Here is a 126,543-nt window from a genome sequence, read left to right on the forward strand (position 1 = left end):
CAGTTTAAACTTATTTCCTCAAGTTTTAGAATCCTCTAACCTGGGAAAAAAAACTGTGAGCATTCACCTGCTCCAAGACCCTCATGACCTAGTACTCCTCACTGAGGTCACCCCTCAGCCTCTGGCACTCTGAGGTATCAAGTCCCAGCCTATCCAACCTCTCCCTATAACCCAAGCGCACAAGCCCATGTAACATTCTGGTAGCCCAGGTAGCACCCTTTCCAAATTAATGACATCCTTCTTAGTCTGAAGCAAAGATACTAGAGGAGCAAGATGAACCGTCGAAATCGCCTGTACTGAAGCGTAGTACGCAAAGGAGTAGAACATCCGCCATTTTAGTAAGCAAAACCCGCCGTTCGCTATGCCTCTCGCAGTTTAATCAGTGTTTTTGGGGAACAGTATGTGTGATGATACCATAAAAATGCAGAATATATCTCATTTATCAATTCACAGATTTTTGTTATTTTTCTTTTTAAATGTTTCTGCAAGTTTCTGCCTACTAAAATGGCACCATGACGGTTTTTAGGGTCGAGTGGTCTATCTTGCTCTGCTCTATTTGCTCTGAAGAAAGGCCCCGATCCAAAAGGTCACCTATTTATGTTCTCCAGTGTAAGATTTGAGAAGTTTTCCCTCATTCTGCAAAACAACAAAACCAAAGAGCTGCAGTTTGGACATTTTATACGGGACTGGGGCTGATAGCGGAGAAAGGCTGCGGTCAGTTTTTTAACAAGGGATGTCACAATCAGTGGGTCCCAAGATGGCTGCGGGACCTCGTGACCAGCCACAAAAGCAAAAACCCCACAGCCCAGTCTCTAGGTTTCTGCAAAGCCACGGCCAGAACAATGGATGGATATTGGCCGTGCAGAAACCTGTGAAACCAGGTCGAAGTCCAGACACTGGGGCGCTGACATCAGCATACTCACAATGCCCCAAGCCGACCTACACAGTTAATCTCGTTAAGGGGGCACAATAGCCCATAGAAAACTACCTGGCAGGAGATGGAAAACCAGTTAAACCCATCACCTCTCAACGAGAAACAGATTAACAGACCGTCTGGCCATCACCGGTACCCCCGGACATAACGCAGATCAAAGAGAAATCTCGAATACCCATCTTTGAAACAAAGAGATCCCGAGATCTGGCGGGAGATAGGACGGGTCAGGAATAGTATAACTGGCCACGATTATTGGGTTTTAAAATCATGTAAGGAACGCAAGCCAGGAGGGAGAAGAACTGATGCAAGTCAGAAGTCAAAACGCAAGAAGAAAAACTCGTGCAAGACAGAAGTCAGAGGAGGCAACAAACGACATGGAGAACGGAGACTCACCGAGAAGAACGGAAGGAAGAAACTCACGGAACAAGCACGACCCTCACGGAACAAGCACGACCCTCACGGAGAACAGCGGAGAAGCAGCCCGAACAGCCAGTGACCCCAGTAATAGCCCCATGGTGAGCATGTACCCCGGTCCTGCACATCCTGGACATAGTTTTAGTGTAGAGGGGAGTGTGGCTTAATTAACGTGGGTGTATAAGTAAATATGTGTTGGCCAATTTTGCGATGTGTCGTACGTTCCCCATCTTACAGTCGAGTATATGTCTTATAGAACTGTGCGTTTTATGATTCAGAGTCAAAAGGATTCATGTATATGTCTTGTAGAACTGTGCGTTTTATAATTCAGAGTTAAAGGTATTCATATGTCTTGTAGAACTGTGCGTTTTATAATTCAGAGTTAAGAGTATTCATATGTCTTGTAGAACTGTGCGTTTTATGATTCAGAGTCAAAAGTATTCATGTAATTCGGTATGTGTCTTATAGATATGTCTTATAGAACTGTGAAGAGCATTCATGGACAATAGTCCCAAGTGCTCAATAAAAGCCTTTTCCGTTTAAACCCTGGTCTTCAAATCTGGTCTGGTTGAATTTTTCTGCACTATCAACGCTCCTGCATCTAAGTCCAGTGTCTAGAACCGTAGGGGGTGAGTAGGTCGAACCACTCACGGGGAACCAGTGTGCGCGGCCTGGTCAAGGGATCAGAGCAAGGCACGGGGACCTTAGGTCGGGCGAAAGCTCGGCGCAGAAAACCCCTTACACCAGAGATGCTGCCTGACCCATCGAGTTACTTCAGCACTTTGTGACATTTCTTACAATATATCATACACTTGTAAGAGTTAAAATTCCATTTGCCAATCCATGGCCCTTTTCCAACTGATCTCGATCTTGTTGTAAACTTTGATATCTTTCCTCTATACTGTTCACTATACCACCAATTTTGTAAATAGATAAATAGGCAGCATTGCAATGTTACCATTTCTCCATTGTATAATTCAAATTAATTTGTCTATAATTGTAAAACATCAAACCAGAATAATGATGTTCTCAACATTGTGCGAGTACATTTGTTTTATCAACAGTGGTGTTTATTGTACACTAGCTGAAATGATCCTGCTTTAAGGTATCAGTGTTAAATCACTCAAAATGTCATCTTATCCAGGTTAGACCATGTCTGGTTTAAATTGTGTGGGTTGGACATTTGGTCTGGGTACTTCTGCGAGCTGTTACATTTCCCTGGTGCCCGCCTCATGTCTGACGATGTTGTCAGTCAAACAGCACACATTTCCTTCGTTGTCAGCTGGAACTGCAGCTTTTAACTGCACTCAACAAAAAAAATCTAGGGGAACATCGTGCTGAGATCAGCAGTGGAAAGTCAATTAAAAGGTCTCCACTCTGACTTTGAAGTCTTACACATGGGAATCGCGCGCCTTAGTTTCCAGTGCTTAGGGTAATGGAAGTTACGCTGTTCCTTCACTGATCATAGTCTTTTTTTATAAAAATCACATCGGAGCTACATGTAATGACCAGTGCCCCCTTCATCATCCCTCACATAAGGCGGCACAGTGGCGCAGCAGTAGAGTTGCTGCCTTACAGCGCCGGAGACCCGGGTTCGATCCCGACTACGGGTGCTGTCTGTACGGAGTTTGTACGTTCTCCCCGTGCCCTGTGTGGGTTTTCTCCAGGATCTCCGGTTTTCTCCCACATTGCATGTGTAGGATGAGTGTGTAGGATAGCGTTAGCGTGCAGGGATCGCTGGTCGGCACGGACTCAAAGTCCGAAGGGCCTGTTTCCATGCTGTACCTCCAAACTAAACTATGCCAAGAAGACAGAGTATATGGTGTTCAACGGTGGTGACCATGAACCTCTTAAGACTAGTGGAGCTGTATCTCTTAAGAAAGTGGAGGGTTTCAAGTACCTGGGAGCGAGGATGCAGAGCTCGGAGAATGACATCAAGGTCCGGAAAGCGCTTGCATGGAAAGCCCTCAATGACATGGGGAAAATCTGGACGTCTCGGATGTCTAAGGGTCTCCACTGAGATTTTTCCATGCATCTGTAGAGACAATATTATTGTACGGGCGTGAGGCATGGACTCTCACTCGAGCACTGTCCAAGTCTCTCGATGGTATCTACACCCGAATGCTCAGAAAAGTCCAACATGTCAGTTGGAGGGACCACACCACCAACGCCCAGCTCTAAGGGGAGATTCCACCTCTGACCGAGAAGATCAGGTCGAGAAGGATGAGGCTCGTTGGTCATTGCCACCGCCATCCAGAAATACCAGCAAACAAGGTTGTGGTGTGGGAACCCACCCATGGAAGACGGAACCCGGGACGACCAAATAAGACGATGCTGCTGATGTTGATGGAAGACGCATATCGGTTGCGTGTCGGTTGCCTCGGTAGGGGTCGAGTTGCCTGTCCGTGGGTGCGGGGGGTAGATAGGGGAAGTTTTGTTGCCTCCATCACAGTGAGGGGGTGTTTGGAGTCACTGTGATGGATGTTTGTGTTGGGGTCGTGTGTCCTGTGTTTTTTTCTTTTTGCTGTGTTTTGTGACTGCTGAAATTTCGTTCGGTGTTGTGCCGAATGACAATAAAGTGTTGTTATGTTATGTTATGTTATGTTATATGTAGAGACAAAAGAGGAGCTATTAATCAATACATTAATTAATTAATTAATTAATCACGGTAGTGTACGGCCATTTGATGAAGATGCAGCGGCTTGCCCAGAAGCTACTGGCACACACAGGAGATCACCATGTTCGTTTCCCCTCATGTTGTTCTTGACCTCGACTTCAGCCTCCTATGCAGCTGTGCTGTGGCTGGCTTGGCAGAGTTCCTTCAAAGTCTGACCATTTTCCCAGTTATCAGCAGAGCAAAGACCTGGCCACTGTGGGCTTCACAAGTGGGAATCAGATAGGGGTCATTTTGGCGTGATTTTGTCTGTACTCCACCACCATGAGCGGTCCTGAACTACTATCTACCTCATCGAGGACCCTCAGACTGATCCTCTATGATCGGACATTACTGGCTTTACCTTGCACTAAATGATACTCCCTTACCATGTATATTTACACTGTGTAAGGCTCGAATGTAATCATGCGTTGCCTTTCTGCTGGCTGGTCAGCACGCAACAAGGGCTGCAACACTACCTCGCTACACGTGACAGAAAACTAAAATAAACGTAAGCTAGGGTGTTGTCTGATTCATAAGTTTACAAGTTCATAAGTTATAGGAATTATGCCATTCGGCCCATCAAGTCTACTCCGCCATTCAATCATTGATGATCTATCTTTCCCTCTCAACCCCATTCTCCTGCCTTCTCCCCATAACCCCGGACACCTGTACTAATCAAGAATTGATTCATTTCCACCTTAAAAATATCCATTGACTTTGCCTCCACAGCCGTCTGTGGCAATGGATTCCACAGAAGCACGTGACCCGTATCCCTCCTTTCCCTCTATAACCATATGCCTATCTCAAAGCCTTAAGGGCCTGTCCCACTTAGGCGATTATTTAGGCGACTGCCGGCGACTGACAAAGTTGTAGCAGATCGCCAAAATTTTCTTTTACCCGATGACAATGACCACGACAATGCCGAGTCAGGTCGAGATTACACCGTCTTCGGAAACATCGTGAAATTCCCACGCTGTCAATGCTTCTCTGGCGTCCTAATTTTCGCTGAGATCACTGACAAGTCGGTAAGTACTTGAGAGTTTTGAACTATAACATTTTGTATGGGTTACTTAAAAACCAAGCTTCACGGTAACAAGGCATAAACTGGATTTACTTCCAGTTTACTAATGGCAGTATTAAGAAATTTAATTTTAAAAGTGGTTAAATTGATTTTTGTGAAAAGTGTGTGGGCATTCTTTGAAAATGTATGGGAGATGCATATCTGGTTTCTGGGTTGCATATCTGGGTTGGGAGCCTACTTTAAATGTAATCGCTGATGGCCATAAACATCGTGAAAATCCCCACGCTTACCTGACCGTCAAACTGTCGCCTCCAATCCACCTGTCAAATATCCTGGCAGATAATAAATTGGTTAAACACAAGTATTTTATGGTATCTTGAAATGACTTTATTTATTTTAATATTATGTGCTTCTAAATGCATCTAAGAGAAACTAGCAAACCTGGGGACAGCATGCGACAGACAGCGACCGCAATAAGCAACGATACCTGGCGACAAGCCAGCTATCGCCGAGAAATTGAACTCCGGATGATTTCTCAGCGACGCGTCAAGATCCACTACGATTCTTGGAAGACTCCTCACGATCATGCCCGCGACACCCTGGCGAACTGTGGGCGACAGCCTAGTCGCCGGCAGTCGCCTTGAAATCGCCTATGTGGGACAGGCCCTTAATACAGCAGTATCGTATCTGCCTCTATCACCACTCACGGCAGTGTGCTCCAGGCACTCACCACTCACTGTGTAAAATCCACTGCCTTTGCCTCCACAGCCGTCTGTGGCACTGAATTCCACGGATTCACCACACTGACTAAATAAATTCCATTTCATCTCCTTTCTGAAGGGTACGTCCTTTTATTCTGAGGCTATGGCCTCTGATCCTCAACTCTCCCACTGATGGAAACTAGGGCACTCTCCAATTCACCCGATTCACCCACTATAAAACCAGAAGACATAGGAGCAGAATGAAGCCATTCGGCCCATCAGGTCTATCCGCCATTCAATCATGGCTGATCTATTTTTCCATCTCAACCGCATTCTCCTGCCTTCTCCCATTAATGTTTGATGCCCTTGCTAATCATTCTCTGAGTTTGTGTTCATTCTCTGTTAATGTTCTCTGGTTTGTTTTATGTGTGGTGTGGGGGAGGGGGTCGGGGGAAATATTTTTTCAATCTCTTACCTTGCCGGAGATGCGATTGTTTTCCGGATCCTATCTCCGGTCACACTGCGGCCTAACATCATGGAGCTGGCGGCCTTGCTCGAGATTGACTTTGAGCCCCACCGCCGGGCCGTGGACTTACCATCAGAGCGTGCGATCCCTTGCCTGGGATCGACGCTCCAACCACGGCCTGCGGATTTCAACATCGAGGAGCTCGCAGTCTTGGGTGGAGACTCATTTCGGAAAGCTCCAAAGTTGCAGAAGGATCGACTAGCCCCGACCCGGGGTCTGATCACCCGGCGCGGCAGAGCTGAGATCCCCCTTATGCGGGAGCTTGATCGCCCTGATGCGGAGGGCCTGACCGCTGGCTGTGGGAGCCAAGATCGTCCCGTCAACGGAAGGCTCGAGGCCCCCGACTGCAGGAGAACAACAAAGGGAAGAGATTGAACTTTTTTTTCGCCTTCCATCAGGAATGTGGAGGAGTCACTGTGGTGGATGTTTATGTTAAAATGTATTTTGTTTGTTTTGTTGCTTTTTATTGGTATGATTGTCTGGCAAATCAAATTCCTCGTATGTTGCAAAACCTACTTGGCTAATAAAGTATGATTATGATTATGATTATGATTATGATTATGAAGATGGGCTTTTCCCTGTACCTCGATGTACGTGACAATAATAAACCTAAACCTAAACCTTGAGCCAAATGTACTGTATCCCCAAGTAGTTCAAAATGAGGATGGTGAAGTCAAGCTTCTCCTGTTTCGGCCATCAATAGACTTCAAGTTCAAATTCCTTTCATCCGGATCAACCGTAACAACCAAACCTCATCTAACTCCACGTCCTTCAATCTGCATGCGTTGTGCTATATAAATAAGCTTACATGTGAAGGGGAGCTGAAGTAAATAGAGCTTCCAAGCACAGCTAGAAATAATCTTGCTTGAAAAATGGAGTGGTCTCAATCGGTGGCATGAGAAGTGAAGTTAGTGAAGCGAAATGAAGCCACTTGGACAAAGATAAAATGCTGGAAACAGTAGGAAAATTCAAGACCCTTGCAGCCTCAATTTATCACTGGGACCTGTCGCTGGAAGAGAATTCTGTTGTCAGCTATACAACACATCTGAGTCTTATCTCTACTGCACATGAGAAACATTCTCATGATGCAGACAACCTTACCAGCTTCCATGTTGTTGCTATCATGTTACTTTGTTCTGAGGGCCCCAATAACCTTCCACTGAATTCTGCTGCAAACAAGAACAACTTTTCCAATTATAGCCTTAAATAAGTTTGCAACCAACAGTTTATTGTTGGATTTCAGACTTGCCAAACAGAGGCATATTTCTCTCTGTAATTTAATTGGGTTGCAAATGTAAAACGCTCCAAGTCATGTTTCTGTCCTGGAGCTTCAACCGTTCTATTCTAGGACACTTTACGCCCATTTTCTGAGAAGGAAAAAAAATCACCCTTTTCTGCAGTTTGATCCTAACCATTGCCCAAATACAGGATTAACAATATTATAAAAATGTCAAAGAGTCGTACAGCATGAAAACAGCCTCTTCAGCCCAACTCATCCATGCTGGACAAGATGTCCCATCTAAGCTAGTTTAATTTGCCCGCATTTGTCCCCCAGCTGCTCAGAAAAGGACAGGAAGGCCCTTCAGAGGGTCATCACGACGGCCCAGAAGATCATCGGCTGCTCACTGCCCTCCCTGGAGCACCTGTTCAGCCTACGCTGCCTCAGTAGAGCAGGCAAAATAATAAAAGATCCATCCCACCCCGGCCACCGTCTGTTTGTTCATCTGCCCTCTGGTCGACGTTTCAGGTCGATCAAATCCTGAACAAACAGACTTAAGAACAGTTTTTACCCCAGGGCCATACGAGAACTGAACACTACCTTTGCACTAGGCAACACCGTTAAAAAATCTTGTACTTAATATAATTGTATTTAATTGTATTTATGTATTTATTTGTTTTTGCATTTATTGCATATATGTTTGTACGCACCGTCAGGATTGGCTATTTTTTAATTTCGTTGTACTCGTTGCAATGACAATAAATGAATATTATTATTATTATTATTATTATATCCCCCTAAACCTTGCCGATCTATACACCTGTCCAAGTGCCTTTTAAACACTATTATAGTACCTGCCTCAACTCACTCCTCTGACAGCTCGTTTCATATACTCACCACCATTGCCTCAAGATGTTAATATAAATTAACAAATCTTTGACAGATGCGCTCTAACCTGTCTCAATATAAAAAAAGGATTGTTTTGTGGAGCAACTCACGAAAGGTTTAGAGTGACATGGGCCAAACAGTGGGACTTGTGTCGATGGGGCATGGGCAAGTTGGGCTGAAGGGCCTGTTTCCGTGCTGTATGACTCCATGACTCTATGACCAGGCTGCTTCTCACAGCTTGGTGGTCCTTGGCGATGGTGCGTTGTCAACATTTACCCCTTACCCTTTGGAAGTGAGAAAAGTGGGAGCTCCAAGACGTTTCTTTATCTTTGTTCCTGACTCCCTTGGTCATATTCAGGCATCCTTCATCTCTCCTTGAAGGAGCATCAAAGTCTTCACTCTGTTGAATATTTTGCAGGGCAAAGGTACTTTCAACTCATGAAAAATCTTCTTCGCACAGGTTCTTAACCCCCATGATGCACTTGCTTCAGATGACTTCACGTCTTGTTTGACGGTCACACCCAATGCCCATCATTGTGACTATTGCAGAAAGTAAGTAAGAAAATAACTGCAGATGTCACAGTCTGTCCTGTTCACTCACCTGCCACCCACGCCCACCACGTTAAGCCAACTCCCCTCACCTGTTCACTCACCTGCTCCAGATCACCAATCAAGCCAGCATATAAGCCCTTCCTGCACACACACACACACACACTCTTTGCCAGATTGTTCTTAGCCCTCATACAAGACTCTCCAGCGTTCTCTCTTCCACTGATTTCCCGTTGCCGACCCTGCCTGCTCCCGACCTTCATGCCTCGTCGTAGACCTGGTGAACGCCTCAGTCTTCTATCCCCGACCACGAGCAGGTAGAAATAAAGCTCATTCTAAAACGACTTCCTTGGTTCCGTGTGCTGCATTTGGGTCTACCTGCGGTCCGTTACAGCAGATGCTGGTACAAATCGAAGGCATTTATTCACAAAATGCTGGAGTAACTCAGCGGGTCAGGCAGCATCTCAGGAGAGAAGGAATGGGTGATGTTTTGGGTTGAGACCCTTCTTCAGACTGATGTCAGGGGGGGCGGGACAAAGAGGATATAGGTGGAGACAGGAAGATAGAGGGAGAACTGGGAAGGGGGGGGGGGGGAAGAGAGGGACAGAGGAACTATTATGGCGAGTCTGGAGGCTCGATCTTTGTTGAAGAAGTTTATTGCGATCAATATTCGATCACAAAGTATAACGAACATTAATTCTAACTGTTCACTTCAAAGAAGTCTCCTAACTGACTGGTTTTGGGCGCCAAAACCACACGTAACGACGCTGTCCAATCAGCGGGCTCATTCCCTGAATCAATCCCTACGGTCGCACCCACAGGTGACCTTGCTGGCCAATCTGAGGGTTCGACTCCCAGGACCAATCTCTATGGTCGCTACATGACCCCCCCCCAGAACCCGAGGTACGGAACCTAGCAGGGAGCCGGATTGCGCGACCAGAACGAGTAAGGAGAGGGGCTGCCGGAACCACAGGAGCAGGGGGTCCTGGATCGGGTGGAACTGCAGGAGGACGGCTCCGCCAAGGCGGTTGACCGACCAGGACAGGGCTGTCCGGATCCAAGTGTGCAGGTTTGAGCCTGGACACCGAAACGAGCTCATTCCTGCCGCTAACATCCAAGGGGAAGGTGACCGTCCCTTTACGCAACACGCGGAACGGGCCTTCATAGACCGTCTGCAACGGGGAACGATGGGCATCCCTACGCAGAAACACAAACTGACAGTCCTTCAAGGCGGGCGGTTCATGCACCATGGAACACCCATGACGCGAAGTAGGAACCGGAGCCAGGGAACCAACGCGTGCCCGCAGTAATGCCAAAACCGACGGAACCGAGGGCTGCTGACCAGAGGACTCCGGCAGGAAATCCCCGGGCACTCGAAGTGGCGAGCCATATACTAGTTCCGCGGACGAAGCACCGAGATCCTGCTTAGGAGCAGTCCGGATGCCCAAAAGGACCCAGGGAAGTTGGTCTACCCAGTCCGGGCCTTCCAGCCGTGCACTGAGGGCCGCCTTAAGTTGCCGGTGGAACCTCTCCACGAGCCCATTAGCCTGAGGGTGGTACGCCGTGGTGTGTTGTAACCGGGAGCCGTACAGCTCCGCCAGCGTGGCCCAAAGGGCGGAGGTGAACTGGGATCCCCTGTCAGTGGTAATGATGGACGGAACCCCGAAACGGGTCACCCAATGGAGAGCCAGGGCCCTGGCACAAGAGGCAGCGGAGGTATCTGACAATGGGAAAGCCTCCGGCCATCGGGTGAACCGATCCACCACCGTGAGCAGATGGGTGTAGCCCCGGGAGGAAGGCAAAGGTCCGACTAAATCCACATGAATATGGAAAAAACGGACCGGTGGGACCGCAAACTCTTGTACCGGGGGCTGGACATGGCGTTGAACTTTAGCGGTCTGGCAGGGAACGCAGGAACGGGCCCAAGCGGCTACCTGCTTTCGCAGGCCATGTCACACAAACCGAGCGGCTACTAAGGCAGAGGTGGAGCGGATGGACGGGTGCGCCAGCCCGTGAATGGCATCAAACACCCGGCGCTGAAGGGAGGGCGGCACCACCGGCCTGGGACGGGGAAGGGAAACATCACACCAGACCTTTGTGCCCGCCGGCCCGCAGGCCACCTGGGCCAACTTCAACCCTGAAGTGGTGGACTGGTATGCCGAGGTGGTGTCTGCCAGAAGCTGTGCCTCCGCAAGCTCCTGGGGATCCACCTCGCAGTCTACCACTGAAATGGGGGAAACAGCAGGCCGAGACAGGGCGTCAGCAACGGCATTAAGCTTACCCGCGACATGACGGACATCGGTGGTAAACTCAGAGATGGCAGTCAGGTGCCGCTGCTGGCGGGCCGACCATGGGCCGGACAATTTGGAAAAAGCAAAAGTCAACGGTTTATGGTCCGTAAAGGCCACAAATGGGCGGCCTTCTAGGAAATACCTAAAGTGACGGACAGCTATGTAGAGAGCCAGAAGCTCTCAGTCAAAGGCGCTATATTTCAGCTCAGCCGAACTCAGTTGCCGGCTGAAAAACGCCAAGGGCTGCCAAAGGCCACCCACCTGCTGTTCCAAAACCCCTCCCACCGCCATGTCTGATGCATCAACCGTCAGGGCCGTGGGGGCGGAGGGGCTCGGGTGGACCAGCATGGTGGCGTCTGCCAAAGCCGCCTTAGCTGCTGCAAAGGCCGACTCCGCAGCTGGGGACCATATCAACTCTACAGGTTTGCCCGCGAGGCACTGGAAGAGCGGGCGCATGACCCGTGCTGCTGCCGGGACGAACCTATGGTAGAAGTTCACCATGCCCATGAACTCTTGCAGACCCTTCACTGTGGTGGGCCGCGGGAATGCACGGACAGCCTCCACCTTCTCGGGCAAAGGGGTGGCGTCGGCAGGGGTGATTCTGTGCCCTAAGAAATCGAGAGAAGGGAGGCGTCCAGATGCATGCGTCTGGGCTTCGGCATGGACAAACCAAGATTGTGGTTGATGTGCCCAAAACGACGGAAGGTGAACGCTGACCGCGCTTAGCTGCGGTGTGCCGGGCATAGGAACCAAAGACGAGGCGTCCTGTTCACTCATGGTAGGTGATCGGCTGGATCATGTCGCAGTCACAAATATGGCAAGTCTGGAGGCTCGTTCTTTGTTGAAGGAGTTTATTGCGACAGCAATATTCGATCACAAAGTATAACGAACGAGATCACAGACAACCATTAATTCTAACTGTTCACTTCGAAGAAGTCTCCTAACTGACTCGTTTTGGGCTCCAAAACCACACGTGACGACGCTGTCCAATCAGCGGGCTCACTCCCTGAACCAATTCCTACGGTCGCACCCACACGTAACCTTGCTGGCCAATCTGAGGGTTCGACTCCCAGGGCCAATCTCTATGGTCGCCACACTATCTAAATTTGGAGAAGTCAATGTTCATACCACTGGGCTGCAAGCTGCCCAAGCAAAATATGAGGTGCTGTTCCTCCAATTTCCGGTGGGCCTCACTATGGCAGTGGAGGAGGCCCATGACCGAAAGGTCAGACTGGGAGTGGGAGGGGAGTTGAAGTGCTCAGCCACCGGGAGATCAGGTTGGTTAAGGCGGACTGAGCAGAAATTAAGTAGATACATTACAGATATATCAACCAGCACTGAGGTCCACATCTGCCAGAGGGCCCCAAAGTGGAAAGGACTCAAATGCAGGCTCACCAAGAAGCACTGAAAACCCAAAATCCAGACGCGATTGGAACTGAAAGATATAGACTAGGAACCGAGGGAACGTAGAACTGATTAGACAGCACCCACTTGGTGATGATCTCAGGTATTTATACCGTGATAGTTTAGGGGAGCAGATTAAATGCAGGTGTAACTCCTAATAGTTCAGGGAAGGTGTGTGGAAGAATCTCAAGTGTCTGGAGGAGCAGCAAGTGTGACAAGATGTATGTTAGCAATGAACACCACACCCTCTCATTCTGGATAGATGGCCATATTGATCATAGTGAATTGAATTGAATTTTATTGTCACATGTGACAATACTTTATTGCCACATGTGACAAGTCGCAGTGAAATTCTTTGCTTGCATACCCAAGGTATGCAAATAGTCGCCCATAAAGGGTGTTGACAAAGATACAAAGTATCCCGCGCCAGGTCCACCCTTGTTCTCCACCCCCCCTCCCCCCCACGCCCCCTCACGGTGTTCTCTCCGTGCTGGGGCCTCCATTGTTCTTCCTCCCCCCCCCCTCCCTCCATCGTTCCCAGCAGCGCGACCCCGGAGTCCCATGTGGCCAGTCTTCGACCGCAGTTGTCCTCAATGGTCGACCCTCGCCGACCGGCGCCCTTATCCCCCTTTTAGGTACGTGTTTGGTGTTTATGGTGGAGATGTGGCCTTCAATCCTGTATCAGCTAGTCTCCCGAGTTATCTTCCAGTTCATTTTGAAAATACAATACAGCCACTTCCAGCAGCGAAATTCAAGGGAGGGGTGGGATGGAGAAATCTGTCCAGCACACTCCTCATCCTGATTGCCATTCCTCAGTCAGGGAATTGAGTGTAGAAGTAGGGATGTGTTGGAAGGAACTGCAGATGCTGGTTTACACCGAAGATGGACACAAAAAGCTGGGATCAGGCAGTATCTCTGGAGAAAAGGGATAGGGTGATGTTTCGGGTTGAAATCCTTCTTCAGACTGAGAGTCAGGGGGGAGGGAAACTAGACCTATGAAAAGGTTCAGAACACATCGGCACCGAAGACTAAGGAAAGGAGGAGCCCACAATGGTCCATTGTTGCCCATGGAAGAGGTGGTAACGAAGGGGTGTATGTATGGATGCAAACAGTGGATCTTGCAGGACAACTAGAGTGGGGGATGGACAGAGAGTGAGGGAGTGCAAGGGTTGCTTGAAGTTAGAGAATCAACAGTCATACTGCTGGGTTGTAAGCTGCCCAAGCAAAATATGAGGTGCTGTTCCTCCAACTTGCATGTGGCCTCACTCTGACAGTGGAGGAGGCCCAGGACAGAAAGGTCAGTGTGGGAAAGGGGAAGCGATGTTAAGTTAGAGTTGTGTAAACCATTGGTGAGGCCGCAATTGGAGCCTGAAGAAGGGGTGCGACCCGAAACATCACCTATCCATGTTCTCCAGAGATGCTGCCTGACCCGCTGAGTTACTCCAGCACTTTGTGTCCTTTTTGTAAACCAGCATTTGCAGTTCCTTGTTTCTACATAGTATTCAGTTTTGGTCACCCTTCAATTGGAAGGATGCCGTGAGGCTGGAAAGGGGGCAGGGGAGATTGATGAGGATGGGGGTTGCCAGCACTTGAGGGCCTGAGCTATAAGGAGAGCTGGGAAATTATTCCTTGGAGCACATGAGCTTGAGAAATGATCTGAGAGATCTGTACAAAATAATCTGTACAAAATGATCTGTACAAAATCATGAGGGGAATAGATAGACAATAGGTGCAGGAGGAGGCCATTCGGCCCTTCGAGCCAGCACCACCATTCAATGTGATCACGGCTGATCATTCTCAATCAGTACCCCGTTCCTGCCTTCTCCCCATACCCCCTGACTCCACTATCCTTAAGAGCTCTATCTAGCTCTCTCTCTAATGCATTCAGAGAATTGGCCTCCACTGCCTTCTGAGGCAGAGAATTCCACAGATTCACAACTCTCTGACTGAAAAAGTTTTTCCTCATCTCAGTTCTAAATGGCCTACCCCTTATTCTTAAACTGTGGCCTCTTGTTCTGGACTCCCCCAACATTGGGAGCATGTTTCCTGCCTCTAACGTGTCCAACCCCTTAATAATCTTATACGTTTCGATAAGATCTCCTCTCATCCTTCTAAATTCCAGTGTATACAAGCCTAGTCGGTCCAGTCTTTCAACAATGACAGTCCCGCCATTCCGGGAATTAACCTAGTAAACCTACGCTGCACGCCCTCAATAGCAAGAATATCCTTCCTCAAATTTGGAGACCAAAACTGCACACAGTACTCCAGGTGCAGTCTCACTAGGGCCCTGTACAACTGCAGAAGGACCTCTTTGCTCCTATACTCAACACCTCTTGTTATGAAGGCCAACATTCCATTGGCTTTCTTCACTGCCTGCTGTACCTGCATGCTTCCTTTCAGTGACTGATGCACTAGGACACCCAGATCTCAACATGTAGTGACCGTTGATCTGGGAGTACTCAGAGTAAGTGTAGGTGCAGCTGCTCACAACAGTAACCATCCTAGAGCCAGATGGGGTGAATGTACACAGTCTTTTCCCTAGGGTAGCGGAGCAGAGGTCTTAGGTTTAAGGTAAGAGGGGAAAGATTTAATAGAACCCCAAAGGGCAACTTTTTAACACCAAGGGTGGTGGGTGCATGAAACCAGCTGCCAGAGGAAGGAGTTGAGGTAGGACAATTAACAGCATTTAAACGACATTACAAAGAGGTGCATGGATAGGGAAAGTTTAGAGGCATATGGGCCAACTGCAGACGAATGGGGATTAGGTTGGATTGGGCACCATGGTCAGCATGGACTGGTTGGGCCGAAGGTTTTTTCCATGCTGTCTGGCTCTAGGATGGTTACTGTTGTGAGAGGCTGCACCTACACTTATTCTGAGTATTCCCAGATCAACGGTCGCTACATGTTGAGATTCATAGAGTCATAGAGTGGAAACAGGCCCTTTGGCTGAACTTGTCCACACCGGCCAACATGTCCCAGCTACACTAGTCCCACCTACCTGCATTTGGCTCATATCCCTCCAAACCTGTCCTATCCATGTACCTGTCTAACTGTTTCTTCAACGTTGGGATAGTCCCAGCCTCAACTACCTCTTCTGGCAGCTTGTTCCATACACCCACCACCCTTTGTGTGAAAAAGTCACCCCTCAGATTCCCATCAAATCTTTTTCCCTTCACCTTAAATCTGTCCTCTGGTCCTATAATCACCTATTCTGGGCAAGAGACTTTGTGCATCTACCCGATCTGTTCCCTTCATGATTCAAGACACCTCTGTAAGATCACCCCTCATCCACCTGCGCTCCAAGGAATAGAGTCCCAGCCTACTCAACCTCTCCCTACAGCGCAGACTCTAGTCCTGGCAACATCCTCATAAATCTTCTCTGTACCCCTTCCAGCCTGACAACATATTTCCTATGCCATGGTGCCCTGAACTGAACACAATACCCTAACATGCACCAACACCAATGTCTTACACAACTGCAACATGACCTCCCAATTTCTATACTCATCTGTCCTTGATCTTATAACATAAGCCTGCACATGTTGGCCTATTCAGTTAGGTCTTATCGTACCACTTGTCCCTCTTAGAAAATGTTACATTAAAGAGCAATGTCTTAATCTAACGTTTCTGTATTGTGTCGTTTTCAAACTTGACAAAGAAAGCTGCATGCCATAGATTTATGACTTTATCTGGACATTTAATGCAATCATCAAACTTCCTCCCCTGGTTCAATTTATTCCCGATGTAGTTGATGCAAAATGCTGAAAACAACAGGAGATGATCATCAGCTCACCCCGCCCTACGTTCATAAGTTCATAAGTGATAGGAGCAGAATTAGGCCATTCGGCCCAACAAGTCCACTCCGTCATTCAATCACGGCTGATCTATTTCTCCTTCCTAACCCCATCCTCCTGCCTTCTCCACATAACCCCTGACACCTGTACTAATCAAGAATCCATCTAAAATATCCTTAAATATTAGATAATATTAAATAATAGCCCTAAAAATATCCATTGACGGCAAAGAATTCCACAGATTCACCACGCTTTTAGTTTAGTTTTTTTTAATTTTAGAGATACAGCGTGGAAAAAGACTCTTCGGCCTACCGAGTCCGCACCGACCAGCGATCCCCGCACATTAACACTATCCTACACACACGAGGGACAATTTACACTTATACAAGGCAATTAGCCTACAAAACTGTACATCTTTGGAGTGTGAGAGGAAACTGAAGATCTCGGAGAAAACCCACGCAGTCATGGGAAGAACGTACAAACTCAGTACAGACAGCACCCGTAGTCGGGATTGAACCCGGGTCTTCGGTGCTGCAAGCGCCATAAGGCAGCAAATCTACCACTGTGCCACCGTGCCCCTGACAAAATGAATTCTTCCTCATCTCCTTCCTAAAGGAATGTCCGTTAATTCTGAGGCTATGACCTCCGGTCCTAGACTCTCCCACTAGTGGAAACATCCTCTCTAAGTACACTATATCCAGGCCATGTTTAGAATCCTAACTGAGAAAATACTTGAGCTATCTACATTTGCAAAACCCCTGCAATGAGGTTGATACCGCATGAGGTTGTCAAGTTGTAATGGGTGCTGAGAAAATTTACAAGGATGTCGCCAAGGCTCGAGGACCTGAGCTACAGGGTGAGCGGCCGGGACTCTATTCCTTGGAGCACATGAGGACAAGGGGTGATCTTGTAGAGGTGTACAAAATCATGAGAGGAATAGATCGGGTAGATGCACAGAGTCCCTTGCCTAGAGTAGAGGAATCAAGGACCAGAGGACATAGGTTTAAGGTGAAGGGGAAAAGATTTACTAGGAATCTAAGGGGTAACTTTTTCACACATAGGGTGGTGTGTATATGGAACAAGCTGCCGGAGGAGGTAGTTGAGGCTAGGACTATCGCAACGTTTAAGAAGCAATTGGACAGGTACATGGATAGGAAAGGTTTAGAGGGGTATAGGCCAAATGCAGGCAAGTGGGACTAGTGTAGATGGTCGGTGTGGGCAAGTTGGGCTGTAGGGCCTGTTTTCACACTTATTGACTATGATGTAAAAATATATAGTTAGAAATAAAGCAACGTTTTAGAAACTGCAAGTCTTAGTAATGTCTTGAAACTGATCTTTAGGACAGAGTAAAACTTGGTTTTCCTAACATACTACTTGTTATAAGTCGGTTTTTTAACTTTGGGGAAAGAAATTTCAGTGAAAAAAAACTTACTGATAGTGCACATTCCCCCTCTTTTTCCCTCCCATTGTCATGGTAACAAACACATCTACACAACAGCTTCTTCTTCTTGCGTTTGAGGCAGCAGAAGTTATGAAGCTGCATCTGCTTCTGCTGTCTCTGTTTGGTGTCGTTCGCCTGACTGAGGTCAGTTGACAGGGCTCACCACGGGGAGGTCGAGAACATGAGTCCCACGCAACAGCTGTATAAACAAGATGATCTTTGGAGTGAGAGGCCTTGCTTTACTTCATTTAGTAATTCCCAGGGACAGGTTGGAAAATGCTAATGTTAAACAAGCCCTTCTACTACTCTCTGTAGGCTGAGAATGGTGTGCCATGAAAAGATCTACATAAGTTCATACGTGATAGGAGCAGAATTAGGCCATTCGGCTCATCGAGCCTACTCTGCCTTTCAATCATGACTGATCTATCTTTCCATCTTAACCCCATTCTCCTACCTTCTCCCCATGACCGCTGACACCCGTACTAATCATCTAGTCCGGTCACGGTGGCGCAGCGGTAAAGTTGTTGCCTTACAGCGAATGCAGCGCCGGAGTCCCTGATTCGATCCCGACTACGGGCGCTGTCTGTATGGAGTTTGTACGTTCTCCCCGTGACCTGCGTGGGTTTTCTCCGAGATCTTGGGTTTCCTCCCACACTCCAAAGACGTACAGGTTTGTAGGCTAATTGGCTTAGTAAATGTAACAATTGTCCCTAGTGGGTGTAGGATAGTGTTGATGTGCGGGGATCGCTGGTCGGCGCGGACCCGGTGGACCGAAGGGCCTGTTTCCGTGCTGTATCTCTAAATTAAGCTAAACTAAATTAAACTATCTCTGCCTTAAAAATATCCATTGACATGGCCTCACATCTTGTTTCCAGGGTTCGAAGGATCAGTTTCACATTACACAGATAACAGGAAAAAGCAAACTAACAGTTATAAGACATCGGAGCAGATTAGGCTATTTGGCCCATCAAGTCTACTCTGCCATTCGATCCATTTTTCCCTCCCAACCCCATTCTCCTGCCTTCTCCCCGTAACCTTTGATGCCCTTACTAATCAAGAACCTTTCAATCTCCGCTTTAAATATACCCAATGTCAAGGCCTCTACAGCCATTTATGGCAACAAATTCCACAGATTCACCACCCCGCTGGCTAAAGAAGTTCCTCATCATCTCCATTCTAAAGGTGGGTCCTTTTATTCTGAGGCTGTGCCCTCTGGTTCCAGACTCTCCCGTTATTGGAAAGATCCACTCCACGTTATATTTTAACATTGATTCCCTCGTAAGCGTAGATAACCAGAGTGAATGATACGTTAACTTGATCTCACGTCCACTCTGTTCACCAGGGAACCCCCCAATAATGACAATACTGGCGCGATGCTCCTTCATTCCTGGCATCGGTCACAATGCCGGGTCCTCCATGAAGTCCAACCATGGAAGGCCCCTCTGCCTTGTTATACACCATGGTGAAGCTAACGGTTATTACAAACACTCCCCACTCCCTCCATTAACAGATGGTTAACCAGTTCTGCAGTTCGCAATGATGTAAGCCTCTTGCTTTCACACCATGCCCAGGGGCGGCATGGTGGCGCAGCGGTAGAGTTGCTGCCTTACAGCGCTTGCAGCGCCGGAGACCCAGGTTCAATCCCGACTACGGGTGCTGTCTGTACGGAGTTTGTACGTTCTCCCCGTGACCACGTGGGTTTTCTCCAAGATCTTCAGTTTCCTCCCACACTCCAAAGACGTACAGGTATGTAGGTTAATTATCTTGGTATAAATGTAAATTGTCCCTAGTGTGTGTAGGATAGTGTTAATGTGCGAGGATCGCTGGTTGGTGCGGGTTCGGTGGGCCGAATGGCCTGCTTCCGAGCTGTATCTCTTAACTAAACTAAACTAAAACATGTAGTTCTTTAGTGAATATACATTTTAAATAAAGAAAGTTAATGTTGATTAAATAATCCGTGAGAACAGAATTTACCCTAAGGAATAGCAAAGGTTTAAATTACAAAGCTGACTCGTCACAAATCTGTATCAAATACAGTTTTCATCAATAATTATAAATCATTTTCTTTCTGGTCCTCAACAGTAAACGATTTCAATAGAAACAAGCCCGATTTAAGTTTCAATTGGTTTATTTAATTAGGTTCAAAATGAATCCCACTTTATTGCATGATTTAATTCTTGAAAATAAGTGTAAAATGAACTTAGAGTGTGATATTATTTTACACTGCATTAAACATTCACAATCACACAGATAAAGCATTTTTAATATAAATGTTTTAAAAGCTTCTTAGCTGTGAATGTTATAATATAATTTTCTGCCAATTCTCCAGAAAATGTTGGGCCTTAACTAAGATGCCACTTGTGCATTTGGGGGGTAAATATATTAATGGGAAATGTTAGAAAATCTTTTAATTCTGGTGAAAACATTGTGATGGGGCAAAACAAAAACAATCTGTAATTATGCCGATACATCGTCCACCAAGATAAATGTAGCTTGTACTTTATATATGCTATAAATAGAGGGGTGGAGTAGTTCTTAAATGGTGAAAGATTCCTAGGTATTCGTTTTTACCTGTATGTCCCTGCACATGAATCAATGACATGTAGTTACACAAACAATTAGGATGCAAAGCCCTGTGTGAATTTAAGCACAAGGGTTGAGATGTTTAGTTTAGTTTAGTTTAGAATTTAGTTTAGAGATGCAGCGCGGAAACAGGCCCTTCAGCCCAAACGTCACCTGTTACTTTTAGAGTCATAGAGTCATGGAGTGATAAAGTGTGGAAACAGGCCCTTTGGCTCAACTTGCCCACACCGGTCAACATTTCCCAGCTGCACTAGTCCCACATGCCTCTGTTTAGCCCATATTCCTCCAAACTTGTCCCATCCATGTACCTGTCTAACTGTTTCTCAAACATTAGGATAGTCCCTGCCTCCACTACCTCCTCTGGCAGCTCGCTCCACACACCCACTACCCTTTGAGTGAAAATGTTACCCCTCAGAGTTCTATTAAATCTTGTCCCCTTCACCTTAAACTTTTGCATTTTGTGTATCTTCACGGGATAAAGTAGCATCTGCAGTTCCTTCCTATAATATTTGGTTGATATTGCCAGAACTCATACTTTCTTAACATAAAGTATTACTTCACAGTGTACTATATACATCAACTGCCACACCTCTGCAGATTTCAACAGTCTGAACATATTTTCCTGAAATCTGCTATTCTTCTCATTGCTTGCAGCCGACTTTTACATAATCTGCCAACTTTGAAATGATGATCGCCATACTCAATTGCATACCATTAACATCCATATCCAAAAAGGTGGCCTTAATTAGTACCCTTGGAGGCAATAATGTTTAATCTTTTTCAGCTGTTTTTCCGCTGTGTTGGATAACACTGACAAAAAAACTCCAAAATGTTCGCAGAGTAAAAATCCACCCGATAATTAACAACAGCTGTTACTCAAGTTCATAACCTGCTAAAATATTTTCTCCGAAGCAGCAGAATTGAACACATTTCATTTTGAATGTGCCACGATAAAAGTTTTTGTTTCTCCACGTTTTCATGGATCCTTAGTTCTCAGAGCAGTAACCAAATGTGTTATTTTTCTGGAAACAAAGAGTATTGAAAAAAAAACCCTACAAAGTAGTACAGGCTAGTAAAAGCAAAATGAAAAAAAAAGAATTCATTGCATAGCACCTCTCACATCCATTTCAACACATTCCAATTCCTTCACAGCCGATATAGTATGTTGGAGGTGATCATTTATAAGGTACATAGATGGGACAAGTTTAGAGGGATATGGGCCAAGCGCGGGCAGGTGGGACTAGTGTAGCTGGGATATGTTTGTTGGTGTGGGCAAGTTGGGCATGCAGTATGACTCTCTATGACTCTCTGTAAATAAGGTCATGTAGTAACTGGTTTGTGCATAGTAGATTTCCACAATCAGCAATGTGATAATGGCCTAAAATAACAATAAGACACACAAAATACTGGAGTAGCTCAGCAGGTCAGGCAGTATCTCTGGAAAACATGGTTGGGACCCTTTTTCGGAATGATTGTGGTGGGCGGTGGAGGGGGGGGGGAGGCAGATAAAGCTGCAAGAGAGACACAAAATGATGGAGTAACAGCGGGTCGGGCAGCATCTCAAGAGAAAAGGAATAGGTGACGTTTTGGGTCAAGACCCTTCTTCAGGCTGAGAGTCAGGGGAGAGGGAAATGAGAGTTCTGGGCAGGACAAAGCCTCGCAAGTGATAGGTGGATACGAGTGGGTGGACTTTTCCGATAGGTATATGGTACACCTCCATCTGGCCATGTTCTGCAGAGATGCTGCCTGCCCCATTGCGTTACTCCAGCACTTTGTGTCTTTTGTTTATGAGATTTAAATGGCTGGTTAGCTCCCGAGGGAGGACATTGTGTGCGATGTTTGGTGCACAACCAATGCATCTGAGCTTCTGGAATTTGCACGGAATAAAGACGTGCGTTAACATGAGTAAAATGAGAAGATCAAACATTCAGCTAATGCACTGTTTATGCAGTCAGTGTGCACACAGCAAGTAAGGACTCCTTGATGTTTCAGATAAGGGTGACACCAGCAGTACAAAATGCATATAAACAATTATCTTTTTCATCAAATATTTTTATCTGATTTCTAGAAATACAATCTGACCTCTCTGATGGATTCTCCAAGCATTTCCCCAGATTTTGTCTTTGGAGAAGAGAGATTACAAACGGTGACAATGCCAACTATAGTCAGAGATTGATAGGATGCAATGCTGATAAGTGCCAGCAGAGCTCAGAAAATGGCGGTTATATTTCAGAAGCTGACTATTTATTTACTTCCAATGCCTTTGATTTCTCCTTGCAGTGAGTTATGAATTTTGAATGCTCAGTATTCATATTATAACCATGACAGGCAAAGAAATCAAGATTGGAAAGGAATTTTAAGCTTTTTTTCTCAGATAATGAAAAATAAATGCAACCATTTAGAGACATAGAATCATAGAGTCGTCGAGCCATCGAGTCGTAGAGCATGGAAACAGGCCACTTCAGCCCAACTTTCCCACACCATCCAACATGTCCGAGCTACATTAGTCCATCCTCCTTGTGTTTGGCCCATATCTCTCCAACCCTGTCCTATCCATGTACCTGTCTAACTGTTTCTTAAATGTTGGGATAATCCCTGCCTCAACTACCTCCTCCGGCAGCTCGTTCCGTACACCCACCACCCTTTGTGTGAAAAGGTTTCCCCTCAGATTCCTATTAAATCTTTTCCCCTTCACCTTAAACCTATGTCCTCTTGTCCTCAGTTCCCCTACTCTGGCAAAGAGTCTCTGTGCATTTACCCAATCTAATCCTCTCATGATTTTATACACTTCTATAAGATCACCCCTCATCCTCCTGTGCTCCAAGGAATAGAGTCCCAGCCTACTGGGGCTTTATGTCCTGGCAACATCCTCATAAATCTTCTCTGTACCCTTTCTAGCTTTGTAACAGATTTCATGTAACATGGTGCCCAGAACTGAACAGAATACTCTAAATGCGGTCTCAGCAATGTCTTATATAACTGCAACATGACCTCCCAACTTCTATAATCAATACTCTGACTGTTGAAGGCCAATGTGCCAAAAGCCTTTTTGACCACTCTATCCATCTGCAACTCCACCTTCAAGGAACCATGCACCTGCACTCCTCGATCCCTCTGCTCGAAAACACTCTGTTGAGAGGATGCTTTGGATTTTTGCATGTGCGGCCTATACCCCAGAATCAGGGGTCACAGTTTAAGAATAAGGGGTAGGCCACTTAGAACTGAGACGAGGAAAAACTTTTTCAGTCAGAGAGTTGTAAATCTGTGGAATTCTCTGCCTCATAAGGCAGTGGAGGCCAATTCTCTGAATGCATTCAAGAGAGAGCTAGATAGAGCTCTTAAGTATAGCGGAGTCAGGGGGTATGGGGAAAAGGCAGGAACGGGGTACTGATTGAGAATGATCAGCCATGATCACATTGAATGGCGGTGCTGGCTCGAAGGGCCGAATGGCCTCCTCCTGCACCTATTGTCTATTGTCTATTGTCTGAGATGAGGAAAAACGTTTCACCCAAAAAGTTGAGAATCTGTGGAATTCTCTGCCACAGAAGGCAGTGGAGGCCAATTCACTGGATGTTTTCAAGAGGGAGTTAGATTTAGCTTTTAGGACTAAAGGAATCAAGGGATATGGGGAGAAAGCAGGTACGGGGAAGTGATTTTAGATAATTAGCCATGATCATATTGAATGGCAGGAGAAATCACAACAAAATGTAGTAATAATCAGCGAGGTCTTAAAATCCCGGGTTTAAATGTAGAGGTTTGGGCCGATTCGATATAAAATTTAACAGAAATGCCGCAGGGAAAAGCTCAGCGGATCAGAAAGAGAAACAGAGTTAATGTTTCGAGTTGGTGACCAGTGTCGTCATTCCCAAAGCTTTTTAAGTCGGACGGTGGAGCATTGTGACTCCTTGTGTAAAGGTCGGAAGGTGGTCTCTAAGGTACAAGTGGGGATCTCTGCAGCGTATGGGGCAGGAAATACATCTATCCCTTGATTGCAGTGTGAGCGTGTGTGGCCAGCACCTGGTCCATGTGTATAATGGCACTGGAGGCATCAAGGGCAGCTCTCTCAGTGTTAATAACGCCGGCTGCCCACCATGTTCCCATTGGGGCAGCTCAGCCCCCGGTTCCTCCCGCTGGCCAGCGCCTCCCTCCCTTGCGAGCCGGGCTCGCCCGCTTCAACCACAACCTCCATTAGTGGAGCGGGAGCACGTGGCCGCTGGCTGGGTGAGGTCACGTGGGGCGCGGGGCGGTGAGGTCACCTTGTCCTGTATTTGGGAGTGAGATAGTTGGCAATCCTACCCCTTATCCTTTCAAACTCCAGCGAGTACAGGCCCAGTGCCATTAAATGCTCATCATATGTTTGTGTTCAGTGGTCTCCTCCACAGTGGGGCAACAAAGTACATATTAGGCCATCATCATAGAGGCACAAGGAACTGTAGATGCTGGTTTACAAAAAAAGACACAGTGCTGGAGTAATTTGACAGGCCCAGCAACATCTCTGGAGCATATGGATAGATGCAGTTTACCATCTACCCTTTTTCAGACTCGTGTTCTCCAGAGATGCTGCCTGAGCCGCTGAGTTACTTCAGCACTTTGTGCTTTTTGCTCAAGATCCTAGCATCTGCAGTTCCTTGTATCTCTAACCTGCACTTTGTTGCTCTCATGTGGAAGAGACAATTGATTCCGTGCAAAGATAGACACAAAATGCTGGAGTAACTCAGCGGGACAGGCAGCATCTCGGGAGAGAAGGAATGGGTGATGTTTCGGGTCGAGACCCTTCTTCAGACTGACGTCAGGGGGGACGGAGTTAGATAGACAAGGAAGTGTGAAGGTGTGAAAATAGGGCAAAGGGAATGGAGATCAAGGAAAATGTAGAATAGATCATTGTTAGTTGGGAGAAGGTAACAACAAAGCAAACAGAGATAAAATGTAGTTGGAGACAGTAAGATTGGTCAGAGAACTGGGAAGGGGAGGGATGGAGAGAGAGGGAAAGCAAGGGTTACTTGAAGTTAGAGAAGCCAATGTTCATACTGCTGGGGTGTAAGCTGCCCAAGCGAAATATGAGGTGCTGTTCCTCCAATTTGTGCTGGGCCTCACTCTGACGATGGAGGAGGATAGGTCAGTGTGGGAACGGGAGGGGGATTTAAAGTGTTTAGCAACCGGGAGATCAGGTAGGTTCAAGCAGACCGAGCGGAGGTGTTCAGCAAAATCAGTTGCCGACCGAGCCTGCGCTTGGACTCGCCAATATACAGGATTACACACCTGGGACAGCGGATACAGTAGACGAGGTGCAAGTAAACCTCTGCCTTTGATTCAGTGCACTCTATTGCAGAAATTAATAGCCGTACTGCCTGGAATGAGCATTTGGCTCCACAGATGGCAGGAAGGGAGGAGATTAAAAAGCAGGAATTGTACCTTCAGGGAGGTTGCAAGGTCAGGCAGAATCTGTGGAGGGATAATGGATAGATGAATTACTCCAGCATTTTGTGTCGATCTTCGATGAATTTCTAGTCAGGTTCCTTCTTGAGACTTCAGCGGGTTAATTAAGGCTACACCACCATTTGTTTCATCTAAGCAACATCACAACGTTCCCTGTCTCAGGGCACCTTCTCCACTCATTGCTTTTTTGGATGCCTTCTGTGCCTTCTGTTGGTTTTTAAAATCTTCCAATCTCAATTTCCCCACTAACCTTCACTATGTTATCTGCCTTCCCCTTTGCTTTGATGCTGCATTTGACAGCCCACGGTGGCCTCATTCTCCCCTGGGGTACTCCATGTTCTCCAGGGATGATGCCCGACCCGCTAAGTTACTCCAGCACTTTGTGTCTTTTTTTGTGTGTTGTAAATCAGCATCTGCAGTTCCTTGTTTCTATATGATGCATTGCCACAATTGCCACCTTCTTTAATACTGAATTGAGACCCTGAGATAATAATTCATTTAAATGTCATGAGTTCCAGGCAGGCTGGTTAAAATTTATAATGCTATTGGTGATAGTGCATTGAAATAGGGAGACGTAGAGATTACTATTTTTTTTTAGATTTATACTGCATGAATTATTCAAATTGATCTTTCTGGCTGGCAAAGGAATACAATCCAAGTAATGTGATTTTCATTTGCATTCATACAGGTGACCATCTATTATTTATTTGAGATTTCAACTCTGGTAGCTTTATCTGGGGAGCTAAACTAGTAAACAGACCAGCGTTCAACAGCGTATAACAACTGGGCTCCCGTAAGATTCAATTTAAAACATAACTCAGTGGAAGTGCTGGACAATACAAACATACGACGCAGGCAGATCAGACCGACAGCATCTCACTGGTGGTGCTAATGACCTGTGCTACAAAGTTAGCTACTTCCCAAGCCAACCTATAGACAATAGACAATAGGTGCAGGAGGAGGCCATTCGGCCCTTCGAGCCAGCACCGCCATTCAATGTGATCATGGCTGATCATTCTCAATCAGTACCCCGTTCCTGCCTTCTCCCCATACCCCCTGACTCCTCTATCCTTAAGAGCTCTATCTAGCTCTCTCTTGAATGCTTTCAGAGAATTGGCCTCCACTGCCTTCTGAGGCAGAGAATTCCACAGATTCACAACTCTCTGACTGAAAAAGGTTTTTCCTCATCTCAGTTCTAATGCAGGACCACCATCGATTTTCCGGCAATTGGTGGACTGACCCTTCCTTTGATCTGGATAAAATCCTCTCCCGGAAGTCCCTCCGGGTGAGGCGGCCGATCTCAACCTCATCGGGACTTCCACGCCGATCAGCAGGTGAAATTTGCCCTCTGCGGCCGGAGCTCTGGAACTCCACCCCGGCCGGAGCCGGAAGATCCGTTCCCATAGCCAACTTCCATGGCCGACGTTGTGGGCTGGTATTTCGCCCCACCCCCCCCCCCCCCACCAAGCCATGACCTCTGTTGTGTCTGGCAAAACAGTAATCCAGAAAGCCTCGGGAACCAAGGGTGGCGGAAAATTGGTGGTGAACGTCTACCCAGACTTGGACCTATTATGAAAATTCATAGTCATAGAGCTGTACTGTGAAAAACAAGTTCCTCAACCCAACTCCTCCAAGCTGGCCATTTGTCCCAGCTAAGCTTGTCCCATTTGCTCGCATTTGGCTCATATCCGTCTGTACCTTTATAATCCATGTACCTGCCCAAGTGTATTTTAAATGCTGTTATAGTACCTGCCTCAACTACCTCCTAGACGTATAGAGTGATACAATCTGGAAACAGGCTCTTTGGCCCAACTTGCCTGCACCTCCTCTGGCAGCTCATTCAATATACCCACCACCCTCTGAGTGAAAAGGTTGCCCCTCAGGTTCCCTTTATCTCTTACGCATCTCACTTTAAAATTCATACTTGCGGCATGGATATTGTTTTGAAGCGCCAACATTTACAACATATTATATTCCTTGTTGCCCTTGAAAAAGTGGGAGCACAACTTTTAAGCACAAGTGCAGCGGTAGAGTTGCTGCCTTACAGCACCAGAGATCCGGGTTCGATCCTGACTACGGGCGCTGCCTGCATGGAGCTCGTACGTTCTCCCTGTGACCACGAGGGTTTTCTCTGGTGCTCCGATTTTCTCACGCTCCCAAAGACGTACAGGTTTGTAGGTCAATTGGCTTCTGTAAGTTGCCCTTAGTTGGTATAATAGTGCTAGTATATGGGGTGATTGCTGGTCAGTGCGGATTCGGTAGACATTCCTATCCTGGGATAAAGGTTCGGACTGTCTACTCTATCTAAGTCTCTCATATTTCTCCATACTGTGCCAGGTCTTCCCTCAGCCTCTGACATTCCAGTGAAAACAATCCAAGAACTAAACAAGCTGGAAATATTCAACAGCTTAAGCAAAATCATTGGAGAGAGATACAAAGTTAACATGTTCCACATTCTATGAGAGGCATAGATAGGGATGGCAGTCACAACCTTTTTCCCAGGATAGAAATGTGAAATATTAGAGAGCACAGTTTTAAGATGTTTAAAGGTGGCGCAGCATTAGAGCTACTGCCTTACAGCGCCAGAGACCCGGGTTCCATCCTGACTACGGGTGCTGTCTGTACAGAGTTTGTACGTTCTCTCCGTCACCTGTGTGGGTTTTCTCCGAGACCTTCAGTTTCCTCCAACACTCCAAAGACGTACAACAACACTCCAACACCACTCCAAAGACGTAGGTTAATTGGCTTGGTGTAAATGTAAAATTGTTCCTAATGTGCGTAGGGTAGTGTTAATGTGCGGGGATCACTGGTCGGTGTGGACTCATTGGGCTGAAGGGCCTGTATCTCTGAACTAAACTAAACAAAGATACAGAGGGCAGGTTTTTTACATAGTTGTGGGTACCTAGAACAAGCTACCATTTGTTGGTGTTGCAAGCAGATTCGATGCGGGATGGGAAGTTTAAATACTAGAGGGCATTGCTCTAAGGTGAGAGGGTCAAAGTTTAAAGGAGATGAGCGGGGCAAGTTTTTTTGCACAGAGGGTGATCAGTGCTTTGGACGCACTGCTGGAAGTAAGGGTTGAGACAGATCTGATAGTGGCTTTTAAGAGACTTTTGGATAGGAATATGGATTACGTGCAGGGAATTAAGAGTTGGTCTTGGCATCATGTTCGGCACAGACATTGTGGGCCGAAGGGCCTGTTCTTGCGCTGTTCAGTTCCATGTTCTATGTATTTCAGGTAAATGCATTAGAGTTGACTAAAGCAATGTATTAGGTCTGATTATAAGATCAGCCATCGACTAAAACATTATGTGTAGGTAAGAACTGCAGATGCTGGCACATTAACTCTGTTTCTCTCTGTACAGATGCTGCTCAAGCTGCATTACTTTCTCTCATTATTCTTTTGTTTTTATTATCTTGGTCACTTGCTATAGAATATCTAAGTATAATTTCCTTTAGAGAGATGGTTTAGCAATTTCTTTATGTTGGTTGGCCTTTGAGCAGTGAATTTCAATTTCCCATTAACACAAATTTTTTGCAATTTTTTTCCTGTAAACATCCATCCATAAAAGAAAAAATTACATCAAAAAAATATCATAATCACATCCTGTATTCCTGCTGCTGTTACAACACATTTGATGTTCCCTTTTTAAATCTTGCATTTGGTGCTTTTTACCACCTATTCTATTTCAGTGCCTAGTTCTTATGTTCAATCTCCTGCCACTTTGGGCCTTCTCTTTAGTTTAGTTTAGTTTAATTTAGTCTAGTTTCAGAGATAAAGAGTGAAAACAGACCATTCGGCCCACCGAGTCCATACTAACCATCGATCAACCAATTATCCCAGTTTCACATCCTACACACCAGGGACAATTTACTTAAGCCAATTAACCCCTACAAACCTGTACATCTTTGGAAGGTGGGAGGAAACCGGAACAACCAGAGAAAGCCCATGCGGTCACAGGCAGAACGTACAAACTCCATACAGACAGCACCCATGATCAGGATCACTCCCGGGTCTCTGGAACTTTAAGGCAGCAACTCGACCGCTGAGCCACTGTGCCGCCCCTTGATTTTAACAATATCTAAACTTGTTTTACAATTGTCATGAGTTTCTTTTAACCTGTTGACCTCATTCTTAATACAATACGATAGAACTTTATTTATCCCAGGAGGGAAATTGATCTGCCAACAGTCATAAGAAAAGAAAATACATGAAACATTAAATTAAAGTGATGAGTGGAAAGGATTGGGGGATGTGTAAAGATTTGGGGTGGGGGAGGGGGGTGGTGGGAGGGGAGTCAGTCTCAGTCTACCCCATGATATAAGGGGGAGGAGTTATAAAGTTTGCGAGCTGCAGGGAAGAAGGATCTCGTGTGGCGTTCTGTGGCGTCATGAATACTTCCTTCATGTGCACATTGTCATCAACAATTTGGGTCTGCTTTGGGGTTGCTCAGTGATGCATCTGGTGGACTTGCTGCATCACAGCACCAGAGACCCAGGTTCAATCCTGATCTTGGGTCTGGTCTGTTTGGGGTTTGCACGTTCTCCCTGCGACTGCATGGGTTTCCTCCGGGTGCTCCAGTTTCTTCCCACATCCCAAATACATTCCGGTTTGTAGGTTAATTGGCTTCTGTAAATTGCCCCTTGTGTGAAAGTGGGATAACGTAGAACTAGTGTACAGGTGACTGATGGTGATCGCTGGTCAGCATGGGCTCAGTGAGCTGAAGGGCCTGTTTCTTTCAATCACAAAAAGTTTTACTATAATTTTATAGTTTCTGTGACTTCTTCATTCTTCAACGGTCATCTCTTCCCAGTCCTGGCGAGCCAAATTAATGTCTCATCAGAGAGATGGCACTGCAGATGCCAAAGTACTTAGCATTTAACTTGGGTACTAACCCAGGTTGTCTGCCAAAACCTTGAAACTAAGCTTGAATCTCCAATGTTCCATCTCACAAATGATTCCTATCAGGTCAAGTTGAGTCTAGTGTCATACGCACAAGTACGCTGTGGTACAATGAAAATCTTACTTGCAGTAAACTTTGGGCAGCAGGGTGGCGCAGCGGTAGAGTTGCTGCCTTACAACGCTTTCAACGCCAGAGACCAGGGTTCGATCCCAACTACGGATGGTGTCTGTACGGAGTTTGTACGTTCTCCCCGTGACCTGTGCGGATTTTCTCCGAGATCTTCGGTCCCCTCCCACACTCCAAAGGCGTACAGGTTTGTAGGTTAATTGGCTTTGTATAAATGTAAATTGTCCCTAGTGCGCGTAGGATAATGTTAATATGCAGGTCGGCGTGAACTCAGTGGGTCGAAGGGCCTGTTTCCACGCTGTATCTCTAAAGTAAAACTAAATTAAAAGTAACATCACAGGCACATAGACTTAGACAAAGCACGGAAACAAATTATACATAAAGTCTGCAAGATAGTGAAAGTAAAAGGACTGTGAAAAAGAACATTTGTGGAAAAATACACAATTAGAAAACAAGTCCATGGTAGTGCAAATGGTAGTCCAACATGTTCCGTTGTCAAGGTAGGATTAGATTCAACTAAACCAAGAAAATGCTTAATGTAAATGTACTCAGGTTTTGCCAAGTATTGGGAAGATTGAAAAATATGTACATCTCACCTCTCCTGAGAAACATATTCAAGCAGTAAATGGAAATGTTTTTTTAAATTATAAGCAGCATTTAATGCTTTTAATATTTTCATGATTTTAATTTCAAAATGTTTCATTTATTTAATGTATCAATGTAGGATGTGAAACTGAGAAAAGGCTTGTTCCAAAGTGTTGGACGTGTAGTGGAAGCTGGGTCAAGCATAACTCCCATGTACAAATATATAATTTAGGATACTTTGTGTTATGAATGTGAAATCAAACATTTATTGCCTTTTTTTTCATAGTTTGCTTGATGCATCTGCAGATCTAGCATCTAGTTCAGAGATGCTGTCTGTTCCGCTGAGTTACTTCAGCCTTTTGTATCTATCTTCGATCTAGTTTGGAGTTTAGTTTGATTCAGCTTCAGAGATACAGCATGGAAACAGGCCCTTCGGCCCACCAAGTCCATGCCGACCATCAATCACTCTTTCACTCTGGTTCTATCTTATCCCACTTTCTCATACACTCCCTGCACACTAGAGCCAATTTACAGAAGACAATTAATCTACAAACCCGCTCATCTTTGAGAAGTGGGAGGAAACCGGAGCACCCGGAGGAAACCCACACAGTCACAGGTAGAATGTGGCACTCTATACAGACAGCACCAGGTGTCAGGTTCAAACCTGGCTCTCTGGCGCTGTGAGGTAGCAGCTCCACCAGCTGCGACACTGTGCCAATAAGTTATTTTTCTCTTCGTCAAGATATTCAAATTTTAATCTCTTTCACCTCCGTGTTTGATTCAGTAGAAACTGCAACAATGTACTTCCACAAGATTAAAAGCTATTTTAACAGAAAGCAATGATACAGGAGTTGATTAAAGTGAAGTGCATTTCTAGGTCCCAGCACTCTACAAGAATGGTACCATAGGTTTAGTGTCATGCAGCATAGAAACAGGCCATTCAGCCCAACTCGTCTATGCTGACCAAGTTGCTCCACCTAAGCTAGTCCCATTAATCTGCTTTTGACCCATTTCCCCCTCAATCCCTCTTAGTCAGTTTAGAACTGATTAAAAACTCAGAACAATGCTCATACTGAAACTTTCAGCCAGTATGCGGCACTTTAATTTTAATTTAATTTACCTTTACCTACATATCTTAAAGCTATCCTCTGAACACTAACAGTATAAACAGAGGCACAAATGTAGATGTTGGACCACTGAAATGTTATTTTTAATTTTACATTAATGTCGCCTCATCTTATTTCTGGATAACTGAAGGCTTGCTGTGGACGATATTCTAGTAAAAGCACAAAAGGACACAAAAGGCTGGAGAACCTCAGCAGCTCAGGTAGCATCTTTGGAGAACATGGACCGAATACGGCATCTATCCATGTTCTCCAGAGATGCCAACTGACCTGCTGAGATTCCTCCAGCACTTGTGTCCTTTTGTGTATTAACCAGCATCTGCCTCTCCTTTTTTCTAGTAAAGGCACCCACTTGCATTTTGCAAATGAGCAAAGAGCCTAAAAACCTTGGTGCAGCCTGGTGGCGCAACAGTTGAGTTGCTGCCTTACAGATTTGGAGACCCTGGTTCGATCCTGACTACGGGTGCTGTCTATATGGAGTTTGTACGTTCTGCTAGTGACCGGCGTGGGTTTTCCCTAGGAGCTCTGATTTCCTCCCACACTCCAAAGACATACAGGTTTGTAGGTTAATTGGCTTGGTATAAGTGTAAATTATCCCGAGCGTGTAGGCTGGTGTTAGTGTGCGGGAATCGCTGGTCGGCGCGGACTCAGTGGGCTTGTTTCCGCTATATATCTCTAAACTAAACGAAAAGCCTCAATGAAGGATCAAATGATAAGATAAAATCTGTACAGTTGTAATTTCTTCTGCTTAAATATAATCCAGCCGCATAAGTTGAGCGCTTTTGTTCAATGCTGATATGAAAGATTTTTGCAGTGTGTTTTCTTGAGGGCAATAGCTATAAAGCTCATCCCAACTCAATATTACTCCTTGTATCACGAGAAGGAAACATTGAGAGGGTAATTATTTGAGACAGTGCAGCTGGTAGGGAATGATGCCCACTGGCTACACAACGTGAACTATCATAGACTTGCTGTCTGCAATTTGCTGATACATATGGCCAGTGGGCAAAACTTCCAGCCAGATTTGCAAATTCAGGATATCGATCTTTTAATGCATTTGTCAACCCCTTCATTATTTTAAAGAACGGTTAACCCATGTATCCTCAGCAGATCATTCTTCCATTTAAAGTAGTGGAGAATGGAAACAATACAAATTTATCTGCTGTGATCATCTGCGGTAATTTATAACCTCCTTTTTTTTGGCTTTAGGAATCGAGAAATAGTTGGTTAGTAAGAGAACTGAAAATAAACTTGCCGGCACATTGGCACAGTGATAGAGTTGCTGCCTTACAGCGCCAGACGCGGGGCTGTCTGTCCTGCACACTAGGGACAATTTACAGAAGCCTATTAACCTACAAACCTGCACTTCTTTAGAGTGTGGGAGGAAACCGGAGCACCCAGAGAAAACACACGCGGTCACAGGGAGAATGTACAAACTCCGTAAGACAGCACCCGTAATCAGGTTTGCACCCAGGTCTCGGGCACTGTAAGGCAGGAACTCTACCGCTGCGCCACTGTGCTGCCCTGCATGTGTGTTGTTAACTACGGAAATAGGGTGGCATACACAGCAAAGGAGGATATAGTATGCAATTATTCAAGCATAAAAGTTAGTGAAGTACTAATTATACAAACTGCGCTTTTAACCATCTGGCGGTCTATCCTAAAGCAGAATTTTCTGCCGATGAAAGGTCATTGACACAACATGATAATTCTTCTTTTCTCTCTGCTGATGCAGCTTAATAGGTTAAGTATTTCATGCATTCTATTTTAATTTCTGGTAGTCCGTATCTGAAAAACTCAGCGCTTTTCATAAATGCATTTGTTATTTCTTTGCTGCCCGCTAACTCTTGACCTTTAGCACTCTCTTTCACCCACTCCAAATTGATAAGGTGCATACCAATTTATTTTACTTTTCTATGGTTTTGCTCCAATCTTCCTCTCTGTGGGTCTTAAGCTTATCACTCGGTTTCCTCTATTTTTTGTTCCCAAGATATTCAGACCCAACGCTCGTTAAAATTCTCCAGAACCCTCAGCTTCCTTGAGATTCTTATCTAGTTCTTCATCCCTAATATTATCGAATGACCTGCTGCCTCTAAATGCCCTCAGTGAATCTACTTCAAAGACACTTTCTCCCCATTAGTTATCTTACTGATGGATCTGTTGCCTCTTACTCCCTTGTGTCACTTCATAAGAGGACCTTTAAATGCAGAATTACATCCTGTCTTGTGATTTTATCATGCTTCCATTGCAGTAGTAGTTAAGAACTCAATTGATTCCAAACATTCCAGTACTAGCATTTAAAGAGCATTATCGATTTTGTAGAATTTAAGCTGGGAATGTACAAACAAAGTTTAAATGCTTACAAATATTGGTAGTTTCTTTTTATGTGGGAAGAAACTGCTACCTCTTGTCTTGATAACAATTTTTTCATTGGTGTTTACTCTGTTAACTTCCATTTTTTTATTGTCATGTGCATTGACGTGCAATTAAAGGCTTTGTTTGGCTTAGTTTGGCATGCTATCCAGGTCAGATAATACTATACGTAAATACTATCAATCTCAAGTATAATGGGGAGTGCAAAGAGGAAGATACAGCTCGAAGAATATAGTTCTCAGCATTGTTGTGCATCAGTTCCATAGACAATGTCCAATGTCCACAAAGGGGTAGAAATGAATTGGTCAATACCCTAGTTTATGGAGGGACCATTCATAAACCCAATCACAAAGGGGAAGAATCGAAGGTTCTTTCCTACATAAAGGGGAAGAAGCTGTTCCTGAGCATGGTGGTGTATGCTTTCACACTTCAAACTTCTGTACCTTCTGCCAAATGGGAACAGGGAGAATAAGGAATGATTGGGGCAAGACCAGTCTCTGATTATGTTGGCTACATTCCCAGGCGGTGCGAAGTATAGATGGAATCAATGGTGGGAAGTCTAGTCTGTGTGATGGACTGGGCTACATCAACTACTCCCTACAATTTCTTGTGGTTTTGCTCAACATAGCATGCAGATAACTACCATCCATATACTTTGACAGCCTTCCTCACAGTCCATGACCCCAGCAATCATGGTGTCATCTGCAAACTTTAGGACTGCTCTCTGGTTGCAGTAGGATGATTCAGTATTCATTCATTCATTCATTCATTCAAATTTACTGACCAACCCGCCTATATTTACATCCAAGTCATTTTTATATCGTGAACAACATATACAGTGCATTCAGAAACTATTCAGACCTCTTCCCTTTTCCACATTTTGTTATGTTACAACCTTATTTTAAAATGGATTCAATTCTTTTTTTTTTATCATCAATCTACACATAATACCCCATAATAAAAAAGCAAAAACAGGTGTTTAGAAATGTTTGCAAAGTAATTAAAAAGAAATAACTGAAATATCACATTTACATAAGTATTCAGACCCTTTGCTATGATACTCAAAATTGAGCTTATGTTCATCCTGTTTCCATTGATTATCCTTGAGATGTTTTTACAATTTGATTGGAGTCCACCAGTGGTAAATTAAATTGATTGGACATGATTTGGAAAGGCACACACCTGTCTATATAAGGTCCCACAGTTGACAGTGCATGTCAGAGCAAAAACTAAGCCATGAAGATGAAGGAATTGTCGGTAGACCTCCGAGACAGGATTGTGTCGAGACACATATCTGGGGAGGGGTATAAAACAATTTCTGCAGCATTGCAGGTCCCGAAGAGCACAGTGGCCTCTGTCATTCTTAAATAGAAGAACTTTGGAACCACCGGGACTCTTCATAGAGCTGGCCACCTGGCCAAACTGAGCAATCGGGGGAGAAGGGCCTTGACCAAGAACCTGATGGTCACTCTGACCGAGCTCCAGAGTTCCTCTGGGAAGATGGGAGAACCTTCCAGAAGGACAACTATATCTGCAGCACTCCACCAATCAGGCCTTTATGGTAGAGTGGGCAGACGGAAGCCCTCCTCAGTAAAAGGCACATGACAGCCCGCTTGGAAAAGGCACCCAAAGGACTCTCAGACCATGAGAAACAAGATTCTCTGGTCTGATGAAACCAAGATTGAACTCTTTGGCCTCAATGCCAAGAGGCACCACTCATCACCTGGCCAATACCATACCTACGGTGAAGCATGGTGGTGGCAGCATCATGCTGTGAGGATGTTTTTCAGCAGCAGGAACTGGGGGACTAGTCAGGATGGAGGGAAAGATGAATGGAGCAAAGTACAGAGAGAACCTTAATGAAAACCTGCTCCAGAGCGTTCTGGACCACAGACTGGGGCAGAGGTTCACCTTCCAACAGGACAACGACCTTAAGCACACAGCCAAGACAACGCAGGAGTGGCTTTGTGACAAGTCTGTGAATGTCCTTGAGTGGCCCAGCCAGAGTCAGGACTTGAAGCCGATCGAACATCTCTGGAGGGACCTGAAAATAGCAGTGCAACCTGACAGAGCTTGAGAGGATCTGCAGAGAAGTATGGGAGAAATTACCCAAATACAGGTGGCCAAGCTTGTAGCGTCATACCCAAGAAGATTTGAGGCTTGAATTGCTGCAAAAGGTGCCTCAACAAAGTACTGAGTAAAGGGTCTGAATACTTGTGTCAATGTGACATTTCAGTTGTTTCTTTTTAATTGCTTTGCAAAAATTTCTAAACACCTGTTTTTGCTTTTTTATTATGGGGTATTGTGTGTAGATTGATGATAAAACATTTTTTTTAATCCATTTTAAAATAAGGCTGTAATGTAGCAAAATGTGGAAAAAGTGAAGGGGTCTGAATACTTTCTGAATGCACTGTATTATAATTCATGGTTTATAACCAATCATGTGGAAACAAGGAACTGCAGATGCTGGTTTACAAAAAAGGACACAAAGTGCTGGAGTAACTCAACAGGTCAGGCAATATCTTTGGAGGTGCCGCCTGACCCACTGAGTTACTCCCACACTTTGTGTCCTTTTCAATAAATAATCATGATCAGTCATGATCTTATTAACGAATGATGCAAGCTTGAGAGGCCATGAGGCCCACCCTGGTTCCTGATTTGTAACATTATACATATGCTCAGAATTGGTTTTGATTTGGTGTATGTACCAGCTCTGTTCTTCAATTATGTTAAATTGGTTTGGTTGCTGTTATGAGAACCTCTTGGTTGCTATGGGATTATCTTAACAGCTTTGTGGTTACACGGCATATAACTTTACATTTAAGATTCGGCAAAGTAACATTTTAAATAAATAATACCAGGCATAAAAACATAACTCTAATGAAGAAACATCGATTTAATTGACATATCTTTTAGCCTATGCCTTTCATTGAAGGTTAATTTGCCCAAGGGTCGGTCAATAATTCTTTTCTCTGCTCAAGATACGAAGTAGAAGTGGGAAAAGCGAAGAAAATTATGAAAAATCACATCAGGCACATTGTTTATGAGTCATTCATTGCCATAGCAGTACATCGTAAAGGAAATGATCAGGATAATATTTGGTTTCCTGTTGTACAGAAAGAAGAATCCTCTTTGCTAAAAATAATGAGAAGTGGCAGCACAAATGTCAGACTCCAGATAGTCGGTGAAAATTAGATGTTTAGGATACATCCTGTTTTTCCATCCTTCATCATCCAGTTAAACACTTAAAATGGAGGAGAGGGATTTTTCTTTGAGGTTTTTACTGCAGTTACAGTTTCTTTTTAGTGCAGTTACACTTCCATTTTCCAATGCCTGGTTTTATTCCTCTGTACAAAATTGTTTCCTTGATCACTTTATCCTAATGGGAAAGAAGGGAACAAACAAAATCAAAATTCTTCTTTATCAAACATAAGAGTAACATTTCACTAGTAATAATACCACATTATTTTACTTAAATGCACAGGACTATCAGTGGCTTGGAAGTTAAGCATTCTAAACTGGTGTTAATAAATTGTCAGCATGATTCTTTATTTAAACTCAGGTTGTGGGCATTGCAGACAGGTCCAGTTGTTACTGCCATACCCAATTCCTCTTAGGAAGGTGGCGTGGTGGCTCAGCAGTAGAGTTACTGCCTTACAGCACCAAAGACCCAGGTTCGATCCTGACTACAGGTGCTGTCTGTTTGGAGTTTGTACGTTCTCCCCGTGACCTGCTTAGGTTTTCCCCGGGAGCTCCGGTTTCCTTCCACGCTCCAAAGACGTCTAGATTTGTAGGTTAATTGGCTAGGTAAAAGCCAATGTTTGGGGTGATTGCTGGTCGGCACGGACTCGGTGGGCCGAAAGGCCTGTTTCCGTACTGCATCTCCAATGTCTAAAGTTCTGGTTACGAATGGAACCCTGCCTTAACCCAGGAACGACCTTTACATTTCTGGTGTTCATCTTCACAATGTTACATTAGTTAAGGAAGTACTGCAGATTGGGCAATTGCAAATTATTAGTTTGTTTATATAATACCCCTTTTTTCCAATGAGACAACAGAAAATACTACAAACAATATAATCTATGATATCTTGGAGAGAACCGATTTAAATAACGACCGCTCGATAATAGGTCAGCTTCATTTAGTCAAGCTTAATACAAAATTTACCCAAATGGGATCATCAAATGAGCTTTCATTTATTGTTTAGAAGCAGGCCAGAATAATACAACACTTTTAAATTTTAGCCCATTTGACATCAATTAATTTAATAGAGAACTTGATCTCAACACAGTGGTGAATTTGAACTTTCAATCTTAATTTTTCTCTTCAAATGAAATTAATATCCATTAAATTCAGAAACCCAATACCACAAGACTGCTCGTCCTCAAATGAAGGAATTTTCCAGACTTCACACATGGTGAGCCCTTTTATCACTTGGATAGAAGATGTGAATTCAATCTTACTCCACAGATCCATTCCTAACCATAGCTCAACACATCCATTCCTAACCAATCGTATATCAAGGTAACTTTTCATGTTCATAAGTTATAGGAGCAGAATTAGACCTTTCGGCCCATCAAGTCTACTCCGCCATTCAATCATGGCTGATCTATCTTTCCCTCTCAACCCCATTCTCCTGCATTCTCCCCATAACCCCATACTAAGAATATATCAATCTCCACTTTAAAAATATCCATTGACTTAGCCTCCACAGCCATCTGTGTCAGAGCATATGTCCTTGCGGTGACTGAAATTCCTGGGTCAGAGAACTCCTGTGGGAAATATTTCTGTCTGAGCTGTTTAGATGTAATGGCAAGCCTCTGTTCTGTTTGAGCTGCACCACAAATATAGAGGCCCAAGTGCAATACAATTGTTACAATTGTAATCAAAAGCTGTCAGTGTATGGCTTTCCGAAAATGCCTAATAGAATGCATGAGAATTAGTCACTGGAAAGTTAACCTTTCAATGAATCATGTCAAAAGACCTACTTGAAGCAGAAATTGGAGTTGCAATTAAAGCCCACTAATGGGTCACGTATCTTCCCACCTTATAATAGCACTCAGTGCAGTCCACTGAGTCCATGCTGGCGTGAATGGAGCAGTTACAGTACACCAGTCCCATTTCCCTCTCTTTAGTTCTTTGAATCCCAGCAATTCATGGTCTCTCAAACATCCCATCATCCTTCCCTTTCATTCTTTTTTATCATTTATCTACGGTTAGGGGTAACGTATGATAGATAATAGATAATTAACTTGTACATCTTTTAGAATGAAGGAGGAAATTGGAGCAGCTCGAGAAAATCTATGCGGTCATGGATAGAACCATGGGTCCTAAAGCATTTGACCGCAGAGCAAGTATTCCCAAGATTTTTAAACATGAACTTCTTCAATAGGCTTCTGTTATCAAATTGAGTTCAGTTGAGTTTAGTTTATTGTCACGTGTTTGAGGTACAGTGAGAAGCTTTTGTTATGTGCTATCCAGTCGGTAGAAAGACAATACATGATGACAATCGAGCCATCCACAGTGTGCAGATACATGATGACAATCGAGCCATCCACAGTGTGCAGATACATGATGAAGGGAATAACGTGAATAACGTTTAGTTCAAGATAGAGTCCAGTAAAGTCCAATCATAGTCCGAGTGTCTCCAACGAGGTAGCTGGTCGCTCAGGACTGCTCTCTAGTTGTTGGTGGGATGGTTCAGTTGGCTGACTGAGCCTTTATAAGCCAACTTCTAAGGAGAAGTGAACATAAACCACTCTGTTATGAAACTATTAACGTATACTATGAGTAGTTGTGCCATTCTGTGGGAGACCGCCAGTGGATCTCATCATTAATTTTGTGATGAATTCTTAATGGTAAGCTGCTTTCTGGCAGGCAAAGATGCCATCGTGAAAATACAAACTGTGTGTCCTGTTCCTAGCATGTTTGGCATCACTATCCAATATCTAACCCAGGATGAGTTTACTCCAAATCAAAAGGTGGCCATATCCTTTTGGAAGTATAAATACGCCAAGAGCAAATGATTTAAATAAAAATAATGTTATCATCACCTGGGACTAAAAAACATCATGGTAATTGAAATAAAAAGAACTGCAGATGCTGGAAATCTGAAACTGACAGCCCAATAATAGGCTTAATGAGTCTGTTTCTGGAACATACATGATACCAGGAAAGCAAGATTAATACTACCTGGAATGAATTCTGCAAAGCAAAGTCCCATTTGAATTTCATTTTACTCAATACTATTTCATTGAGGTTCATTAAAAAAAATAAAAATTAAGCAATTTATTTTAAAGAAAAAACACGATTTTCCAAGGTCACAATGGAAAACCTATGAGGAATGGGGCCGCTGAGGTGAGTGGCACCCTGTACTCTTCCCTGTCTCCCCTCTACGAGGAATGGGGCCACTGAGGTGAGTGGCACCCTCTACCCTTCCCTGTCTCCCCTCCACGAGGAATGGGCCCAAAGGGTCCACTAGGTCTAGTCTATAAACTAAAACTCTCATTTGTTTGTTTGTTTGTTCCTGAACTACAGCTAAAACAGTACACGATAGCGTAACAATTTTAGGCCCGCCTTACTCACCGTCATCCCTTTGGTGCTAATTGAAATCGGTGTTATATTTTTAAAGTTATTCACATTTTAAAGTTTAAATCTATCTCCAAGGGTGGGAGGGAGGGTGGAGGTAGGGTGGTGGATGGGGGGGGGGAGGGAGGATAAAAGGGGGGTTGAGGGGGATGGAGTGGGGGGGAAGGGGGAGGGGAGAGGAGGGGAGGGAGGGGGGTGAGCGGAGGGGGGGGGGGAGAGGGGGGTGCTGCACGAATGCAGGAGAGGTTTGGGCCCAACGGGTCCACTTGGTCTAGTTAACATTTAAACCTTAAACAATTGGCCTGTGCCCATCTCATTTGTGATCCCAAAATCTCCAATCATACATTTTTGGAGTTCTCGCTTCTCAGAGATCACAAGCATGCGTCATTGAGAAAACCATTTCTCTGAGTTTGTTTAGTTTGATGAGGAGTTAGGGAAGCAGATTTGAATTGGTGGGGCACCCAATTCTTGTTGCATAGGTTTACAATGCATAAAAAAAGTTTTGGTGGGCTAATTGAAAGAACATAAAATTATTCAAATTTGTTTGCCCCAAAACATGCTCAGTAATCAGTTTGAAGAAGGGTTCCAACCCGAAACGCCATCTGTTCATTTCCTTCCACAGATGCTGCCTGACCCATTGAGTTCCACCAGCAGGGTCTCGACCCAAAACGTCACCCATTCCATCTCGCTAAAGATACTGCCTGACCCGCTGAGTTACTCCAACATTTTGTGTTGTATCTTTGGTGTAAACTAGCATCTGCTGTTCCTTCCTACACTATAAGAGTTCCACCAGCAGTTTGTTTTTTGCTCAAAAAAACAACATCTGCACTCTCTTAAAATTCCCATGCTCTTTAATTTCTGACTTTGAAATACCGTACAAGAGGATACCTATTAATTCCTCATGCCAGCCCCCCTTGCCGTAGTGGAGTACCATGCAATTTTAAAAAAAGGCATGATTGTACATACATTCTCAGAGCACTGCATTACAAAGAAGACATAAAAACCAAACCTCCTTTTGCAAACAACATAGAATCCTCTCACAGCAATGTCCCACATTAATCTGAAGGGAAGCCCTCTATCCCACTTTTAAAAGAGTTATGTTGGATCCAGTATGCATTTCTGCAACAGATGGGAACTGTATCTCACATCTCACAAGATGTGGCCCTTGTGGCTAAAGGGATCAGGGGGTATGGAGAGAAGGCAGGTACGGGATACTGAGTTGGATGATCAGCCATGATCATATTGAATGGCGGTGCAGGCTCGAAGGGCCGAATGGCCTCCTCCTGCACCTATTTTCTATGTTTCTATGTTTCTATCCTAGAGATGCGGCCTCATTAACCAAAGAAGATTTAGGCTAAATCTTACAAGACAAGCTTAATTAGATAGAACAAAAAAATCAATGCCGAGTTAGCCCATAGGATAGCATTTCTGACTTTGTTAGTTAAGTTAATGACCTGAAAATCTGAATTACGTTTTAAGATTGAACGTCCTTATCTTCATGCACAATGATCTGTATCTCTGGCTTATTGATCTGACCGTGTAAATTATACCTTTATATTGAAGTTACACTATTTATTATACTATTTTTGAAATGTATTTAATATTATTTCTGACAAAAAGAGCAGGATATTGATAGGGAAAAATACCCGGTACCTAAGGAGAGAAGCCATTTTTTATATATAAGAAGGAACTGCAGATACTGGTTTACACCGAAGATAGACACAAAATGCAGGAATAACACAGCATTTTATGTCTACCTAAGCCATTTTCTATGTCAGCTAGGTTTTGCCCTAAATCAATCAGCAATGTTGTCAGGTCAAGACATCTAAACGTGGATCTATGTACAGGTCATGTTTAGCAATGGCATGAGAGAAAGAGTATAGAAGTTGAAGGTCCAAGCAAGAATCAGTGGTAAGACAACGTCTGGAATTTGAGTGATGTGAAAGGAAGGAAAAAGGATTGTGGGGACAAACAGCAGTTCAGAACTGACACCAGTGCCAACTTTATTTTATACAATAGTCATAACTTTTGGCAGAAGAGTGAGATCTGATAACGATGATGAAGTCCAACAGGAGTTTGAAATGAATATCCAAAACAATGGTATGGAAGGTACACAAGGCATTGTCCTGGAGCTCAGGAACTGAAGGCCATGACCACACTAAATGGAAAAATCAAACAGAGAGACCATATGGTTTACTGATGACAAGAACAATTAGGGTAGCATGGGAAATTGATTTAGCAATGTCAATATTGAAATAAAATTGAATAATAGATGCTGAACAAAGTTGAACAAAGGGGACTATGAAGACATGAGAGAGGAGCTGATGGTGGAACAGCAATGGCTGGAATTTCTGGGCATAATCCAGAAGACGCAGGGTCATTTCATTCCAAAGAGGAAGAAAGATTCTAAGGGGAGCAAGAGGCAACCGTGGCTGACAAGGGTAGTTTGGGATGGAATAAAACTAAAAGAAAAGATGTACAACATAGCAAAGAGTAGCGGGAAGCCAGAGGATTGGGGAACTTTCAAAGGACAACAGAAGGTAACAAAAAGGCCAATACAGGCTGAAAAGATGAAGTACGAGGGGAAGCTGCCCTAGAATATAAAGAAGGATAGTAAAAACTTTTTTAGGTATGTTAAAAGAAAAAAGATTAGTAAAGACAAATGTGAGTCCCTTGAAGGCAGAAACAGGTGAAATTATCATGGGGAACAAGGAAATGGCAAGAGATGAACAGATACTTTGTTTGTGTCTTCCTTAGTGAAGAAAGAACCAATCTCCCAAATTTCCTAGAAGACAGGGGATCTAGGGAGACAGAGGAACTGAAAGAAATTTGCACTAGGCAAGGAATAGTATTGGGTAGACTGATGGGACTGAAGGCTGATAAATCCCAGGGCCTGATGGTCTGCATCCCAGGGTACTCAAGGAGGTGGCTCTAGAAATCATGGATGCATTGGTGATCATTTTCCAATGTTCTATAGATTCAAAATCAGTTCCTGTGGATTGGAGGTTAGCTAATGTTATCCCACTTTTCAAGAAAGGAGCAAGAGAGAAAACGGGGAATTATAGACCAGTTAGCCTGACATCAGTGGTGGGGAAGATGCTGGAGTCAATTATTAAAGAAGTAATAACGGCGCAAATGGATAGCAGTAAAAGGATTGGTCCAAGTCAGCATGGATTTATAAAGGGGAAATCCTGCTTGACTAATCTTCTGGAATTTATTGAGGATGTGATAAGTAAAATGGATGAAGGAGAGCCAGTGGATGTAGTGTATCTGGACTTTGAGAAAACCTTTGATAAGCCCCCTCCCATGAGATTAGTGGGTAAAATTAGTGCACATGGTATTGGGGGTAGGGTATTGACATGGATAGAGAATTGGTTGGCAGACAGGAAACAAAGAGTAGAAATAAACGGGTCCCTTTCAGAATGGCAGGCAATGGCGAGTGGAGTGCAGGGGGGTGGGACCTGCCCGAGTGACGGGAGTGGCGACCATTCTGATTGGCTCCTGCTGCTCCCTCCCCATGTGGGGTCAATTGATTGACTCCGACCTTCACGTGGGGTCGATTTATTGGCTCCGACGTTCACGTGGGGTCGATTTATTGGCTCCGACCTCCCGCTCAACGCCCGATTGGTCCGGGTCACACGTGGGGAGAGCGCCGCCGCTGCTCTGATTGGTCGCCGGCTCTTCCCGCTCAAAGTGCGCTGGTTGTCTGCCGGGGCTTCTTCCCGCTCAAAGCAACAGCCGTCACCGTCGAACTGCCGAGCCGTCGAACTGCCGCTGCTCCTGAGCCGTTGAGCTGCTGCTGCTGGTGAATGATCTCCAAGATCCTGGGTGCCCGGGTTGAGGGGGGATGGAGTGGGTGAGTGGTTGAGGGGGGGAGGGGAGGAGGGGAGGAGGGGGGGAGGGGAGGAGGGGAGGAGGGGGGGATAATGGGGTTTGAGGGGGGTGGAGTGGGTGAGTGGGGGGGAGGGGAAGGGGGAAAGGGTGGGAGTGCCGGAGAGCCCCTAAGAATGGGGGGGGTGAGGAGAGGAGGGGGGGATAAGGGGGGGTGGAGGGGGGCAAAAGGGGCATTGAGGGGGGATGGAGTGGGTGAGTGGGGGGGGGGGGTGGGGAGTGGGGGAGGGGAGGGTGCTACACCAATGCAGGAGAGCTTTGGGCCCAACGGGCCCAACCTGTCCTAGTACATGATTACAATTGAGCTGTCCATAATGTCCAGATACATGGTTTAGTGCAAGATAAAGTCCATTGAAGTCCCATTAAAGATAGTCATGGATCTTCAGTGAGGTAGTTAGTAGCTATGATAGATGACCCATTTAATCAACTCTGACACAAACAGCGAGAGTTAGTTAGATTTCCCTCCTGGGATAAATAAAGTTCTATCGTATCGTATCGAATGAAGGTGTTGCACTCAGTGTGGCAGGCTGCAATATTCATGGAAAGAAATTGAAGTGCTGTTTTTAAAGCTCATATTGGCCTTCAAGTAATGGAGGACACATGCATGTAGGTCAGAATAGGAGTGGGAGGTAGAAGGGAGGTAGAATTAAACTGACATTCAACTGCAACCTTGCGAGATTTCAACATTTTCTACTTTTATTTCAGTTCTAAAAAGTTGGGTTAACCCCAATGTTATAATGATATTATTTAGGCCTTTGCTAAACCAAATTTAGCTGAGGCTGGATCCAGATACAATATATTTTCTGGTCCTGTCTGCCTCTGAAAAATTTGAAGCTCTTGAAGCTCTAGTCTGGAATAATTTCCTCTGTTTTCTTCCAAACTCCATTGTCTATTTTTCAAGAATTGTAAATCTGATTGCATGAATGAATGATGGTACCCCCTTATCTAGAATCCTGTCATTAATGTTATTTGAAGGAATTCTTCAGTCATAAAATTCTGAGAAAACATCTGTTAACTGGCATTTGCAGAATAAAAAATGAAATGCCCCGATCTCAATCCAGTTCAATAAAAACATTTGTTTTTAATGCATTTACCTTAAAGCGTTTCCATTGTTTCTCTTTTTCTAGAAATATATATCTGTTATTGACTTCTTCCTGCAATTAAAAAAAAAAAATTATTTTTTTAATGTCTTTTTAGATTTTAGACATTATAGTTGGCAGCGTGGAAACAGGCCCTTTGGCACCACTGAGCCTGCGCTGACCACTAAGCACTATCCAACACACTAGGAACAATTAACAATTGACAATTTACAGAAGTCCATTAACCTAGGAAACCGGAGCAACATGTTGGGAGAACATGCAAACTCCACACAGACAGCACCCTTAGTCAGAAACGAACCCAGGTCTCTAGTGCTATGAGGCAGCAACTCTACCACTGCGCCACTATGCCGCCCTGTAAACATATAATTCAAAATTTGCAGACATAGTTTATTTCTTAGTTTTGATTGTGAAATGTTAACAATAGCTTGTCTCGATTTTAACAATCAATTAAGTATTAAGCAGATGGCAGCCAGATTCCATAGTGCAAGGGTACAATGGTAACCAGAGAAAATTCTGTAGAAAGAGAAACAGAGTTAACATTTCAAGTCAGTAACCCCTCCCAATTTGGCAGAAACCAAAAAAACTCACGCCCAAAATCGCACTCCCAAACTGAACGGTGGAAGGACAGTATTCTGTGACCAGTGGAGTTCCGCAGAGATATGTGCTGAGACCTCTGCTGTTGTGATATCTATATTATATTACTAAAACGCTCATCTTGTACGTATGTATCACAAAATGTTGGAGTAACTCAGCAGGTCAGGCAGCATCTCAGGAGAGAAGGAATGGGTGACTTCTTCAGTCTGAAGAAGGATCTCGACCCGAAACGTCACCCATTCCTTCTCTCCTGAGATGCTGCCTGACCTGCTGAGTTACTCCAGCATTTTGTGATACCTTCGATTTGTACCAGTATCTGCAGTTATTTTCCTACACTACTTGCATGTATGTATGTATGTTCCCGAATTACAGCCAAAACAGTACACGATAGCACAACAATTTTAGGCCCACCTTACTCACCATTCGCCTGCGGTGTGCAGTATCAATTTTCGTTATATTTTAAAAGCTATTCACTTTATAAACTTTAATAAACTTTATACTGTGAATGGGACAAGTCATTTTGATCTAATATTTCCGTGTTCGGCATCACAATGGGAACCCAACGGGTTATATATGAGATCGCCATTTTGAGATTGTCATTTTGATCTATTATGGCATCACAACGGGGGAGGGAGACTGGCACCCGTCCCAGCGTGCCCCCTGCCTGACCCATCTGTGGGTGCAGCGTGGCGGAAGAGAGAAGGTCAAAGAAGATGGCCACCGGCAGGACGAACATGGCGCAGCGTCTTGCGGTCGCTCTCCTGCTGCTGGCCACTGTGATGGCCGCCTGCGGCCGGGGTGAGTGGCTCCCTCTCCCCTTTCCTCTCCCCCTCGCCCGCCCCAGGCCACGGGGGAGTTTCAACGGCCCGGCAGCCGCACCTGCGCAGTGCACTCCCATTTGCCGGGCCAGGCAGCTGTGCCTGCGCAGTTGGGCGAGGGTTGCCGGGCCCGATATCCACGCGTGGGCAGTTGGGCGAGGGTTTCCGGGCCCGGCTGCGGCGCGCCCAGAGAACCTTTAGTAACAACGGGACCCAACGGGTCGTCTAGTATATAAATGTAAATGACCGTTACATAAAACTAAACAGATTGGTTAATAAGTTTGCAGATGACACCAGGATTGCTACAGCAATGTGCAAGTGTGATGTGTTCCATTTTGGGAAGTCAAATGTATGGGGAAAATATACAATTAATGGCATGACCCTTAACCGCATTGATGTACAGAGAGATCTTGGGGTCCATCTCATTAAACCCTTGAAAGTGGCAACTCAAGTAGATAGAGTGGTAAAGAAGGCATCTCGTATGTTTGTTTTTATAGGTTTAGGCATTGCGGTTAACAGTCAGGAAGTCATGATGCAGCTTTATAGGACTTCATTTGGTTCGGTTCGGCTGCATTTGGAGTATTACATGCAGTTATGGCTGCCCCAATACAGGAAGGATTTGGAGGCTTTGGAAAGGGTGCAGAGGAGGTCTACCAGAATTATGCCTGGATTAGAGGGTTTTAGCTACCAGGAGAGGTTAGACACACTTGGATTGTTTTCTCTGGAACGCCAGAGGTTGCAGGGAGACCTGACAGAATTATATAATAGTATGAGACGTACTGATAGGATAGATTCAGTACCCTTTTCCCAGGATGGAAAAATCAAAATTAAGGGAGTAAACTTTAAAGTGAGAGAGGCAAAGTTTAAAGGAAATTAGCGGGCAGTTTTTTCACACAGGGAGTGGGGAGTGCCTGGAACTCACTGCCATGGGTGGTGGTTGAGGCAGATACAATAGTGGCACTTAAGAGACTTCTGGATAGGCATATAGATATAGAAACATAGAAAATCGGTGCAGGTGTAGGCCATTTGGCCCTTCGAGCCAGCACTGCCATTCAATATGAACATGGCTGATCATCCAGAATCAGTACCCCGTTCCTGCTTTCTCCCCATATCGCTTGATTCTGTTAGCCCTAAGAGCTATATCCAACTCTCTCTTAAAAACATCCAGTGAATTGGGCTCCACTGCCTTCTGTGACAGAGACTTCCACAGATTCACAACTCTCTGGGTGAAAAGGTTTTTTTGCATCTCAGTCCTAAATGGCCTACCCCTTATTCTTAAACTGTGACCCCTGGTTCTGGATGCACCCAACATCGGGAACATGTTTAAGAAAATAACTGCAGATGCTGGTACAAATCGATTTATTCACAAAATGCTGGAGTAACTCAGCAGGTCAGGCAGCATCTCGGGAGAGAAGGAATGGGTGACGTTTCGGGTCGAGACCCTTCTTCAGACTGATGTCGGGGGTGGGACAAAGGAAGGATATAGGTGGAGACAGGAAGATAGAGGGAGATCTGGGAAGGAGGAGGGGAAGGGAGGGACAGAGGAGCTATCTGAAGTTGGAGAAGTCGACGTTCATACCACCGGGCTGCAAACTGCCCAGGTGAAATATGAGGTGCTGCTCCTCCAATTTCCGGCGGGCCTCACTATGGCACTGGAGGAGGCCCATGACAGAGAGGTCAGACTGGGAATGGGAGGGGGAGTTAAAGTGCTGGGCCACCGGGAGATCAGTTGCGTTAATGCGGACCGAGCGCAGGTGTTCAGCGAAGCTATCGCCGAGCCTGCGCTTGGTTTCGCCGATATAAATAAGTTGACATCTAGAGCAGCGGATGCAATAGATGAGGTTGGAGGAGGTGCAGGTGAACCTCTGTCTCACCTGGAAAGACTGTTTGGGTCCTTTGATGGAGTTGAGGGGGGAGGTAAAGGGACAGGTGTTGCATCTCGTGCGGTTGCAAGGGAAAGTGCCCGGGGTTGGGGTGGTTTGGGTAGGAAGGGACGAGTGGACCAGGGAGTTACGGAGGGAACGGTCTCTGCGGAACGCAGAGAGGGGAGGGGATGGGAAGATATGGCCAGTGGTGGGGTCCCGTTGTAGGTGACGGAAATGTTGGTGGATGATATGTTGGATCCGCTGGCTGGTGGGGTGGAAGGTGAGAACGAGGGGGATCCTGTCCTTGTTGCGAGTGGGGGGAGGGGGAGTCAGAGCGGAGCTGCGGGATTTAGAAGAGACCCTAGTGAGAGCCTCATCTATAATGGAGGAGGGGAAGCCCCGTTTTCTGAAGAACGAGGACATCTCGGAAGCCCTAGTCTGAAACACCTCATCCCGGGCGCAGATGCGGCGTAGACGGAGGAATTGGGAGTAGGGGATAGACTTCCCATCCCCTCCCCTCTCTGCGTCCCGCAGAGACCGTTCCCTCCGTAACTCCCTGGTCCACTCGTCCCTTCCTACCCAAACCACCCCAACCCCGGGCACTTTCCCTTGCAACCGCACGAGATGCAACATCTGTCCCTTTACCTCCCCCCTCAACTCCATCAAAGGACCCAAACAGTCTTTCCAGGTGAGACAGAGGTTCACCTGCACCTCCTCCAACCTCATCTATTGCATCCGCTGCTCTAGATGTCAACTTATTTATATCGGCGAAACCAAGCGCAGGCTCGGCGATCGCTTCGCTGAACACCTGCGCTCGGTCCGCATTAACGCAACTGATCTCCCGGTGGCCCAGCACTTTAACTCCCCCTCCCATTCCCAGTCTGACCTCTCTGTCATGGGCCCCCTCCAGTGCCATAGTGAGGCCCGCCGGAAATTGGAGGAGCAGCACCTCATATTTCGCCTGGGCAGTTTGCAGCCCGGTGGTATGAACGTCGACTTCTCCAACTTCAAATAGCTCCTCTGTCCCTCCCTTCCCCTCCTCCTTCCCAGATCTCCCTCTATCTTCCTGTCTCCACCTATATCCTTCCTTTGTCCCACCCCCGACATCAGTCTGAAGAAGGGTCTCGACCCGAAACGTCACCCATTCCTTCTCTCCCGAGATGCTGCCTGACCTGCTTACTCCAGCATTTTGTGAATAAATCGGGAACATGTTTCCTGCATCTAGCTTGTCCAATCCCTTAAGAATTTTATATGTTTCTATAAGATCCCCTCTCATCCTTCTAAATTCCAATGAATACAAGCCCAGTCGATCCATTCTTTCATTATATGTCAGTCCCGCCATCCCAGGAATTAACCAGGTGAACCTACGCTGCACTCCCTCAATAACAAGAATGTCCTTCCTCAAACTAGGAGACCAAAACTGCACACAATAGTCTTGATGCGGTCTCAACTGCAGTAGAACCTCCTTGCTCTTAAACTCAAATCCTCTCACTATGTAGGTCAACATGCCTCTTGCTGGCCTTCCATCACAGTGAGGAGAGGACTGGAGGAGACTCACTGTGATGGATGTTTCTTTGATGGATGTTTCTTTTTTTGTGTGTTTTTGGGGTTGGGTAATTTTAGTGCCTATTTAATGCTTTTATTGTTGGACTGTGTTTTGGGGGTTTTGGGGTTGTGTAATTTGAATGCCTATTTAATGCTTTTATTGTTGGACTGTGGGTGACCGAATTTCGTCCAATATTGGATGACAAATAAAGCTATCTTGATCTTGATCTTGATCTTGATCTTTCTTCACTGCCTGCTGTACCTGCATGCTTACTTTCAGTGACTGATGTACAAGGACACACAGGTCTCATTGCACCTCCCCTTTTCTTAATCTGACACCATTCCGATAATAATTTGCCTTCTTGTTCTTGCCACCAAAGTGGACAACCTCACATTTATCCACATTATACTGCATCTGCCATGCATCTACCCACTGACCCAACCTATTCAAGTCACCCTGCATCCTCATAGCATCCTCCTCGCAGCTCACACTGCCACCCAGCTTTGTGGCATCCGTAAACTTGGAGATGTTACATTTAATTCCTTTGTCTGAACCGTTAATATATATTGTAAATAACTGGGGTCCCAGCACTGAGCCTTGCACCCCACTAGTCAGTGTCTGCCATTCTGAAAAGGACCCGTTCATTCCTACTCTCTGCTTCCTGTCTGCCAACCAATTCTCTATCCATGTCAATACCCTACCCCCAACCCCATGTGCTCTAATTTTGCACTAATTTCTTGTGTGGGACCTTGTCAAAGGCTTTTTGAAAGTCCAAATAAACCACATCCACTGGCTTCTCCCTTATCCATTCTACTTGTTACATCCTCAAAAAATTCCAGAAGATTAGAATTCTTCTGGAATTTTTTGAGGATGTAACAAGTAGAATGATTTTCCCCTCCATAAATCCATGCTGACTTTGATCAATCTTGTCACTGCCTTCCAAATGCACTGCTATTACATCTTTAATAATTGACTCGAGCAGCTTCCCCACTACTGATGTCCCAGGCTAACTGGTCTATTATGCCCTGTTTTCTCTCTCCCTCCTTTCTTAAAAAGTGGGGATGCATCAGCCAACCTTCAGTCTACAGGAACTGATCCAGAGTCTATAGAACATTGGAAAATGATCACCAATGCATCCACGATTTCTAGGGCCACATCCTTGAGTACTCTTAGATGCAGACCATCAGGCCCTGGGGATTCATCTGCCTTCAGTCCCAACAGTTTATTTAACACTATTTCCTGACTGATGTGAATTTCCTTCAGTTCCTCCCTCACGCAAGATCCTCGGTCCCCTAGTATTTCTGGGAGATTGTTTTCCTTAGTGAAGACAGAACCAAAGTACGTTTAACTGGTCTGTCATTTCCTTGTTTCCGATTATAAATTCACCTGTTTCTGACTGTAAGGGACCTACATTTGTCTTCACTAATCTTTTCCTCTTCACATATCTAAATAAGCTTTTACAGTCAGTTTTTATATTCCTCGCAAGCTTTCTTTCATGCTCTATTTCCCCCCTCTTAATTAACTCCTTTGTCCTCCTTTGAATTCGAAATTTCTCCCAGTCCTCCGGTTTGCTGCTTTCTCTGGCTAATTTACATGCCTCTTCCTAGGATTTAACACTATCCCTAATTTCCCTCGTTGAGCCGCCTCCCCTGTTTTATTTTTACGCCAGACAGGGATGAACAATTGTTCTAATTCATCCATGCGATCTTTAAATCTTTGCCATTGCATATGCACCATCAACCCTTTAAGTATAATTTGCCAGTCTGTCCTAGTCCATTCCCGTCTCATTGCATCAAACCATGCTGACTATGGGGAGATATGGATTATATGCAAGCAGATGAGAGGTGGGCTTGGCATTATGTTCAGCACAGACATGATGGGCCGAAGAGCCTGTTCTTGTGCCGTACCGTTCTTTGTTCCATGTTCTATGAAATCAAAATGAATAGTTCAAATACAAACTCTGTCGTCCACAAATGATCAGATGCACTATCTAATTCCATCAATGAAAATTACCAGCTCCTGCAGCAAGGTTTGCATATTTCAAGTTGAAATACCTACCTTCCTATCCTGAATATTTACAATTCTTTCTAATGCCCCATAACTTTATGCCCAGGGAATTTTATTTATCAACATTATTAATTAAGTTTTCTGAAGGAAAAAAACAGCTGCTTGCAATTTTATACTGTTACTGAAGAATTGCCAAGATATTCTAGAGATGCATATGGATTCAAAAGATTTCTCAAGATTGCAGCACAATGCCGCAGTGGGTAGAGCTGTTGCCCCACAGGGTTCAATCCTGACCTCGGGTGATGTCTGTGTGAAGTTTGCAGATTCACCCTGTGACCCACGTGGGTTTTCTCTGGGTGCTCTGGTTTCCTCCCACATCCCAAAGACGTGGGAGTTTGTAGGTAAATTTCCCCTAGTGTGTAGGGAGCGGATGCGAAAATGGGATAACATTGAACTAGTGTGAACAGATAGACACAAAATGCTGGAGTAACCAGCGGGACGGGCAGCATCTCTGGAGAGAAGGAATGGATGATGTTTCGGGTCGAGACCCTTCTTCAGTCTGACCAGCATCTGCAGTTCTTTCCTACACATAGTGTGAACAGGTGTTCAATAGTCAGCATGGACCTGGTGGGCCGAAGAGCCTGTTTCCATACTAGAATCTCTAAACTAAAAAAATCTATACAATCTATAAACTAAAAACTAAAAAATACTAGAATCTCTAAATTAAAAAACTAAACAGAGGGATAGTAAACATCCAAAAATGATTTTTAACTTTTGAGAGGAGCCATTATTATTAAAAAATCATTTGCAGTTTTGTTAAAATAAAGTTATCGTAATTTATTTTGGTCAAACTGTCCTGGGCCTCCTACACAGTCAGAGTGAGGTCCAGTGCAATCGGAGGAACAGCCCCTCATATTTCGCTTGGGCAGCTTACACCCCAGTGGTATGAATATTGACTTCTGTAACTTCAAGTAACCCTTGCTTTCCCTCTCTCTCCATCCCTCCCCATCCTAGTTCTCCGACCAGTCTAAATGGCCTCCTGATTAAATTTTATCTCTGTATGCTTCGTTGTCACCTTCCCCTAGCTAACAATGATCTATTCTACATTTTCCTTGAGTTTTATCACCTTTGATGTCTCATTTTCACACTTTACCCTTCCTTATCTGTGTCTCCCTCTCCGCTAACTCTCAGTCTGAAGAAGGGTTTAGACCAGAAACATCACCCAATCCTATCCAGAGATGCTGCCTGTTCTGCGGAGCTACTCCAGCATTTTGTGTCCATCTAGCATCTTATTTTAGCTTTATATTTTCATTAGATTTTGCAAGTATTTAAAAATATTTGGACCTTTTGTAGCTCTCCTCTATCTTGAGTGGAAATAATGTTGTCAAATTCAAATATAATTTGCAGGCCAGCTACTTGGACAATTCCACTGTAGTGCCAAGTCAATCAGTCACTGAAAGGAAGCATGCAGGCACAGCAGGTAGTGAAGAAAGCCAATGGAATGTTGGCCTTCATAACAAGAGGAGTTGAGTATAGGAGCAAAGAGGTCCTTCTGCAGTTGTACAGGGCCCAAGTGAGACCGCACCTGGAGTACTTTGTGCAGTTTTGGTCCCCAAATTTAAGGAAGGATATTATACAGAGTTTTATTTGTCATTCGGTACCGAGGTACCGAACGAAATTACATTTCCAGCAGTCACACACAAAAAAAAAAGAACACAAGACACATGACCCCAACACAAACATCCATCACAGTGACTCCAAACACCCCCTCACTGTGATGGAGGCAACAAAACTTCCACTCTCTTCCCCACGCCCACGGACAGACAGCTCGTCCCCGATCGACCCGCACAGTCCCTTTTTCTTGCTATTGAGGGCGTGCAGCGTAGGTTCACTAGGTTAATTCCCGGAATGGCGGGACTGTCATATGTTGAAAGACTGGAGCGGCTAGGCTTGTATACACTGGAATTTAGAAGGATGAGAGGGGATCTTATCGAAACATATAAGATTCTTAAGGGGTTGGACACGTTAGAGGCAGGAAACATGTTCCCAATGTTGGGGGAGTCCAGAACCAGGGGCCACAGTTTAAGAGTATGGGGTAGGCCATTTAGAACGGAGATGAGGAAAAACTTTTTCAGTCAGAGAGTTGTAAATCTGTGGAATTCTCTGCCTCAGAAGGCAGTGGAGGCCAATTCTCTGAATGCATTCAAGATAGAGCTTGATAGAGCTCTTAAAGATAGCAGAGTCAGGGGTTATGGGGAGAAGGCAGGAACGAGGTACTGATTGAGAATGATCAGCCATGATCACATTGTATGGTGGTGCTGGCTCGAAGGGCCGAATGGCCTACTCCTGCACCTATTGTCTATTTATTGTCTATTGTTGCACCAAGGTTTGTATTCACCAATGAAATTTTAAATGTATAATGTATAGTGTATAATGTATAATTTAGAATGTATAACAACCATTTGTTAAAAAATGAATGCACAGTTTCACTCACCTGAGTGAGGTTGCCCAAGATTGGTTCTGCTGTTTGTTGAATAAGCATTCGATATACTTCTTCAAGTCCTGTGAAAAAAAAGAAGAATTATACAGTCATAGAGCAATATAGCACAGAAACGGGCCCTTTGGTCCAATTCGTCAATGCCAACCAAATTGCCTAACCAAGCTAGTCCCACTTGCCTGTGCCTGGGCTCATATCTCTCCAAACATTTCCTATTCTTGTAGCTGTCCAAGTGTCTTGTAAATATCAAAACTATACCACTTCCTCCATGTACACACCGCCCACCCTTTAAATTATTTTCCCATTCAATTTAATCCTATACCTTCTAATTTTAGATTACCTAACCCTGGCGAAAGGACTGTGGCTATTCACCTAATTTATGCCCCTCATAATTCACCCATCCATATGGTCACCCATCCTATGCTCCAGGAAAAAAAAGTCCCTTGCCTAGGGCGGCATGGTGACACAGTGGTGGTTGCTGCTTTACAGCGCTTGCAGCACCGGAAACCTGGGTTCGATCCCCACTTCAGTTGCTGTCAAAGTTTGTATGTTCTCCCCGTGATCTGCGTGGGCTTTCTCCGAGATCTTCGGTTTTCTCCCACACTCCAAAGAAGTAGGTATGAAGGTAAATTGGCTTGGTAAATGTAAAAATTGGTCCTAGTGTGTGTAGGATAGTGTTAATATGCAGGGATCACTGGTCGGTGCGGACTCGGTGTGTCGAAGGGCCTGTTTCCGCGCTGTATCTCTAAACTAAACTAAAATATATCCTCTCCTTAAAACGCAAATCCACACAAATCTTTCTTGCACCCTTCCCAGTTTAATGACATCCCTCCTGTAGCAGGGCGGCCAGAACTGTACACAGTACTCCAAATGTGGCTTTACCAATGTCTTGGTCAGCTGTAAAAAAATCTTTCTTTAGGTAAGAAATTAAAAACTATCCACAATATTTCCAGTGCCGTCTCGCCAAAGCAATACAACGGGACATTCAGTAAATTAAAATAATTAGTTATTTATCATTACCTAATAAATCACTTTCAGAAATAACTCCAAGTTCAACTTCTGTTGCTGTGATAATCGTGCAGGTGAATGGTTCTCTAAGAATAATGCTGATCTCGCCAAAGGATTGATTCTCTATGAGTTTTTCCATCAAAATATGCTTCACTTCACTTTGCTAGGGAAAAAAGTGATGCGCAAGTCGGCTTAAGTAAAAGACACAAAACAAATGACATGTCTGGCTGAAAATGAGTGGATAAAACAGGTGAAAATTAAAGTACAAGCCACACACTGGTATAATATACAGCACTGTCCGTCCAGAGTATGCAGAAGCAAGCCGCTATCAGTCCTGTACTGGAAATGAATGTATAATGGAGATCAGGGTAAATTACACATGTAGTTTCCCAACTAGGCTCAACTTCCTATGGATTCTTTCAATTCACTGAGGACAGCACAGTGGCGCAGCTAGTAGAGCTGGTTTGTGTGGAGTTTGCACGTCCTCTCTGCGACTGTGTGGGTTTTCTCTGGGTGATCCGGTTTCCTCCCACACTCCAAAGATATGAGGGTTTGTGGGCTAATTGGCCTCTATTAAATTGCCCCGGTGCGTAGAGAGTGGATGAGAAAGTGGGGTGATCGAGTCAGACTTTGTAGGCCGAAGGGCCTGTTTCCATGCTGTATCTTTCAAACTACAATACCACTAGGCTGGGAGAGGAAAGTCAAATCTGATATACGCCTTAAAATGGGGCTCAATGAAATTCAGTGCAAAAATCGAGACCCAGTATATTCAGGTACAAAATAATGTCCAAGTCTTACGCGATCTTAGGAGGGGTATGTCAGTCAGGCCCATATAATCTTGGTGCAGAATATGAGGCAGGATACCTTTTGGCCCTGTTTTTCAGTGTAAATGTTTATGAGGTAGTAAAAAACTTGCTATTGACTTTTTAATTCAGTGCTGCAAAGTGGGGCAAACAAAAAAATTATTTTAATGTGTTATGTGTTGTAGAGTGCGATAAACTCACCCTCCAGCCTAAGTGAGCTAACCAGATTACAGTCTTTCTATTTGCTCCATTCCCTTTTCAGAATTGTCCAGTTCAATATTTCTATCCTAATATTGAGACATTAGTTTAGATTTTCCTTAGATAAAATTGCAGCTGGCTTTAGGTTATCTCCCCTTAGAAAATAACCAGGATTATATCATAACATATCATATATATACAGCCGGGAACAGGCCTTTTCGGCCCTCCAAGTCCGTGCCGCCCAGCGATCCCCGCACATTAACACTATCCTACACCCACTAGGGACAATTTTTACATTTACCCAGCCAATTAACCTACATACCTGTACGTCTTTGGAGTGTGGGAGGAAACCGAAGATCTCGGAGAAAACCCACGCAGGTCACGGGGAGAACGTACAAACTCCTTACAGTGCAGCACCCGTAGTCAGGATCGAACCTGAGTCTCCAGCGCTGCATTCGCTGTAAAGCAGCAACTCTACCGCTGCGCTACCGTGCCGCGGTATATCACATAGATAGTGAAAGGGGAAAGCTCTTGAAGAAAGCCCGAGAGGTAAACAGTGCGTAATATGGAATAAGGTAATGGTTGTCAACTGCAGAAGAAAAGTTGTGACACCAGTCAGCACACACACAAACATTTCAGGAAAATTAGTCTAAAATCTCAGGTGTAAAAGATGGGTTGAAATGAATCAGAATTAGAATCAGAATTACCTTTATTTGTCATCCAAAAAACAAGTCTTTTGGACGAGATTTCGTCACCCACAGTCCAACAATAAGAGCAATAAAATAAGCAAATTACACCCACCCCAACCAACACAAAAAAAAAGAAACATCCATCACAGTGAGTCTCCTCCAATCCTCTCCTCACTGTGATGGAAGGCCAGAATGTCATTTCTCTTCCCCTGCCGTGTTCTCCCGCGGTCAGGCTGCTGGAGTTGCCACGTTCCAGGCCGCGCCGGACGGTGAAAGGTCCGCAGCGGGCCGACCCCAGTCCCGCGATCCGGTGCGGGCGAAGACGCTGCTGCTGCACGTCGGGGCGGTCGTGACTATTCACCTTCCTAGACTATCGGTGACTAATTATTAAAAATATGTGAAATCAATCTGGAAGGTTGGCTGGGAATATTTTTATTTATACAGGTATGTTACTAACTGGAATCATTAGCTCTGTTCTCTGATCACAGATGTGCTGAGAATATAAGCAGAGCATAAGCAGATATATCATAAGATCATGTGATAGTAGAATTAGGCCATTCGGCCTATCATGTCTACACTGCCATTCAATCATGACTGATCTATCTCTCTCTACTAACCCCATTCTCCTGCCTTCTCCCCATAACCTCTGACACCCTTACTAATCAAGAATCTATCTTTGCCTTAAATATATCCACTGACTTTGCCTCCACAGCCTTCTGTGGCAAAGAATTCCACAGATTCACCACATTCTGACTAAAGAAATTTCTCCTCATCTCCTTCCGAAGATATATGTAGGTTACACGAGTGGGCAAAGGTCAGGTTAATTAAGAAATTATAAATGATAAATGTTGTAAAATAAGAAATTGCCCAATTTATCAGGAAAAAAAGTATAATATCCAAATAATGAGAGATTGCAGAGCTCTGAGACGTGGAGCGATTTGGTATTCTCATGCATGATTCGCAAAGGGCTGTAATGCAGTTACAGCAAGTAATTAGGAAAACTACAGAAAATTATTGTTTATTATGAGAGAAATTGAACATGAAAATTAGGAGCCAATGCTTGAGACATTATATTGAGTTCTTTGAAAAGAACAATTTGGGGAAGGAGGCAAGCATTCAGTAACTGGGATAGGAGTGTTGTGTGAAGAAAGATTGGACAGACTAGGCTTGCAACCCCTGGAGTTTAGAAGAGTGAGATGGGACGATAGAAATTTATAAACATTTGGGGGATCTTGACAGAGTAAAATGGGAGGATGTTTCTGCTTATAGAAGAATCTAGATCTAGGAATCACAGTTGAAAAATAAGGCGTATCAGTTAAGCAGAGATGAGGCAAAACTTTCTCTCGCTGAGGGTTAGCAGAATTCTCTTCCCCAAATGGTTGTGGAGACTGAATACCTAAATATTTTTTAAGGCAGAGTTAGATCGATGCTTAATAGATGAGGGGGTGAAAGGTTATCTTAGGTCGATGGGAAAGCACATTTGAGGTTACAATTAGATCATTCATGAACTTATCAAAGGGGTCAATGTGTTGCATAATCGACTGCTGTTTCTAATCTATATCTTCTTAAAATTTGAAGGTACTCTAAGTTAAGGATTTATAAATGTGTCATTTCAATGCATGCACTATAAAAGTTTGGGAAGTTACAAGTTGAAGATCTACAGTTTACAGTTTAGTTTATTGTCATGTGTACCGATCATCATTTCACTTGGACCAGAAGGGACAAGACCACGAGACTTCGGGGAAGTACATACCTGTGGTCCAGTATGTGTAGGAAGGAACTGCAGATACTGGTTTACGCCAAAGATAGACATAAAAAGCTGGAGTAACTCAGCGGGTCAGACAGCATCTCTGGAGAAAAGGAATAGGTGACGTGTCAGGTCGAGACCTTTCTTCAGTCTGAGCTGAGTTATTCCAGCTCTTTGTGTCTATCCTGTGGTCTAGTACATCAGATACATCCCAACAGATGTGCTAGTATGATTAATTTCTACTAAATTCTGATATAATGTTAAATTATAAATATGAAACTAGGTAAGCCTCCAGGCTCCTGGAAAGTATCACCAGAACATCTAATAGTTCTTGGAGATGCCGTGATTGATTTTTTTATACCATATTTTTGCCTGAGCTTGGGAAGTTAAAGTTAAATTCCTAAGTACTATATCGTTATGGGATACATTTATGAAGGTGTAAGGGGAAATAAAGCAGTATTGAACAATATAATAGCCATCAAGGCATCAGCCTGCTTGCTATAGCAGGAAATGAGTTTGCTCTCATGGTTACGTAACAGATTGTGACTTTACTTCAGAAATCAAAAGCAAAGAAACTTCATTCCTTCAAATTAAGAGCTGAGCTGACACTATCAGCTTGCATTGTAATTGCAATAACTTTTGTTTTCATTCCACTTAAGTTCATTTATATCCTGCTGTATCTGGTATATCTTGTTAAAATACTAGGATTTGCATGCTTTTGATTATACTGGATCCCTTTGATATATGGAAATAGTAAATTAAATCATTATAGATCTTGCCGTATAATCACAAATTGATTGATTGTGAATACAACCATCAAGTATGTCCTTTACATAGAGCGAACAATAATAATAAAATAAGCTGTTGTTACTGTAATTATACTCTACATAACACAAAGTACAATAAAGTTTTACCACTTCTCCTCGTGGAGGTTTCACCAGGCCTTCTATGTCTTTGAAAATGAAGCATTCGCCAGACTTTATGAATCCTACAATTGAACTGATTTCACCTTCCTTTACTAGAACTAAACGTAAAAAAATAATAGATAAATATGAGGCAGTCGAGGAGCATTAAAGCCGCAGGCAAGATGTTAAAATATAGCAGAAATATAATGCAGAATCGTCAAATTCAAAACAAAGCAGAAAATATTGGAGATATTCTATTGATTGGGTAGCACAAGGAAAACAAAGTCAACAGCATCTCAGATCAAAGATCTCTCAACTTGGCCTGACTTACCCATTCATGAGTTTTGATACAAAGTGACAGATTTCAAACATTCACTCTTTCTTTCTCTACAAATGCTGATGATTTGCAGTATTTGCTTTTCTATTTTCTTAAAAATAATTGATTCGCATTTGGCAAAAATAAGTAACTGAATATCATAGCACATAAAAATATTGATATTCCAGCTGAATTTAAAAAATCTTATCATTGACTTGATGTTTATTACTTTCCACATGCATAGTATTTGTTTTTTCAATCAAACACAACCCTTTTCATAATTTCAACATTTCTATCTGGAGAGTTTCTATTATTCCATTAAGCTTTTCGAACTTTCTCACATAATTGGTCCCTGCTTCATCAGAGCTGAAGCAAGGAGACCACTCTCATGCAATTTATGGAATGGCATTTTAGGGACATTTATTCAGGGATCTGCAATCGAACACTGAGCCATTTAAACAACCTACTGGAGATGTTGACCAACAACTTTAACAGTCTGAAGAAGGGTCTCGACCTGAAACTTCACCCATTCCTTCTCTCCTGAAATGCTGCCTGACCTGCTGAGTTACTCCAGCATTTTGTGAAATAAACAACTTTAATACAGTACTTTAGTTTGTAGATTAGTTTTATTGTCACATGTACCGAGATACAGTGAAAAGCTTTTTTTGTTGTGTGCTATCCAGTCAGGGGAAAGACTATCAATCTTTACAATCAAGCCGTCCACAGGGTACAGATACAGGATAAAGGGAATGACGTTTAGTGCAAGATAAAGTCCAGTAAACTCTGATTGAAGATAATCTGAAAGTCTCCAATGAGGTCGATGGTAGGTCAGGATCGCTTTCTAGTTGGTGATATGATGGTTCAGTTGCCTGATAACAGCTAGGAAGAAACTGGTCCTAAATCTGGAGGTATGCATTTTTACACTTTTGTGCCTCTTGTTTGATGGGAGAGGGGAGACAAGGGAGTGTCCGTGGAGAGACACATCCTTTATTATGCTGGTCCATTTATCAATCTCATTGTATTCAACAAGCTCTGTTCCAACGTGTACGTAATTAATGAACATTCTAAGTAGCACAATTATTGAGTTTTGTCTAACTGTTAACATCTGCTTTTTTTGTGCACAGACTTAACCAAAGTGAATTTTTGGGCAACTGAACCTTACAAAAAAATTGGTGTATCTAAAGTCCATTTTCAGAGTTCTGTGCATTGTGCAGCCAACCTAACAATGCAATGACTGCTTACAATACCATGTAATGATATCTGGAATTGAAATTGATTTGTGCACCTCATGGCCTGATCTATCTAAGGGGAAAGCTGAAAATAACGTTAATACAGTGGTTGAGTCATGCAACTCCGATAAAAGCACTGCAACAAATGTCAGGTCTACCACCCACTGGCAATCTTTCACTTCCGCTCCCACTACCACCACTTTAATTAGTAAATTAAAGTTGTTTAAAATGTAAGAGATGAATACAGTAGCTGTGATGTGAGCAATATCAGTGGCCTCAATAATTTGTGTCCCCGACGGGAATCACTCAATGTTTACTTACACTTCGTCTCTTTATTAAAGGGGCATTCTTAGGCCAGAATCAGAATTAAAATCTGAATGCTAGCCCCAGTGATCTGAGTGCAGTAGAATTTTATACCGCAATTTTAAACTTCAACTCAAAAATTATGTATTTAAACAGCAGAGAATTTTAGGCCCACATCGACATGAAAAAGAAAGTGAAAAAATGAGAGAATAAACTGATTTATATCTTGTCAGTCATCTTTTTCCCAATAACTTTCCCACCACAAAAATTAATCCAACAGAGCCAGCTGAACAAGTTGATAGAAACATAGAAAAATAGGTGCAGGCCCTTCGAGCCAGCACCACCATTCAATATGATCATGGCTGATCATCTAAAATCAGTACCTTGTTTCTACTTTTTCCCCATATCCCTTGATTCCTTTAGCCCTAAGAGCTAAAGACCTTGTCCTTGTGCATTGCCATTTTGGTGTGGTCTAGTTTAGTTTTGAGATACAGTATGGAAACAGGCCTTTCGGTCCACCGAGTCCATGCCAACCAGCGATCACTGTGTATTTGTTCTACCCAATACACTAGGGACAATATACAGAAGCCAATTAACCTACAAACCAGCACATCTTTAGAATATGGAAGGAAACCGGAGAACCCGGAGAAAACCCACGTGGTCACAGGGAGAATGTACAAACTCCGTACAGGTAGCACCTATAGTCCAGATCAAATCTGGATCTCTGGTGCTGTAAGGCAGCAATTCTTTCATTGCACCAATGTGCCACCCTTTTAAGTTCCCTCCCACACTCCAAAGACGTACAGGTTTGTTGGTTAATTGGCTTCTGTAAATTGTAAATTGCAGGTTGATCGCTGGTCAGCGTGGACTCGGTGGGCCGAAAGACCCATTTCCAGGCTGTATTTCTAAAGTAAAACTAAACTAAAGTAAAGGAAGGGCGTGGTAGCAATAGAGGCAGTGTAGGAGAGGTTCACTCAAATATTGCCGGGAATGGAGGGCTCCAATTATAAGGAAAGATTTGAAAAGTTGTGTTTATACCCACTGGAATTTAGGAAGCTGAGAGGTGACCTTATAGGCTTGTAAAATTATAAGGCGTTTAGATAGGGTAGATATTCAGAGTCTTTTTCCCAGGCCAGGGGAGTCTCGTTCTTGTGATCACAGATTACGCTGAAAGGGGAGAAATTAAAGAAAATCTGAGGAACAAACTTTTACACAAAGATTATCTGACATGAGTTGCCAGAGGTGTGGTAGAGGTAAACACGATTACAATGTTTAAAAGGCATTTGGACACTACTTGGATAGGAAAGGTGTGTTTGTTAGGATTAACAAACTCATCAGGAGGCTGGCTCCGTCCTGGGGGCGGAGTTGGATTCATGGGAGGTGGTCTTGGAGGGGAGGATGCTCCTCAAACTGCGGAGCGTCTTGGACAATACAGCTCACCCCCTTCATGACACATCGGTCAACCTGAGGAGTACCTTCAGCAACAGACTGGTTCCACCAAGATGCAGCACAGAACGCCACAGGAGATCCTTCTTCCCTGCGGCTATCAAACTGTACAGCTCCTCCTCCTTCTGTCATGGGGTAGACTGAGACTGACTCCCCTCACCCTCTCCCCAATCTTTGCACATCCCCAATCCTTTCCACTCGTCAATTTAACTTCACGTTTCATGTATTTTGTGTTTTATGACTGTTGGCAGATCAATTTCCATCCTGGGATAAATAAAGTTATATCATATCGTATACAGATGCATGCCTAATGTTGGGAAAGGTTGGCATCAAGGTCAGCATGGAGAAGTTGAGTCAGGAGAGCCTGCTTCGTTGCTGTTAATTTTCATGCCACTGTGATTCATTTGAATACTTCATAACACTTGTTTCAAGTAAATCTATTGAACACTGTACACTTAGATAAAGATACCAACCATAATCTTTTGGATATTTCTTCCAGTTGATTAACTCAACCAGTTTATAGAGAGACAGTTTTGGCCACTGCTGATAAAATTGGCAGGCTTGGACTACCTTTTCTTTCAATGCATAATTATGCGCCATTATCTCCTTCAGTACAAAAAAGAGAAATTTGTGTTTTATTAACTTGCTTATTTAGATTGCTAATTTTAAAGAGAATAAATAAATAGTAGTCCAACAAATGACAGCAAAGTGAAACGCTCACCTTTTTTGTATTTTCAAATTGTCCAGCGGAAATTTTGACAAGTTGACAATTAGACTCTGTGAGTACTGATAGGACCTTGAGACCGGCGTCCTTCGACATGGACAGCAAAGAACCAAAACTGTCTCCAAAGGACAACTAGAAACAAAAATAAGAATGACCTTCTGAAACGTATTAATTCAAACTTGAATAGAAGCACTTAGACTTCACTCTATCACTTGAATAATCATCAGTTTAAAAATGGGTGACGTTCCGGGTCGAGGCTCTTCTTCAGACTGAGAGTCAGGGGGAGTGGGACACACAGAGATAAGGAAGGATAAAGTGTGAAAACGAAACATCAAAAGAGATGAGGTTCAAGGAAAATGTAGAATAGATCATTGTTAGCCAGGAGAAGGTGACAGCAAAGCAAACAGAGATAAAATGTAATTGGGGGCAGTCAGACTGGTCAGAGAACTGGGAAGGGGGAGCAAGGGAGAGAGAGGGAAAGCAAGGGTTACGAAGTTAGAAGTCAATATTCATACCGCTGATGTGTATATATGATGTCCTTATATAATTATATTAAAAACATGAAGGGCATAGATAAGGTGAAGGGTCAGTCTTTTTTCCAGGATTGGGGGGGTCTTAAATTAGAGAACATATATTTAAGATGAGGGGGCAAAGATTTAAAAGGGACCTGAGGGGCAACTTCTTCACATAGAGAGTGCTAGATATATGGAATGCAATGTCAGAGGAAGCTTTAGAGGTGGGGCCAACTACAATGTTTAAAAGACATTTAGACAGGTACATAGATTGGAAAGGTTTAGAGGAATATAGGCCAAATAGACAATAGACAATAGACAATAAGTGCAGGAGGAGGCCATTCGGCCCTTCGAGGCAGGACCACCATTCAATGTGATCATGGTTGATCATTCACAATCAGTACCCCGTTCCTGTCTTCTCCCTATACCCCCAAATGGGGATAAATGGGAGTAGCTTTTGTAACAACTTGGGTGGTGTGGATAAGTTGGGTGCTTCTTTGATCTTGAGTCAAAGAATCATTAAGTGATACATTGTGGAAACAGGCCCCTTGGCCCAACTAGCCCACGCCAGCTAACATGACCCAGCTACGATAGTCCCACCTGCCAACGTTTGGTCCATATCCCTCCAAAGCTGTCCTATTCATGTACCTGTCTAACCATTTCTTAAATGTTGGGATAGTCCCAGCCTCAACTACCTCCTCTGGCAGCTTGTTCCATACACCCACCACCCTTTGTGTGAAAATGTTACGCCTCAGATTCCGATTAAATCTTTTCCCCTTCAACTTAACCCTATGTCATCTGGTCCTCAATTCACCTACTCTGGGCAAGAGACTCTATGACAGCTATAGCCAAACGTTGATTAGTAGGTATAACAAGATGCTTGGGTCATATGTTGACCTGGTTGAAAAACCTACATGAAATATCAATGAGAATGTGTGAATCCTGGTTTTAGTTTGAAATGTCCATGCGGAAAACCTGAGACCCACCCTTTGCAATATGAAAGTTGTGGCCAGTCCAATTTCAATATGTGTAGATGTAACTATCAAGCAGAATATTATATCCACGGTCTCAGGTTCAATTCCAACACAAGCAGAACCCAGCCAAAGCATGGGAGTTGCTGTAGAAGCTCTGACTTCTGTCAGCTAAGACTTGCTGCCAAGAATAGTTCCATTATGGCGGCACGGTAGCGCAGCGGTAGAGTTGCTGCTTTACAGCGAATGCAGCGCCGGAGACACAGGTTCGATCCTGACTACGGGTGCTGCACTGTAAGGAGTTTGTACGTTCTCCCCGTGACCTGCGTGGGTTTTCTCCGAGATCTTCGGTTTCCTCCCACACTCCAAAGACGTACAGGTATGTAGGTTAATTGGCTGGGTAAATGTAAAAATTGTCCCTAGTGGGTGTAGGATAGTGTTAATGTACGGGGATCACTGGGCGGCACGGACTTGGAGGGCCGAAAAGGCCTGTTTCCGGCTGTAGATATATGATATGATGATATGATATTGTTCTGGATACAAATGTTCAAAATTGCTTTAAAGGATTAATCACAATAAAGCAATCAGTCCTCCAACAGATTATTAACATTGTTATCAAGAACAAATTGGCTGTCCTTTTTCAGTATAACAACATTCATGATCTCAGCACAACCAAACCAATGCCTTAGAGTATTCTCAGCCAGCTAACTCAAACTGTTGCCATTCAAGGCAAGGTGGAGCTATTTAAATGCAAGCCAATTTGGCCGACGCTCAAAGTCATTTCTCAGGGCCTCTGCAGCCTTTTCCAATTAAATAAAACAACACATTGGTGCAGAAATTAGTGCTGCTTCCTCATAGCCCCAGTGACCCAGGTTTGATCCATGGTGTGGAGTTGCATGTTTGCCTTGTGACTGTTCATAAGTTCATTAGTTTTAGGAGCCATTCTCCCCATCATGTCTACTCCGCCATTTAATAATGGCTGACCTATCTGTTCCTCTCAACCTCATTTTCCTGCCTTCTCCCCATAACCTCTGATACCCTTACTAATCAAGAATCTGTCAATCTTCAATTAAAAAAAATATCCATTGACTTGGCCTCCACGGCCCTCTGTGCCAATGAAATCCACAGATTCGCCATCCTTTAACTAAAGAAATTCCTCTTCATCTTCTTTCTAAAGGTACATCCTTTTATTCTGAGGCTGTGGCCTCTGGTCCTAGACTCTCCCACTAGTGGAAACATCCTCTCTACATTTACTCTATCCAGGCCTGTGTGGATCTCCCTCAAATCTGGTTTCCTCCAACACCTCAAAGGCATGCTGGTAGGGAAATTAGCAACTTTAAATTTGCCCAACTTGTTACACAAACAAATCCTAAGATATCTTCCCATTTCTTTCCAAAAACATGAATGAGTGAATAAGTTTATTGGCCAAGTATGTACACATACAAGGAATGTGCGCATGTACACATACAAGAAACATGTATGAAAGTGGATGTTTCTCCACTTTCAATAATTCCAGAAGCTTTTAGTAATGTCCGCTCATAGATGTGAACAGCCACATTTTCAATGCGAAACCTCGTTATGCTGTATGTGCAACTGGTATTTCTTTCTATGATGCTTTGTCATGATAATTCTATTATTTCATTTTCTCAAAATGCTATTTCACTTCATAAAATAGCGGCTGGTTTGAAGTTGAGGTCCTGCTAGTAGTTAAATCCGAACTTGATGCAAACTACACCCACCATTTGGCCGCAGTCATGGTTTTGTATCACTAATTGCAGAAAAGCAGACCTCATGCTATCTGTGAAATTGATTGATCTTTGTTCTAAGGATCCCATTAACTGATTGCCAAGCCATTCAAAGACATGCTGGCATGGTGGCGTAGCGGTAGAGTTGCTGCCTTACAGCGCCAGAATTCAATCCTGACTACGGATGCAGTCTGTATGGAGTTTGTACGTTCTCCCCGTGACCTGCGTGGGTTTTCTCCGGCGGTTTCCTCCCACACTCCAGAAGTACAGGTTTGTAGGTTAATTGACTTGGTATTATTATAAATTGTCCCTAGTGTGTGTAGGTTACCGATAGTGTGCGGGGATCACTGGTCGGCGCAGACTCGGTGGGCTCTGAGGGTCTGTTTCCGCACTCTAACTCTAAACTAAACTGAACACAGGGTGATTACCCTGTACGTGTAGATTTGCTGGTGACACATGTGCATTACTTTCTTCTAATGCATATATCAAGAGGCTCCTAAAGAATAACTGAGCACATCAGACTATTGTGTATTATACAGGCTTTATGAATGACGTATGTGAAACTGTGCAGTCGTTATATTTATAACAATTGCATTTTGCTGCATGTACCTTGACATTTATGATGCCAGAGAACTATTTTTCTCATTTATTCCCAGCGCGTCACGCCTGGGAAAATGCAGTTCTTTCCATTCAGATCATTTTTTCATCACCAAATAGGATCAACCTTGATGATACCATTTTTAACAGTAGAACCTCTGAGAAATCATTGAAGATACATGTTTAATGCTGCATTCATAGCACATTTGCCTTAAATCACTTACAACTGAAATTAATTCCATTTCAGGAGCCTTTAATATCCCTAATTTTGGCAGATTCAGAAAATTAGGAATGGGATGCTTATTGTAGTATTTGTATTACATACTCTTCAGTCAAGCAATTTAATTTTATTGTATTAGCAACATGTTTGGGGATTTGGGATAGGAAGCAATTTAGGATATTGTATTTTATTTTTTTGACTGTATAGTTTTGAGATTTAGTAGAAGCCGATTTAGCTTTATTATTTGTAGGAAAGAATTGCAGATGCTGGTTTAAATCGAAGGTAGACACAAAATGCCGGAGTAACTCAGCGGGACAGGCAGCATCTCTGGAGAGAAGGAATGGGTGATGTTTCGGGTCGAGACCCTTCTTCAGGCTGATGTCAGGGGAGTGGGCGGAACAGATAGAATGTAATCGGAGACAGTAAGAATGGTGGGAGAACTGGGAAGGGGGAGGGGATGGAGAGAGAGGGAAAGCAAGGGCTATTTGAAGTTAGAGAAGTCAAAAATTCATACCACTGGAGTATAAACTACCCAAGCGAAATATGAGGTGCTGTTCCTCCAATTTGCGCTGGGCCTCACTCTGACAATGGAGGAGGCCCAGGACAGGTCAGATTGGGAATGGGAGGGGGAGTTAAAGTGCTGTGCAACCGGGAGATCAGGTACGTTAAGGCAGACTGAGCGGAGGTGTTCAGCGAAACGATCGCCGAGCCTGCACTTGGTTGCGCCGATGTACAGAAGTTGACACCTGCAACAGCAGATACAGCAAATGAGGTTGGAGGAGGTGCAAGTGAACCCCTGCCTTATCTGAAAAGACTGTTGGGGTCCTTGGATGGAGTTGAGGGGGGAGGTAAAGGGACAGGTGTGGCATCTCCTAGCTCACACCCCAGCAACTTTGCAGCAATGAATGGGGAAAGTATGAGGGCAATGACTTTGCCATGTTTGACAGGGATCTTCATTGAGAATGGTTCTATTGTAGATCTATTGGTTAATGTGAAATCTTCCAAAGGATGATCAATCCAATGCCAGAGCAATCAAACCCAACATCTTTTCCCAAGCCAAAATCACCAGTGTTCTGACCCTAGATACAGCAATGTTGGGCAGAATACGCCAAACTATGCTCGTCCTATTGACTGCCTGTGTCCCATATTTCTCTAAAGTTTTCATATCCATGTTCCTATCCAAAAGTATTTTAAATGGGTTTAAAGTATCTGCTTCAATAACCTCCTCTGGCAGCTCATCCTATATATCCACCACTCTCTGAATGAAAAAGTTGCCCCTCAACAACCTATGTTTCCTCTCTCATCCTAAACCCATGTCCCCTGGTACTTGATTCCCCTACTCTGTGCATTCACCCTATCAATTCCCCCTGAACTTTTGCATTGTAAATTTTAGTTTTGTTTAGATTTAGTTTTTAGTTTAGAGATAGAGTGGAAACAGGCTATTCGGCCCACCGAGTCCGCACTGACCAGCAATCACCCGTACACCTGTTCTATTCTGCACACTAGGGACAATTTACAGAAGCCAATTAACCTCCAAACCTGCACATCTTTGTGGGAGGAAAGTGGACCACCTGGCAAAAACCCACGGGGTCACAGGTGAACGTACAAACGCCGCTCAGACACCACCCTTGGTCAGGATCAAACCCAGGTCCCTGGTAGCAACTCTACCCCTGCACCACTGTACCACCTGCCCGCCCTAATTTTATTTAATTGCATATGGTGTGGAGCTTTGAATTCCCCCAAAAATGTTTATTTGGGTCAAAATGGGTATTGTAAGAAGAGTGATGTCACTGGGATAAGGTTAAACCTGCGAAAGCGGATTACAAATTATGTGTGCAAACTAATAATATCATGATTGGCAGTATTTTACCTAGAAATGAATGCTTACATGATCTTCCCCATGTAAAAACAAGACTGGAATACGTGGCAGTGAAAAATCTGCAGTACATGATCTAATTTCTCAACTATAATATCTCATTTTTCCCAGAGTAGTATATTGCATTCTTGAGCATTTAACAGATGCTGCTTGCTCTGAATTCGGGGTCAAATTATGTAGCTACTGGCCATTGGTTCCTTTTGGAGCAGGTGTTCAGCGGCTCAAACTGAAATAAGTTGGAGACTTATGCAAATATGTAATGAATCCAAAATTAACGACAGATTTGGGAGTTGAATCTATCAGCCTGTTCCACTGCTCAAACGCCCCATGGAGTCTAGTAGCAGGGCCAGTTCTGTAAGATTGTGAGGAATTGCCAACTGGATCCTATGTTAAGACCTGGCATTGCACCTGAAACTCCATTAATTTATTGGAGATTGTATGCCTGTGAATCAGACATAGACGAAACCATTATTCTAGTATAGTATTTTTAATTACCTTGTAATGTTTTGTGTGCTTTAATCATCTAAATTTAATTTTCATGGCATTTATTTTTCTGGTTCCTTTTATGACGCCTCCCGGCAGGCCTCGACGACAGACGGCTCCCGGCAGGCCGTGGTGAAGCCAAGGCCGGAGCCTAGCAGGTCGGAGTTTGTGACTGGGGCCTGGATCAGGGCGACGAAGGCGTCCGGAGAGGACCCGGCGACGATAGCGGTGTGGCGGTCGATGAGGGCGCCGACTGTCAGACGGAGACCGACCACGTGGGTGTCCATCGACGGCACCGGTGGGAGAAGGAACAATGGAGGACCTGGCATTGGGGAACCACCATGAGAGGGGGAAGAACAATGGAGGACCCAGTGTGGGGGGACCATCGTGAAGGATGGGGAGTGGGGAGAACAAAGGGGGGACCTGGCACGGGGATACTTTGTAACTTTGTAGGCGCCCTTTATGTGGCAACTATTTGCATACAGTGCATTCAGAAAGTATTCAGACCCCTTCACTTTTTCCACATTTTGTTACGTTACAGCCTTATTTTAAAATGGATTAAATTCTTCTTTTTTTCTATCATCAATCTACACACAATACCCCATAATAAAAAAGAGAAAACAGGTGGTTAGAAATTTTTCCAAAGTAATTAAAAAGAAATAACTGAAATATCACATTTACATAAGTATTCAGACCCTTTACTCAGTACTTTGTTGAGGCACCTTTGGCAGCGATTACAGCCTCAAGTCTTCTTGGGTATGATGCTACAAGCTTGGCACACCTGTTTTTGGGTAATATCTCCCATTCTTCTCTGCAGATCCTCTCAAGCTCTCAGGTTGGATGGGGAGCGTCGATGCACAGCTATTTTCAGGTCCCTCCAGAGATGTTCGATCGGGTTAAAGTCCAGGCTCTGGCTGGGCCACTCAAGGACATTCACAGACTTGTCACGAAGCCACTCCAGATTTGCCTTGGCTGTGCTTAGGGTTGTTCTCCTGTTGGAAGGTGAACCTCCGCCCCAGTCTGAAGGATCTCTCTGAACTTTGCCCCGTTCATCTTTCCCTCGATCCTGACTAGCCTTCCAGTTCCTGCCGCTGAAAAACATCCCCATAGCATGATGCTGCCACCACCATGCTTCACCGTAGGTATGGTATTGGCCAGGTGATGAGCGGTGCCTGGTTTCCTCCAGACCAAAGGGTTCAATCATCAGACCAGAGAATCTTGTTTCTCATGGTCTGAGAGTCCTTTAGGTGCCTTTTGGCAAACTCCAAGCAGGCTGTCATGTGCCTTTTACTGAGGAGTGGCTGCAGTCTGGCCACTCTATCATAAGACCTGATTGGTGGAGTGCTGCAGATATAGTTGTCCTTCTGGAAGGTTCTCCCATCGTCACGGAGGAACTCTGGAGCTCTGTCAGAGAGACCATCGGATTCTTGGTCACCTCCCTGACCAAGGCTCTTCTCCCCCGATTGCTCACTTTGGCTGGGCGGCCAGCTCTATGAAGAGTCCTGGTGGTTCCAAAGTTATTCCATTTAAGAATGACAGAGGCCACTGTGCTCTTCAGGACCTGCAATGCTGCAGAAATTGTTTTATACCCTTCCCCAGATCTGTGTCTCGACACAATCCTGTCTCAGAGGTCTACGGACAATTCCTTTGTCTTCATGGCTTGGTTTTTGCTCTGACATGCACTGTCAACTGTGGGACCTTATATAGACAGGTGTGTGCCTTTCCAAATCATGTCCAATCAATTTAATTTACCACTGGTGGGCTCCAATCAAGTTGTAGAAACATCTCAAGGATTGTAGGGACATACGGATTGGCCAGGGTGTCTCGAACCCTCGGATTGGCTAGCTGGTCACGAGGTGCGGCAGCGCGGGGAATTTGGTCAGTCTGGCGCCAAACTCTAGAGATTAGGTTGTAGTTAGTGTGTGTCCTGAACTAAAGTGTGTTGCGGTTTGTCACGGGTTTTGAACTGCAAAATAAACTCCGTTGGCAACATCACCTGGTTTCGGACTCACTACATTGGTGACCTCGAGGCGTGGTCTGAAGATCACAACAGAATGTCACAGGTGGGAGCGAGCGCGAGTGGCGTTCACCTACCGCCGTTCTGGGCCCATCAGCCGCACCTGTGGTTCGTACAAGCAGAATCCCAGTTCCATCTTAAGAGGGTGGAGGAAGACCAGGAGAAGTTCCACCACCTGGTGAGCTGTCTACAGCCGGAGGTGGCCGCGCGGGTGGGTCGATACCTGACCAACCCTCCCCGAACCGAGCAGTACGTGGGGCTCAAGAGGCTCCTACTGAGGACTTTCGGCTGGAGCCAGAACCAGCGGGCTCTGAAGCTCCTCCATTTACCAGAGCTGGGGGAGCGGCTACCGTCGGAGATGATGACTGAGATGCTGACCTTGATGGGCGCACAACTGGCCGTGCATGATTTTTGAAGCGGCTTTTCGGGTGAAACTGCCCAGGGAAGTCAGGTTAGTGTTGGAGGACGTCTCGTTTGAAGACCAGGTAGCGTTCGCCGAGAAAGCCGACGCGCTCGTCTCGGAGCGTCCCACCCGAGACGACTCGGTTAATCGGGTTTCGAGGCCCAGCGGCAGTCGGCTGAGCGGCCGAGAGAGCGGCGCATCGGCCGCCATTTCACAGTCAGCCCGCCAAGAAGGGGCTGCAGCACCTGCTTATTGGCAGCGGGCGCAAGCAACAGGACCGCACAGACGCGGCTGGTGTTTCTTTCATAAGCGGTGGGGCAGTGAGGCCCGAAGTTGCAGGGCCCCGTGCTCGTTTCCGGGAAATGCCTTGGCCGATCGAATGTAGAGGCAGTCTCTTTCCCCCGCCCTACCACCATCAAGGGCCTGCAGGAATTCGTGGGCATGGTGAACTTTTATCATCGGTTCGTGCCTGCAGTAGCTCGGATCATGCGCCCCCTTTTTCAATGCCTCGCGGGTAACCCCGCTGAGTTGGTATGGTCCGCAGCTGCAGAGGCGGCATTTGCCGCGGTCAAACAGGCCCTCGCCAACGCCACCATGCTCGTGCACCCTCGCTCCTCCGCCCCCACGGCTCTGACGGTGGACGCCTCAGACGTGGCGGTGGGTGGGGTTTTGGAGTAGCAGGTCGACGGTCACTGGCAGCCCCTGGCGTTTTTCAGCCGGCAGCTCACTCGACCTGAGCTCAAATACAGTGCGTTTGATAGGGAGCTCCTGGCCCTCTATTTAGCGGTCCGCCACTTCCGTTATTTTTTGGAGGGCCGCTCTTTTGTTGCCTACACAGATTACAAACCTCTAACATTCGCTTTTTCTAAGGTTTCTGATCCGTGGTCAGCTCGCCAGCAGCAGCACCTCACCCTTATTTCGGAGTTCACCACCGATGTCCGTCATATTGCGGGTAGGCTTAACGCCGTTGCCGACGCCCTGTCCCGGCCGGCCATTCCCTCCGTAGCCGCGGTAGGGGGTGAGGTGGATTTCCAAGAGCTAGCGGAGGCTCAGCGCCTGGAAGGAACTGCCGCAGCGTACGCCTCCACAGCCTCGGGGCTGCGTTTGGAACAGGTGGCGTGCGGCCCCACAGGTACCAAGTTGTGGTGCGACGTTTCCCTTCCACGCCCTCGCCCGGTGGTGCCGACAGCCCTGCGGCGTAAGGTTTTCGAGGCCATTCATGGCCTGGCACACCCGTCCATCAGGGCGACTTCATCCATGGTGGCCGCCCGATTTGTATGGCACGGCCTGCGGAAGCAGGTGGCAGCCTGGGCACGCGCCTGCATCCCGTGCCAGACCTCCAAGGTCCATCACCACGTCCAGCCCCCATACCAGAAATTCGAGGTTCCCCCCGTCCGTTTTTACCACATCCATGTGGATTTGGTTGGCCCGTTGCCCCACTCCAGGAGCTATACTCATCTGCTGACGGTGGTCGATCGTTTTACACGTTGGCCGGAGGCGCTCCTGTTGTCGGACACCTCGGCGGCCTCCTGTGCACGGGCCCTGGCGTTGCACTGGGTGGCCCGTTTCGGCGTCCCGGCTATCATCACCATGGATCGGGGGGCCCAGTTCACCTCGTCCCTCTGGGCCGCGCTGGCACAGCTGTATGGGTCTCGCTTGCAGCAGACCACCGCCTATCATCCCCAAGCCAACGGGATGGTAGAGCGCTTCCACCGGCAGCTGAAGGCGTCCCTCTGTGCCCGCCTGACCGGCCACGATTGGGCTGACCAGCTGCCTTGGGTCCTCCTCGGCATTCGCACGGCCCCGAAGGCTGAGCTGGGCACATCCTCGGCCGAGCTCGTCTACGGTTCGCCCCTGCGGGTGCCGGGTGACATTCTTCCCTCCACTCCCGCCTTGCCGCCGTCCGTCACGTCGGTGTTGGGTACCCTCCGGGCGCGGGTGGGGTCTCTGGCTCCAGTCCCGGCCTCCAGTCACGGAAGCACGGCAGTGCATGTCCCGTCGGACTTGCGGGACTGTGAGTTCGTGTTCCTCCGAAGGGATTCCCACCGCCCCCCTCTTCAGCCGGTTTACCAGGGCCCGTTCCAGGTGCTGAAAAGAGGGATTGTCACCTTCACCTTACAGGTGGGAACTCGTCAGGAGCTCGTTTCACTATCCCGGCTCAAGCCGGCCCACTTGGACCAGGACCGCCCCGTGTCGGTGGCCCAACCTCCTCGCCGGGGCCGACCTGTGACCGCCCCACTTGTCCCACCAGCGGCGTCCTGTTTGCCACCTCTCGGCCCCCCGCCACGTACGGCTGAGCCCAGGCCGCCGTTGTCGATCAAGCGCCCCCCGTCACCTACACCTGCAGGCCTCCCCTCCCCTCCAGTGGCCCCTCCATCGCCTCCAGCGGCGGTGCCCTCCCCGCCTCCTGTCACGCTGGCGGTATCGGCCTCCCCTCTCCGTACGCGTTCCGGGCGGGAGGTCCGGGCGCCCGTGAGGTATGGTTTCGAGGGTTCTGGAGGGGGTCATGTAGAGACATACGGATTGGCCAGGGGGTCTCGAACCCTCGGATTGGCTAGCGGGTCACGAGGTGCGGCAGCGCGGGGAATTCGTCAGTCTGGCGCCAAACTCTAGAGATTAGGTTGTAGTTAGTGTGTGTCCTGAACTAAAGTGTGTTGCGGTTTGTCACGGGTTTTGAACTGCAGAATAAACTCCGTTGGCAACATCACCCAGTTTCGGACTCACTACAGGATAATCAATGAAAACAGGATGAACCTAAGCACAATTTTGAGTATCATAGCAGAGGGGCTGAATACATGTACATTTTTTAGTTTTAGAGATACAGCTCGGAAACAGGCCCTTCGGCCCACCGGGCCCGCACCGACCGGCAATCCCCGCATATCAACACTATCCTACACACACGAGGGATAGTTTTCATATTTACCAAGCCAATTTACCTACGTCTTTGGAGTGTGGGAGGAAATCGAAAATCTCGGAGAAAACCCAGGTAGGTCACGGGGAGAACGTACAAACTCCGTACAGACGGCACCCGTAGTCGGGATCAAACCCGGGTCACCGGCGCTGCAAGCGCTGTAAGGCTGCGCCACCGTGCCGCGATAGAGTTGATGTGATATTTCAGTTATTTCTTTTTAATTACTTTGCAAACATTTTCAAACGCCTGTTTTCGCCTCTTCATTCTGGGGTAATGTGTGTAGATTGATGATTAAAAAAAAAGAATTTAATTCATTTTAAAATAAGGCTGTAACGTACCAAAATATGGAAATAATGAAGGGGTCTGATTCCTTTCTGAATGCACTGTACCTTGGGTATGCAAGCAAAGAATTTCACTGTGACCTGTCACATGTGACAATAAAGTATTCATTCATTTATTCATTCATTCATTCATATTAATTATTACTTCAGTTTGAAAAGTTTTTCAATACCTCTGAAAGATATCTCACCGTGTTAGAATGTTGTAAAAGTAATCAAGTGGAATCCTAGCTTTGCGCTTTTGTCATAGGCTGTCAGGGTACCACAGTAGTCAAGACACAAGGACTGCAGATGCTGGAGTTTTGCGCAGAACACAGTGCTGGAGTAACTCAGCGGGTCAGGTAGAAACTCTGGAGGATATGGAGAGGCAGCATTTTGGGTCGGGGCTGAAGAAGGGTCCCAACCCGAAATGTCACCTATCCATGACCTCAAGAGATGCTGCCTGTCCTGCTGTTGTTACTCAGATATATTCAAGAGAGAGTTAGATATAGCTCATAGGGCTAAAAGAATTATGGGGGGAAAGCAGGAACGGGGTACTGATTTTGGATGATCAGCCATGATCATATTGAATGGCGGTGGTGGCTCGAAGGGCCGAGTGGCCTACTCCTGCACCTATTTTCTGTTTCTATGTTTCCATCATTTTGTGCTCCACTGCAATAGGCACCACAGTACTTGGCCCCAATGCCATTCTGATCACGTTGCTTGACTCGAGTTAGGTTAGGTTAGGTTTAGGTTCATTATTGTCACGTGTACCGAGATACAGTGAAAACCTTTGTGTGCTATTCAATTAAATCTGATAATATTGTACATGAATACAATCAAGCTAAATACAAGAACAAAACTTGGGCGGCATGGTGGCGCAACGGTAGAGTTGCGGCCTTACAGCGAATGCAGCGCCGGAGACTCAGGTTCGATCCTGACTACGGGCGCCGTCTGTACGGAGTTTGTACGTTCGCCCCGTGACCTGCGTGGGTTTTCTCCGAGATCTTCAGTTTCCTCCCACAAAGATGTACAGATATGTAGGTTAATTGGCTAGGCAAATGTAAAAAAAATTGCCCCTAGTGGGTGTAGGATAGTGTTAGTGTGCAGGGATCGCTGGGGGGCGCGGACCCGGTGGGCCGAAGGGCCTGTTTCTGCGCTGTATCTCTAAATCTTAAAAAATCTAAAACGTAGAGCAGAGAGAAAATTTCCAGAGTGTAGAATATAGATTCAAGATAGTAGTATAATAGAAAATCGTTCCAGAGAGAAAGACCTATGTCTGCAGTAGGGTAGGTTGCAGAATCGGGACTGTATCCTAGCTTATGAAAGGAATCTTCAGAAGTCTGATAACCAAGGGGAATAAGCTGCTCAGGGTCTGGTGGTATGTGCTTTCAAGCATTTGTATCTTCAGCCCGACAGTAGCGAGCATAGAGCGAATAAACTAGGCCCCACATGTGATGCCTGGGTATACTGAGGCATGTGGGGAATGCAAGTGGGAAGTCCTGCACGACCCAGTACACTTTTACAGGTACTTGTTTGTTTTTTTTAGGTCAGCACATTTGCCGTTCAGGAGTTCTACTTCCAGTACACCTGGATGTCAAGAATATTCTGACGGCGGCCTCACTGGACTTTCCCAGAGGTTTATACCAAAAATCGAAACAAAATGCTGGAGCAACTCAGCAGGTCAGGCAGCGTCTCTGGAGAAAATAGATAGGTGACGTTTCACTTTTTCAGACCGAAGAAGTGTCTCGACCCGAAATCCAAGGCTGCTGCCTGACCCACTGAGTGACTCCAACATTTTGTGTCTGTCTTTGGTACAAAACAGCATCTGCAGTTCCTTTTTATTACATGATCCCTCTAGATTTATTCAACTTTTATTCTGAGGCAACATAAAATAAGTTCTCCAAATTCAAGCAGATTTGAACAAAATGAACCTCAGCACATCTGCCAGTAAGGAAATGGTGTGGAGTCTATGTCTGGAGTTCAAGATACATTGGAAAATGCTCTTCAGTACCTCCTCTCCGAATACATTGAATTCCTTAGCAGAATGGAACCCACGCTGGCAAACTGCTCATTTCTCCTGAAACTAGACAGTGTACCAAGCTTTTGTTAAAAAAAATCAGTGAACCCCTTTTCAATATAATGTGAGCTAGCTGGCACAAAGTGAACACAACCCCATCCTTCAGTAATCCTGCACACATGCAATGAATTAAATGTTATAAACAGCCTGGATTAATACAGCTGCAGAATCTACAAAACCCATAAAACAAATCAAGCTTTTCTTTGCATCCAATTTTCTTGTGCCTTTGAAAAAATGATAACGTCTTGCATTGTTGGATTTTAGTTGGATAAAGTATATAGAGTCATAGAGTCATATAGCATGGAAACAGGCCCATCGGTCCAACTTACCCACACCGACCAACATGTCCCATTTACACTAGTCCCATCTGCCTGCGTTTGGCTCATATCCCTCCAAACCTGTCTTATCCATGTACTTGTCTAATTGTTTCTTAAACGTTGCAATAGTCCCTGCCTCAACTATCTCCTCTGGCAGCTTGTTCCATACACCCACCGCACTTTGTGTGAAAATGTTACCTCTCAGATTCCTATTAAATCTTTCCCCCTTCACCTTAAATCTATGTACTCTGTTTCTCGAAATACAATTTAGAGTTTTCTTACCATTCTCATTGTTGGATCGAGCCAAGGAGGGGGTCGGTTTGGCCTCGATGCTTCACCAAGCAACGAATAGGGCTTGGCACATCCTCTTAGGATCATATAGAATGACTGGTATCCAAAAACTAAAAAATTGAAGTGATTTTGTGTTAAACTAAAACAATGGATGTGATTTTGTGTTAAAACAAAAACTATAATTTTTCTAAACCATGACCAGCTGAATTTGCCGAGAAAAGTGAAAAATAACCCAAATATCTCAAATACAACTATGGCAAGAGTCTAACAGAATTAACTAGGAAATATTCCCTGATGATATATTGTAGCAAAATCTTCAGAGCTCAAAATCATGCCTTTGAACCACATCCCTACTGAGCACTAAGATGCTATGCCTCTTTCACTTCTCTGTTAAAATCCCAGAAGATTCCCTTGCTGGTACCAAGGAAACTCCTCACTAAAAAAAAGGCTGCTCTTATAATTGTTGTTGATTGGAATACGCAAAGTACAAATTCTTTCCTGCTCTCCCGAGATGCTGCCTGACCTGCTGAGTTACTCCAGCATTTTGTGAATAACACAAATTCTTATTGGTCACTGCACCTCAGGCAACTAATAAAGCCTACAGTCACACTTCTGCTTATTGTATTCGAGAGGTCCTGAGGATATTCAAAGGTTTCTCTCCTTATTTAGTTATGTTCAGAGAAACGGCATGGAAACAGGACCTTCAGCCCACTGAGCCACGTCAACCATCGATCACTCGTTCATACTAGTTCTATGTTATTTCACTTTCTCATCCACTCCCTATATGTTAGGAGCAATTTGAGAGGCCAATTAATATACAAATTGGTGATGTGGGTGAAACAGGTGCATCCGGAGGAAACCCACACGGTCAAGGTTTCAAGGCTTCAAGGTCAAGTTTTCAAGGTCAGTTTATTGTCACATGTACCAATTAAGGTACAGTGAAATTTGAGTTATCATACAGCCATACTAAGTGAAAAGCAACATCACAAGGGTAATGTGCAAACTCCACACAGACAGCAATGAGGTCAGGATCAAACCCAGGTCTCTGGCTCTGTGAGGCAGCAGTTCTAACAGTAGCCCCATTGTATTGCCTACTTTGTAAAATGATTGCTTATTAAATGTTATCAGCTTGGAATCTGCCACATTGTTGAAACACTAATAATAAGTTGGTGAACATTTTTGGAAGAAGGTTTCGCTGTACTTTAAACACCAAATCAAATAATACAATCACCAATTCACACAACAGGCTGGTCAAAATAGTAATCAGCTGTGATGTAGTTTAGCACAACTTAATAGCATACAGAACATCCATAACTGTGGGAACAGCTTTGAAATGTGTGATAAATGTATAATATTCACAAAATATTTACTTTGATAAGAGTGAAGCTCTCGATATAAATGGAGCAAATTTAGAACTCAGAACAGCATGCAGGATCAATGTTATCTGTAGGTCTTTTGATGAATGTATGGCATGTTATCTTTTGATAGATTTGAACAAAATAAGCACTAGCAACTAATGGGTTTTCTGGTCAGATACTAGCACCAAACATACTTCAGGTGATAGATTAAAGGTGGGATCTTTAGTTGATGAATTACTGGGCACAAGTGCAGAAGTGCAGGTTTTTGCAATGCTGTAAATGCTTGCCTGCAATGACTGGGGAATAATCACAAACGCAATTACTTAAAGTTTCAAAAATATCGGAGAAAAATCTGTCCAATTCTACACTGCATGCTACTTCTCCCACGGAAGGCGTTAGAGGTTCCTGGCTGCCAAAGGCAGAGAGTCATACATCATGAAATGTCAAGTGTACTGGACAGCAAAGCTGTGTGCAATGGCTCTGTCTACAATAAGATCCCGTTCCAATTTATGTCAAAGATACAAGCAGATGAATGTGGCTGTGAAGACACAAAATGCTGGAAAAATTCAGCAGGTCAGGCAGCATCTCTGGAGAAAAAGAATAGGTGACATTTTGGGTTGAGACCCTTCTTCAGTCAGTGATCAGCTCCAACACCACATCAATGTCTGTTTTGAATGAGTGCAATAAGGGAATAAGGTCATAAGGAATAGGAGTAGAATTTGGCCATTTGGCCCATCGTCTAATCCGCCATTCAATCAAGGCTGATCTATCTCTCCCTCCTAACCCCATTCTTCTGCCTTCTCCCCATAACCTCTAACACCTGTGCTAATCAAAAATCTATTTATTTCTGCCTTTAAAATATCCACTGACGGCCTCCACAGCCATCTGTGGCAAAGAATTCCACAGATTCGCCATCCTCTGACTAAATAAATTTTGCCTCATCTCTTTCCTAAAAGAACGTCCTTTAATTCTGAAATATCGATGGCTGACATGTGAGGATACCTTCAGAAGATTCTTCAGTGAAATGATAGTATTTTCCATTTAAAAAAAGAGGGAAAATAATCAATTCCCATATTTATGCATAAGGTTACTGAGATTCAATTTGCTCACTTATTCGTGTTTTGTTATTCATGTTATATTATCTGTTGGCTAATTGCATCAGTCATAAAAACAGTAGGTGACTGAAATCTTGGATTATTTAAACCACTTGCATTTATACTTACTTCACTACATTGAACAAAACAGATAAAAACTGTCAATACAAAAGCAATATATCTTATCAAAATACAAGCAGTGTACAAAATACAAGCAGTGTACCTACGCAACTTTTCTCCCATGATTCCAAGATTATCTTTCCACTGAGGTTTTCCAGCTCTTCGTCTGCAAACTGTTTATTGATTGCTGGAAGTAGCCTCAGTATTTTATAAGCTATCAGACGCTCGGAGCGCGTTCTGTAATAAGGGCTAAAAAAATTGAAAAGCATTTGAGAAGAAAGTCATCTGACTTTTCTGACATTCCAAATCAATAGCATTCTTGCTTTATCTCCTTTGTTTATTTTCATAGATTACTGCGAGAATCTTAACATGCATTTGTACTTCTGTCACACACATGGCTAAACACATTTTCTTCCATCAATTGTACAAATATCTCTAATAAATTGCAATGAATATAGGATCAGACTGCTTTTGTTTCCTTGAGATTTATCTTTAACCCAAGTTTGTTTTTTCAGAAATCAACAGTTCTTCAGATTTCAATAATAAGCACATGCATTATGAAAAATTTAGAAGCTAAATTGGATAACCCCGCAAAGTGTTGGAATCACAATTTGTTAAAGTAAACAATGCACCAAATTCATCCTGCATGCCACTTATGAGTTGACAGTAGCTATGGCGTTAATCGTCTTAGCACATCTGTAGAGTCATAGAGAGTCAATACAGCATAGATACAGGCCCTTCCACATATCATACAGCACAGATATAGGCCCTTCAGCCCAACTTGTCTATGCCAACCAAGATGCGTCATCTACACAGCTCCACCTGCCCACATGGGATCAATTTTATGATTGTCACTGATTAAAGGTAGCTTCTACTTATTTCAAGGGATCTGTACTAGGACTGCAGCAGGTTTGGAAGTCTCGTTTGGAACTTTGTAGATGTTGCACCACATGGATCAGACAGGACTTCAAATATTTCAGATGCAACACTGGAAGCTTTGGTGAAAGACACAAAGAGGAGGGGTGTCCTATATCCAGAGGGGTATAGACATTATCCATATCTGAGGAAGGATGTGCTGGAGTTGGCGAGGGTCCAGAGGAGGTTTACAAGAATGATTCTAGGAATGATTAACATATGATGAGCATTTACAATACAATACAATACAATATATCTTTAATGTCATTGTAAAGGGATACAACGAGATTGGGAATGCGCCTTCCATACGATGCAATAAATTAATTAGCTAATCAGTACAAATTTATACAACCCAGTGAAACAAAATTAGAAACAGTTTTAAAACAATATAAAGTGCAAGTAGGTCTGTGCCGGTTCACTGTGCGATGTGACCATCCGGCTCAGCAGGACCGACCGGTTCATAGCACCTATGGCCCTGGGGATGAAGCTGTTCCTGAGTCTGGAGGTGCGGGCGTAGAAGACCTTGTAGCGCCTGCCCGATGGTAGAATTTCGAACAGACTATTGCAGCGGTGTGAGGAGTCTCTGTGAATGCTGGTGGCTTTTCTGAGGCATCGTGTGTTGTAGATGCCCTCCAAGGCTGGTAGCTATGTACCGATAGTTTTCTGAGCTCTATGGACTACCCGCTGAAGAACTCTCTTCTCTGCCTCCGTGCAGTTGAGATACCACACAGGGATGCCATGCGTTAGGATGCTCTCTATGGTGCAGCGGTAGAAGGTCGTCAGCAGCTGTTGGGGCAGACCAGACTTTTTCAGTGTTCTCAGGTAGAACAGTCGTTGCTGCACTTTCTTGACCAGCGCAGCGGTGTTAGTGGACCATGTGAGATCCTCCGAAATGTGAGTGCCCAGAAACTTGAAGCTGGACACTCTCTCCACACTGTCCCCATTGATAAAGATCGGAGCGTATTCCCCATTGAGTGATCTACGGAAGTTGATGATCAGCTCCTTGGTCTTGGAGGTGTTTAGGGACAGGTTGTTATCAGAGCACCAGTCCGCCAGGTTCTGCACATCCACTCTGTATTTTGTTTCATCACTGTTGGTGATCAGCCCGATCACCGTTGTGTCGTCTGCAAACTTGACAATGGTGTTGGTGTCGAATGCACGAACACAGTCGTGTGTGAATAGGGAGTAGAGCATGGGGCTCAAAACACAGCCCTGTGGTGTGTACTCGGCCTGTACTCGCTGGAGTTTAGAAGGATGAGGGGAGACCTCATTGATACTTACCGAATAGTGAAAGGCCTGGATAGAGTGAATGTGGAGAGGATGTTTCCACTAGTGGGAGAGTCTAGGAATAGAGGCCATGGCTGCAGAATAAAAGGACGTACTTTTAGAAATGAGATGAGGAGGAATTTCTTTCATCAGAGGGTGGTGAATCTGTGGAATTCATTACACAGACGGCTGTGAAGGCCAAGTCAATGGATATTTTCAAGGCCGAAATTGATTAATAAGGGTGTCAAGGGTCATGGGCAGAAGGCAGGAGAATGGGGTTGAGAGGGAGAGATAAATCAGCCAAGATTGAATGGAGGAGTAGACGATGAGCTGAATGGCCTAATTCTGCTCCGAGAACTTATGAACATGCAGAGTCCTCCACAAAATTTAGCAATTTTCTAAAAGCCATATTGCAGCCACAAATGGAGTACTGCTGAATTGTCATTTGGCATTTGTAATGGCTTGATGTATAAATCTGATTTTCTGGCATTCTGGTCTAGTGGATGGTTTAACGAGCATCAAAGGAGGAATGGTATGATGAATGGGGAATTGAGGATACATTTATCGGTGGTATAGTATATATGTTTGGTAATGGAGTTGCTATCTGTGATAGAAAGGAAGGACACTTAGATCACAAAAGAGTCAGTCATGGACTGATCAGTCAGGAAATGGCACCCTTCCTTTTCCTTCTGGTGGACAAATGCATCCTTTAAACCCAAGAGCAAGGTTTGGGCAATTATGAATGCAAGTTTCTGTGGCATACAACACCACAAATTCTGAGATATGGTCAGCAGGGTACTGGAGAGCTGCTTCACTACCTCTTGGCTAAATTAGAGCTTTGAGAGTCCGACGAGTGTTCAACAACATCCTCTTTCGCTGCTCCCCCTCTGTGATTCCTCCTGCTCTCCGATTCTACTACCACGGACTAGCTACCAGAGCCACGTGTGCTTTCCCGGTGCTTGCCTGTGCCTCCAAAACTCCGGCATTCCCTCTCTCTCTATCCCTCCCCCACCCAAGTCGCACCAGCTTCTCGTTTTCACCCTACAAACAGCTAACAATGGCCTGCTTCCTTTATCATCATTGTTTATTTGCATATCTTTCATTCATTGTTCTTTATCTCTCTACATCATGGTCTATATCTCTCGTTTGCCTTTTCCCAGACTAGTCTGAAGAAGGGTCTCGACCCGAAACATCACCCATTCCTTCTCTCCAGAGATGCTGCCTGGCCCACTGTATTACTCCAGTTTTTTGTGTCTGTCTCAGGCATGTCAATGTTCTTTCCTGCCAGATTGCTGAAGGCAGCATGGATATTTGTTACACACATTACCCACGTGAATGTGGGTTATATGCAGCAAAGTCAAGAGACAAATGGCTAGCAGGTAGCCCCATCATCCAAGAGCCAGCATTTCATTCATCATGTTGTTTCCAATGCATTGACTTGCCAGAATGCCACTGATTGAAGGGATGATATCCAGCACTGATATCCAATTCGACGACACAGAAAAAATCATTCACGCTTTCATTTCCTCCCGCCTAGACTACTGCAACTCCCTATACACTGGGATCAGCCAATCTTCCCTGTCCCGCCTGCAACTGGTCCAAAACGCCGCAGCGAGACTCCTGACGGGTACCCGTAAAAGGGACCACATCACCCCGATTCTGGCCTCTCTCCACTGGCTCCCTGTACGGTACAGAATCAACTTCAAGCTCCTCCTATTGACGTACAAAGCCCTAAATGGACACTCCCCCCTTACATCAAAAATCTTCTAACCCCCCTCTCTAACTCCAGGTCCCTCAGGTCGGCCGACTTGGGGCTACTCACTATCCCGCGGTCTTGGCTTAAGCTCAGGGGTGACCGTGCTTTTGCGGTTGCAGCTCCTAGACTGTGGAACAGCATCCCTCTCCCCATCAGAACTGCCCCCTCCATCGACTCCTTTAAGTCCAGGCTCAAAACTTATTTCTACTCCCTAGCGTTTGAGGCTCATTGAGGAGGCGCTGTGAACTGTTTACGTGCTACTGTATGTTTCATTTTTTTTTTCCATTGGAACCTAATCAGATGTACAGCACTTTGGTCAACGTGGGTTGTTTTTAAATGTGCTATACAAATAAAATTGACTTGACTTGACTTGACTTGACTTGACTTGACTTACATGATGCGGAATTGTTTCCCGTTGAGATACAGTTTTGAGTTTTCATCTGAATGCTTCAAATGGCACAAAAGGGTAAACATTATAAAATGTGGTACTCTGGAGCATGGGGAAGTACACAATTCCAACAAAGCCATGTACAGAACTAGTTCCATCTGTTGTTCTCTAGCATGGGGGAACAAAATTAATTTAGTTTGTTTTGACCAGCATCTGTTCCACCCCCTATAAAATAATCTGTCAAACTATGATATTTATAGATACAGCACAAACCATCGATTACCCATTCATGCTAGTTCTAGGTTATCCCACTTTCTCATCTACTCCCTACACACTATGGGCAATTTACAGAGGCCAATTAATGCTATAAACCCATGCATCTTTGGGATATAGGAGGAAACTGGAGCATCTAGGAGAAACACATGGAGTCACAGGGAGAATGTGCAAACTCCACACAGAGACCACCCGAGGTCAGGATCGATCCCGGGTCTCTGGAGCTATGAGGCAGCGGTTCCACCACCTTTGCCACTGCGCTGCAGTTTATTGCAGTTACCTCCAGCTAGCAACCAGCCTAATGTGAAATCCTGATGGCCAGCTTGGCCTTGCCAGCCACTGCCAATATATACCTCATTCTGTTCTATGTTTAGAATTGTAGATGGACCATGAGGCATATCTCAGTGAAGAGACCCTTTCTGAAGTGAGGAGGAGACCCTTAAATGCTTGTGGAATTCAGCAAGACTAATGCCGATGTATGTTAAAAACACTTATGTTTAAGTTTATAATTGTCACATGTACTGAGGTACAGTGAAAAGATCTGTTTTGCATTCTATTCAATCAGATAAAAATTTGCACAAATACAATCAAGCAAAACTCAAGTACAAAAGGCAGAGCAAAGGCAAAGATACAGAGTGCAGAATATAGTGCTCACCATAACATAACAACACTTTATTGTCACTCGGCACAACACCGAGCGAAATTTCAGCAGTCACACAAAATACAGCAAAAAGAAAAGAACACAGGACACCCGACCCCAACACAAACATCCATCACAGTGACTCCAAACACCCCCTCACTGTGATGGAGGCAACAAAACTTCCCCTCTCTTCCCCCCGCACCCACGGACAGGCAGCTCGACCCCTACCGAGGCAAACGACACGCACAGCCCCCGCAAGGGGATGGAAGGCCCCCCGGCCGAGCCGCCCCGGGCACCGAAACGTCCCGCGGCCACACCGGGCGATGTTAAGTCCAACGGCCGAGCCGCACCGGGCACTGAAACGTCCCGCGGCCGAACAGCGCTGACGATGTTAAGTCCAGCGGCCAAGCCGCGCCGGGCACTGAAACGTCCCGCGGCCACACCGGGCGATGTTAAGTCCAGCGGCCAAGCCGCACCGGGCATTGAAACGTCCCGCGGCCGAGCCGCACCGGGCACTGAAACGTCCCGCGGCCACACCGGGCGATGTTAAGTCCAGCGGCCGAGCCGCACCGGGCACTGAAACGTCCCGCGGCCGAGCCGCACCGGGCACTGAAACGTCCCGCGGCCGCAGCGGGCGATGTTAAGTCCAGCGGCCGAGCCGCACCGGGCACTGAAACGTCCCATTATAGCACACCAGTTCCAGAGATGGTCTAATGTTTTCAATGAGGTAGAGGGAATCGGATATAGATTTTGTCACTGGAAGAGACTGATGGAAGGTCCATTCAGAAGCCTGATTACACAGGGGAAGAAGCCATTCCCAAGTTAGTGCTGCACGTTTTCAAGCTTTTGTATCTTCTACGCGCAGGAACTTGGAAAAGGAGGAATGTCCAGGGTGGGAAACGTCTTTGATTATGTTGGCTGCTTTCCACGGCAGTGTGAAGTGCAGATGGAATCAACCATGGCGAGTCTGATCTGGTAATGAACTGGGCTATATCCACAACTCTCTGCAATTTCTTGCAGTCTTGGACAGAGCTGTTCCCAAACCAGGCTGTGATGCAATCTGACAGTCTGCTTTCAGTGGCGCATCTGTAGAAGTTTGTAAGTGCCATTGGAGACATGCCGAATTTCTTCAGTCTCCTCAGGAAGTAGAGGTGTTGATGTGCCTCCTTGGCAGTCATTTCAATGTGGTTGGTCCACGACAGATCATTGATAATTTTGCCAAGGAACTTGCAGCTCTCAGCCATTTCCACTTCAGCACTATTGATGATGATTGGGGCAGAAAATTCATCATGCTTCCTGATGTCAATAACTAGCTCTTTCAACTTGCTGACTTTACAGGAGAGATTGTTGTTCTGAATCCATGCTACTAAGCTCTCTATCTTCTTCCTGTATTCCAATTTTGAAATTGTTCATGATCCGGCCCACCAGTGGTGGCATCTGCAAACTCGTATATGGAGTTAGGGCCGAATTTGGCTGTACAGTTTGGGAGTATAAAAGGGGACTGAAGGCGGCGGCGGTGTTATCATCTATCCTCACTAATTGGGGTCTGTGGGTTTGAGACTCGAGGGGGTGGTGACTCCCATGACCAGGAGTTTTGAGGTGGGCTTGAACAGGATTATTGCGTGAAGGCAGAGTTATAGTTGATAAATAGGAATCTAACGTAGGTGTCCTAGTTGCTATTATTAAATATGTCAATCCTAAATTAAGCATGTACCAGAATAAAACATCCTGTATTGCAGATACTTATAGAAAATTTCACCATTGTTACATGTTTCAAAGGTTGTTAACGTGGATTATTTTCCTTGATTGCCTTGATTTATTTCTTTAGGAAAGTTGTTTGTGTTCCTTGGTTAGACACTGCTTAAGTCCCTCCATTATTCATCCACATGGAGATTGTCCAGTGCACTCTTTGCGATAGTCTCTACATACATAGAGATTAATTTTTCCAAGACTAACATTAACAATTAAAATGCAATTATTGCTGGCATGAGTGCTTTCTTATAGCCTGTTCTTTCTCACCATTTTCACGGTGCAGTTTTATTGTATTTGTAATTTGTTCCATATTTAGAATTATTGTAAGCAATAAACTGGATAATCACCTCTGCCTTTACTATGCTTCTTGACAGAGGCAGCAGAAAAGATCACACAGAACAATCTCTCACAACCAATGTTCTCGTCAAGTAGAAAACTTTTTTTATGTCTCCAGACTCCAGATCAGTACCAAACAATGGGAACAATTATCTTCAATCTTAATTTTCAAGCCAGCGATGTTGTTGCAAGCAGAACAAACTCATACCTAGGCTTTTTCTCTGCACCCTGAGTGATAGCTTTAGATGTTTAATGGGTGGCACGGTTTGTAATTAATTGGCAGCATTCATTCACATAGCCTAGTTTTCTAACCATTTTGCACATTAAACACCTCCACTCTGGGTTTCTACAGTGCCATCCTCATGGAATTTGCCCCGTATACCCAACGTCTAATCTAAAACACTGGGATGCTCCTGTAAATCATTTTGTTTGTTTTTATAAATTGGAACTTTTCAGTCTATAAATCATGACTGAAGTGAGCCTTCTGCTGAGCTCACTTGATTGCCTTCCACAAGTCTGCCATGATTGAAAAAGTCAAAGAGTTATCATTTGTCTGTGTAACAATACATATAACAGACCAATAATAAGTCACACTGGGATCTTTCAGAGCAGATCTATGCTGGAACCTTTGCAAATAAAAGAGGATCAAAAACACATTCTCCAGGGTGAAGTGATTTTAGGTTTGGGTTTAGGTTTAGATTTATTATTGCCACATATACTGAGATACAGTGAAAAGCTTTATTTTGCATGCTATCCTATCAGATAATACTCCATACAAATACAATCATGTTAAGCTCATAGGTAGAGCAAAAGGGTAGATACAGAGCACAGAATATAGTTCTCAGCATTGAAGAGCAACAGTTCCAGAGATAAAGTCCAATGTCCGCAAAGGGGAAAAGCTGAATCGGACAGTACCCTAGGTTATGGAAGGACTGTTCAAAAGCCTGATAACAGAGGGAAGGAGCATTTTCAGAGTCTGGTGGTGTGCGCTTTCAAGCTTCATTACCTTTTGCCCGACAATCGCAGGGAGAAGAAAGAATGACCAGGGTGGGACAAGCCTTTGATTATGATGGCGGCTTTTCCGTGGCAGCATTATGTGTACTAATCGTCTTTCCATTTGTTCTAACACATTTGTGAACACTGAATCATGGACAAGTTCCTGTCTTGTGCTCTCAATTTTCCATTTGTTCAGGTCCCTTTCAATGAATCTCCATTAATCTGGACAGAAAAGTCTTTTCATTTAACTGGTCTGTAACTGTTCAGAATTTTCTGGGAATTGGACATATTAATGCTTTTCTCTCAGTGGTAGCCATGAACTGTACAGAAACAAGCTAAGAATGCAAAGACCATTCTTATTTCCTCACGAAAGGAACTCAGCACTTTGTTCGTTCAATGTTCTTATCTTTATGGCTGTACCTCCTCCTCTCAAACATCCATGTTAGCATGACCTATTATAGTTTAATCACAAATAAAGACAGAAAATGCCAGAAACACTCAGCAGATCAGGCATCTCAAGCAAAAAACAGTTAATATTTCAATACAAAAACACTTCATAGAACAGGGAAAATTAAAAACTAAATTAATGATACAGAGAGGGAAGTTTTCTTGACAATTTAAAATAAAGCAAAATATTGCACGTGTTGATGATAGATGAAGATAAAACAAAAACCTGGAAAAGCTTAAACTCTGGGAATGCTGCCTGACTTGCTGCGTATTTCCAGAATTCCTGATTTATTTCAAATTCAGCTTTTGGCATGCCCTTGCATTAAATGTCATAAGCCTTCCCATTCATTGTGTGTCTCACTTTACCCAATATCTGCTATAATCATCGTATGGCTTATTGCATTTCAAAGTTCTGTATCACCTGCAAAGTTTGAAATTATTACCTAACTTATTTCAAAAGGAACCTTTTCCCTATGTGCTTCTATCTAGTTTGAAAAGTAACCATTCAATTGTCCTCTATGCTTTCTATTCCCATTATTTTTGTTGAAAAATACTATCGCTGCTAATCTAATCCCAAAGTTATATCAGACTTGTGCTGAGAGTTTATTAACCACCACTTAATCAAATACCCTTTAAAATACATATCATAAATGGCTCTCTTGTCAACCATTTCAATACTTGAAAAAATGATTTCAAGTTAGACAAGATATACCTGTAATAGGTCTTTGCAAACATTCATTTATTACCCTGTAAATTTCCAAGAGACAATTAATTTTGCCATGTGTTATTATTGCCTCTTAACATTTGCTTGCCACCAATGTCATGTGTTCAATCAAGTAATTGCCATCATGGTTTCATCAGTAACTCAGAATGCATACATCCCTGCTCCAGTGACAAAAATACAATGTTAGTGTGCTGTCTTATTCTGCAGACAATGGGGATGGCGAGGTCACCCACAAATTGTCAAATGAATCCTGGTCATTAAAATGTCATGCTTCACACTGTAGAAGCCCCATGAATATTGCATGCATGTCTCGCATCAAGAGCTAAATGGGAAATTATTATAGATCAGTAATCAGTTCCAGATTTTATACTTTGATTCAAATAACATGCAAAGCATCTAGTCTATGCATAACATGCATAGTATCCGGATGGGTTTTAGTGTAGATGGGGAAAGTTAGTGGGCCGAAGGGCCTGTTTCCACATTGTACGACTCTACTTCATTATTAACAACATTTGTGTTTGCATAATGGACAAAATCTTCAGTGGGGCCTCCATCTTGTTCATTGGATTTTTCTCACAAAATTCCATCATTAGAAGTTTACATGTACATCATCAACAGTTACATTTTTTCATCAGTCTACACCAAGTTCAAATTCAGATTGCAGCTTTGAAAAACAATATAGAAATCTACTATAATAACAGTCCTTTCATGGAATTTAAAAGTAGTACTGGCTATGGTTATCTTTGAAATTCTGAGGTTTTGATGCTGGCATCCATGCTGCTTTTTATTTAGGATATTCCTGCTTTTCTTCCCTGATAATTATGTTCCTATTCATGAACTTGAAGGTATAAGTTCTGAATAACTGGTTAGTTTCAAGCTTTGCACAGAAGTGATCACTTTTAAATCTAGCACCAATAAGCAAATGTATAATCTTTGACAAGACTTAACATGATAACATACATGGAACTTACAGGGTTATTAGATTCTCCACAAAATAAATGGCAACCTTTCTTGAGCAAGAATAGCACAAGATTCTAACGTGGAAATGTACTGATGATCAGAGCTGAATTTTATAGAAGAACCTGAGCATGGCCTAGTATTTTTTAGTAAAGAAAAATAGACTAGTAGAGGTTGGGCAGACTAAGACTTTATTCTTTAGGAGCACAGGAAACTGAGGGACAATCTTATGGAACGGTATACAATCACATGAATAGATAGGGTGAATGCACAGTCTTTTACTAAGGGTAGGGCAATCAAAAACCAGAGTTCATGGGTTTAAGGCGAGAGGGGCAATGTTTAATCGGAACCCGAGGGGCAACTGTTTCACTCGGCATTTGGTGCTTATAAGGGAATGAGCTGCCATAGGAGGAAGTTGAGGCAGGTACAATAACAGCATTTAAAAACCCATGGAGAGGTACATGGAGAGGGATATGAGCCGAACATGGATGAATGGGACTACCTTAGATGGGGTATCTTGGTTGGCATGGATGAGTTGGCCGAAGGGTGTGTTCCCATGCTATATGACTCTAAACACTGGTATTTATTATGACGATCCCCAAAACTGACATCAACGTCAGGATTTCATGTGGTTTCCAAGAGTACAGAAGTTGCTCATTGCAATTCACTGCACGGCAGTCAAATTTTCTGCAGTATTGGTATATAATTGTCACATATACCTAAAATAATAAAAAAACTTTGTTTGAGTGCAATCCAGTTAAATGATTTCAATCAAGTCATACGTAAGTATACCAGGTGGAGCAAAGAGAAAAATAACTAGAGTGCAGAATGTGGTGTGACAGCTGCTGAGAAAGTGCAGGTAAAAAAAAATGCAGGGACTGCAGCAAGATAGGTTTGGAGATCGAGACTACACCCTTGGGTTAAGCGATATCTGTCCATAGTATGATAACAGCGGGTAAGAAGCTGAACCCACTGAGTTCGAGACGGTTGTATAAACTTCAGCTAAATGTCCCTATTACAAACATGCCAGTGAATTTGAGGTTTCAGATTGAAGGATCGTGTTCCAGCAGGCAAAAGGTAGAAGGGATGACGGAGGAAACTCGGGTAACAGCCAGATAATATGAAAGGACCTTCGGGCAGGTTTTTTTATGTTTTAATATTTTTAAATTGTTTTAAGAATTTGCAAAGTGTCTAAGCTTTTACGGTCAGTGACAAGCACTATTGGCTTGCAGAATTCACTTGCAGATGTACGGTACTCTGGTTAAAAAAATTGGTTTACTCTAGTTTATTACAGTTAGGATGCCTTTTAAGACAAAATGAGATAGCACAGATAAATTAACTGGTGCTCCAACATGGTGACAACATTGTTATTTATGAAACCAATTACACTGAGAGAATCTAAAGAGCTTCTCAGAATGTATGTCACCTTGCAAACGGCTATGAATAAAATTAAATGTAACTTGTCGTATTCCAGCATCTACTTAGCACTCTCAATCATGGTTAAATATATAACAATGTAATTTGTTTACTGAAGATGCTGCATAGATAATATCAGAGATTACCTCCATAATTAAAGCTGCCATCTTGACAACTTTAATAAATCATCGTACGTTATATATATCATCATCATATCATATATATACAGCCGGAAACAGGCCTTTTCGGCCCACCAAGTCCGTGCCGCCCAGTGATCCCCGTACATTAACACTATCCTACACCCACTAGGGACAATTTTTACATTTACCCAGCCAATTAACCTACATACCTGTACGTCTTTGGAGTGTGGGAGGAAACCGAAGATCTCGGAGAAAACCCACGCAGGTCACGGGGAGAACGTACAAACTCCTTACAGTGCAGCACCCGTAGTCAGGATCGAACCTGAGTCTCCGGCGCTGCATTCGTTGTAAAGCAGCAACTCTACTGCTGCGCTACCGTAGAACCAATAGGGGGAAGCTTTAATTAGCTGGTATATGTGGTATGGAAACAAGTGCATATATTCCAAGAAAAAGTAATATGAATCACAATCCAGCAGACTCCCACCGAAGATAGACACAAAAAGCTGGAGCAACTCAGCAGGACAGGCAGCATCTCTGGAGAAAAGGAATGGATGATGTTGAATGAAAGATATGCAAAAAGTAACGATGATAAAGGAAAAAGGCCAGCTTCTCGTTTTCACCCGATACACATCTAAAAATGCCTGTTTTCTTTATCATCCTTTCTTTTTTGCATATCTTTCATTCATTGTTCTTTATCTCTCTACATCATCATCTATATCTCTCGTTTCTCTTATCCCTAACTAGTCGGAAGAAGGGTCTCGACCCGAAACGTCACCCATCCCTTCTCTCCAGAGATGCTGCCTGTCCCGCTGAGTTGCTCCAGCTTTTTGCTTCTATCTTCAGTTAAAACCAGCATCTGCAGTTTCTTCCTACACAAAGACTCCCACCATCCGTGCCATGATCTCCTCTCACTACCACTTTCAGGAGGAGGTCCAGAAGCCATAAGTCCAATACAACCAGGTTCTATTAAGGGTATCGACCCGAAACGTCACCCATTCCTTCTCTCCCGAGATGCTGCCCGACCTGCTGAGTTACTCCAGCACTTTGTGAATAAATACCTTTGATTTGTACCAGCATCTGCAGTTATTTTCTTATACAACCAGGTTCTAGACCTTTCTGTCCGGGGCCTCCTCCATTGTCAGAGTGGAGGAGCAACACCTCATATTTCGCTTGAGTAGTTTACACCCCAGCGGCATGAACATTGACATCTGTAACTTCAGATAGCCCTTGCTTTCCCTCTCTGTCCCCTCCTCCTTCCCAGTTCATCCACCAATCTTACTGTCTCCAACTACATTCTATCTTTGTTCCCGCCCCCTCCCTTGACATCAGTCTGAAGAAGCGTCTCGACCCGAAATGTCACCCATTCCTTCTCTCCCGAGATGCTGCCTGTCCCACTGAGTTACTCCAGCATTTTGTGTCGACCTTCGATTTAGACCAGCATCTGCAGTTTTTTTCCTGCACAGGTTCGAGATCAACTACTTTCCCAAAAACCACCAGTTTCTTGATCCAATTTGCTCAACCCTAATATTATCTCAGCAACACACGACAAACTTTTTCTTGCATTCCCATGGACTTGTTTTCCTTACTCTCGTGTTTTTGCAGTCCTTTTCTTTTCACCATCATGTACTTTTCACCATCTTGTAAGAGTTATGTATAATTTGTTTTTCTGTTATATCTATTATATGTGATGCTGCTAATCTTCATTGTATCAGTACCTCACCGGCCTTGTGCATATGACAATAAATTTGATATGTCTTAACGAGAGTAGGATGCAAACTTAGTTTCACTGAGGCACATTTGGCAGCATAAAAGGAAACTGCTTGCTGTAAACATAAGATTATTGTCAGAAGCAGGTGAGCAACAACATCCTTTAAGGTGACTAGATTTTCCATAGGACTTTGACTTTCCTGAAATACAACAATACCACCTTAATAAAATACCCAGTTAAGAATGAGGCAAGTTAAAGATGCTCTTCACAGGAATCGACATCAGATTCCACACACTTTAGAGCGGCACAGTGGCGCACGGTAGAGTTGGTGCTTTGCAATGCCAGAGACCCAGGTTCGATCCTGACTATGGGTGCTGTATGTATGAAGTTTGCACGTTCTCCCTATGAACGTGTGGGTTTTCTCCGGGTGCTCCGGTTTCCTCCCACATCACAAAGACGTACAGGTTTGTAGGTTAATTGGTTAGGTTAATGTGCAGGTTTGTAAGTTAATTGGCTTCTGTAAATTGTCCCGAGAATGTAGGATAGAACTATTGTAAGGGTTGATTGCTGGTCGGCACGGACTCAATGGGCCGAAGGACCTGATTCCATCTCTACACTAAACTAAACTTGATGAATCCTCACATCTCCCAGATTGCCAGTAACCTTCCAGCACATTTTTCAGCAGAGTTCTTTCTACAATACAGTATAGGGTTTAAAGAACGTTTAAGTCTTTCAAACAAACCAGCAGGATGGAAGCCTACCACAATGTTTTTGGCAGCACATCACACCAGCAACAGAAGGTGAAATAGAGAAGGCCTGAGGAAAGAGAAGGCTATTTAAAAAATGGGTAGTACCAAAAAGGTTATGCCATTGAACTAATAACAGTGGACTGGATTAATGATCCTAGAACAGAATTTAAAGTCCCATCAAAACAAATCGGAAATTTAAATTCTGCAAATTAATTAAATCTGTCGCAAACAGCCCATCTCATGACAATGAAGCTATCAAACTAAAACAAGAGGATAACAATATGCAAGTAAAATAGGACAGCAGAGATTAAATGCATGGCCCAAAACTGCTTTCTTTATTCAAACAAATGGGTATTATTAAACAAAAATGAATTGCAGGTGTAAAATGAAGATGAAAGGTATGACATGGCTATAGGAGGTTATGGACTGGGTATATAATGTACTTTCTCAGGACTGCAGAAAAGATTGACAAGATATCGGAGAGAAATAGTCTTCATGATTAAAGATGAAATTGCTTCAATGTTGAAACAGGATTTAACAAGATGTAAGCAGGGAATGGAGTTCATATGGAGATTTTATCGGAAAAAATTAATGTAGAAAGGAAAACATTCAAAAGATTAGTAGGAGTTATATTGGTCCCTTGTTGAGACATGTCAAAGTGGATAGAGACCGGCATTAGACAATTGCGCAGTTAAAACACAGCGGTTTTAAAGAGGAATGTTAAATTTCATATTGAATGTGATAAACAAATTAGATCATATCAGAAAGTTAGGATTGTTTGAGGTAGTTTGGAATTATTTTTCAAATAGTCAAAAGCTCAACATGAGGAAGCCCAGCTTAAATGTAATATTAGATTTAACTAGCAGTCTTGTACGAACATTCAATTAATAGCAATCATATATATAGAGTTCAATCGGGTATTTAAAATGGAGAAATACAAAACCGTTACGATTTTGTGACAAACTACATTGTTACGTGTAAACTGCAGATCAGTGCATTAGGCCTTTAAAAAATGTACATAAAACAGAACATTACAACATAGAACAGAACAGAAGCCATAGGAGATCCTTTTTCCCTGCGGCTATCAAAACTGTACAACTCCTCCCCCTTCTGTCGTGGGATAGACTGACTCCTCCCCCAATCTTTGCACATCCCCAAACCTGGACTTTCCGCTCATCACTTTAATTTCATGTATTTTATTTTATTGTGTTTTATGACAGTTGGCAGACCAATTTCCCTCCTGGGATAAATAAAGTTCTATCGTATCATATCGTAGAAGTACATACCCGTCAGCCCACGATGCCCACACTGACCATGATGCCGATTGAAACTGTATATCTACTGCACATGATTAATACCCCTCCATTCCATGCCTGTTCATGTGTCTGTTTAAATGCCTCTTAAATGATGCTGCTATATCTGCTTCTCCTACTTCCCCTGACAGCTTGCTCAAGCCACTTACCACGGTGTAAAACATTTGTCTTACAAGTTTCCTTTAAACTGCTTTTCTCACCTTAAACTCATGTTGTCTAGTACTTGACATTTGCACTTCGAGAAAAAAAATTCTGATTGTCTACCCCATTTATGCCTCTCAAAATTGTCTATCACGCCATCCCTCAGCCCCCAATGCTCCTGAGAAAACAATCCAAGTTTACTTTTGGGTATAGCTAATAATCTAATAAAGGCATCATCTCTGTGAATGAAGAATTAAGTCTGAAGAAGTGTCCCAATACAAAATGTCACCTATCCATGTTCTCCAGAGGTGCTGCCTGGGCCTCTGAGTTACTCCAGCACATTGTGCCTTTTTTTGTAAACCTGCTTCTGCAGTTCCTTGTTTCTACATCCTTGTGAATCTCTTTTGCACCCTCTTCAAAGCCACCACATCCTTCCGGTTAAGTGGCGACTGCACACAATATTCCAAATGTGGCCTAACCAACATTTCATATATTTCCCAACTTTTATACTCAATGTCCTGACCAATAAAGGCAAGTATGCTTTCCCAACCACCGTATCTCCTTGTGTTGCCACCTTCAGAGATAATGGACTTGAAACTAAGATCTGTGCTCCTAAGGGTATTGCCCTTTACATTTCCTCTTACATATGACATCTCAAAATAACACTTGTTCATATTAAACTCTATCTACCAATTCTTTCCAAAGGTTATTTCCAACTGGTCAAAATCCCACTGTGTCCTTTAACAATCTTCTTCACAATCTACAACTCTGCGAATTTTTGAGTCGTCTGATAACTTACTAATCAGATCATTTTTTAGCCAAATCATTACGTAACCAAGGGAAGAGAACTTAACATATTAGGAAAAATCAATCATGAACGCCTAAAGGTCCACACAAAACTAAAAGGCTAAAAAAACATTAAAATGCAAATCAAAAACTGATCTTAATGATATAGAGAAGAGCAAGAGGTGTGAAATAGCTAAGAACTGCCAACATGGACACGAAGAGAAATTTCAAGGAAAACAAAGTCAACAATTGTTTTTAATATTGCATGAGTATAAATAGGGAGCAATAATAATAATAATAATACATTTAATTTATATAGCGCTTTTCTGGAAACTCAAAGACGCTTTACAGAGTAAGTAAAACATAAAAATAAATAAATAAACGAAAGATTTATCCAGACGGAGAAGCGGCGAACAAACAGCGCCAGCGTCCTCTCACGTCAGGGTCCGGCGTAAATGGTTGACAATAAACAATAAACAGTAAATGGTTGACAGTAAACAATAAAGAACACAAGACACACAATGTGGGTCCCTTGAAAATTAATAAAATAGGAAATTAGTGGCGTGGTAAATAATATGTTTTTCAAGAGCAGCTATGGACATTGTTCTAAAAAACAAAATTATAAATATATAAAGTATAAATATAAAGCAAATAGCACCTTTGTTGCTTAGAAATATATATGTGCACGTCTCCAGTTAAATTATACTGTGTTTCTAACAGTCTTTATTATCTGCAACATAAAATATATATTTTTCATTTCCTTTTCTCTCTGCACCTTAAATACATACTTTTATCGATCTATTTCATAAATTCATTTTCAAGTTATATACCACAAGTGGTAATGACAAGGTGAATATATTCAATTTTTTGAAAAATGTTTAGAAGGCACTGGAATCCCAATAGTTTTGCATTTGCAGTTTTATGAAAGTGTTATAATGGTATTACAGACTTAAAGCTGTTAAATCGTAATGCTCCTGCACTCGTCCCATGACACTCATATTTCAACATTGACTGATCAATACAAATCTACTTAAGTTTTGACAGGCTGGGGACTGCAACCTTCTGTTTAAAATGATCCTCAAATACAGGATTGAGATGTCACCTTTTTTGCACCCTATCTCAAGAGTCAAGAGTGTTTTATTGTCTTATGTCCCACAAACAGAACACTTAAATTATTATTTGCAGCAGAACAACAGTACTCGTAGAGAGCAACAAAGAGTTCAATATACAATACAAAGTAAAAACTAGTGCAAAAACAAAAAGCCCCAAGTCCCCAGTGCAATCAAGGAAGTTTGTAGCTCAGGGTTTAGTTGGAGTTCGCAGTGCTCAATAGCTTCATAGTTGTTGGGAAGAAGCTGCTCCTGAACCTGGACGTTACAGGTTTCAGTCTTTAACGCAGAGCTTTCCAAACTGTGTGTCGCGACACATTAGTGTGTCGCCTGTAATGAATAGGTGTGTCGCGAACGTAAGGGAAAACTATGCGAAGTCGCAGTCCGTTTGTCTTTTGTGTTTTTTGTTGTTTTTTGTCTTAATTGATGTAGAGATGTAGTGTTTTTTGTGGTTGTGTACTATGTGTGGGGGGGTGTAACTGGAAAATTGTCTCTTCGGAACGGGACCCGACCTTTTATCTTCTGGGTCGTGTCTCCGTTCCCGCTGCGGCCTGCCATCGGCCAAACACCTGGAGCTGGCGGCCTCCAACTGGGACCACCTGGGCTCGGGTTCGCAGAGCCCACAGACAGGACTGTACTCACCACCTGCGGCCGCGGGCCGCGTGGATATGGGAAGCTCGCAGACCCCTGGGCGGGGGCCGACATCGGGAGCTCCGGCAGCGGCAGCGTCTTCGCCCGCCCCGACCTCCACCGCCTCCCCGGGGCCGCTGCCGCCGACGTCCAAGGCCTACCTGAGGCTTCCACCGCCGCTGCCTCTGACCTCCACCGCCTCCCCGGGGCCGCTGCCGCCGACGTCCAAGGCCTACCTGAGGCTTCCACCGCCGCTGCCTCTGACCTCCACCGCCTCCCCGGGGCCACTGCAGCCGACGTCCGCCGCCTCCCCGGGGCCACTGCCGCCGACCGCCACCACCTCCCCGGGGCCGCTGCCGCCAACGTCCAAGGCCTACCGGAGGTTTCCACCGCCGCTGCCGCCGATGTCCAAGGCCTCTTCACCGCCGCTGCCGCCGACCTTCCTGACCTCTTCACCGCCGTTGCCGCCGACGTCCAAGACCTCTTCACCAGGGCCGTTTTTACAGCATTATGGGCCCCCGGGCAAAGCAGTGTACTGGGGCCCCTACCGTTACTCTCCCCCACCCCCCTTTCCCTACCACCCCCCCCCTGTCGTGCCGGCGAAAAGCACTTACCGAAAAGCACTTAGCGATGGACTTAGGGTGCTACATTGTTGTGAAAAGCACTTACAGATCGCTGTGAGAAGCACAGTGACCGAAAATGTTGTGAAAAAAGCACTTATTGAACCTACATTTTAAAAGTAGTATTTATTTATTGCAAGTCACTTAACATACACAGATCAGCATGGGGTCCCTATGCTCGTGGGCCCCCAGGCAAGTGCCCATCATGCCCATGCGTTAAGACGGCCCTGCTCTTCACCGCCGTTGCCGCCGACGTCCAAGGCCTCATCAACGCCGCTGCCTCCGATCTTCCTGACCTCTTCACCGCCGCTGCCGCCGACCTTCCTGACCTCTTCACCGCCACTGCCGCCGACGTCCAAGGCCTCTTCACTGCCGCAGCCGCCGACGTCCAAAGCCTCTTCACTGCCGCTGCCACTGACCTTCCAGACCTCTTCACCGCCGCCGACGTCCTCCCCGGCCATCCGCTGACCGGGCCGACCGCCACTTACCCAGGCTCCAGTTCACCTATAGTCAGGATTGAACCCGGGTCTCTGACGCTGTAAGACAGCAACTCTGGGGAAGTCAAGGATCCAAATGCAAATGAATGCGTAGAGACCCAGTTCACAGAGCTTGGTAACAAGTTTAGAGGGGATGATGGTGTTGAATGTCGAGCTGTAGTCTATGAACAACAGCTTGAGAATGTTCCTTCCCCACATGATTAAGCACAAATAATAAACACAAGAAAGAATTTTGATTTTTGTTAATATTATAAAATTGGTGGGTTCCGTCTGTTACAGAGCTTCCCCAATTTCCTTCGACTTTGGTGAGCATATGGTTAATAGCTGAGAGATGACAGCCAGCATGGCTTTAGTTACTAGACATGATATAGATAGCAAGCGGAACATTTCCTGGAAGCACAAGATGGACCACACACAGAAAGCTTTTAATATATTACTTGCCAACACTCCAGCAGTATCAGCAGTCAGGGCATTTACTAATTAAACAATGGAACCTAAGAACAGCAACACTTTCTCCAAGAATCCTTGCCAAGTAGTAGTTTCACAAGGCTCCTGATGTCTGAAGGAAATAGAAAAAATGTACGATTTTGTGGGATTCAATGACCTTTGATCATCATCTGGAATTATATTAACACGTCCCGCGATCTTGGACCACAACAAATGTCTCAGATCGCTGAAGTACCAGGAGGAGGCTAAAGGGTTCAGGAACACAGAACAGTTGAGGCTCGAGAGTAGAAAGATTACAAGAGATTGTGTGAAAGACAGTGGTGCCGGCAATCAACATGCAGTCCTTCACTAAGTTTGCCTTGGCACGTTGTGACAGAGCATATCATATCATATCATATATATACAGCCGGAAACAGGCCTTTTCGGCCCTCCAAGTCCGTGCCGCCCAGCGATCCCCGTACATTAACACTATCCTACACCCACTAGGGACAATTTTTACATTTTACCCAGCCAATTAACCTACATACCTGTACGTCTTTGGAGTGTGGGAGGAAACCGAAGATCTCGGAGAAAACCCACGCAGGTCACGGGGAGAACGTACAAACTCCTTACAGTGCAGCACCCGTAGTCAGGATCGAACCTGAGTCTCCGGCGCTGCATTCGCTGTAAAGCAGCAACTCTACCGCTGCGCTACCGTGCCGCCCTTGTGGGACAGCACAGGAAATTAGTTATGAATAACAATCTAAAACTTGCACCTGTGCTATTTAAATATTAGCAGATTTGATTTGCATGAGAGCACGTGGTAATCGAGAAGTCTAAGCCATTTCAAAGATATGCACGCTTCTTGTGTACCTCTAAACAACTCCAATTGCTTAAAAACGAGTCACAGCAGAAGGAATAATTTCTGGAATCCTATTGCCAACTGAGATTAGCCAATGCTGGCTGAAGTCATGCCTTCAACTCCTAAAAGGAGGCTTCTGAAAAGTACAAAAGATTACAAGAAACTTGATGAAAACTCAAAGCAAGCATGGCGAGCAAGGAAACCACTTCTGCCCTCAAAGTTGCTGCCCTCAAAATTCTTGTAGAAGAGTCATAGAGTCACGGAATCATAGGGCATGGAAACAGGCCCATCAACCGAACATGCCCACACAGACCAACATGTCCCATCTACACTAGTCCCACCTGCCTGTTTAGCCCATATCCCTCTCAATCTATCCTTTCCATGTACCTGTCTAAATCTTTCTTAAACGTTGCGATAGTCCCTGTTTCAACTACCTCTTCCGGCAGCTCATTCCATATACCCACCACCATTTGTGTAAAAAAAGAGGCAGGACAAGCTTCATACTGTGGACTTTTCAAGACAATCACATTTCTACTTCCAAAATAAGACGTCCTCTCATCCCTTCAGATGATCCAGCATGTCATAGACAATAGGTGCAGGAGGGGGCCATTCGGCCCTTCGAGCCAGCACCGCCATTCACTGTGATCATGGCTGATCATCCACAATTAGTACCCCGTTCCTGCCTTCTCCCCATATCCCTTGACTCCGCTATCTTTGAGAGCTCTATCTAGCTCTCTCTTGAAAGCATCCAGAGAATCGGCCTCCACTGCCTTTGGAGGCAGAGAATGCCACAGATTCACAACTCTCTGGGTGACAAAGTTTTTCCTCATCTCCTTCTAAATGGCCTATCCCTTATTTTTAAACTGTGGCCCCTGGTTCTGGACTCCCCCAACATCAGGACATTTTTCCTGCCTCTAGCGTGTCCAAATCCCTTAATAATCTTATATGTTTCAATAAGATCCCCTCTCATCCTTTTAAATTCCAGTGTATACAAGCCCAGTCGCCCATTCGTTCAACATATGACAGTCCCTCCATCCGGGAATTAATCTGCCCCGAGGTTGGTCTCGCCGGTCGAGTCTCATTGCTAGGATTGGAGCTACCGACCTGTCTGCCGCTCGGACTGGAAGCGTCATCTGCCCCGACAGCTCCCAAGAGGGTGTACCTGGGATTTCAGCTCCCCAACCCTCTCCCTTTTTTACCATCTACACACATAGATCAAAGATGCCTTTATCCACTGTTTGACAATTCTTACGATTACCCTGCCTTCAAGTCTTTATTTTGTCAACTCGAAGAATTTCCATAAACAAGCAAGAAATATTTCAAATTGTCTTTAATGTCTGATCCTGGATTTTCCAGAGAGCTTCAATAATTATTTTCAGGAAATAGTTTTATTCTATCGTCAAGGGCAAGAGTTTCACTGATTTGCACACATTATACATGATTAGTTGATGCTTATGTTTTGAATGAAAGAGCAAATAACCTAATTTAAATTATTTTATTTATTCCAATTTGTAAACAAGTAATCATGCAATGTTGTGATTTATTGATGCTCATAATACTTCAAAATACCTCTTAAACACTTAGGTTATAAATCTTCATTTGAGATAACATATGTGACAAAAATGTACGTTATGAAAATCCAATTAATTACAACCAATGATCCGTTCGGTTGCTTGAGTACTGCTATCAGAAAATGCAGATCTAGCAATTGCACATGTTTCCTCTAACATGGAAACAACCAACAGGCTTCTTCCATTATTGTTTCAGGGCTTCCTGTGTCCATCCTCTAGCCATTGGAATGTTGTTCCAGCACAGAGAAACAGGTTACTGACACAAGTCAAACGTCTAGAGGAAATACCTGTTGTGCTTATCTTGAGGAATTACAAATTAGCGCTTAAACATTGAACCAGCCAGAGCAAAAGAGCGACATGGCAAATAAAGTTACCGTTAATCGACTAGCTAACCAAAAGTCCAACAATCACTTACCCCTCACGCTGATGCCATTGGACCGACCTGTCACAGAAACTCGTTTGTCTTTAGATGGAATGTCACATGCATCCATGTTATGTGATTTTATTTGGTCTACTTGAACAGTTACATAACACTGAATTGAAAGGCAGAAGGCCACACTTGCATGCCAGCTGGAAGAGAGCATATTGGACCCAGCGTAGTACATGAAGATAATAGCAAAACACTTGAAGTAAAACTTAATGTGCTCTTTACAATTAACTATCAAGGTGTGGAATTCTCTGCCTCAGAAGGCAGTGGAGGCCAGTTCGTTGGATGCTTTCAAGAGAGAGCTGGATAGAGCTCTTAAGGATAGCGGAGTGAGGGGGTATGGGGAGAAAGCAGGAACGGGGTACTGATTGATAGTGATCAGCCATGATCGTATTGAATGGCGGTGCTGGCTCGAAGGGCTGAATGGCCTACTCCTGCACCTATTGTCTATTGTCTATTGTCTATTGTCAATTATAAATTTGTTTTAGGTGACCATTTTCCTTTACAAGCCAGATCATCTATGTTTCTGTGGCATTATTCGCAAATAAAATTGGGGAAGGATAGCTTCTGTAATGATTGCAAGGATGCTATGTGATTTTATTTCTGAATTTGACTATATTGCATTCAATTTTAAAAATAAATGCAGGACACCTCTTGGTTATCTGAAACCGCACAAAGCTCAAAATAGAGAAGTCATAATACTAACTTCTTAGTTTATTTCAGTCTAGTTTAGAGATCCAGCATGGAAACAGGCCCTTTGGCCCACCAGGTCCGTGCCGGCCAGTGATCAGCTCGTACACTAATACTATCCAGCACACACTAGGGACAATTTCCAAACTTAACAAAGCCAATTAACCTACAAACCTGTTTGTCTTTGGAATGTGGGAACAACTGGAGCACTCGGAGAAAATCCACGCAGTCACAGACAGTACCCATAGTCAGGATCGAACCTGGGTCTCTGGCGCTGTAAGGCAGCAACTCCGCCGCTGCGCCCCCGTGCTGTCCTAAACTTCAATCAGTCCAAGATCATACTGCATACTTCAAATTAGTCCCAACAAGTTAGCAACATTCAACGGAAACACAATTTTAATTGCTGGTTGGAAATACTAATCAAATGAGGCAGTACAGTGGAGAGAAACTAAAAATTTCAGGTCAATTACTTTGTATCAGAGCGCAGAAGTTGCATAACTGAGCCAATTAGAAAGTTAGGCTGAGGGAAAAGTAGGTGAATATCCAATCCAGAAGTGAATTAGGCAAAGACCAGCAGTATTTCTGTGCAGCCGAGAGGAACATTCGCAACAAAGGTATATATTCTGCCGCTTTTTACATTCAGACAACAAGTGGCGTATTAGAGTTTTAGATTTAAATAGAAGGACGTGGACCCGTTGGGTCCAAATCAGTCCTGTGGGCATGGCAACCCCCGTTGGATGCAAACCGTTCCTGCGGGCCCAGCAACCCTCCCCCAACTGATCCAAAACTCTCCTGCGGGCCCAGTAGCCCTCCCCCAACTGACGATCCGTGGACCCGTTGCCGGCTGGGGAGTGTCCCGCGGCGTTGTGGGCGGGTTATGGCTGTATTTCGGGATCAAGCAAACTGACCCACCAATCCAACAAGATGAACGTTTTAGTAATATACTAGACAGACGTGGACCCGTTGGGTCCAAATCTCTCCTGCGGGCGCTCCTCCGGGCATGGCAAAGCCAATTAACCTACAAACCTGTATGTCTTTGGAGTGTGGGAACAACTGGAGCACGGAGAAAATCCACGCAGTCACAGACAGTACCTATATTCAGGATCAAACCTGGGTCTCTGGCGCTGTAAGGCAGCAACTCTTGAGTGTAAATCTCTCCTGCGGATCCGGCAATCCTCCGTGCAAACCTCTCCTGCGGCCTGCAGCAGGAGAGCTCTCCTCTCCCCCTCAATGGCCACCACTCCCGTCACTCGTGCTGATCCCGCCCCCCTCGGAGACAGGTCACAGTGAACTTCTTTGCTTGCATACCCATGGTATGCAAATAGTCACCACAGAAGGGTGCTGACAAAGTTACAAAGTATTCATAGTATCTGCAATAGGTCCCCCTTTGTTCTCCCCCTCCCCCAAGGAATAAAGCCCTAGCCTGCTCAATCTCTGCCTTTAGCTTAGTCCCTCGAGTCCTGGCAATATCCTGGTAAAACTTCTCTGAACTGTTTCGCTTGTTTTGTTTTATTGATTTTAAAGGGGGTGCTGTACTTACAGCACGTCTGAAGTACCACAGGTTCAGCGGACAAATTTCCAAATTTTAACTAGAAAATTTGCAGAAGACTGCAATGTGTGTCCGGGTGGCAACCAGAATTCCACGGACATAATGCAGGTGGCTGGAGACCACAATTTAATCACAGTGAAAAGCTGAAATTCAGTCTACACACTGGCCAGGTTTCCACTTGGTTAAATACATAAAAACATTAAATTAAGTGCGTAAAAAGTTTCCAGCACACTTTGAAAGTCTGCATTAAACAAAGGAAATGCCAGTTAAATGGAGTAGAAATCCTGATTGTGTAAGCAGAAGATCTGAGTTATTACATAGACATTAAAAAGTCATCAACACCACAAACCTCATCCGTAGATTTTAGATTCTTGGACATTTTTTTTACCAGTTAAATCGCACTAGTGAATTCTGTAATGTACTGGTGCAATTGGTGCACTGCAAGGCCATGCAATTGCATGCACTTATCACAACAACTATAGACTGTTTTGGCACAAATTCAAGACAGCTTGAATTCTGAGTTCTGGATAGGAAATGGAACTTGAGAATGAAAGCAAGCTGGTCTGGTGCCAAGAAATACAAGAGTGGAGCTGCTGCCTCATCGCTTCAGTGAATTAGGCTCAATCCTGACCTGTAGTGCAGCTTGTGTGGAGTTTGCCTGTTCTCCCTGTGACCACGTGGGTTTCCCCCAAGTGCTTGGGATTCCTCCCACACCCCAAATCTTGGTATGTTAATTAGCCACCGTAAGTTACCCTTCACGTATAGTTGAGAGCTAACATTAAGGATACGTCGACAGGAATATGGAGAGCATAAAATGGGACCATTGTAAATGGGTGCTTGGCAGTTGACGGAATTTGGTAGTCCAAAGAGCAATTGCCACGTTGAATGACTGATACTTCTTGGTGGCTGGTCTTTTCATCAGCACTTATATGTATGATACCAACTTCCCCACATCTCTTTCCAATGTATAGCCTATATTCTGTGCCTACCTTTTATGTTGTTTAAACTGTAGGAAAATCTGTGCGGCATATGTATTCTAATACAAGTTGTTCCTTTTTTACTACCTGTTGTGTTAAAATTGTTGGATGGTATTATCCTTTACCTTTTCCATCTTCCACTTGTAATTTTAAATGCTGCCAAAGTAGTGGAGGTTTATTGTCCAAATATTTGTCCATTTTAATTTACCGCTGCAAATATTTACTTTGTTATTTTTCTGAGTAAAGAATAACCAATGGGTTTGGACTTGATTTGACTGTATATTCATGTTAAACACAGTAGTTTCGCAGAAATAGGAATTTTTGCAGATATTTCCGCTCAATAAGTTAAAATGCGAGTATTGTAAATCTATAATCTTTGACCAATTAAATTTTGTCAAGAAGTTTGGAGGTTACCGTAGTTTATCGTAAGTATTGCTGTGTGCTGAATTGCCTGAAGTATTTGTTGCTAGGTTGATGATAAAGTAAAAGCTTTCTTTCTCAATCTGATTTATACTGTTTTTGAAATATTGAACCTCTCCGTGCACGCTCCTGCATTCAGTTTGATATTGCTGTTGTGTTTTTTAATTATATTTTGTTTTATTGTTTTGTTTCACTGCTATTTTGACTAGTTAAGGTAATGCTTTGTTAAGTATTAAGGTTAGGCACAATAAGCTTTGGCTTCTGCCTACACCTTTTATTTTGGTCAGAGAATATCCTGCGTGATTATATTGTTTTATTTTTGATATAATGATTTCGTACTATTTAACTTTCACATTTGTATGGTCAATCTGTTGTATTGTATTGACCGGAAAAAATAAATATATTAAATTTTAAAAATACATATATATTATTTTTTTGTGCAATTGTATAAAGCTGAATTTTCTTCCATTTTTGTTCAGCTTCAAATATGTAATATCCTTTCTTGCCTTGTCATGAATGATTTATAGTCCGGATATTCATATCAATAATCAACAATAAATATCCCCCACAGGAAATTCTATGTTCTGCTCCTGCACATCTCAACTTCCTTTCCCCCCCCGCCCCCCACACCCCACCCCCTGAATTTCTGACATTCAGAAACACACAACTCGAAAGTGTTAACAGTTAAAAACACTTAAATAAAATCAAAAAATTAAAAGCTAAAAAATACTAAAGGCATTTTCCCTCATCCCTCTAAGCCAATCTCTTCCAGCAAAACTGATGTACTGTAGAAGTAGTTTGCCGGAAATTCAGTTTTCGTATTCTGATGACCCCAACTTTCCTTCATGAGCAATTCCCTCATGCAAGTTATCAGTTTGTGTCATCAGTCAACTTTGTCAACAACAAATTTTAATCCACTTCAATGGAACAACTGTATTGCAATTGCAGACTTGTTACATTATCTAATCCGAATCCTGCTGTTCTTTCTTTGCATTATACTGCTGCGCAAACAAAGGGAAACGTCAAACCTGGTGAAGCATGCTCTGAAGTCATGATCATTTCTCAGAAAAGCCTCATGTTAGGTCCCCAATTACTTAAAAGAACTCAAAAACAAAGTAATTCTCCATCTCAAAATCTTCCCGACCATTACACAACTCTTTAACTTGTGAAGACAACTATTTCAAAACTAAAACATGGAGTTGTTTTGAATTGTGAGGAAATCAGATAGCAAGAGCACAGGGAGAGACAGAATTAACATATTCAGTAGATGGCCTTTTGCTAAGAACCCTACCTCTACAACTGCTCCAAAAGATAATTTGGGTTGATACTAATCAGAAACTAAATGAACAGGAAGATTCACCCTCTGCTAAACTTCAAATTCAAGGCTTTTAAGGAGGAATACAATCAAACAAATGCTGGACGATTGTGGCTGAGGCTAGACACCATTGTGGGCCATCAGGGATGATCTCTAGCAATGACACATCTTTTGTCCCCAGGAAAAATAAAGTGGCCTCTCTCAATGACAACAGCTCAACAGTTCTAACATCAACCATAATAAGGTCCTTTGCAAAAATGATACTGACCCACATCTGCACCAGTCTGCCAGACAATCTAGACCCCGTTTAATTTGCCTACAGAAAATAATAGGTTTACGGAGAACGTTATTTCTCTTGCACTACATTCAGCTCTGGAACACCTCGACCAGAAGAACACCTAGGTCAAGATGCAATTCATAGACTATAACTCAGCCTTTAACACAATAACACTGAATAAGCTCATTCTTAAACTTCTAGACATTGGACTTCTAGACATTGGACTTTCCGACTGCAACTGGCTTCTCGACTTCCTGATCAGTAGATGTCAGTCATAAAGTTTCCTCCACCCTGATCCTCATGGTTGTCTACTCAGTCCTCTGTTCTACTCCCTGTCTACCCAAAACTGTATTGATCAAGTACAAAACCAACTCGATCCTTAAGTTCGGCAATCAACCCCACCACCTCTCTAAACGTATTGTCAAACTCAGGAAACTGGGTATCTGCTTGTCCTTATGTAATTGGATCCTCAACTTGCCTGGTCCATCACAGGTATTGACCTCCCCACCAGTCTTTGCATGTTTTACATGGGTCACAATAACAATTTAATACAACTGGCTTTTATTACTGGTTTCCTTAAAATCATAACAACGTTTAATCTACTTGTTTACAAAATAATGATACTTACTTTTTACTGAGTATTTCAAATAAGGTTTTAACATCTTCTTTGAGATGATGAGGTATATCATCCATGTACCGTTTGTCCAGATAACTCTCATCATCTTTTTCTGATCCCTTTCTCTTTGGTTTCTTGGTCAATTTGCTGTTTAAAGCAAAAGCATAAATTAAAAAAGGATAAAACTAAATCCTTGCATTTGAAATGTTGCCAGAGGTTAAATCTGTTTACTCAATATAGATGCATATTGAAGCAGGTTGGAGAAAGCATAGAACATCGCAGCATTACAAATATCATGACCCGAGCACATAATCTAGACTATATATATAATCACAAAATGCTGGAGTAACTCAGCAGGTCAGGCAGCATCTCAGGAGAGAAGGAATGGATGACGTTTCGGGTCGAGACCCTTCTTCAGACTGATGTCAGGGGGGCGGGACAAAGGAAGGATATAGGTGGAGACAGGAAGATAGAGGGAGATCTGGGAAGGGGAGGGGAAGAGAGGGACAGAGGAACTATCTAAAGTTTGAGAAGTCGATGTTCATACCACTGGGCTGCAAGTTTCCCAGGCGAAATATGAGGTGCTGTTCCTCCAATTTCCGGTGGGCCTCACTATGGCACTGGAGGAGGCCCAGGACAGAAAGGTCAGACTGGGATTGGGAGGGGTTGAAGTGCTTGGCCACCGGGAGATCAGTTTGGCCAACGCGGACCGAACGCAGGTGTTCAGCGAAGCAATCGCCGAGCCTGCGTTTGGTTTCGCTGATGTAAATAAGTTGACATCTGGAGCAGCGGATGCAATAGATGAGGTTGGAGGAGGTGCAGGTGAACCTCTGTCTCACCTGGAAAGACTGTTTGGGTCCTTGGATGGAGTTGAGGGGGGAGGTAAAGGGACAGGTGTTGCATCTCGTGCGGTTGCACGGGAAAGTGCCCGGGGATGGGGTGGTTTGGTAGGAAGGGACGAGTGGACCAGGGAGTTACGGAGGGAAGGGTCTCTGCGGAACGCAGAAAGGGGAAGGGATGGGAAGATATGGCCAGTGGTGGGGTCCCGTTGTAGGTGACGGAAATGTTGGCGGATGATTTGTTGGATCCGCTGGCTGGTGGGGTGGAAGGTGAGAACGACGGGGATTCTGTCCTTGTTACGAGTGGGGGAAGGGGGAGCAAGAGCTGAGCTGCGGGATGTAGAAGAGACCCTAGTGGGAGCCTCATCTATAATGGAAGAGGGGAAGCCCCGTTTCCTGAAGGAAATGAAAACTATGGAATTGACCTGGGGTAGTGTCCGGAAACTAGCCCAGAACAGACAGGAGTGGAGAACCTTCGTTGTTGTCCTACATGCCAGGAGGCATAATGGGCAGTAAGTAAGTAAGTTGATTCTCCAACTCTGGTTAAAAGACACTGTGCATTTACCCTATCTACTCCCCTCATAATTTTATACACCTCAGCCTACTGCCCTCCAAGGTGTAAAGTCCAACCTCTCCCTATGGCTCAGGCATTCAAGTTTTGGCAACATCCACGTAAATCTTCCATGCATTCGTTCCAGCTTAACGACATCCTTCCTATAGCAAAGTCTGAACACAATACTCCAAATGCAGTCTCACCAACATCTTGTACAACTGTAACATAACATCCCAATGTCCATACTCAATACTCCGACTGATGAAGGCCTAGGTACCGAAAGCCTTCTTGACCACCCAATAGAATAATTCAACAATTTGCAAGCCCTCAATCTTTTTTGTCTCACACCTTCTGTCTTTTCATCTCTGCCCTTTGTCCAACGATCTGCCTATCAAAACACCCTTCACCTGTATCAACCTATTACCTGCCAGGCTTTGTCTCGTCCCTCCTCTCTTCCAGATTTCTTCTCCCCCACTCCCCCACCATCAGTCTGAAGAAGGGTCCCAACCCAAAACATCACCTGTCTATGTTCTCCAGAGATGCTGCCTGACTCACTGAATTACTCCAGCACTTTGTGTCTTTTTGTGTCAATCAGCAACTGCAGCTCCTCGTTTTTACATCCATATATGAACAGTACCTTGAAATCATAAAAAAGTGCTGCAGAGCAGTGAGATGGACTGAGTTAAACTGTGAGAAAATCTCAAAGGTGGCAAGTTGCAATAAAAATAACAATTTGAGAGTAAAGCCATAAAAGGGAGTCATACATTGTGATGATCTCATCACTTGCGCAAACTGAGACCAAAAATAATTTCTTATGAAAGGCCAGAGAGTACATGGAAATATCTCAGTCAAATTTGTAAAGCAGATTTATTCTAATAATATTTAGCTTTCTTCATACTGCAAGCAACCTTTGTATTTGTATTTGTATCACCTTACTTGTGCATGACAAAAACCTTGGCATGACAATCAACAAAAAGATAAATCTGTAGTTGTACAATATTTTTGAGCCTGAAAATTACTTTTGACAACATTCATAAATAGGCAAGACACACTACAAATGTCTGACATTATTGAGTCATATTTGATATACTTCGTTCATAAGTGAAATTGCAAGTGCAAATTGTGCCTTGAGCTATTTTTGCATTTTAGCAGTCCTAATCCATTGGAGAAATAAACCAGGAGGTTCCAAGCAATATTTGGGGTTAGCAAGAAACGACAGCTCCACTCTTTTTGAAATGATAAAATTGCCTTCCTGGATGACTGCAAAACACATTTAAATTTCTCACCTTGCTAGCACAGGAATCTTGGGTAACACAGGTTTTGGTTGAATGAATATTTTTCGATATCGCTGTAGGAATTCACAGTGAGCTTCTGGTGTACTTTGCGGATTATCTCTAAAAACATCAATAAAACACGGTTATTTGAGACTTTCGTTAACTTTATCTGAAACATATCAAACAAGCCTTCATTTTTCAAATTAGTAGACATAATCCAGATAAAGTTCCAGTAAGGAAATTAAAGAAAGGCATGCAGAAAACCATGAAACACAACATATTGATAATTAGTATCAATTCAATTTAAATATACATAATGATCTTTGAATTTGTATTAGACACAAGCAATGCACTGTTGTGAATACATTGGGGAAGAGTTTAGTAGAAATTAGTTTAGTTATCTTAGTATTTAGTGGAACTTTCTTGATTAGTACAGGTGTCAGAGGTTATGGGGAGAAGGCAGGAGAATAGACAATAGACAATAGGTGCAGGAGTAGGCCATTCGGCCTTTCGAGCCAGCACCACCATTCAATGTGATCATGGCTGATCATTCTCAATCAGTATCCTGCTCCTGCCTTCTCCCCATACCCCCTGACTCTATCATTAAGAACCCCGCTATCATTAAGAAATCTATCTAGCTCTCTCTTGAAAGCATTCAGAGAATTAGCCTCCACTGCCTTCTGAGGCAGAGAATTCCACAGATTTACAACTCTCTGACTGAAAAAGTTTTTCCTCCTCCGTTCGAAATGGCCTACCCCTTATTCTTAAACTGTGGCCCCTGGTTCTGGACTCCCCCAACATTGGGAACGTGTTTCATGCCTCTAACGTGTCCAACCCCTTAATAATCTTATATGTTTCAATAAGATCCCCTCTCATCCTTCTAAATTCCAGTGTATACAAGCCTAGTCGCTCCAGTCTTTCAACATACGACAGTCCCGCCATTCCAGGAATTAACCTAGTAAACCTACGCTGCATGCCCTCAATAGCAAGAATATCCTTCCTCAAATTTGGAGACCACAATTGCACACAGTACTCCAGGTGCGGTCTCACTAGGGCCCTGTACAACTGCAGAAGGACCTTTTTGCTCCTATACTCAACTCCTCTTGTTATGAAGGCCAACATTCCATTTGCTTTCTTCACTGCCTGCTGTACCTGCATGCTTCCTTTCAGTGACTGATGCACTAGGACACCCAGATCTCGTTGTACGTCCCCTTTTCCTAACTTGACACCATTCAGATAATAATCTGCCTTCCTATTCTTACCACCAAAGCGGATAACCTCACACTTATCCAAATTAAACTGCATCTGCCATGCGTCTGCCCACTCAGACAACCTGTCTAAGTCACCCTGCAACCTCATAGCATCTTCCTCACAGTTCACACTGCCACTTAGCTTTGTATCATCTGCAAATTTGCTAATGTTACTTTTAATCCCTTCGTCCAAGTCATTAATGTATATTGTAAACAGCTGCGGTCCCAGCACCGAGTCTTGTGGTACCCCACTAGGCACTGCCTGCCATTCTGAAAGGGACCCATTTATCCCCACTCTTTGCTTTCTGTCTGCCAACCAATTTAATATCCATGTCAGTACCCTATCCCCAATACCATGTGCTCTAATTTTGCCCACTAATCTCCTATGTGGGACCTTGTCGAAGGCTTTCTGAAAGTCAAGGTACATCACATCCACCGGCTCTCCCCTGTCAATTTTCCTAGTTACATCCTCAAAAAATTCCAGAAGATTAGTCAAGCACGATTTCCCCTTCATAAATCCATGCTGACTCGGAATGATCCTGTTACTGCTATCCAAATGCTCCGCAATTTCGTCTTTTATAATTGACTCCAGCATCTTCCCCACCACTGATGTCAGACTAACTGGTCTATAATTTCCTGTTTTCTCTCTCCCTCCTTTCTTAAAAAGTGGGATAACATCAGCTACCCCTCCAATCTTGAATCTATAGAACATTGGAAAATGATCACCAATGCGTCCATGATTTCTAGAGCCACCTCCTTAAGTACCCTGAACAGCAGACCATCAGGCCCTGGGGATTTATCAGCCTTCAGTCCCATCAGTCTACCCAACACCATTTACTGCCTAATGTGAATTTCCTTCAGTTCCTTCAGTTTCTTTCAGTTATCCCACTAGAACATCTGGGAGATTGTTTGTATCTTCCTTAGTGAAGACAGATCCAAAGTACCGGGTCAACTCGTCTGCCATTTCCTTGTTCCCCATAATAAATTCTCCTGCTTCTGTCTTCAAGGGACCCACATTTGCCTTAACTATTTTTTTCCTCTTCACATACCTAAAGAATGGGGTTAGGAGGGAGAGATAGATCAGCCATGATTGAATGGCAGAGTAGACTTGATGGGCCAAATGGCCTAATTCTACTATTCCTTATGACCTTATGAATATAATAATTAGGATGAGATTTACTTGCATCTATTTGACATGATATCATGTAACATGAAATTTTAATAGATTGAAATAAGGTCCTAAAAAGCAGCTATGTTGTAGGCGTAACACCCTTTAGTGAGATGACAGGGTGTGGTTACCTGAAATTGTTAAACTCAATGTTCATACCCACAACTCTGACTCACCCAAGTTCCCCTCTCCCCACCAGATTCCACCTGACAGTCACCCTATAGAGCTCTCATCCCCTGACCTACTGGCATCCTCTGCCCACCATCCCTCCCTTATCTGGTTCCACTTATTACCTTCCTTACTTGTCAGATCCTAGCATCAGCAGTCTCTTGCAAATCCACTATCACCTACCAGTTTCTGCTCTACCTTCACCCTGCCCTCACCTGGCTCCATATGCTTCTGCCTTTTTAATCTGTCAATATCTGTTGCTACCTATCACTGCCTACAGCTGTTTCCTAAATCCCACCCCTTTCCCTTTCGCACATTGGATATTGACTTAATGGCGCCTCTTTAAAATAATGGATTCACACAAGTGTTATCAAACACAATTTAACACAAAATCACACAAGAAAATATTATAACAGCTGGTGCAACACTTGGACAGAGGAAGGTTTTGAAGAGTCAGAAACAAGTGCAGCTGACTTACAATATCTCTTGATGGCAGACAAACTAATATGAGCTTTGCACAAATGCCAAGAAATAGAGGGTTTATACTTTCCCATAGAGATTATTTTAAAGGTCGCAAAATAGAATCAATTCAATTCTACTATGTTGAATGGTACCTGCTCTGTAGACCACTGATATTGCATAATTTCTGCACATTCTCATAGTCAATTCCTAAAGAATAGTTTGTTCCTGGAAGAAACAGAGCATTTTTAGTTTGAAATCATCCATATTTATGGCCATGGTAAACTTTGTATCCTTAAAGTCCTACTTTTGTACATTTTTTCTAAATATATTTCAAGCAGAGCTGCAGAAGCAAGGAGACATAATTTAGATGAGAGTCGCTGAAGCCATATGTTTAGCTCCATCAAATCTTCAGGGAGTTAATAATGTAGCACGTACAATTTTGAACTCGGCAAGTAGCAATAGTGTAAGGCCTATGATCCTAACACTGTGTGTGCTGTAGAATTTACAAACAGCCATCCCACCATCAAAACTATTAACTACGACCAGTGACAATTTAACTTTGCAGGAATTAAGGAACTTGATCATTCAGGTTGAAGAAGGGTCCCAAAACATCACCTATTCTTTTTCTACAGAGATGTTGCCTAACATTTTTTTTTTGTAAACCTGTGTCTGCAGTTCTTTGTTTCTATTTCTTGCTAATTCACATAATGTTTGAAGCCAGGCAAGCATTCCCCTGCAGAAACGTTATTATATATCCACTTTAAGAGGAAATAATACAAATTTAATCAAAAAAGTTATCCAGGTCAACATTCAGAATCATTCCTACAACTGTTAGACTTTCCTTTTGGCTTGATGGTCGCATGAGCATGACATGTATGACTCCTGGAAAATATTTCACAAATTCACATATTTTAAAAATATGTTCCCTTCAGTTTGATGCGAGTGACCTAAAGTGATCAGACTTTTGGAATATCTCACAAGCAGGCCATTCCGAACATCATTCCACGCTGATCTGAGGGTTGTCGGAATTGGTGCCCCTCTTTTTAACCTCCTCCCTCTGTCACTGCCACCTCCCTCGATCACTGCCCTCCCTCCTTTCACCACTGCTCCTCTCTTGACCCATGCCCCGCTTTGCACCACTGCCTCCCTCAATCTATACTGCTGTCCGCTCTCCTCACCACTGCTTCTCTTAACTGCTGAAACTCTCCACACAGCCACCTCTCTCTTAACCACTCGGTCCCCACTCCCGCCATCCCTGCTCCCTCCCCCACCACGTCCCCCCACTGTGGACCACCCTTGCCCCTCTTCACCACTGACCGTCTTCCCACCCTGCTTCCTCTCCCCCATTGCTGTCCCCTCTCTCCACCCCATTCCCCTCTGTTGACCACCCCTGCCTCCTCTCCCTCACATCTACCCTTCTGTTGACAACCCCTTGCCCCTCTGTTGCCCACCCTTGCCCCCACTCCCCCACCCCTGCCCCTTCTGTTGACAACCCGACTGTTGGGCGGACATGGTGGCACAGCGGTAGAGTTGCTGCCTTACAGCGAATGCAGCGCCGGACACCAGGGTTCGATCCCGACTATGGGTGCTGTCTGTGCGGAGTTTGTATGTTCTCCCCGTGACCTGCATGGGATTTCTCCGAGTTCTTCGGTTTCCTCCCACACTCCAAAGACGTACAGGTTTGTACGGCTTGGTGTAAATGTAACTTGTCCCTAGTGTGTGTAGGATAGTGTTACTGTGCGGGGATCACTGGTTAGCATGGACCCTGTGGGCCGAAGGGCCTGTTTCCGCGCTGTATCTCTAAACTAAACTAAACCCCTGCGCCCTCTCCCCCACCCCTGCTCCCTCAACATCACACCTGCCCCTCTCCCCGACCCCTCTCCCCCGACCCCTGCTCCCTCACACCTGCCCACTCTCCCCCACATCTGCCCCTTCTCCACACCTGCCCCCTCTCCCCCACACCTGCCCCTTCTCCCACACCTGCCCCTTCTAACCCACACCTGCTCCCTTTCCCCCACACCTGCCCCCTCTCCCCACCTGCCCCCTCTCCCCACCTGCCTTCTCCCCCACACCTGCCCCCTCTCCCACACCTGCCCCCTCTCCCCCACACCTGCCCCTTCCCCCACACCTGCCCCTTCTCCCACACACCTGCCCCTTCTCCCCTACACCTACTCGCTCTCCCCCACATCTGCCCACTCACCCCCACATTTGCCCTCTCCCCTACCTGTCCCTTCTCACCTGCCCCCTCTCCCCCACCCCTGCCCCCTCTCCCCACCCCTGCCCCCTCTCCCCCACCCCTGCCCCCTCTCCCCCACACCTGCCCCTTCTCCCCACATCTGCCCCTTCTCCATCACGCCTGCCCCCACTCCCCCATAGCTGCTCCTTCACCATCACCTGCCCCTTCTCCCCCACACATGCCCCCTCACCATCACCTGCCCCTTCTCCCCCACATCTGCCCACTCTCCCCCACATTTGCCCTCTCCCCCACCTGTCCCTTCTCACCTGCCCCCTCTCCCCACCCCTGCCCCCTCTCCCCCATACCTGCCCCTGCCCCCACACCTGCCCCTTCTCCCCCACACCTGCCCCTTCTCCATCACACCTGCCCCTTCTCCATCACACCTGCCCCTTCTCCATCACACCTGCCCCTTCTCCCCCACACCTGCCCCTTCTCCCCCACACCTGCCCCTTCTCCCCCACACCTGCCCCTTCTCCATCACACCTGCCCCTTCTCCCCCACACCTGCCCCTTCTCCATCACACCTGCCCCTTCTCCCCCACACCTGCCCCTTCTCCCCCACACCTGCCCCTTCTCCATCACACCTGCCCCTTCTCCATCACACCTGCCCCTTCTCCATCACACCTGCCCCTTCTCCCCCACACCTGCCCCTTCTCCCCCACACCTGCCCCTTCTCCCCCACACCTGCCCCTTCTCCATCACACCTGCCCCTTCTCCATCACACCTGCCCCTTCTCCCCCACACCTGCCCCTTCTCCCCCACACCTGCCCCTTCTCCCCCACACCTGCCCCTTCTCCATCACACCTGCCCCTTCTCCATCACACCTGCTCCTTCTCCCCCACACCTGCCTTTCTGTCGACAACCCCTGGCCTGTCTCTCCCACCCTTAGCCCTAGCCCCCCTCTGTTGACACCTCTGCCCCCGTCTCCCCCAATGCGGACCCTCTGTTGACCACCATTGTCCCTTTCGCCATCCACACCGCCTCCTCGGGGGAACGGAGGGAGGGAGAGGATCACGGAACATCGGGCTGGCTGTCACCGCCACAATCCCCCCTCGAAGCTCTCCAGCCGCAGGGACATCTCCCTGCGCCCCCTTACCGGCGGTGGGCGCCGTGTTGCTCCCACAGATGGCCGCGGGCGCCCCGGCCGCCATTTCCCTCCGCCGGCCGCCGGCCGTCTCCATGGCAACGGGACCGAGACCGGGACCGCAGCTGAGCGACGAGCACCAGGCCCGGGACACACACCGTAAACAGACGCAAAATGCTGCAATAAACTCAGCGGCACACAGTCAGCCGGCATCTCTGGAGAACACAAACACGGATAGGTGACGTTCAGGGTCGAGACCCTTCCTCTGGAGACATCCCTGGCTGAGCATTTATTCACAAAATGCTGGAGTAACTCAGCAGGTCGGGCAGCATCTCAGGAGAGAAAGAATGGGTGACGTTTCGGGTCGAGACCCTTCCTCTGGAGACATCCCTGGCTGAGCAGGTGAGTGGGCAAGAAGGTCGTGCAAGCCAAGGTGGCAAGGAGATGACTTTCTGCCTGAAATTGTCACCTCCTCTGGAAATGCTTGGGTGGACCAATCTAATGTTAATAATAATGGACACAAAATGCTGGAATAAACTCAGCGGGACAGGCAGCATCTCAGGAGAGAAGGAATGGGCGACGTTTCGGGTCGAGACCCTTCTTCAGACTGATGTCAGGGGGGGGGGCGGGACAAAGGAAGGATATAGGTGGAGACAGGAAGATAGAGGGAGATCTGGGAAGGAGGAGAGGGAGAGAGGGACAGAGGAACTATCTAAAGTTGGAGAAGTCAATATTCATACCGCTGGGGTGTAAACTACCCAAGGGAAATATGGGGTGCTGTTCCTACAATTTCCGGTGGGCCTCACTCTGACAATGGAGGAGGCCCATGACAGAAAGGTCAGACTGGGAGTGGGAGGGGAGTTGAAGTGTTGAGCCGCCGGGAGATCAGGTTGGTTAAGGCGGACTGAGCAAAGGTGTTGAGCGAAACGATCGCTGAGCCTGCACTTGGTTTCGCCGATGTAGAGAAGTTCACATCTGGAACAGCGGATACAATAGATGAGGTTGGAGGAGGTGCAGGTGAACCTCTGCCTCACCTGAAAAGACTGTTTGGGTCTTTGGATGGAGTCGAGGCGGGAGGTAAAGGGACAGGTGTTGCATCTCCTGCGGTTGCAGGGGAAAGTGTCTGGGGAGGTGGTGGTTTGGGTGGGAAGGGACGAGTGGACCAGGGAGTTACGGAGGGAGCGGTCTCTGCGGAAAGCAGAAAGGGGAGGAGATAGGAAGAAGTGGCCAGTAGTGGGATCCCGTTGGAGGTGACGGAAATGTTGGAGGATAATTTGTTGTATACGCTGGCTGATGGGGTGGAAGGTGAGTGTAATGTATTCATGCATATTCATGTTAATGAGTGGGTGTTCCTGGAGCCGGGAATGCTGGGTAAATAAAGGCGGTGTGATTCAGGCAACGAACGTGTGAGTGTACTTTATCTTTATGCCGTGCTGAATATAACAAAATTGGCGACGAGGACGGGATTGTGGAGGAGACTGAGTTTGTTTTGCATAGCTTTTGTACTGCTAAGTTTTAGGTGCTTTGCTACACCAGAACAGGCAGGAAGTCTGAGCTTGTGCAAGGAAAAAAACTCCTCGTTCCTTTGTTTAAAAAAAAAGGGAGAGGGACAAAATGGCGGCGTCCACGGGCTACATCGGAAGCCTGGGCATCTTTGACAAAAGTAGAGAGCCGTTCAGCTCCTATATGGAGAGAGCAAACATGTTCTTCATGGCAAACAACATCACGGAGACCAGTGGTGAAGGAGAGGTAGTGGCTGCAACAAACAAGGCCGTTCGTGAACGCATGAAAACGATTCTGCTCACGGAGATCGGACCTGAAGTGTACGGCACACTCGTGAATATCCTTGCGCCCATAAAGGCAAAAGATGTGCCTTTCAGTGACATTATAAAGAAGTTGGAGGAGCACTTCAACCCAGAGCCTCTGGAAATTGCAGAAAGTTACAAATTCGGCACGAGAAACCAGAAGCAAAACGAGACAATTAGTGAGTACATTGTTGCCTTGAAAAACTTAACGTTGCACTGTAACTTTGGAACCTTTCTCGAGCGCGCACTACGCAACAGATTTGTTTGTGGTCTAGTGGACGAACGAATTCAGTCCAGACTCATGAGCACTCCTGATCTTACATTTGAGATAGCATGCAAGATTGCTACTACAATGGAGATGGCATCAAAGAATGCTGCAGTGGCCGTGTACACACACAAAGCAGCGCCTATGGCCAATCCAAAAGGGGCCAAACTGAAACCGAAGTATGGCGGGGAGCCGAGTGCAGCCAGTTGTTATCGTTGCAACGGTAATCACCCATCCCAATCCTGTCAGTTCAAAACAGCTAAGTGCTATAACTGCCAGAAGAAAGGCCATATCGCCTCAGCATGTCGGGCCAAGCTTAAAGTGGGAAACACACAACACCAGAAAAGAGTTCACAACTTAGAGAACCCGGATGACAATGAACTTGGGTTGTACATCATTCATGCAACTGATGTCAATAAGCCTACAACCAGCCAAGACAAGGACTTTCGAATTAAACTATTGGTTAATGAACAGTTAATTGATATGTGCATTGACACGGCAGCAGACTGTTCGGTCATGAGCAAAGACCTGTATGAAACAAAGTTCTCACAGACACCATTGTCCGAGAGTAAGGTCAAGCTGAGAACCTACTCGGGTGAAGCCTTGGAGACGTGCGGACAAATGAATTGTAAAGTTCAGTGTAATGGACAGTCAGTAACACTGCCCATCATAGTGGCCAGCTACAGAAATAAACCAACCCTCCTTGGAAAGGATTGGTTGAGTAAAATAAAATTAGACTGGAAGAACATTTTCAGCATTAATGTGTCCAAATCACGTCTTGAAAATGTCGTAAGCAAACATGCTGAAATATTTGCTGACAGTTACACGGGAATAATAGGATACTCTGCACACATTCGACTGCAGCAAGATGTGACACCTGTGTATTGTCGACCAAGACCGGTACCATATGCGCTAAAGCAACAAGTGGAGGAAGAACTCAACAGGTTGGAGCGGAATGGAGTACTCGTGAAGACAGACCAGAGCAACTGGGCAACGCCAGTTGTGGCTGCGCTCAAGGCTGACAAAACTGTTCGACTATGCGGTGACTACAAAGTCACAATCAACCAAGCTGTTGACGACGAACAGTATCCTTTGCCAACCTCGCAGGATCTGTATGCAGAACTTAGCGGAGCAAGAGTCTTCACTAAGCTGGATTTGTCTCATGCTTATGCCCAACTCAATGTTGACAAAGAAAGTCAGCAGTGCTTGACCATCAACACACATAAGGTCTTGTATTCATACACAAAGCTGCCCTATGGTGTGAAATCTTCCCCGAAAATCTTTCAGTCCGTCATGGACAAAATGTTGCAAGGCATTCCGCACTGTGTGTGCAACCAGGATGATCTACTGATATTCACAGTGGGCATGGAAGAACATCTGGAGATACTCGAGCAAGTTCTCACACGATTGAACTGCCACAACGTCAAACTACGAAAGAGCAAATGTGCATTTGCACAATCAGAGGTGATCTAGCTTGGACTCAAAGTAGATTCCAACGGACTACGCCCTGTGAAGACGAAAGTTGAAGCAATTGCGAATGCTCCAAAGCCCAACAATGTGTCAGAGCTACGATCATTCCTTGGGATGATGCAGTTCTATGCACGATTCCTTCCAGATTTAGCAACCATGCTAAAGCCACTACATCATCTGTTACAAAAGGATGAGAATTGGATGTGGGGAAAGGAACAACAACATGCATACGACATCTGCAAGAAAAACCTGACAAGTGACAAACTCCTTGTTCATTATGACACGACGCGCGAGATGATACTTGCTTGTGATGCTTCAAGTTATGGTGTAGGTGCAGTGATTTGCCACGTAATGGATGACGGACAGGAAAAGCCTATTGCTTTTGCCTCCCGCACCCTATCACCAAGTGAGCGCAACTATGCACAGATAGAAAAGGAAGCACTCAGCATTGTGTTCGGAATCAAGAAATTCCACCAGTTTCTTCTTGGCAGACCATTCACCCTTGTGACTGATCACAAACCACTACTCACGATACTGGGTCCCAAGTCAGCTATACCTTCCATGGCGGCATCAAGGATGCAGCGCTGGGCAATTCTGTTGTCCCAGTATGACTACAAAGTGGAGTACATAAGCTCCAAATGCAACGCAGTCGCAGATGTGTTGTCCCTATTGCCCCATGAGAATTCTGATGTGGGAAGCGAGAACTCAATCTACACACTGCAAGTCGTAGATGAAGACTTTCCAGTGACTGCAACAGAAATTGCAGCTGAAACAGAGAAGGACACTGTGCTGAAGAGTGTCTATGAACAGACATTGAATGGTTGGACTGAAGTCGAGAGTGGATCAAACTCGGAACTGAAGCCTTTCTATAATCGACGCCATGAATTATCATGCGAGCAGGGATGCATAAAGTGGGGTTACAGAGTGGTTGTACCAGAGTCTTTAAGAAACAAGATTATGTACGAACTTCATGTCGAACATCCTGGCATAGTAAGCATGAAGTCAATTGCTAGAAGTTTTGTATATTGGCCTGGTATAGACAGTGACATTGAGTCACTGGTGAGCAAATGTATCGTGTGTCAAAATTGCCGCAGTAAACCACCAAAAACACCACTGCAACCCTGGTCATGGCCACGTAGACCGTTTCAGAGAGTTCATGTAGACTTTTGTGAAAAGGGTAATGATAATTTTCTGGTACTAGTAGATAGTCATTCCAAATGGATTGAGGCTAAGCATATGGGATCAAGCACTACTGCTGAGCGTACCATAGACGAGTTGAGATCAATTTTTGCATGTCATGGTTTACCAGAAGAACTTGTTTCTGATAACGGACCTCAGTTTCGTTCAGAACAGTTCAAAGAGTTCATGCAGCGTAACGGGGTAAAACACACACTTGTTCCTCCATACCATCCAGCCTCCAATGGGGCGGCGGAAAGGTCTGTTAGAGTAGTCAAAGAGGCTCTCAAGAAACAGGTTTTGCAGGGTAGTTCAAAGCTCAGCATGAAACATCGTTTGGCTAGTTTCTTGCTGAAGTACAGAACTACACCACACACAACTACGGGTTATTCACCTGCAGAACTGTTGATGAAGAGAAGGCTAAGAATACGCCTAAGTCTAGTTCAACCCAATTTGGCCTCAAGAGTTGAACAAAAACAGTTAAGTCAAAAACACCACTTTGACTTCCACAAAAAGGAGAGGAACTTCAAGCCAGATGAGCAAGTTCGTGTGCTCAGTCCTCCCAACAAGTCCAGTCGAGACAAATGGGATGTTGGGAAAATAGTGGAAGTGTGTGGAACAAAAAGATACTTAGAGGATGTTGGAGACAAGATCAAAAGTGTTCATGTGGATCAAATGATTCCAGCCAAAGATGAACCAAAAACTGAGCATGAGTTCCTAATCCCTGAGTATTCATCTGAAAGTGAGTTAGAAAAGACTATTGTGGTTGATACACAAAATTCAGTGAGTACAGATAAAGAAACAGACTTCTCTAGTCAAGGTCAGCGTACTAACATAGAGCCAAACAAGCTAACAGTTGAGTCTACACGTACATCTGTAACGCCTGTTGCACCTGTTACTGTTAAACGATCAGGCAGGAACCGCAAACCAGTAATTAGGTTAAATTTGTAAGTTAGACAACTCACTCTACAAGTAAAACGAAAATGTGTAAATAAACGTGTTACGTTTAGCATTTGAAATTTTGTAAATATGGTTAAAAGTATTGATTTAAATCAAGTATCACAACACCAAAATTGTAACTGAGTACTTGGATTTAATGCTTAAAAAAAGGGAGAGCAGTGTAATGTGCTCATGCATATTCATGTGCCATGTTAATGAGTAGGTGTTCCTGGAGCCGGGAATGCTGGGTAAATAAAGGCGGTGTGATTCAGGCAACGAACGTGTGAGTGTACTTTATCTTTATGCCGTGCTGAACATAACAGTGAGGACAAGGGGGACTCTATCCTTGTTATGAATGGGGAGAGGGGGAGCAAGAGTGGAGCTGCGGGATATAGAGGAGACCCTAGTGAGAGCCTCATCTATAATGGAAGAGGGGAAGCCCCATTTACTAAAGAATGAGGACATCTCTGATGCCCTAGTGTGAAACACCTCATCCTGGGCGCAGATGCGGCATACACAGAGGAATTGGGAGTAGGGGATAGACTTTTTACAGGAGACAGGATGGGAAGAAGTGTAGTCAAGATAGCTGTGGGAGTCAGTAGGTTTGTAGT

At 44.5% G+C, this 126,543-nt stretch overlaps 1 protein-coding gene across 4 annotated transcripts; it reads right to left on the bottom strand.

Moving 5' to 3' along the window:
* Window positions 1-37,845: 37,845 nt before the first annotated feature.
* On the bottom strand, window positions 37,846-120,641 carry cnbd1 (cyclic nucleotide binding domain containing 1). Of its 4 annotated transcripts, none has more exons than XM_078397238.1 (13): window positions 120,436-120,641; window positions 117,111-117,183; window positions 113,923-114,030; window positions 111,257-111,391; window positions 82,659-82,804; window positions 79,975-80,093; window positions 65,241-65,375; window positions 64,993-65,125; window positions 61,235-61,344; window positions 56,896-57,046; window positions 55,873-55,940; window positions 46,543-46,602; window positions 37,846-38,348 (listed from the first exon to the last, which is right to left on the bottom strand). In XM_078397238.1, exons 1-13 carry the CDS (start codon window positions 120,488-120,490, stop codon window positions 38,259-38,261), a joined length of 1,383 nt encoding a protein of 460 aa, XP_078253364.1. In that variant the 5' UTR covers window positions 120,491-120,641; the 3' UTR covers window positions 37,846-38,258. The 4 variants fall into 4 exon arrangements, with proteins under 4 accessions (XP_078253364.1, XP_078253363.1, XP_078253366.1 ...); XM_078397237.1 differs by having other exon boundaries at window positions 120,290-120,641; XM_078397240.1 differs by lacking the exon at window positions 56,896-57,046 and having other exon boundaries at window positions 120,290-120,641.
* Between the last annotated feature and the right edge of the window lie 5,902 nt (window positions 120,642-126,543).

This window comes from Rhinoraja longicauda, chromosome 4 (assembly GCF_053455715.1).
Source record: "Rhinoraja longicauda isolate Sanriku21f chromosome 4, sRhiLon1.1, whole genome shotgun sequence".
In the NCBI taxonomy this organism is placed as follows: Eukaryota; Metazoa; Chordata; class Chondrichthyes; order Rajiformes; family Arhynchobatidae; genus Rhinoraja; species Rhinoraja longicauda.

What these genes read in the sequence shown, in the direction of transcription:
- cnbd1 (XM_078397237.1), bottom strand. Translation starts at nt 120,374, where the DNA reads ATGGAGACGGCCGGCGGCCGGCGGAGGGAAATGGCGGCCGGGGCGCCC. An exon ending in AAGATTCCTGTGCTAGCAAG is followed by an intron (nt 111,392 to 113,922) that starts GTGAGAAATTTA and finishes TGCTTTAAACAG; the next exon opens with CAAATTGACCAAGAAACCAA. An exon ending in AACAATGGAAACGCTTTAAG is followed by an intron (nt 38,349 to 46,542) that starts GTAAATGCATTA and finishes CTTTCCCATTAG; the next exon opens with GATAAAGTGATCAAGGAAAC.